General features: G+C 37.9%; 2 protein-coding genes across 2 annotated transcripts; both read right to left on the bottom strand.

Annotated features, from left to right (window-relative positions):
• Positions 1-602: 602 nt before the first annotated feature.
• brca2 (BRCA2 DNA repair associated) lies at positions 603-17831 on the bottom strand. Its single transcript, XM_046863174.1, is given in 28 exon segments — positions 603-1169; positions 1288-1410; positions 1671-1924; positions 2318-2456; positions 2556-2722; positions 3320-3512; positions 4564-4673; positions 4988-5135; positions 5266-5421; positions 5693-6053; positions 6361-6531; positions 6609-6796; positions 6880-7064; positions 7157-7509; positions 7606-7669; positions 8429-8521; positions 8598-10046; positions 10049-12040; positions 12127-12729; positions 13121-13199; positions 13949-13974; positions 14072-14189; positions 14289-14317; positions 15236-15285; positions 15535-15607; positions 16067-16306; positions 16409-16475; positions 17674-17831. Coding segments are annotated over 27 exon segments (7674 nt in total). The 5' UTR covers positions 16443-16475; positions 17674-17831; the 3' UTR covers positions 603-893.
• Positions 17832-21135: 3304 nt separating this feature from the next.
• Positions 21136-103179, bottom strand: frya (furry homolog a (Drosophila)). The gene is given in 63 exon segments (XM_046863172.1): positions 21136-22382; positions 23341-23549; positions 24636-24746; positions 24992-25009; positions 28547-28630; positions 28711-28809; positions 30041-30190; positions 30420-30663; positions 32291-32451; positions 34424-34567; positions 35808-36014; positions 37613-37783; positions 37870-37944; positions 38375-38545; positions 40513-40695; positions 42145-42285; positions 42999-43169; positions 43261-43358; positions 43931-44273; positions 44275-44542; positions 45822-45916; positions 46019-46206; positions 46334-46455; positions 47298-47499; positions 49181-49348; positions 51443-51546; positions 52328-52478; positions 52858-52940; positions 53138-53228; positions 53345-53513; positions 54933-55079; positions 55909-56168; positions 56252-56423; positions 56531-56630; positions 59154-59308; positions 60326-60436; positions 62583-62743; positions 63218-63390; positions 64636-64727; positions 66030-66087; positions 66262-66386; positions 66502-66688; positions 66819-67078; positions 68147-68230; positions 68776-68958; positions 69351-69606; positions 71045-71152; positions 71651-71783; positions 72114-72285; positions 72409-72495; positions 73151-73259; positions 75288-75391; positions 75624-75725; positions 76691-76789; positions 77389-77481; positions 79157-79325; positions 80678-80758; positions 80859-80938; positions 81545-81635; positions 82061-82200; positions 86487-86540; positions 93159-93349; positions 103027-103179. Coding segments are annotated over 63 exon segments (9087 nt in total). The 5' UTR covers positions 103097-103179; the 3' UTR covers positions 21136-22123.
• Between the last annotated feature and the right edge of the window lie 7935 nt (positions 103180-111114).

The following is a 111114-nucleotide window of genomic DNA, read 5'->3' as shown; positions in this document are numbered from 1 at the left end:
AATATCCAACATATACAAATCAGGGCTTTTCCAGATTCCAATTCCTCAACTATCTTGGTGCTGTCTGGCAAAAACGCAGACAACCACAAAGGCGTCCATACAGAAGTGAGTCTATATTCATTAAATTTTTACAGTAAACACAGAACAGCATCCTGTTTACTGAAGGATAAAAATGTTAATGTTATGTCGTGACAATGCAGCACTAATTAGATTACTTACCATGTGAGGTCCAGAGGCGAATGCATAGCTTTTGCTGCCCCCTACTGTTCGCATCATGGTAGAAGCACCATGGTCTCTTCTGATCAGGGAGAACATTATGACCACCTGCCTAATATTGTGTTGGTTCCCCGTTTTTGCGGCCGAAACATTCCTGACCTGTCGATCATTAAAAACGTTAACTTCTTCAGCAATTTGAGCTCTGTCGGATCGGACCCAGTCGTCTAGACATCACAATTTGGCCCTCGTCAAACAAAATGTTTAGTTGCTGCCTAATATTTTCAACCCACTAACAGGTGCCATGATGAAGAGATAATCAGTGTTTTGTTATGATGTCAATGTTATGCCTGATCGGTGTTTAGGAAGGCAGACATACTTTATAAAAATCAATAAATAACCATTTATTTATCTTTTTTAGAACCAGAAGAAAAAAAAAACACAGTAATAAGATTAAGAGTAAAAAAAGAGCGGCTCTTGTGCAATTTTCAGGTCAAATCACATACGGACTATAATACAAACAATCCGTTCACGACACAGCAACGGCATCTACCTCCTTTATTCCTTTTTAGTTCTTCGGACCACATGCTGAACTGGGAATCTTACCTTAAGATAATCTACACTGCGTCAAACTACCTTTTTAGTCTGTTTATCACTGCAAGCTCTTTATCATTCACCAACTACTTGTTCTCTGGTGGTGGAGTTGCAACTGTCTGGGGATTACAAGCAGCCTCACGCCTCCTGGGAGGGTTAAAGGTCTTGCTGACTCGGGGAGAACGGACCATTCCCAGTGGAAGGAGGGGCGCTGGGTTTTGGAGGTGCGACAGGTATTCCAAGCCACGCTTCCTTTTCACACTCCTGGGGTCCTTGGTTTTCGAGTCTTCAGTGGGAGCGGGAGTTCTTTTGGCAACTGGTGTAAAGGGGGAGAAAACCCGGTTCGTCTGATGGGGTGTTACCTTGGAATAATAACAAAAAAAAACATGTGTGGAAGTTATTGCGGATTTGGCCGACGTTATGAAAATACCAAGTATTTATATAATACATAATTAATAGCGACCCGATAAATAAACTCACGTTATTTCTGACGCTGGTTTTTGGCGCCGATGACGAACCTGGAGTTCTCGGGGAGTTCAGGAAGCCCGTCGGAATCAGGTTCGAGAGCTTCTCTTCGGCGACTATGAAGAAATGCTCATAATTCTGTATGGAAGGCAAAATCAATGGCACGTAAATCTGCAGGCGATATATATTTTCCAGTTGAGAATAAATCAAGCTTCTTATGATTCCAGGTTACAAAAAAAATGACACAAATCGATCTCGAATGATTCGTTTTGGTCAATCAGAAAGTTTATAGAAAAAAACAAAACAAATCCAAAGCCATTTTGACCTGGTAGTTGAACTGAATTTAAACCTAAAACTGTGTTAAAACCAGACTAAGAAGTATAAACTGCTCTGGTTACCTCGACAAATGTCTTCAGATGAGAAATGTTGTCCTGCAAGTGGGCTTCTTTAGGGTTTGTAGAGAATAGTGCATGTTCTCCAGCATAAAGACTGGGGACTGGGCCAGACTGCTGTCGGAGCTGCAGGTTGCTTACAGCCAGTAGAGCTAATGGCTTTACCAGATCCTCCAGAGTAAGAAGAGCCAGGCTGCTGCAGATCCTCACTGAGACAAAGTCAAACTTTTCATCCACAAAATACAACACGGGAGACGTGCCTGCAAATGGATTAAGAAGAAAAAATTGATTCGTCATTACGCCGCTTTAATTATTATTTATAAACGGACTACGGTTATATCTTCTGATTAGCATGTGTTATCAGATAAAACATTACAAGCCGATATGCAAACAAAACAAGACCAGTTTACCGAGTGAAGTGAAATCACAAGCTTCTACAATCATCACATTCAATGCCAAGAAAAACAGACACTGTGAATCTTCTCCTGGTGACTAGACCTCACTGCTTCGCTATGATTTATTCAACATACAGAGAAGTACCTCTTTTAACTCCAAAAATATGGCGCATCATATTATTTTAAGGGGACTATTATGTTGAATTGATGACGTTTGACAAGAGCCAGTTTCGCTGAACGCTTTGGCGAAAAGCAAACCTTGTCTGTCCAAGATGGAGATTACATATCCCACGACGTCGACCTCTCCACACGGAGAGCTGAATCCAGGGCTCTGAAGTTCTCTGAATTTTGCTGATTGTCTCACAGGAAAATGAAGATTTAACCATTGTGTGCAGACCTGGGTAGATGAAAGTAAATTGTGACACTATTAAAACATTTTTTCAAGGACTTCTATATATGGATATGAGACTAATATTAATAACCTCTCCAGATTTACCTCAATGTCCTGAAACTGGGTTTTCTTGGTGGCTGTGAACTGGATGTTAGAAGTGCCAGAGCGTTTCTTGGTCTCTGATGCGGCAAGATGGTAAGCCTTGTATCTGCAGCCCTCTCGCAGTAACGAGAGCAACTCCACAGAGGGGCGCCAGATGTTCAGTGTGTATACTAGAAAATACACACATTCATTTGTTTGAATAATAATGCTCCAAAAAACAGATAAATAACATTATTAGCACAACTAAGAACATGCCCAATGAGATATGTTGAGGTGGTAGCTTAGTGGTTAAGTCACTGGATTTCTGATCTGAAGGGCGCGAGTATAAAATATAAGCCACACCAAGCTGCCAATCCTGGGTCCCTGAGGAAGGCCCTTAACCCCATAGCTGCTCTGTGGTATAAATGAGATAAACGTAAGTCACTCTGGATATGAGCGTCTGCCAAATGCCATATGTTCAGCTATTTTTGGCAGAATTTTGCTACAACCAACTTGTTTTGAACGTCCAAACAAACTCTTCCACAAGTCACATTCCAAAACGCACGTGCCCACCATGGCTAAAAACACAACGTGATTTAACAGGCATGCTTCCCGTTCCATTGGCTGCGGCTTTACAGTGCTTCAGCTGCTACAGAGATCAGACTATCCCCTCTGAGGGGGTCCATTTTGACAGCCAAGTATTATGAAGTGTGTTCAGACTCGAAAGTCACATTTAATTTCTTCTGCAATCTGTAATCTGCAGCATCAGAGAACAGGATAATCCTCACCACGGCTGCTGTGCAAATCATTGGAGTCAGCGATTGAGAGTTTCCAGACAGGAGTAACGTCTCGGTTAGCGCAGCCTCCCTCGGCCTCCTGTACGGCCTTGTGCACCCGGTCCTGGAGCTCCGCTCTCGTCTTCTCGGTTACAGCTCGTCTGTAGCTGCTCACAGCCTTCACCTGCTGTGTGGTTAGATGGGCCTGCACAAATATATAAAACATAAAGGAAGAAAAGCTCGTAAAGTCGAATAATACACACAAAATATGTAGTCTATTATTAACTCAACAAAAGAAGGTAAATAATCAGCCCTATAATACACTATCTTGCCAAAAGTATGCGGACACCCGGTCATAAGTACGTGTTTTTTGAGCATCGCATTCCACATTTAGTCCCAATTTGCTCTAATAATTTCCTCCACTCTTCTGGGAAGATGTTACACTTGATTTTGGAGTGTGCTTGTGTACATGTGTGTTTATTGGCCACGAGGGTGTTAGTAAAGTCAGGTACTGATGTAGGTGAGGTGAGGAGGCCTGGGTGAATTTCAGCATTCCAATTCATCCCAAAGGCGTTCATTAAAGTTGAGATCAGAGCTCTATAGCAGGCCACTCAAGATCTTCATCTTCAAACCATATCTTCATGGAGCTCGCTTTGTGCACAGGGTTCAAAATTATATATCATTATTATACTATATATTATATTATATTATTAGCTTTGTGGTAACAGTTTACAGAAGAACCACATATGGCAAGAAAGGTCAGGTGTCCCAATACTTTTGTCCATATAGTGTTCTTTCAGCCATTTCAATCATCTGAGATGCAAATGATGATTTCTTACTCAGACTTTGATATTTACAGTTAAAACTGTATGCTGTAACAGCACTTTTTCTTTCATTCGGCATAAACGAAATGCAAAGAACTTCTGCAAAGTTTCCACCAGTATTTTGCTACCAAAACAACCATTTTAAAGAACGTTAAATCTGAATCTAAAAGCTGAAGCTAATTGGAAGAATCATACAAATGTCCCGCTCTGGAAAACTTCTCAATAAATCACATATATTGGTTAGTGGTGTACGAGAAGCCGGTGCCAGACTTTCAGGATCTCATAAGATCGCTTAATTAAGATTTTATATATTAATTGAATTGAAGCATAATTCAGAGAAAACTTAACAAATCCTTCATATTTCCTTCAGTCTTCCAGCAAACCAGAGCAGTAGTTCTGAAGAGGTCGGTTAAATTCAACAAAGCACTTTACCTCCATTAAAGCTGGATCAATCTCCATTGCTTCATGAAGCTCCTCCCCTTCATGCAGGTTCTTAATCGCTTGGAGGCTGAAGGTTCTGCTTTTCCTGGATTTATTCTTTTCTGTACATGCACATTTAATAAAACCAGAACAAAAGTGAGCCACATTTAGTTATGCAGCTTCTTCTAAGTAACAACTTTAGAAACAGGTACTTATTTATCCTAAAAGAATGCCATTCTATGCAGAGTCACCATAACAACTGTAATACCTGTTTATATAATTGCATTATGTGAGTGCATTTAGTTACTGCATTTGTAGCTTATGTGATCTGTGATTTTTGTAAACATCTATAAAAGTGCAGTTTGGCACCCCAGCCTGCTGCTGTGAGAAAAAAAAACACAACAGTAAGTGGTCCAAATATCTGGTAATATCATACCCTCTTCCTCTTTCTCGATCTCGCCTTGTATCTTGGAGAACAGGAGCTCCATGGCCTTTTGTTTGGTGCTGTTGTAGCGTGCCGCTTCTCTGCTTTCAGCTCGCTCGTTCCGAAACACGAACACTGAACCGGGTTTCTTCTCCATCCACTATTCATTAAAACAATGTTCACACCCACCACAGACCACAACCCCCACCCACAGAAGTACCACTCATTACACTTCAACCAAAAATTTACAAAATAAACCACAATGAAAGGCAAACAAACAAACAAAATACCTGCATTGGGTAACTCCGCACCACTATAATGTCCACACAGCTCACCACTCCACCATTAGCATACAACGATGAAAGTAAGAGTGAAAAGGGTCGAGGGTCTTTGTAGAAGCCCAGCTTGGTGTCCCAGCGAGCTCGTCTTGTACTGTTTGCTGAAACCTTAAAAAAAAAAAAATAAATACAAATTAAGTCAAATAAAACCTTTCTAAAACACGCTAGACAGAAAAGCAACCTGTGAACCTCATACCAAAAACAGACCATATTTCACTTTCATCGCCACACTGAAAGGCAATCGACGTACGATCACATCCCTACGCCGTGCACGAGGGTCGTTCATAGTAACAATGAATGATAAAATTTCCAAAAAGTGTTTCTCGCATAACTGGTTCTTCATAACACTTTTTATTCAGAAAGTAAAATGTTGGCCCACCTTGAGCATGAGTGAATCGGGAGCCTCTAGAGGAGGACAGGCATCCTGAGAGCCAATCAACTCTGCACCGTGGATCAGAAGTTTCACGCCCTCTCTGAGACGGCCCTTTCGCAGCATGGTAGACAGCGGAACGTCCAGCAGAGCTTTAATGGAATACCAGCCATCAGTAAGCCATATAATTGCAGCAGGTGACACAGGTTTTGCATCTGCTGTGTCCGTGGCCTCCTCTGTCCTGGCTGGAATGGGGTCACATTTGGCAATTCCACACATACAGAGCACCATGGTCTTGGCTGGTGCATCGTCTCTCTCAATGATCTTCTTTAGGGCTGATCTTCGACTGTGGTCCACCTCGATATCATACCTGGAAATAATGCATGAGTCCCAGTATAGTAAACAGTCACCAATAACTTTTATCATCTACACCACCTGTTGCATAAACCAAGCGTGCATTTTATTTAAAATTGTATAAAAAATGTTGATGTTGATGCTCACAAATGTTATTAATAATAAAAACAATAATTAATAAAAAAACGACAAGCAATTTTAAGCTTTGCATTTCGAACTGTACTGAAATTTAACCAAACCCGTGACTTAAAAAAAACAGAGGCACGTGAATTTTGTGTATACTGAATAATTTATACTGAATAATTGCACATCCTAATTAATACCTGAGTTTGAGCTGAAGAAGCACCTGCTCTGGAGTGAGACAGCGACCGCCCATGACTTCTGGAAAAACTCTTTCCATTGAAGCCCTTTTCCAAACGATCCACCGATAGTGGTTATACACCCATGCTTCGCTTATCAGTTTGGGGTCAACACCAGGAGTATCACACAAAGCTCTGCCAAGAAAAAACCAGCCATGTAACTCAGAAATCGAGAAGATAAATAGAAACAGAGAGTCTCGCCTTATACATACCTGTAGAACTCCTCTTTACCCAGCATGCCCTTGTTATTTGGAATGAGCCAGCCTCCATCGGCCAGCTGAATCCCTCCGGATTCCCAGAGAACCTCACGTTTAAAAAAATCATCACAGCTGAACTGAAACAACTCTGCGTTCTCGCCGGTTATCTGGGACACTTTGATGGACACGCCATGCTGATAGAGCTTCATGAAAAAGGACAAAGATTAATAGTGGCCAAGACTTAGAATGGGACACAAAAAAAAACTTAAAAAGCTATGTAGCTCACCTTTTCTTCTGTGTAGAGCTCAGGACGCTTGTATCCTGCAGCCTCTTTCAGGGAAACTCTGCTCACCCCGGACGTCTTGGCCAGGTAAAAAGTGCCAGGCAGAGGTCGAACTCTCTGCCGTTTCTTTTTTCTAATCCTCATGTTCTGCATATCTCGCGCCAACTCCAAAGACTGCTGCCAAATGACTACAAAAAAAAAAAAGATATTTCATTAATAATTCGGTCAAAATGAATGAATAAACCGTACACAAGCAGGGTTTTGAAATCAACTCTCTGACCTTTCGTTTCACACGGGACAGCGCTGCGATTCTCAAGGATTTCATCTCTCTCGGTTCCCGTCACTGCTTTCTGGTCCTCATCTGAGTGATTCCTGCTGCTTTCACATTTAGAGCTTGTGATGGCTGAGGTATCAGAATGTTGTGTTGAACCCTCAACATAAACGCTACCTGACACATTATTCTTTTTAATGGGTGGAACAAACGTGTTGCGAATTTGGGCTGCGGCCGGGGGAACGATGCGTTTTGGCTGCTCGGCCTTTTTGCAAAATGGGGGTATAAAAATTGGGGCCTTGGGGTCTGACTGTCTCTTTTTTTGGGGATCTGGGTTGGCTGAGGTTTGATCCACGACATCCCTGTAAAATCAAAAACAACTGTTCATTTTACTACTATTCACTTTTTAAATACATTAGTTTGTTCCTGAAAAATCAGGTCTACATTACATTGCATACCTGAATGGAGAAGTGATATTGGGCTTCAAGTTATATTTGAATACTCTTCTGTCTTTCAGAGTCCCTGAAAACACACCAAGTGCATATTAGATAATAAGCAGAAAAAAAAAAAAAAAAATTGTTCTACTGTTATAGAAATATAATCAAAGGTAGAGTGGCGTTACGTGGCCCAGCAGGGGCGTAACGGTACATTTATTTGCCATTCTTGTTTTGCACGTGAATTCTGATCTACCTCAAAAACATATAAAGTGGTGGACTGCAAGTCTGTTCAGTTTCCACCTCGCACTTTAACCGCAGTGTACCGTAACCAGGAAACACGATTTGTACTGTGAGTATGGGAACCGAGCAAAATCGATCGCTTTCCTTTCATTGCCAACATTTTTACGACCGTCTAGAGATATGGAGTTTTTCTTTAAGGTCTTATTTAATTTTATTTAATCAATTTAATCTGTTTATTTAACTGTATTTAATTTTTGCCTATTTAATTGATTACTTCATTTAATTATAATAATAAGCATGAATTCTAATTTAAAGCAAGCAGGCATTTTTAAACATAAACATAAAAAAAAAAAAAAAAAAAAGGCATTTCTTCCTCCAAACTGTACCAATACTGAACTGGACCCCGACATTAAAACCGAGCCGTGAATTTTGTATACCGTTACGCCCATATGGCCCAATGCAAACCACCATCATAAAGTACAGAGAGTAGAGTTTTTTTTCCAGATTCTTCCATTGATATTTATTTGTTCTAACAATTTCAGCAATGTCAGCATTTTCAATATTTCTTATTAAGTAGAACAAGTGTTAAAATGACAACGCTAACCATTGGGGCTGCTTTTCACTGGCGTGCAGACTGCTCGGGCTTCTGAGATCTGATCAAACTCTGACACGTGTCTTCTTTTCGAAGGAGGTTGACCTTAACGCAATCGAAAGCGTACATTACATCGTGTAAAACAGCAATACAAAAATCTGAAACTAAAACGTCAGCTTACCGGTCAAAATCTTGTCCTCCAAAGTCCGTTTTCCTGTTCCTGTGTTCACCTCTAAGCATGTCTCTGGACGTACAGTAGGAGTGTCTAAGATACTCAACAAACCATTCTCATTGAGCTCATCCTCTAAAAGTGCTTTAGTGCAAGCCATTGCTTCTTGCTCAAAATATCTTTGCTGGGTTACAGTGCATCCATCAAAAGTTAAAGAATGGGAAGGGTTATCTTTAGTAATCTGTGGTGGGAGAAACGGACTAGCGGCTTTGATCTTTGGTACAACAGGCGTTTTGTTCATATTTGTACCTGGAGCACCATTGCTAATATCACACTGTAAATCAGTAAGTGGTTGTGCATCACAATCTTTGAACACCTCAAGTGCTACCTCGAGGGCCGCTTTCGAAACGTGCACGTCTTTTCCGCTGGCTGTGCTGAAACCAAAATCTCTTGATCCCAAAGCAACAACTTTCAGACCACCATTGCTCATGTTGTCGTAGTTTCTCCGTTCAGATTTCCCAGCATTAAATGGCACGCTTTTATTCTTAGCACTGGAATCTTCACTAATATAGCGTTCACTTTGCTGGTCGAATGAAACTCTATCGCAATTAGCAAACGCATCTACGCGCTCGTTCGTCCCCTTTTGTTTCGCGGCGGTGTTTCTGTTAGTGGCGGCGTTGAAAGGTAATCTTATATGTCCGGGTCCTGTTGAAGAGGTCTTTGCTGCTGGCAACTGACAAAGATCAGGTCCTAATACATCCACATCACAGTCAGTAAAAAGACTCTTTGCTTTCTGGAGAGCTTCGTCAGAAACGGCAACTTTCCTTCCACTCGCAGTACTAAAACCACAGTCCTCGTTTTTGGAAATACGCTTTAGTTCTGATATTTCCAATCCCCTTTTACCAATTGAGGCGGCATTTGAGTCATCCGACATAGCTTTCGCTCTCTGAAGTGCTTCGGCTGAAACGGACACCGCAGCGCCGCTTGTACTGAAACCGCAGCCAGATGGTGGTTGAAGAGTCTCTGAGGAGGTTTTTGTGAATTTCCTTTGGACATATTTATTCAAATCTGCGGAGTCGTTCTTTAAAGTCTCTTCGTTGAGACGGTCCGTTCCAGGCGATTGCGCCATGTTTCCCGCCTCGAAGCCGCAGTCATCCATCACGCTCGTGTCGTCTCCTTTTACTCCTATTGCTTGAGATACATCCACGCAATCAGGATAGCAATTTTTAAAAAGAGCCTTGGCTTTCGTAAGAGCCTTCTCAGAAAATCTTGCTTCTTTCCCGCTTGCCGTCTTAAATCCGTCGACGAGTGCGTGCTGGTCCGCGTCTCCCGCGGGGTCTGGTTTTGCATTCTCTTGTGTCGATTTCATTCTGTCTGAGCTTTTTAGGCGGTCTTCTAGATCTTTGAAAAGGGTTTTTGATCGCTGAATTGCGCTTGCTGAGACAGACGCTTCTTTGCCGCTGCCGTTTTAAACCCGTTTCTCTCTGCGGATCGAGTGGCCTGTGTTATGTCAGTGCCATTTTCAAATTGGTGCTCGTTCCCATCTTTTGGCACGGATCCAGAGCATATCTTCGAATCATAAAGCGCATCTGCCAACATATTAAAAGAATTATGTCCTGAAATCAGGGCTTTTGTTTTTGTAGGGGATTTGGTTTCTTGGTCGTTCGCAGCTTCGTCGAGAAGTTTCTTAGCATTTCGAAGAGCTTTTTCTGAAATCTTTACATCCTTTCCACCAGCAGTAGTAAATCCTAAATTTACCATGTTGCGCTGATTTAAAACTGGTTTCTCATCTATGGTTCTTTGTAGTGTTTCCAGATTTACTTTGCTACACCTTTGTTTGCAGGTCGCGGCTTCTTCAGTTGTTGAGCTCTTTCCGTTTCCGTTACATGGATTGAACCTTGGCTTTAGTTCCGACTCAGATTCCGGAGCAGTCTGACGAGGATCATCTTGGTGGTCGCCTGACTGTTTTTCCTGTTTATCATCATCTGCTTTGCCGTCACTCTGGAGACCGAAGTTTCCGTCGGTGTCCTCTATATCTGCGAAAAGGCTTCTCGCCTTGCTTAGACATCTCTCAGAGATTTTCACAGCATTTCCCTTTGCAGTTTTGAAGCCAGGACAAAAAGACTTTTCTTGCAGATTGTCATCAGCCGTGTCGGTCGCGAGACCGGACTCCTCGGCGGCTGCGTTGCTAATGGCCACACCACCGTTCAAAACCGAAGCGTGCACGTCCGCCTTTGACCAATGCTTTTTTGACGCCTGCTCGTCAGTTAACTCGGAGTTAAAACTATCGTCGAAGTCGATATCTGCTAGTATCTCCGGATCCCACTCTTTCGCAAACTGCATGCTATCTGCACGTCTCGAGCCGATCTTTGCGTGATTAAACTGCGTGAACTCGTACTGGCTGCCCACCTCCTCTAACATACTGCACAGCTCGGTCACATCTGCTTTTTGCGAAGCTGTCAGAGATGAACTGCCCTCATCGTTACCGGAGGGGCGTTGTGTAGGTTTCCGACTATTTTTCAAGCCGAATTTAGATGGTTGAGCCTCCTTCACATCGCTGACCTGCAACACCTTATTTGACGGACGCGAATCAAATTTCTCTTCCTCCAACTCCATGAAAACGTATTTAGCTTTCTCCAGATTCTCAGAGGAGACGGTAATACTTTTGTTCGATGTGGTTTTGAAGCCGGACTTGTTTGTTTGGCACAGGAACGTGCTAGGAATGCTCTCTGCAGCTCCCTCAGACCTTAAAACGCTCTCATCACTTTCTCTTCCAGCTTCACGTCCAGGGTGAGAACTTTCGAAAAGTGGTTTCTCTCCAGCAGGGTTCGCTAGAACGCTTTCGTACGGTGTGCGCCGTTTCGTACCGCCGTTTGCCGGATCGGTGGGGCTCGAAGCGTCCTTGCGAGCCGTATGCTCAAAGAATTCGTCGAACGATGCTTTGGCTTTCTGTAAAGCTTCAGGAGGCACAACGATAATCTTATTGTTTGCTGTTTTGAAACCAGAAGGAAGAAGTTCGGCGCCACTACATGCTCGAGTTTCCAGACTGAAACCAGAGCAAACTGTAGGACAGCCACTGTCACATACTCTGCTCTCAAGAGACTGTATATGTGTAAGATTGGGGATTACTGCTGCCTGATGATCGAAATTACCTTCAAGTGGTATCATGAGTTCTTTTTTATCCTGCACTTTGCTTATTTCTATCGGTGCACATGTCGGCGTTGAGCCGCAGTCGACGCCGCTCTGTGCGCTTTTGTGTGGTGATTTGAACGAGTTTGTTTCCTGAGTGAAATCCTCAGAGAACGCTTTACAAAGCTGGGACATATCGAGGTCGTGGTCCACGTTACGGCGTCCAGGATGATCCTGCTTTACGCCGTCTTCTTCTGGCTGATCTCCGTGCGCATCCTCTTTTTGGCATGGAGAAGCTTCTTGGGAGTGTTTTCCAAGCACAGCATCTAAAAAAGATGAAAAACAAGAAACAAGCTTATTGCTCTGAACGCATAATCTATAAAAAGCGCATGTTTCAGAAGAAGACTCGTACCAGTTTCACTGTGCGTTCTTTTACTTTCTGAATTTTGCACTGGATACACAAACTTTCTGGGTTTTCTCGAGAAGGTAAGCGCTGGAGATGCGTCTAACGGAGCACATCGTCCATGAGACGGATCAGGAGAGGATCTCTGTTGCTGAAGACTTGCGAGTTTGCTCGGTGTTTCGAAAACGCCTGCGTGGTTTGTCTTGGGGTCTTGGACATCGGATAGACTCAGCGGAGTCCACTGGGTGAAATCCTTATTATTGAGCTGACTTGAAAATAAAGGGGACTTAAAACATCCAGCAGCAGTCTTTGAGGCTGAAGTACAATCTGTAGTGTGATCTACTGTCACGGGACTCGACTTCACTTCTTTAGACACTGCGTTCACCCTCTTTTTCCTTTCCCTGGTTTTAACCCTTCGCAGGGCTGAGCCACTGTTCGTGAAGAAGAAGGACAGGACGTCCTCGGCATCATTAAGAACGCTCTCTACGGTGTTCCGAACGTCACCGTCTTTTATCGCATCCGGCACCGTCTGCCTCCAGACACCTTCCAAGTTGATGGAAGATGAATCGGATTTCTGTTCTTCTGCCTGGTCGTTCGTATCTGTTAATGCATCTGTGGAACAAGGTCCAATAGAGACATTTAGATTAGATCTAAAGGCAAGGAAATACAGTTAGCATCTAACCAAAAGTGCATTGGTAGCAGTGTAAAATATAGTTAGTAAGGCTACGGATATATAATGGATATAAATAACTAATGACAAATGCATGAATAATTTGAAATAAATAATAAGAATATAAATAAAGAGTACACAGAAAAGGGGTTAAATACACTGAGTACAACGGTCACGGATAGCGCAATGTAGGAGATATTGTACAGTGTTTATGAAAATATTTTAGTAATATATTAAAACATTTATCGTTAGTAAAACTTGAGATGGTTCCTCATAATACATCCAAGTTCACATGAACGTTTCGGTCCATGTATCAATATATACGAGGCTGACCGTTGTGCTGCGGACCAGATGTACTCGCAGATGTCGATTCTGAGCATTTTGAGAGGGATGGAAACAGCTTTCGGACAATCTGGAGAGAGAGAAGAGAGAGAGAGAGCGCTTAGATATAGTATATTGCATATAGTTATGGGAGGTGGTAGGTCAGTGGTTAAGGCTTTGGGTTACTGATCAGAAGGTCAGGGGTTCAAGCCCCAGTATCACCAATCACTCTTGAGCCCTTGAGAAAGGCCCTTAACTGACTGGGCTCTTGGAGAGCTGTATAATAGCTGACCCTGTGCTCTGCCTTCACTGGGATAAGCGAAAAAAAAAAAGAATGTTACTGTGTGTAATGTACATGTGACAAGTAAATCAATGTTGACCTTCTTAGAACAACAATCAAATGAGTCAAGCCATGTGTTATTATATGCAGCTAAACTAATCTTACCCATAATTTAACACACTTCACAATGTATGTGCATTTGACATCGCTCTATTAAAAGTGTGTGTTTTCGGCACCTGGTGCAAGTTGGGGGTGAGGAATTTTACGTTGTAAAACTTCTCGAATGCATTAGTTCCTACCCTTAACTAGTTCCTGTTTAGCACTGATGTAAATAAGTAAATCGTAGTCTGTCACATCCACTTGTTTACCTTGTTCAAAAGAAAACGTATGAAAGGTAGCAGCAGCTCTGATGAATGTACGTAGTGCGGTTCGTTAGTGTGAACCCACAACCCATATCAAAGGTGAATTAGACACTATAAATAAATTTGAACATCAATCACGGACTAAAATGTATTTTATTTTCCACTTACAATGACTTCTTTGTCTCGGAGTAAACTTACTGGTGAAGACTGGCCTTCAGTTTTTGCTGTAAAAGCAGAGATATAAAGTTTATAATAGAAATACAAAAATAAATAAATAAATAAATAAATAAATAAATAAAGACCACCATTGGCTACACTTACACAAAATGACTGTGGGGGTCAGTGCTGATGGCGTGTTAAAGGAACTGCTCCAAGACAGATCAGGATTGAACTGAGCTCCGAGGCTCTCGCAGATGCGCTGTGCAGATGTGGCTTGTGTCTAAGACGATATTTGTTGTACAATTGCGATCAATACGGTTGTACTTTATTTTTGAAAAAGATTCGGATTATTGATAGATAATACAAGAGTGTCTCTTACTGTTAAACCTGTTGGTGTGTCTAGCAGACCTGTAACAATGAACACGCAAATACACAACCAACAGAAAAATAAGAAATACATCAAAATACATCAATGAGTGTTGGGACCCTAATAGTTTTCTTGTATTTAAACATGCACAGAGAAACAGTTCAGACATATAAAATTACTCAGTTTTGATTTTAATACAACAGCGCAGCCTAGTGTGTGTTATTTCCTTTACACCACCGGAATATTCCACAAATTACTATTCTGCATTGTAGTGAACAGGGCACTTATTTCAGCATACTGCAGATAGATTTAATGATGTGGAACATATGAAAGCTAAATTAGTGCCTGTTGCAACTTTATATGTGATGTTCTTCTCCTCGATTTTTTCTCTTTTTTCTCCCCCACCGTTTTAATCTTTTTCTCTTTTACCCCCTCTCTAGCTCAAAAAAACAAAAAACTAAAAAGAGACAGTTTCTCATATAACCAAAAACACTGTGCGGGAGATTTTCATGTCTTGGGAAATATGACAAAGCACCAGGGTTGCTAAAAGCTATTAAAAAGTGTTAGAGTAAAAATCTGCTACAAAAAAAAACAAACAAACAAAAGTAACAATAACAAACTAACGTTTTAGTTAAATACGCCTTAAAAAAAAAAAAAAAAAAATAAACATTTATTTACAGGGACCCAGGTGCCTGTGTATGTCTGATGTCAATGTATGTGTTGTGTGTATGTATATGTATGTATGTATGTATGTGTAATATATATATATATATATATATATATATATATATATATATATATATATATATATATATATATATATATATATATATATATATATATATATATATATATATATATATATATATATACATACACACACACACACACACACACACACACACACACACATACACACATGTACACACCATATAACTACCAACTGTATTGTTTCTTACCTTTACATTCACTTGTTTTTACTGATCCCCAGTCTTTTTCAAACTGCTGGCTAAATAAACAATAAGAGAAACACAAGATGTAAACCCAGTGCTGGCACATTATCAGACTTAAAGGGAGTAAAAAACTCGTATCGTATTTTACGATATCTGTGATTTGAGTAGTGAAAAGCGAACACAGCAATTTATGAACAAACACTTGCCAATTACATGTTTTTTTTGTTGTTTTTAAAATACCACAGAAAAGTAGTCAATTTTAGTATTATTTATTATCCAGTAATTATTATAGTCATGTCAGTCACCTGTCTTTAGCTAAGCTGAACAGGCATGGGCTCGATTCTGTGCCTGGTAGAACGGGAAACAAGTTCTGAAGCCCTGAGAGTGAAAGAAAAATAAATCTGTATTTAAGGAGGTCATAAAAAGGATCATTACATCATACAGGCTCACTGCTGCTTAGACTAATTTCATAACATTAAAGGAGCAATCATCATACACTATATGGACAAAATTATTGGGACACCTGACTTTTCTAGCCACACGTAGTTCGTCCCTGAACTGTTGCCACAATATTCGAGGCACACATTTGCACAGGATGTCTTTGGACATGGCGGCATTACATTTTCCCTCCGGATCCAAACATGCTCCAGCATGACATCATCATTCACATATTAATCTTATGGTCAGATGTCCATAAACTTTTGACCATAGTGTGTATCTCAAACATAGGAGTTTTTTTTATCAGGTACAAAAATAAACACTGGATCTGTGTGATATTTCAAACCAAACCATATGCATTCTGTAATTATTTTTAAACCAGTGTTAAAGTTTCCCAACCTGAATCGGGAGAATCTTCGAGCCCTGACGCAGGAGAATGTGGCCGTCTACACCGAAATATCCTGGGTGTTGAACACATGGACTGACTGTCCAACACTGGCATTTTAGCTGGAGCTCTGAAAATGCCTTTATCCTTCTGTGCTGAAGAGTCGCCTCCAACAAGAGTGGTGTTCTTACCTCCATCGTCAGAAGCTCTCGCGGTCAGCTCCTCAAACCAGCCTGAGTTCAGTGGACCAAGTTCTTCAATAACATAAAAACAAACATTTAATATGTTAAAAAAAAAAACACATTACACTGAATTATAAGGTGTGTACTGATGCATTGTGACAAAAGTATAGGCACCTAGTTCGATCTTATGGAAGAAGTCATCAAACATTTTGACTCATGACCAGCTGACCGTTGAGGAGAGCTGAGAAAAAAAAAACATGATTACACAAAAAAAAAAAAAAAAAAAAAGAGTGTCTAAAGACCCAGTCATAGATCTAAACATTGATGTGCATTTCAGGTTTAATTAATATTTAACACCTTTAAAAATATCTGCTTCAAAACGTCTTTTTCATTCCGTTATTAGGAAACAGAAAAGTTTTTGGATCGGATTCGTGAATTTAACAGCACTGAAGCATTTCAATCCATTATGCTGTAACACTTTATTGAGTGTTACACAGAACATTCATATTAACATTAGATTTACACACACACACACACCTTACCTTTTGTACATCCTCTGTGTGTGTGTGTGTGTGTGTGTGTGTGTGTGTATATATATATATATATATATATATATATATATATATATATATATATATATATATACACACACACACACACACACACACACACACACACATATACACACACACACATACACACACACACACACACACACACACACACCTTACATACTGTACATTCTGTATATATATATATATATATATATATATATATATATATATATATATATATATATATATACACACACACACACACACACCTTACATACTGTACATTCTGTATATATATATATATATATATATATATATATATATATATATATATATATATACATACACACACACACACACACACACACACACACACCTTACATACTGTACATACTGTACATTCTGTATATATATATATATATATATATATATATATATATATATATATATATATACACACACACATACACACACACACACAGAGAGGATGTACAGTGTGTAAGGTGTATATATATTAGTATACAGGATGTACCTGTACAACACTGTCTGCACAGTTCTCACTGTTATAACCTTTATATTTATTTACTGTACATGTTTACACATATTACTGTACATATACTACATATTTACCTGCACTGTCAGTTTGCACGATTGCTACTATTTGCACTTCTGATAGATGCTAAACTGCATTCCGTTGCTGTGTACCTGCACTATGCTGAATGACAGACAGACACATTCCTTCATCATTACCTGACAGGAAACTTTCCTCAGGTCTCCTCAGAAGCCTGTTAGCTAGCTGGCTAACTCTTCACCTCGTCCACACACATATGAACCCTGAGGTAAAAGTGACGCTTAAAGTTATAAGTATAATAAAATGTAATTTACCATCAGACAGACACCTCGGTGTGACTCTATACACCGCCGACATCGGTCCAAATCCTCCCCAATACCTTCCGCGACCATTAAGGTTTATTTATTAGCGTCATGCTACTCAGCGGAATCCTGGTTTTCCCTATTAAAAGTTGCCGCCTCGGCCAGATTTAATACCTTTATCCCAAATAACGCTGAGCGCCCTACTTAGGCACACTATACTCATTCGAGTAAAAGACATGCAGTAGGTACTACTTAGTGCGCTTATATACGTAATACAACACATCCGATACTTCGAGGCGGATATGCTACAACAAGCAATCAAATTAGGGTATTGGTGTAAAGGGGCGGGCTTACACCGAACATAGACCAATCACCTTCAAGCATTGCATCAACGCACAGAATGCACTGCTTCCTGAATATAAAAATAGACAACATTGTCTTATTGTGTAATGTAATGTTTTACAAATGATAAAATATCAAATCAAGTTTTTTATTATTTAATAATAAAAAGAAGGAATTTGCTAATAATTTGCAAATAATAATTTGAAAATTTGAAAAGCAATGCATTAGTGCATACACTAGAGATGATTATTAGATATCAATACAAGATAATTTATACCTAAAAAATTAGCAATTTCATCTATATTCCATACAAAAATACATGTTCCTCACCCTGACAGCATTAGAGAGTATAGGCTGAGCTGAGTTTCAAGCCGTACTTCCTACGACAAATCTGTAATTTACTTTTACTTAAGTATGATTTGTTTGAAGCATTGTACTTAAATCATATAGCTTACTGAGTAAAATAAATATTTTGAAGTAATTAAAGGGGGAATAATCGCGCTTATCACGTCTGATCAAGGACAAAAAGCGTGAACATGAAATTCTGCATGAAACTGGGCAAATCTGCCACATACACGTTTGACGTGACATACGTTCGACATAAGGCGATGCTGCGGGTGTTTTGAGTGGCACACGCACCTCAAGAGCGGCGGAAGAACATTGCTGGAAGACGACGAGAGATCAGGAAGGCCTTTAACGAGCTCAACCCCTGAAAATGTCGAAACCATTCGGCAACTTGTGCATGATGATTGTCGGCGAGGAATCCACGGACTTCGCCTTCTTCCCGAAGAAGTTCCAGCTCAAAGGTTGCCATTTTGACACCATTGCGGAAATCGGAGAATGTGCCTTACACGCTTTAAAAAGAAGACATCCAGGACACATTCCAGAAGTGGCAGGAACGCTGGGAGCACTGTATTGTTGTGCAAAACTGTTTTGAAGGTGATAGTGTGTAAACATAGATAAATAAAGTACTTTCTTGCTAGTCTCAAAACCTTTTAATACCGCCTCGTAGCTGTTCTTTGATATGCATGGCGAGATATTGTGAGCATCAGATCAAACACAGCCTGGAGGGAACTCCAGATACCTTCAACCACTGTGGCTTTTAAATATTGCCACCACACACTCCAACTCCCAAACCACACACACTCTTTGTGACCTTGTTCGACTTCTCACATCACAAGACTTCCGTCTGGTTTTGACTACGTTTTTTGCAATAATTTTAAATTTAACTGCTTGGATTGATAAACAATGTCTGTTTTGACTGCACTTGCATCTGATCATGTGACCTTAATAAACTATTTAGGAAGAATTATAAGAATGATGCCCTGTATTTTCCCTTAAATATTCAGCTTTCTTGACATCTCTGGTTTCGTGATGCATTAGCTAACCTTAAAATACACACAAACAAGAGCCACAGTACCCTGCAACAGTATTAGTCAGGTGTGAAAAAATGCTAAAAGTGTTAATAGTTTGTTTTTTAAATTAATTTTAATTTTTATCAATCAACAAAAAGTTAACAAACAGGAAATAATTCCGACCAAATCAATGTTTGGTGCGATAGATCTTCTGTGGATGTAGGCTGCTTCAGATCTTTCTGTCTCTTCATGTAATCCAAGAGAGACTTGATGATGTTGAGATCAGGGCTCTGTGGAAGCCAAAACCTTTACTTACAGGGCTAATTGTTTTTCTCTGTTCTGTAGATAGATTCTAAATGACATTGGCTCTATGTTTGGGATCGTTGTCCTGCTGCAGAATAAATCTGGGGTCAATTAAATGCCTTCCTGATGGTATTGAATGATGGATAAGAATCTGCCGATATTTCTCAGCATTAAGAGCATTATTAATCCTGACCAGATCTTCAGCTTGGTTTGCAGAAATGCAGCGGGAAACTTGCGAAGAACCTCCACAATGTTTCACTGTCGCCTGCAGGCACTCATTATTGTACTGCTCTTCAGCCCTTCAGCAAACAAACCACCTGGGTGTATCTTAGGCCCACTGTCTGTTTGTCTGTTTGTCTGTTTGTCTGTCTATCTATCTATCTATCTATCTATCTATCTATCTATCTATCTATCTATCTATCTATCTATCTATCTATCTATCTATCTTTCTTTCTTTTCTCATACTGACCACTAGATGTTCAACATGGCACCTCATGGTAAAGACTTTCTGAGGATTTAAGATTTAGAATTGTTGGTCCACAAAGATGGCCTCAGCTATAAAAAGAACACCCTGAAACTGAGTTACAGTACAGTGAACAGGTCATACAGAGATTTTCCAAGATGGGTTCCACTCGGAACAGACCTCACAAGTGTCCATCAGAGAAGTTCAGACCTCGTGCTGTGCATCAGGTGCAGAAGCTGCTTCAAAAAACAGATGCCTGAGTGCTGCAGCATTGCTTTAGAGGTTGCAGAGGCAGAAGGTCCGCTTTTCAGTGCTCAGACGAAGCTAAAGATAAAGGTGATGGAGTGGCCAAGTAGACCTGAAACCTGTTGAGCACCTGTGGGGCTCCTCAAGCGCAAGGTGGAGAGAAGCGCTATGTGTTTAACATCCAGAAGCTTGGTGATGTCATTATGGAGGAGGGGAAGAGGAGCCCAGCCACAACCTGTGCAGCTCTGGTTATGTGTTATCTGGCTATGTGTTTAACATCCAGAAGCTTGGTGATGTCATTATGGAGGAGGGGAAGAGGAGCCCAGCCACAACCTGTGCAGCTCTGGTGAATTCCATGTCCAGGAGTATTAAGGCAGTGCTACATAACAATGGTGCTCTTACATAATATTGACAGTTTTGACATGTTCACTGAGGGTATACTCACTTTTGTTGCCAGTTATTTAGACAATAATGGCTGTATGTTGTTATTTTTAGAGGACAGTAAATCTGTACTGCTACAAGCTGCACATTGATACTCTAAAATATATTCAAGTTTCATTTCTATATTATTGTCTCTTGAGAAAACACTAAAATGGTTGCTGAAATGTGAGGGGTGTACTTACTTTTGCGAGATACTGTACATACGAATTTCTTCACACTTCAATAAACACAGTACTGCACAATGTCTAAAGTCACTCATGGTAACGTGATTCTATTTGCTCATGTTAAAACTCGTCTTTAAATCATCAGGTCCGACTACAAGAGTTTGTGCATTGACACGTAATTAATTTACGTTTATTCTCCAGCAGAGCTTTAAAGAACACAACTGAAAGCACAAAAACAGTATTTACAATTTAAACAAATCGTAGCATGTCCGTGTCGTCGCTTTCGAATCGCACAGGTCTGCTGAGTCATTTCATACAATAAGCTGAATAAAATAGAAAGCAAGAAAAAAAAAGGAAACACTCATACATACAACTACTATTACAGTATGTACACACGCAATTGTGATTTAAAATAGTTTCTTATAGTTCATAAATATCTCTGTTCTCTTCCTATGGTGCATACATTTGCATGCCAGGTTTCCTTCTATAAAACTATACCATCCAAAGCATGTGGATGTCTTGGGAATATAAATAAACCTATTTTTTATGCATCAGTAGAAACCAAAAAAAAAAAAACCCCAAAAACAACGGATCTTCATTAAGTAGTGTCATTCAGACAGTAGCACTGCAGCAACATAGCTCTGAGTTGGTGTATGTGTGTGTATAGCGTGTGTGTTGTGAGTGTGTTATGTGTGTAGTCTTGATATCGAGGTGCTTCATGGTCATTTTCCCACATATGGGCAAAAATAATAATAATAAATCATCTTCATTAATGTTCATGAAGAGAAAAAAATACAGCATTTATCCTGCGACAGTATTTAAGTAGCCTGAATACAATAAAAATAAAAACAATCTTTCATAAGCAATACAGTAAGTCTTTTTAAAGCATTGCACATTTTCCCTTTTCCTTTACAATGGTAGACATGAGCCAAACACTGGCGTTCAGGAAGCTTTGGTTTTGCCAGCTGGCAAAAAAAAAAAAAAAAAACACAAAAACATGACCCTGTGACTTCATACAGTATGTACTAATTTTAGTGCAATACTCAAGGCCAAGGTTTAAGCCTATACCAGATTGTCACACAGTCCAACATGGACAGATGATAGTCGGTTCAGCAGCGTCTGTGGATCTCCAGTGGAAAAGCAGCACCTCAGAGGCTGATCCCAGTGACACTGGAGTCGGGCAGAAAGGCCGTGATGGTGCTGTAGCCTTGCGCCCGACGGATCATGTCCCTGATCTCGTGGTTAAGCTCGGTGAGACGTAAACAGGCCTCAGACAAGTCTTGCTTACAGCCCACCAGAGCGAATGTGCCCGTCTGGCCAAGCGTCTGGTGCCGGAAGTAGATGTTCAGAAGAGTTTGGGTCTCGTTCTCCGAATTGGTGCCGAAGATGTCGCTCGGCCACAGCCTCCTGTCGAGTCATACATTTAATTCAATTCAAATTATTTCTATTGCACGTCTCACAAAGCAGATTTACAGAATGTATAAATTATCGAACAAAATTTAATTACGCTTCATTACCGAAAGTTTGTGGACATAAGTCATAAGTATTGGATGTGATTTTTGAGCATTGCATTCCACATTTAGTTCAAATTTGCTCTTATAATTTCCTTCAAACTTCCTGGAAGATGTACCACTAGATTGTGGATATTTGTCTTCATCAGCCACAAGTGTATTCTGAAAAGCTGGTACTGATGTAGATGTACGTGAGGAGGCCTGGGGTGCAGTCAGCGTTCATATTCATCCCAAAGGTGTTGAGATCAGAGCTCTACAGCAGTCACTCAAGATCTTCCTCTCCAAAGCATGACAACCATCTAAAGGCATCCTATACAAACTTTGGGCCTCCAGCTTTGAGGTAACAGTTTGGAGAAGAACCACATACTGTATGGCAGGAAAGGTTAGGTGTCCCAATACGTTTGTCTGTATACTGTATATTTAAATGTATGTGTATTTATCCCCGATGATGAAGCCTGGGGCAACATAACAAGGAAAAACTCCCTTTTATGTAATTAGAAAGGAACCTTGAGAGGAACCAGACTCAAAAGAGGAACCGATCCTCATTTGGGTGACAGTAAGAGTGTCGTTCTAATTAATTATAAACACAAACACCATACAGTTAAAAATATCCTGAGCACCAGAGTGTGTGATTACAATTAAAGATCTTTCCAACAGTCAGTTGTGGAACCAGGAGCTCCGGGGCAACTCATAAATTAGCACAACATCTTAGATCTTAGATCTTTTTAGATTTACACTCACAGTTCAGCAAATCTAACAAGTAAAAGTTAGATAAAAAATTTTTTTTTTAATCTTTCTCTCTCTCAAGAGGTTACAAAGAAAATGTAACCAAAGCAGAAATACTTATACCATACCTGCACTCCTGAATGTAAAGAATGGCTGTGGAGAACTCGTTGTTCCTCAAGCTCTCTAAGATGGCCTGCACAGCCGCCTCAGACGAGCTGAACGAGGGATCAGTGGATGTGTTGGAAGCGTGTTGCACTGAATGCTCTCCTGCTACCGAAGCTGCTGCTGCTCGCAGTTTACTCTTAAGTTCATCCAGCTCTTTGGACATGTTTACCAGCTAGAGGGGAAAAAATATAACCCAAAACCCTCCATTAATTCATATAGACCCCTTTTGTTTAACGATCAAAGCTGTTCATTCCTTTTACATCCACACTGTCCATGGTTTAACCCTCCTGTTCCCATAAAATCTGATACAAAAGAGTAAAATTTTAATATTTTACTGAATTATATTTTATTTTATATTATATTTTATATTATACTGAATATATATAGTTATAGTGGATATCATAAAATTATAGCATGTTATAGTGACCTCAATATCACACAAAACAAGCAAATGTGTGTAAAATCTTGATATTTCTTATATCAATCATATATTTACAGATGTTGAACAGATGTTGAACTAGGGGATAATAGGAGGGTTAACCATGTCCTTTCATCAAATAAATAAATGAATAATATGTGATAATCAAAGCAAATACTGTGGTAAATATATGTAAAATTATATATTGCTTAAAAAAAAAAGAAATAAAAAATTAAGGTTTCAGCTTCAATAGGAATCATTGACTCCTGGCAATGGACCTAATTTATTTTGTTAGTGTGTAAATGTTTTGTACTGATTTGCCACAATTTCCTCGAAAATACAGGTCAGTTTTGCGAATTAATCGTCACCGGCAAAAATCCATACCAATAGTTTTTCCGGGGTGCGGTATTTCGGTACAAGCGTGGCCTCTAGAGGAGAATCACTGACATTCTTATTTTTATTCATTTTGGATGTATTTATTTAAAGGGTATCCTTTTTGTTTCAGTTTGAATGTGTCATTTATTGTCCTCGATATTTATTAGTATAATTAACATATTTAAAGTCATTTTATTTAGCACATTTTCATGATTCAGTAATGTTTTTTTTATTTTTGTTATGTTTAGTACTATTTCACAAAGAGTGTTTTTTGAATTTTTTTATTAAGTATCTATTTTAAAATCTACCGGTTGATTAATTGTATCAACAAGTACGATCCGTCCTAGCTATCGGCACCTGTAAAATCCACTATCGGTCGACCTCTACTAGAAAATACGTTCTATGTATCAAACCGTGTAAGATAGAAGCTTGAATCAGCACGTGTCCTTTTAATGAAGGTCGTACCTCTGGGACGGAGCTGATCGCGTAGACTTCGCTGATCAGTTTACAGTAAGACTGGAAAAGCAGGAGCAGTTGAAAGTGGAGTTTGTACAGCCTTTGACACAGCTCCAGTTGCTAAAATTATGATTAAAAAAAAAAAAAATCACACAATTAGTGTTTGCTTCAATGAATACACACAATATTTAAAAAAAAGCAAAAACCAATTTATTTTATCATGCTTTTAACTACAGCCATTTTATTAAAAGGTATGTGTGTATAGACACAAATGGTGACAATATGGAAAAAAATAACTGCAAAAAATCAAAAATGGCTAATCCAGAGCTGGAATAGGGTTATAGAAAAGTTTTTGTGAGACTTACTGCAAGAGTTTCCATTTGCTACAAAGCAGGTCGTTTATAAGGGGAAAAGTTGAGAGTTCAGGAGAGAGAAAGTTTAAGATCGAAAAGAAAAAAAAACAAAAAAACAAAACATGCAGCCATCCAGACAAGGCAAGATTAAGCAAGGGCTCGGTTCGATTGACACATGCATGGGCAGAAGACGACGGAGCTGACAGGACGGCCAAACAAAGATGAAATATGAGGCAACTCTACCGCTCTCGTATTTCAAGCCAAGCACAGAAGCAGCACTGCCCTCTCATAGAGACTCTACTGGGACAGCAAGACCTGTTACAGCTAGTTTGTACTTCTTGGCTAATATGTGTTTGCATGATGACACACACAATAGAGGGGTAAACTGACTGCTCACTGACAGGCTGAAACCTGCTGTGCATGAGCTAGCGTTCAAGAGAGGGCTGATTGGTTCAGGAAGTGAGGTGTGCCAAGTTGAGTACCAAGAAAGGGAAACATTGTGAGGGGTTTTTAGCGTAGTAGTGTACATGACATTATTGTGGCGTAGGGCTATAACAAGCAAAAAAGCATCAGTGAACTGCTGATGTACACGTTCAGTTTATTTCATATAGTATATGAATTTACTGAATATATAAATACACTCTATGGACAAAAGTATTGGGACACCTGATTTTTCCAGCCGTGTGTGATTCTTCCACCAAACTGTTACCACAGGGTGCACAAATGTATAGCATGTCTTTGGGTTTCGTTTGTGATGGACAAATGTGTAAAACACGTTTTAAAAACTCCGCACTCTATGGGTAAAAGCAATAAAAAAAGGTTCGTATGGCACTTCTGCAGAAAGTAGAAACAGATAGAGATCCATTTTTCCACAACATATTACATTTTCCCTTCACTTCACTTCACTTCACTTCACTAGGAGACACAAACAGTTCAAATCCAGCATTACAATGTCCCTGTGCACAATTCTATTCTATTCTATTCTATTCTATTCTATTCTATTCTATTCTATTCAAAGCCAGCTTTGTGAAGATGTGCTTTACATGGGTTGCAGTGAAAGATCTTCTGCTCTAGAGCTCTAACCTCCTTACCTCACCTACATTAATCATTTGTGGTGAAGTAGAGCCTCATTTGGTGAAAAATGACTCCAGCAAAAGTAAAAAGTGCTCGATTTAAAATGATACTTGAGCAAAGGTAGTAAACTATTTGCATTGAGTATCTGAAACACTGTAATTTATTATGGCTATGCTCCTATTTTTAGCACAAACACTCATTGCTTAATCAACTCCAGGAGTTTATGACACTAATGTGACTCTCAGCACAACAATCTTTGAATACAATGATATTAATGTGTTGACACTGATTGTGATTTATTCAAATGATCATAAGCCCAAAACCTTCTTTTGAACTATATATATAAAAAAAGGGCACAAATACGGACACAGGCGTTAAGGCGAGTTTTAGTCCGGAGATTTCTCTATCATTTATTCTTTTCAAAATGCTGTTGAACTGATGCTGATCTGATCGTTCTTGCTAAGTAGATACATGATACCACCAGGGGGCGATCGAAACACGTTCAAAACGGAGCGTAAGTTTTTACGCACTATTGAATAAAAAAGAGCGAAATGTGGTGAAGTCCATCCAAATGGAAATACTTCAGTAATGTACAGATACACAAAAAAGCTAACGTAATTTCCGGACTATAAAGCGCACCCATATATAAGCCGCACCCATTGAATTTTACAAAGATTTTTATTTTGAGCATAAATAAGCCGCACCTGTCTATGAGCCGCTACACTGAACCTAATGAACTTTACACAGGCTTTAACGAAAGACAGTGTCTGTTACACGGTGTAACGGGTGAAATATGTTGTGGCTCCTTTAAGAGCAGAGCGGCATTTTGGGAATAGCCTGCCACCGCATTTTACCGGTATTACTGCATGTGCAAGACCGAGGAATATGTCCTTATTATTTTCTGATGCTCATTTCTAAGTTTCTTTGACTAACCCGTAACGCTGTTGCCAAGAAAAATAAAAAAAGCACGAGTTTGGGAAACCTGTCTGTGCTTATATGATTTCTGTTGCAACTGGAGTTAGCGAGCTCTCCCTTCACCCAGACTCAACGCGCTACAACGGCTTGTATCTAAACAGTAGCCTACCAAGAAAGTCATTGTTCACTGTCTTCCTCCTTCCTTTCACAACTATGTCTCTCGGGAGTTTATCTTTTGCCATCGTCATGCGTTTAAAAATCAACACCGATGGAAGTTTTTCTAACAATGCCGTGCAGCTCAGAACACAGGTGAGGTGCGTTTTTTCGTTTCCGTTTGGAAATTTCATTGGTCTAATGTTATCGGGTTCAGTTTTTTGGCTTGAAGTTTGTGAAAACGGGAAAAACTCAGGAAAAATCCATAAATTAGCCGCTTTGTGTTTAAGCCGCTGGGTTCAAAACGTGGGAAAAAAAGTAGCGGCTTATAGTCCAGAAAACACGGTACTTAAGTACAATAACGAATTACAGTTACTTCGTTACTGTCCACCAGTTTCAATACCTGACTTTACTAATACCCTTATAGCTGAATGAAACACAAAAATCTAGACAAACTCCAAAATCTAGTTAAACATCTACTTAGAAGAGTGGAGGTTATTATAACACCAAATGGGAAATGTGATGTTCAGAAAGCACATGAATCTTTTGGTCAGGTGACCACAAAATTTTTGTCTATATAGTGTAAGTAGGATTGTGTTAGTTGGCAGGGAGGATTCTCCACAGTAGCTCTCCAACATGGCATCTTAAATTCTCTTAAATTTTGTATCTTTTTTACTTTACTTTTTTTTTTTAAAGTTCTAAGAATGATTGGATTCTATGGATAGTTTTTCCCCCTCGATGCCAGGTTGGTTTTACGGTACGTAGGTTGTATGCAGCGTTATGAGAACTACCCGTAGGTGATTCCAGGTATTTAATGACATCCTGAAATGCGATTGATTCCAGATGTGTAAATACGAGGAAGCAATGATTATACAGTAATGCGTTCAAGCGTAAGATCTTCCTGCATAAATCACGTCTTTTTAAGCTCTTCTGCCCCAGCAGAGTTTTCCAGAACAATGAGAGTTTTTTCTATTTTCTTTCCAAACTTCCAAGGCTGCTCTGAAAACAGGCTGAAAGGTCAAGAGTCAGAGGACAAGACAGTGAGTTCACTCACAGAACTACTGCAGAACAACCGACAGGCAGGAAACGTGAGAGATAGATTAAGACGAAAGATGAAATTAATCTGGTCATATCTATACAGACAGGTGAGAATAAATACCGTGCAACACAGTTATGCAGCTACATGACACATTTACCGTACATCGCCCACTCGTTACCATGGAAACAAAGTCTTACGTCAATACATACATAACAGTATGGCGATCAGTGACAACGTACAACATGTAATTCTGGATTAAATAACAGGAAGTGGGCAGCAGGCAAGCCTACAAAGATCCACTTTATCGATTTGGTACATTCCAGATCACATTACGAGATGATTTGAGACTGTGATGATTATTATGACACGTCGACATGGATTTGTACCTTCTCTTCAACCTCGGAATTGTGGTGCGTGACGATCCCGTCTGCTGAACCTTTCGGAAAAGTAGTCTTGCAGTTGCGCAGCCACTGAAAGGCATCAAAAGTGAGATGTTAGGAGGAGATCGGGTGGCGGGATCGAGAATGAGGGAGAAAATGGCTACACGTACTGAAATGGCTGCTTCCTTCTTGTTGTTGTAGGTGTCCAGGTATTCCTGAAGCTCTAATACACTGAACTTCATTTTTTCCAGCAGTCCGTAGGAGACAATCTGAGACGCATAGAAGGTTTTAGGTCATAAGGTGTAACTAATAGTACAGAAATATATTTCTAAGAGGAATAAACGATGTACATTGTTTGTATGGTGTTCCTTTCCTTGATCTCTTCTATTCTTCCTCCATTTCTGAATCGTTTCTCGTTCCTGCCATTTGTTCCTTTCTCTGTTCCTTCTTTCCTTTCTTCATTCCCTTCTACCTTCTCTATTCCTTTTCCTTCCTCTCTTCTCCTTCCTTTTTTTGTTCCTTCCCTTCCTTCCTTCATTTCCTTCCATTCTTGCTCTCTTCTATTCTATCTTTCTTCCTCCTCCTTCCTCCGTCCCCTGTTCCTGCCTTCCTCTGTTCCTTCTTTCCTTTATACCTTCTGTGGGTTTTTCTTCCCTTCTCTATTCCTTTCTTCCTATGTTACTTCATTGCTTTCTATGTACTGTTCCTTGTTCTTTTTCCTTTGTTCCTTTTCCTTCCTTCCTTCATTCCCCTTCCATATTCTGTTCCTTTCTTGCTCTCTTCTATTCTTCCTCCCTCCTTCCTCCATCCTTTGTTCCTGTCTTCCTCTGTTCCTTCATTCCTTTTACCTTTTTGTTCCTTTTTTCCGTCTCTATTCCTTCCTTCTTCCATTCCTTCCTTTATTCCCCTTCCATCCCTGTTCCTTTCTTGCTCTCTTCTATTCTTCCTCCCTCCCTCCTCCATCCCTCGTTCCTGCCTTCCTCTGTTCCTTCATTCCTTTTACCTTCTCTGTTCCTTTTCTTCCTTTCTCCATTCCATCCTTCCTTCTTCCGTTCCTTGCTTCATTTCCTTCCATCCTCAGTTGCTTTTTTTGCTCTCTTCTATTCCTCCTTTCCTCCTCCTACCCTCTTTCGTCCCTCGTTCCTGCCCTTCTCTGTTCTTTTGTTCCTTTCTCCATTCCTTTCTACCCTCTTCATACAGTTTTCTTCCTTTCTCTATTTCTTCCTTCTTCAGTTTCTCCCATCCTTCCTTCCTCCATTCCCCTCCCTCCCTTCCTTCCTTCGGTAATCACAGGAAATCCTCTTCAGATGTGTTTGCAGTGGATGATTCTTGCTTAATCACATCTTATAAATTAAAACCACATCGCAAACATTACTGATCTTCATCTACAGTATTATATCCTAAATAATCCACAATGATTATTCATCTGCTCTCAGCAATTCCTTCAGTGGGTTTGTGTTTGTGTGGCTGTAACACTCGTATAGTTCTAGCGTTACTCACTGTATCGGCATCTATGAACAGAGTGGGACACTTGAAGCACGACGTTAACATCTGCGACGACCTGACGAACTTCGCTCCTATGCCACGGAGTCCGTCGCTGAGGAAGCCGGCAGCGTCACACGTCAGGGCACAGAATTTGGTCTGGATACTCTAAAAGAAGTCACAGCACACACCCAGGCCTGTCAGCTGTAGGAAATGAAGCACAGCTAACTGGATACATGAATAAAGCACAGATTGTTGGTGGAAATCATCCAACTGGAATGAAACCAACAGCATCCAGATTTCCCAGAAACACTTTTTAGAACCATCCTGATTACAAACCCAGACGTGCTTCAAGATTTTCTGCAAATACACGCCTCGGAGTGAAGCGCATCATTACCTGGAAGAGCGAAGAAAAGACGTGGAAGGTGTAAATGGCGCAGGAGCCGTCGGTGTCGGCCACTAGCTGGTTAAGGTGACAGCGCCAGGCCTCCTCAGCATCGTCACACACCACCGGCTGAAAGGCAGCCAGAATGGCAGAGAAGAAGGGAGATGGAGGGGGGGAGGAGGAACGAGAGTCAAGCAGGAGATCCTCTCTGTCTTCTTCAACCATCGCTCCAGGACTGTGCTGATCCCCAAAGCGACTGAAAGGAAAAGAGGGAAAAAGAGCATTGGATGTGTTACAGGGTCTTTATATAAAGATGATTACATTTACGGCATCTATCTGAAGCCCAGAGTGACGTAGAAAAGTGCTTTCAAGTCTCTACTAAGTCTGTAACCAACTGTAGTTAAACCAGTGTTGCTGTATTCATCCAGCATCCATCATCCAGTCTGGTTACAGACTTAGTATACTACCAGCCTAAAACTCTGTTGGGAGTTTTTAAATACATAAATAGAGAAAAATAAGTGCTAGTTTAGGTGATTCCAGAAGAGGCAGATTTTAACGATTGAAGCCAGCAACTTTTATTAATAGTTATAGCTATATAGTTATAGTGACATCAATAAAGATCAAAGAACAAAGAAAAAAGTAAAAACCATAATTGAGACCAAAATAAAATAAAAAAATGTAATAAAAAAGCATAGCTTTTATTTTATTTTGGTCTCAATTATATATACTGTGTGTGTATGTATATATATATATTAGGTTTGTCGAATTCATTTTAACAACACAGATTTTTATTTTTAGTAAAAATATAAATAAATGAATGTAAAAGAGGCGAAAGTAAAACCCTTAACACAACACACTTTTTTTTCACGACATCCTTCCTTTACTTAGATATAAAAACAGATATTTATCTCAGCCCCAAATTTTTTTTTTAGCAATAAATATTTGTTTCCCTGAAGTCTCAAATCAAGCACCAAAATGCGTCATGATGCGCACATGCGTCAGTTAAAACCGTCCGTGTGGAAAAAGGTTCCGTTTTGATGATTTACGTAATTTAAAACACCATAATTACTTTAATACATATATAATATAAAATATAATCCCAGTCACAAATTGTTTAACCTCCATCCATCAAGAAGGAGATACAGGAACATACGCACCAGAACCAGCAGGTTCAGGGTCAGCTTATTTCCATCCACTGTGTATAACTTCTGTACAGTTGGACATACAATGTACATATTGCATATAGTAAATGTATATCCCTCTCATTCTCTCTATCTCTATGTATATATATATATATATATATATATATATATATATATATATATATATATATATATATATATATGTATATATATATATATATATATATATATATATATATATATATATATATATATGTATAGTGCCTTACATACATCTGCACTAATAATTTATTTATATGAATATATATATATATATATATATATATATATATATATATATATATATATATATATATATATATATATATACTGGTGTACTCAGCATTTGCATCTACTTGAACTTCTCAACGTCTGCACATTTTTTAGTGCCATAGCCTTTTAATTTATTTTCTGTACATATATTTATATATATATATATATATATATATATATATATATATATATATATATATATATATATATATATATATATATATATATTACATGATGTGCATATACTTGCATATCTATCTATCTATCTATCTATCTATCTATCTATCTATCTATCTATCTATCTATCTATCTATCTATCTATCTATCTAGCAGAAATGTATACATTAACTATCTCAAATTATCACAGTCATGAAAAAAGAAAATAATTAATAAATCATATTCAATATTAAAGCTCTTTAATGCCCAGACCTTCTTGGTGGACAGCTGGGCCTCACATCATCTTTTTCCTCCCCATGAGCATCCAGAGACACACTGTCAGAGCGGTCAAAGCCACTGGGAAGCTCGGTAATGCAGAGGGAGATCTCATCCTCATGGAGGCTCGTGTCCTCGTCCTCTGCCGATAGCTCGGTCTAATAATCAAACACGATGAAAAGCTGTGTAAGTTACTGGAAGCTGTGAAAAAGCCCCACACACTGGTCTTCCATTGGATAAGTAAACAGTGATAACTGAAAAAGTAAACAGTGTGTGCTAGCAGTGTATAACTGAATTATGCATAAGCACTCAAGCAAACACTCATGCATGTTTACAGTGCGTTTGTGGTTGTCCTTTTATGTGGTACGAACATTTATCTTAATTGAAAACAAAACAAAAATATGCACAATTATATAGAATTTTACCCTCAGTGTCACTAAGGCACGTTTGCATAAGTCTGGTATATAAGGTACTGTATGATGTACAGAATTTAATAATAAAAAAAAATCATCATAATAATATATATTTTACTATTTTAGCTGCATTATGTATTAATGACGACTGTAACATGGCCACTAAAAAAAACAAAAAAAACCACCTTAATCTTTTTAACCTTTTTTATGTTTATTGTCCGCAAATTGTTAATATAAATGCATGATTCCGAATTCAGAAAAACAAAGCTCCTGCCCCTCCCACAGGTACGATAGTAAGTACAATTACTATTCCCACTATATGCAAATCAATTATAATTTATTTATATAGCACTTAACAATTAGCATTATCTATAGGTTTGCAGAATTAAAGAAACTGCATTATAAATTAAACCCTTTACGCTTATAGGTTTTTCCAGAATGAGCAAGCCAGTGGTAACAGTATAGAAAAATCTCCCTGAGATGGTATAGGAAGAAAATTTAAGAGGAACCAGATTTTATGTAAATCAATTTTATGTAAATTAAGTTAATATAACGTTGTTGTTGTTGAAAATGACATTCACATTTTAACAGCAGTATATTAGGAAGAATATAGATCTAATTTATTGAAAAAAATATATGTATACAAATATATATATATATATATATATATATATATATATATATATATATATATATATATATATATATATAAATAATAATTAAAAATAAAAGTGAGATTGGCAAAATTAAACAATGTCATCTAAAGCAACTTTATAAAAATCCTGAAAAGCAGTATATTAGGAATAATAGATATATAAATTAGAAAAGCTGGCTCTCTGTATATATATAAAAAATTATAAATCAATAAATAAAAGTGAGATTGAGGAAACCGAACAATGTCGTCCTAAGCAACTTTATGAAGAGTCGGTCTTCCTTCCTTCCTTTACTTGTCAACGACCTGTAGACACTACTATTTTACTAGTTAAAGTTTTTCTAACCAAGCCATTACATTAAGCGAACAATATTTAAAAACAAAAGGTGTTCATTGCAAAATTTCTACAAACATAGAGGAATAAATTATGGATACACTGACCTTTTTAGACTAAGCTTCTTCTTGTTGGGTTTCTGTTTTCGTTAGGGTATTTATTATGCTCAAATCATCGAGAAATGTGTGAAAACATTGAAAGACTAAGACCCGGTGATCTTGTTTAATATATGAGGCCACAGGCAATGTGTACGCTCTCTTCCTTTACAGCACCAAGCTTTTATTAACATGCAGAGAAGCCCCCGAGCCCGTCCACCCCAGCGAAAAGACGTACACATTGCCATAGTGGCAGAGGAAAAGTCGCTTCTACTGTATTCAAACCCAAAGCAATGCCAATTAATGCAGCCAGATGAAACCTTAAAGCCATTAAGATCATATAGAATGATAAAGTTCGCTGATTTTCATGCAGCTATGTGAAAAGAAATCCCAAAACCTGCCATGATCTTTAAAAGAGTCAGGCTGTTAAAAACCAAAATGTACAGCATCAACCATAAGGCTGTAAGATGTTAAACCTCAACCATGTGCAAAGCTAAAAGTAGAATCAATTCCCGAAAGTGAAGACAGAAAGTGAGTTTAATCAGCAGGGTTAGTGAAAAACTCGAGAATGGAGGTGCGGTAGGAGTAGGAGTGACTCGGCCCCCAGAAGTCAGCCGTTCTGAAGGCCTTATTCACCCGTGGGGTCGAGTCCTCGGGCGTGGAGGTGTGAAGACCAGGCACTGATGGGGGCAGAGAGAGGGGATTGGCTGGCACAGGCTCCAGTAAGGAAGGAAGTGAGTCCATGTGGTTCACCTTCTCAGTGGGGGACATCATAACATTCTGGAAAGAGAAACAGAGATTTACTTGCAAATGCCTTAGATGACAAAGGAAATAGAAGAAGCTTTGATATGCTGATGGGGCAATTATTTATTTATTATTTAAATGTGTAAATTATTTGCTATTTCCTTTAGGGATGGAAAGATTCAATGATTCGCATTGGTGCATCGGCATAAAACCTGAATTCAGAACATGCAGTTGTATCAGGAAGCATAGTTTTTAACACATTTTATAACTTATTTTATCACAACACTACGGAGACCGGGCCGTGTCCTGAGAGACACATAGAATGTAGATTAACATGGCAGAGGTAGAGCTGCAATGGTAGACTTTTTGTTTTTGTTGTTTTGGGTTTTTTTTGCACTGCAAAGGCTTGTTTGTAAAAGGGCCATGAGTTAGAAGTCAGAAGGCACTTAAGTAAATTTGTGATTTGCTATCGGTCTGAACCAAAGCAATAAAAGTTAACCATCTGTACCATATTGCAGTTCATAGCATCCTATTTTTTCCATTGTATTGCATTCATTCATTTTTTTATATGAAATTGAAATTACAATGTACCGAATCATTAGCTATGCAACAGCCTCAGTTATGGAGATACACATCCCTAATGGCCTTGGATCAGTGGAACAGTGCTCTTCAACACTTTCATTAAAACACCAATTGGTGGAATATTGAATAGATGAATGTTTTTTTCATCACTTAAATCTATTCCAGAAACTTGAAGTATTGCTGACAAGGAGCAAGACAGCAGTTTTGGTTCCTTAACCAAGACCTTACTAACATGTTTTAATTCTACCCATCTAAAGGTTCGAGAGCAAGTTATTTTGATCCACTTTGTTTTATTCAAAGCCATGACCCCAAAACACACAAATCCAATGAGAGTACCAGAAAGTACAACATCTAAAAGTAGTGAAAGGAATAAAATCTGGAATTAACATGGATCCTGTTTTAATTAAATTTACATTTATGAAATTTTGGCAATTTTTTTCCAGAGTCACTTTGAGAGTGACAATTCTCAATTTTACAACTGAGGAGTTGAGGGTTCTGGCCTAGATCAAGGGACCAACAGTGACATCTTGGTAATAGGATTTGAACTCATGAACTTCTGATCAGAAATCCAACAAATTAACCATAAATAAAACATTGAGATTAAATAAAATGTGGTCAGCACTTAATATGTGAAAAGTTCCCCCCAAAAAAGCACCACATAGACACCAAAGCAGCGTGATTGATTTTAACTCACAAGCTGTGAGGAGGCCAGGATCTGACTGACAGTAAGAGAGTCTTCTTCTGAGGACTCATCAGAGTCATGGCGGATGATCGGTCTGAGGCCGGGTGAGCTGCCTGACTGTTGACTCTCATCTTCCTCTAGAATGCGTTGTTCCACACGGTCCAGACTGTCTATAGAACGCCTCCTTGCCCCCCAGTTAAAACTGTCCACCGTCTCCCCCTGGCACAGAGACACACAAAAGCAGATTGGGAAACAGATTCATGTTTTTATAAACATTCTCATACACATGATTCCAAACACACACTCAAAAAGCAAGCAGTGTCATGCTCGTCCATACATCTACCCTAAACCATGTGTGTAAATCAGACTGTCCAACAAAAGAATCCTGGAATGAATAGAGGACAAAAAGGTGCATTAGTGAACCCAGAATCGCATGCACTCCTGTGCTGTGGTCGCAAAACCCTCCAGAGGAATGGAAGAAAAACCTCTGTCTTTGGTATGAGCACTAAATCAACCATCGCTGTATTTTACTCATCATAACCCTCATCATTTATCAATTTGAAAACCATATTTCCAGTCACCTTTAGTGCTCAAAAACCATATCAAACCATGCACAAGAGGAATAACACCATGCACAACCCTGCAAGCACACATTCTTCAGAACTGCTTAATACTGTACACATCATTGTACTGCACACAACCAGAGCTTACCTGTAGCTCCTTCATAGTACAGACATACACAAAAAGAGAAGGAACCATTGGATAAAAAGTTAGAGACAAACGTTTTGTCATGTTGTTTTCAATGCAATAACATCATATTCAAGGTGTGACAAATGTTCAGGCTGGGAATTGTGGTAGAACATTATTGTGTGCAGCGAAGGAAAATCTGAGCACATCATTCATAATTCATAAAATTAGCATACAGTGGAAAATTGTTTAACTTCTCAGATTGATAGGGGATCATATAGTTAACATATGCATAAGCCATAGAGACCCGAGACAACACTAGAGGTCGATGATTTTTTGCTATTATTTAATGTATAGGCATTGGACATTTGGATTGTGCTGCAAAATAGGCAGATTTATACGCAGGCGCATCTGAGAGCAGATTCCACTGGCATAACAATGCGATCTTCCACTTTGCTTGCTAGCTTTTTGAAGAGAACTACGTGGGAGCTTCCTAAGAAAAACGCTAAGAAAAACGTTAAGTTTGTATCCTTCGTTCTTAAACCAGCCTCAAATATATCATTGCTTATATAAGATGCAACACTTAGACAGAGAATGAGAAAAACATTCGGAAGGAAAATGAGAGGAACTTTTTGGAAATGTATTGTTCCTTCAGGGAACTAAAACCTGCTAAGAAGCGCACCGATTGGAGAGGCTTGTGTTGTTCAGTAAATGTCTAATTTAAGCAATTTTCAGTATCACTGAATTTTATGAGATGATAAGGAAGAAAAAAAGAAAATTTGCCAAACATATCGGTCATCGGCTGCACTGATTTCTGCCCGTCATCAATAAAAGTTGTTGAACTCTAACATTTAAACAAAGATGGCTGAACTCCAACTCTTTGTATAACAAACAGGAAGAAATTTGCTGAAGGAAAACTATTTCTGACATTTAACCTTGCTGTGACCTTGACTCTTTCCGTATCAGTAGCAAAATCTATTCAGATCATCTGCTATTTGTGAAGAAAGTTCCACATAAATCCTACAAACATTCAATCATCCTTAGAGATATCACACAATAGGGAAACATGGATGGACAAAGAAGATAGACTTTCATGTTTCTGTTCAGTTAGAAGTAAAAAGGTGTCATACCTCTCCATCCTCCAACTCTACGTCCAAGAAGTCAAAGTCACGGAAGACACGGAACTGCTGTTCGGAGGTCGTGTCATCCATGTTGTCTGGATCCCGGATCCCGTCCTCTGAAGACACCAGACTTGGCTGGTGATCAATCAAATCTAGTTCTCCACAGGATGAGAAGATCACCTGGAGATTCAAATGAGGGTTCGTTATAAATCTGTTTTATTTTACAGTATTGTTATTATTATTATGTTTTTTTTAGTTTTACTGACTGAAGGGTTTTTGCTCAGCCCCACTTCCTGTCCACACAGAGTCAACACGTTCACCAGCTTCTCCCTTGTTCTTTTCTACAGAATGAGAAAAAAGGAAATCAAATTAATGTTAAAAAATAAAATGGAAATGCAAAAACACCATTGTTTAAACAAACACCAACATTTCTATGAACCATATATTTGCTAAGAAAGAATTTCACTGTGTTATAATGTACATGTGACAAGTAAAAAGCCCCCTTAAGCCCCCTCAAGCTATAATAATGTGTTATGAATAAGTCCTTAATGACTTTCAATCACTAGGTTATAAACTTTGCCAAATATATATCAAACAATGACTTTTAAAATGTCTATTTATAATTATATAAAACTATTTCCAGATATGTTATGAGTATAATATACTTCAGTATATGTACTATATATAGTATTTTTTTAAAATTATTATTATATTAATATTTTAATACTGTATAAATAGCTGTGTATCTGCTTAAATGTGTTTAAAACACACCTGAGATGACTGCGGCCGTTTCCAGCTGACGGGAACCAGCACGTGGTTCGTGTTGTTGGATCCAGAGGAGGTAGAAGAGGTGCTGCGGGTCACGACCACCACACCTCCAACCTTCTCATCCCTACCTGGAGAGCCGTGCAGTTCATCATAGCGCCGGCCAATTAACGGAGTCTGGAAAAAAACAAAACAAGCACACACACAAACTCAAATCCATCCATCCATCTATCCATCCATCTATTTATATGTACAAGTTTAATTATATAGTGCTTTTTACAATGGACATTGACTTTTTACAGAACGTGAGATATATGTCTGTCTGTCTGTCTGTCTGTCTGTCTGTCTGTCTGTCTGTTAAAGAGATTTCCCAAAAGCAGGAGTCCCCAAACTACGGCCCATGTGCCGAACATAGCCTGGTATGGCCCTTAGAACAAAAATAAAGATATTAAGCAAATTTAATTTTAAATATATGTTTTACTCATATCATATCTGTATTTGATAATAAAGGTTGGCTTTCAAACTAAAATTTCCCTTAGTTATTTTTAAAGGTTGAGGCACCAATAGTTGATTGCTGGAACTAAATAGCAAAAATCCATACCGATAGTTTTAGGTTTCGGTCCGCTATTTTTACGAGAACGGCCTCTAGAGGTGAATCACTAACACCACGTGCAGTTTGTTTTTACACATGAGAGGTCAGACAGGAGTCTCAGTGGACTGTGATGTTTGTGGATGATATTGTTATTTGTGGTGAGAGTAGGAAACAGGTTGAGAAGAGCGTAGAGGTACACGCTGGAGTGAAGGGGAATGAAAGTCAGTAAGAGTAAGACAGAGTACATGTGTGTGAATGAGAGGGAGGGCAGTGGTGTGGTGCGGTTGCAGGGAGAAGAGGTGGAGAAGGTGGAGGAGTTCAGGTACCTGGGGTTAACAGTGCAAAGTAATAGAGAGTGTATTAGAGAAGTGAAGAAACGAATGCAGGCAGGGTGGAGTGGGTGGAGAAGAGTGATAGCAGGAGTGATTTGTGATAGAAGAGTATCTGTGAGAGTGAAAGGGAAAGTTTATAGGACTGTGGTGAGATCTGAGATGTTGTATGGTTTAGATACAGTGACATTGAGTAAAAGACAGGAGGTGGTGCTGTAGGTAGCAGAGCTGAAGATGTTGGGCTGAGATGTTTATAACTTGTTAATGATATAATAATATTTATTAATCAACATACCCATTAACATACTAATAATACTTGTAGTCACTCTGGCCATTAAAGAAAGAAAAAAATGATATGGCCCCTACAGTAAAAAGTTTTGGAAACCCTTGACCTAAAGCTATATAAACTATATAATTATATTAAATATATAGCTATATACAAATACAATTAAATACAATACACAATTCAAACGAAACGATCACAATCACTTTTCTCCTCAGTACATAGAAAGACATTAAAACCAGCGCCTTTGTTAATCAGTCACACACTTGCACGTGTTGGAGCACGTTTCTCTCCAGCTCTGCTCGTGTGTGCTCAGTAGCTTGGTTTAGAAATCGTTTATCAGATTCGGCGCCAAGACGGATCAAACTCGACAGGCTCGGTTAGGATCCAACTCCTTTTGGATTTCTGAGTTAGCTTTGTTTTTGTCTTTCTTGCTTCCATGAGGCTGAATAGTCTGCACTCTGTATCTGACAGAGAGGTGAGATCTGTTTCGAGCCTCTCAATGAGCGATGTGGGACTCTCACTCTCGATGCGGGGCACCGAAAACCGGACTGACATCATTTCCTGGAATTCATGCAGCACACAAACAGTTTAGTGTTTGGTTCCCATACAGCGACAGAGCTGGGCTTTCCCACACAACACCCAGTGCCTCGAAGCCAATGCTGCACTGCCTGCTTTCTTTTGAAGTGTGAAGTAAAAAGAAAGAAAAAAACAGCTCCCTAACAGCAAGGCTACAGATATACGGCAGAGGAATACGATCAAGACCCCGCCTAGGAACATTTGGGAACTCTGGGCAAGCATGCCAGGACTGGGTGGTCTCCTTTTCGGAAGAAAAAAGAAATCCACACACGTTCTCAGAAAGCGCACAAGAAAAAAAAGAGACGAGGAAAAAGACAAGAACATGACAGACTAAGAGGAAACGAAGAGAAAGCATACTCACCTCTGAGATGTCAAAGTGGAAATCGAGCGTTTTTCCGGGAAGCGCTTTGGATGCCGCGTCCCACACGCGACTCACGTCTACATGCGAGACTCTGCTGCTGGAAGGAGACGAGGGAAGAACCAGACTGGCAGATCGAGACACAACTAACTTCAGAATGTTCAAAGCTTCCTTCCAGTGCGCCGTCTGGAATGTACACACACACACACACACACGCAAATAAACAAACATCCACAGAACACGTGCAGGTATGCAAACAAATACAAACATTGCATGGGTGCGCGCACACACACACACACACACACACACACACACAATCAATCCAGACATAATAAAATAAAATAAAACACAGAAACATTAATATAGATACAAAGCAACCAGGGAGCCTTCTTGCAAGCACCTAAGTCTCCTTCTGTGTGTGTGTGTGTGTGTGTGTGTGTGTGTGTGTGTGTGTGTGTGTGTGTGTGTGTGTAGGCCTCAGTTATGTGGAGACTAGCCAAGAGGGCAGAGTGTTTACAAAGACTTTCTGGGTGTGTCTCTGAATTTACTGCCCAAAAGCATGGAAAAGGCTGAAAGACAGGAAAAGATAAGCAGAGCATTCTGGGAAATGAATTAGCACAATTTCAAAATCAAACAAGATAATAGAAACCAGGTGAGCTAAAAAAAAACAGCTAATCCCAGTACATTAAAAGCTCACAGATCATGACAGCTGGTCACGATTTTGAAACATAAATAGACACAAAAATCTGTCTATGTCGGACCCTAGTTATGCCCTGAGCTACGTAGGTCCACTTGGACAAAACCCAAGACCCACAATCTTTGATAGATCAGGGTTCAGTATAGGTGACATTTACATGCGTCAAAAGGGGCATAATAAAAGGAAACATTTGACATCCTCCTCACCATCCTAAAGTAAAGAAAATAAATGTTTTCCATTAATTTATTATGTATAAGCCATAAAATGACAAAAATAAACAAAAGAATGTGAAACCTTGCTAAAATCTACACTATATGGACAAAAGTATTGGGAAACCTGACTATTCCACCCATATTTAGTTCTTCCATAAACTCTTACAACAAAGCACACAACTGTATACGACGTCTTTGTAGATGGTAATGTAACATTTTCCCTTCACTTAAACTTGGAGACCCAAACCTGATCCAGCATGACAATGCCCCTGTGCACAAAACCAGCTCCATGAAGATGTGGTTTATATGGGCTGGAGTAAAAGATCTTAAGTGACCTTTATAGAGCTCTGATCTGAACCCTACTGGACACCTGTGGGGTGAATTGGAACACTGACTGCACCCCAGGCCTCCTTAACCTTCATCAGTATCTACACTTCAACATCTGGTGCAACATCTTCTCAGAAGAGTAAAGGTTATTGTGACAACTAATGAGGACTAAATGTGGAATGGTAAGTTTAATAAGCTCATATCAAACTTGTGGTCAGGTGTCCATATTGTCTGTCTGTCTGTCTGTCTGTCTGTCTGTCTGTCTGTCTGTCTGTCTGTCTGTCTGTCTATCTATCTATCTATCTATCTATCTATCTATCTATCTATCTATCCATCTATAATACACTGCAGAGTGTTGAAAAATGATTAAGAGAGACTAAGTAACAGATTTCATCAAACCTGAACAAACTTCTCGATGGTGTTGAGAACATCAGTGTTGAAGCTCCTGGCCTGGATGCCACTAAGCTCCATGTGTGTAAGCAGACTGTAGATAATCTGAAGGAGGCTCTGCTGCATGCTGGGAAGACCTTTCTCCAACAACTGCAACACATTGCATCACACCAGCATTACATTACACCGTCAACTAGTACAACATTCATATAAAACATCTGTCTTGTACTCATACTGTTTGAAAGTAGTTTATCAGAAAATTGCTAAATATTATACACAAATTTTAAAGAGAATTGGGGAATAAAAATACTAAAATAAAATGAATAAATAATCAACCATACGAACAAATATAAATATATATATATATATATATATATATATATATATATATATATATATATATATATATATATATATATATATATATATATATATATATATATATATATATATATATATATATATATATATATATATATATATATATATATATATATATATATATATATATATATATATATATATATATATATATATATATATATATATATATATATATATATATATATATATATATATATATATATATATATATATATATATATATATATATATATATATATATATATATATATATATATATATATATATATATATATATATATATATATATATATATATATATATATATTATACATGAATAAATACATAAATGAATGTCCCTAATTTTGTTTTTTAATTATGTTTGTAATTATGTAAACTTTTTTTATTTAATGCCATTTGATTTTGATTGTATTTGCGTTAAACCCTTTTAATAAAAGTTTGTTACTGAAAATAACATTGAAACAAAAAGTGCTGTTTACCTCAGCCATGTAGGTCACCGTGCACAGAGTATTTTCACTGAAGGCTTCATGCAGGTAGCGACACACCACATTGACCCAGGACAGGCAGTCACGTGTGTACGAGTGTGTTTTGTATAGCATCATCACGTGGGCCAGGTTAGAGAGCTTTGAGTTCTTCTCATCGAGGCAGACCTGAATATGAAAACGAGAAATAATTAAAGAAAAATCTCAACGCTCTATTTAGTAGATCGCTGTAATGGTGTTGGTGTTCAGCAGAGCAGACCTGAGCTATCCTCTCAGCCACGTCTTTACAGAACTGAGTGGGACAGTCAAAGTGCTGGACCAGGTGAGGGAGGAGACAGAGGATGTTTAAAGGGAAACCTGGAAACAGCAACAGGACATAAGTCGAGTCATTATACAAAATAAAATAGCTTTTCAGGCTATCTGCATCGTTAAAGTATTAACGCGTTTGCGTTCACCGCCTTTCAGACTTCCTTTTGAACAGCAATTTACAATAATATAATTTATACACCTGAGCTGTTGAAGGTTAAGGGCCTTACTCAAGGGCCAAAAGGGCCGGTTTGGTGGTGCTGGCATTTGAATTCATAACCTTCTTCGATTTCCAATACCAACCACTAAGATACCACAGTATTACATAATTAACACGATATTACTCCTAATATTTTATTAAAAGGTACACGGCTATTAATATTAATAGATCGAATTAAAATTTCATTGGTTCATGTACGTGATCGCTATTACCCATTTATAGCTATTATTATTATTATCAGACTTACTCGCTAAAGCTATGCTAAATGCTACTTCATTCAAGCTAATACCTCATACTGATACTGATTTTCTAGAAAATATTAATCAAAATAAATAAATATTTCACAGAACTAAATAAGCAAGTTGTAGTCTACATTTTCCAAGTAAGCATGCAAACTGCACACCTATGGACTGGGTGGTGTCCACTACAGGCAGACGGGAGATGGGCGTGAGCTGGCAGAAAAGCTGCAGCGTGAGCTCTGTGGTTGAAGCCGACGTGAATCCCTTGAGCAGAAGCTGTTGGAGCCCGGAGAATCCAATCCACCTTAGCTGGCTCTGGATCTTCTCCAACTTTTCAAGGTACTCTTGCTTCTCCTGAGAGATGTGGGTGAGCAGCTTGCTCAGCAAGCGCAGCGCCATCTGGTACTCAAACTCAAAATCAGACTCCATGAGGGACACGGCTGCCCAGAAGATGGTGGCGAGGAGGTTACGAGGATGGTTGGCGTTGGTTGGGTTGAGAGAGAGTGTCGTCAGTGCAGGAGGTGGAGGAGTGGGAGTGAAGCTTGGTCAGGTTGCCCGGTCGCCGATGGGCGTGGGCATGTAGACGGTCTAGGGTTGCACTGCGAGGGACTTCCGAGGATCGATCCGCCTCGCCAAAACGCTTAGGCACAGAGTAGCTTCGCTGGTGGCGGATTCGCTCAGATGTTGTTCCGGAGCCAGGAACCAAATCCATTTGACTGGTGCTCTTTCTGTTCATTGTTAGCTTCCCATCAGCAGGAAGGTCTGGAGAAGGAGCCCTGGTAGAATATATTTGATATTTACATAAGGAATTAAGTTAGCTTTCAACAGCATTAAAGATAAAAATATAAAGAAATTATGGTGTGCTTTAAATAAATAGAAAAACATGCTAGTGTTGAGAGATAGCTATAATATATGAGGAATAACGTTTCACTAAATGCTGAAATTATGCTTTATCACATCTACTGTATTATTGATTTTACCATATCACCAAATGTTCTTTAATTATTATCAGTGGTGTAAAGTATTTAAGTAAATGCACTTTGTTATAAGTCTAATTTCTACTTTTACTGAATGTCAAAGATATGAGCAACTTTTACTCTCTAGTAAACTACATTTATGATTAATATATGTACTGTTCAGTCCACTATATTTTATTTGGCATTGACCGCTACTATTTTGCATACCATTCGTGGCTAATTCATTCTGCAGAAGTGGCGACATCGCTATCGCTATAACAGTTCTTCTACTTTGTAACATAAAACTGTCATTTTATTTGTTAATTTAACATACGTTTTTTTGAAAGATTGCTTTAATACTTTTTTTGAACGACTTGTTTGATCTTTGGTTCATTCTGGCACAGTGAAGAGGCTGATGTGTTGATCTCGGTGAATAAATTGCTCAGGTGTTCAATTTGATTTGTATTTTAGTAAATAAAACCTCACAAATCAACTGTTTTTGGCTTTTTATTAACAATGTGACTTGGTGTTGAGGACAATGCATCTGTGAGTAAAAGTAAAATACTTAAGTACTGTTCAAATCAGAAGTCTTTTATTATATTTTAACACTTTTATATTTATCATATTTATTTTTACCTTACTTTACTCGTTTATTTTTTATCTTATATTGTATTTATTTCATGTTTAGAAGTTGGACAGTCATAAAAAGTAATTAATTTGTCTTTGAAATTTGAATTTGTAATTTGAATTTAGAATTAGAAATTAGAAATTGTAATTTGTAATTTGAATTTAGAGTTTGAAATTTGAATTAGAAATTAGAAATTTAAATTAGAAATTTGAATTTGAATTTGAAATTTGCGATTTGAATTCATAATTTGAATTTGAAATTTGAATTAGAAATTTGAATTTATAATTTGAAATTTGAATTTGAATTAGAAATTTAAATTTAAAATTAGAAATCTAAATTTGAAATTTGAATTTGAAATTTGAATTTAAAATTTGAATTTGAAATTTGAATTGGTGGCTGATCACCTGATAATTTAACTGCACTGCTATGAACAAAACATGAAGCTTAAACTAAAAGGTCTGTGCCTCTTACCTTGTAAGAACGGTCATTAAATCATTGTTCTTCAGGCACTCCGCGAGGTTGTCTACTACGGATTCGAGCGTTAGGAGAAGCTCCATGACATAACCCTGAGAAGAACAGAAACATGAATTAGCATTACTGTTACCAGCTTTAGCAAGACAAATCATATTACAAGAATTTATAAAAATCTAGAGATTTATCCGCCTCACCTGCACCTCCTCTCCATGTTCCCCCACCACCTCAACAAGGCGAGAGAGCAGGTCAGACACGGCCAGAGCTGAAAGCGGTTGCCTCAGAGCACGAAACAGCTGGAAGGAACGGCCGGCGTAATGTCTGGATGAGCTGCACAGAGCTGTCTGCAGAGCGATTTCACTCAGCTGTTGCTCCAAACATGAACCTGAATGCAAAGACACACATACAAGCCACAAACGCTATTTTAGTAAATCAAGTATATTTATTTTATTCCAAATGTATTGTAATTTTAATACATTATAGTAATTATCATTTTTATTTGAAGCACTTGCCTGATTTGGATTCTTTAAACACAGAAATGACATGATGCAGGAAGTTGGTGAGCTGCTCTGTGCTTTTTGAGTGCTGGTTCTTAGGACTGATGTCTTCATGACACCACAACGGACCAAACGGCCTGAAGAAAATATGGAATAAATATTGAATGTAATGAACGTGAGCTCTATAATATGGCTTCAGCAAAATAAAGGGATATGACATCTATTGTTTGCGAAATCTAGCTTATGATCAGAAAAATGTAATGCTGTTGGGTCAGAAAGTGCTGGATTATTTCTGTAACTTAACAACTAACACAGGGACAAATAATGCAAATGTTTAACACTAAGAAATGAAAAAATGTCCAAACAATATGGAGGCCCGTTTCCACCACATGATCAAAAAGTTTGTGTGACTTTTTTTTCTCAATTTTCTCCCATTTCTGACTTTATTTCTCGCGATTCCAAATTTATTTCTCACAAATTTAACTGTCTGAATTGTAAAAAAAAAAAAAAAAAAAGTCAGAATGAACAGAAGTAACGTCAGAATTGGCAGAAAAAAAGAGAATCGCAAAAGTTATTATGTCCAAATTGGCAGAAAAAGTCAGAATTGTGAAAAAAATAAAAATAAAGTCAGAATTGTGTAAAAAAAAAAAATAATCGGAATCGTGAGAATTAGAAGCGTAATTGCAAGAAATACAGTCGGAATCGGAAAAAAAAAGTCGATATTGTGAGAAAAAAAAATCGGATTGCAAGGAATAATGTCGAAATCACGAAAAATTTTGACAGAATTGTGAAAAAGTGTCAGATTTGTGAGAAGAATTGTAAGAATTACACTGTGTATGTATATATATACACACACACACACACACACACACACACACACACACACATTTCTCAAGAAAAGCATAGCTTTGTTCCAAACGCTTGCACTGTTTACAGGTAACCACTTGGTGTCAGTCAAAGCCAAATGTCGAGAGTTTACCGGGTGCTGAGGAACTCCACGAGCTTGCTGCTCTTCTCATCTGTGTCAGTGCTGCTCTCCAGAGTCTCCGACTCTTCAGTGGAGTAGTGTGGCAGGTTGCTGCTGCTGCTTCCCAGACTCAGACTCGAGGAAGTTGACGAGGAGCTTAATCCAGAGTCTGGCACCGGAGACGCCTGGGCATCCCTCAGGAAATCCACGCCACCTGATAACATGATATGTGTGGTTGGGGGATGGGGGTGATTTATTAAAGCAGGCTTGGGCTTAATGCATATATGGTCCACCATTAAAAACTTTTATAAAGGGCAATCATGTAAATGATATTGATCATACTTTGATCAGGCAGTTATTTCTGCCTTAATGCTGTTCATGACAAGTTCAATGAACAGAAAAACTGGGACTGGGGTTGATCCCAGTTTGGGGATTATCTACCCTCTAATAGCTTCCATAATCCATAATCGCAGAAGGTTTGAGTTAAAAGACTGCATATAAATTAGACTCACAAAGTATAATTGTTTAAAAATTGTCCCACACATGAAGTCAAACTAAATCATCTCTCATTCAACTACATCATGAAGCATAATGGCGATACAAGCGATGAGCACAAAAAAAAAGAACTGTTTAGAGTTCAGCGGAAACACACTCATACTTTTCTCACTCATTCTCACGCAATAATCAGTAAATATAACAAATGTAATAAATGAAAATAAACAAATGTAATACATTATTATGAAGCAAAATAGATAATAAATTATATCAAAATGTATCAATGTAATATAGGTGGTAGGTGAGGTGGTAGATTAGTTGTTAAGGTATTGGACTTTGTATTCGAAGGTTGTGAGTTCAAATCCTAGCCACACCACACTGCCACTCCTGGGCCCCTCAGCAAGGCCCCCTAACCACATAGGCAGCACTATGCACACTGAGCAGCAGTTGTATGAATGAGATTAGATTTAAGTCAGTCTAAAGAAGGGCATCTGCCAAATGCCATAAATGTAAACGATATCTGACGTATAATCTTATCTTTCATTTAATTATGCGTACAAAAGTTTTGATTAAAACTAGACTTTTTAAAACCCTGTCCCAAATTCATAGTTCATACAAGGACAGAGTGTGTGTGGTGTGTATTTCTAACTATGTATGTTTACGTAAAAAGGTTGAAACTCAGCAGATGAAGTGACTCTGATTCAGCTGGTTATTTTGACATAACAAGACATAACCGGAGGCAAAGTGATTTGGCAGCCATGACGCGAGTATTAATCTCAGTCACAGTGTTATGACAGCGTACAGTGAATAATATATGATCGGTGTCAGTTTGGCTGAGACCAGACATGCTCAACTGAGCGACAAATTCAAGACCTGGTCTTTCTTTCTCACACACACACACACACACACACACACACACACACACACACACACACACACCAGCCTTTTAGGGCAGGAAGATAAAAACAGCGCGTTGGAATGCTCTAATCAGGGCTCTAATCAAGACTCCCCATACACGTGATTGTTTTTGGCTTGGCATTCATTTTCGTCGGATAAGCATGTCCTCATTTCTCCATCGAGACAGATTAGAATAGCAGTGCTGTATTCTGCTTTGAGAAGTATGTTAAGTCTGTAAAAAGGCTTCCTTTTAAAAATAATGTATGAGGGTGCTGTTATTAGGAGGTCAACCGAAGGTCAACGGTCAGCCTACAAACCATTATAGGGGCAACATTTACAATGATTTTGTTTTTGAGAATCCTGAAATAATCTTAGAGCTTAAAAAAATAACTGTCAAATTCTTAGCCTGAACGTCCTAACTTTCATTTCCACCCTTCCTATCTGTCAAACTAATGTTTGAAAATAACCCAGAGGGCACGATATATTATGTAACACTGACGCACCTGTGTAGAAGAACTCAGTTTGGTAGTTGGGTCGGGTGCCAAGACTTTTGCTGTGCATCAGCATGGAGGAGACCAGAGGAAAACTCCTGCTGCAGGAAAGCGTGAAGAGCAAGTGCAGGAGGAGATGCTTGCAGTGCTCGAACACCTCGGGCCGACAGTGGTCCATTCCTGAGTCCAGCATCAATAAGTTAATATTTTGAAATATTCAGTGGGTTTAATATATATAACATTTTTTACATACTTATTTCCGAATTCTAAAAATAAGAGGCAAATCACTTAATAATAGCCCTTTTAGGCTTCATCTTCAACTGAGATTATTGGCTCATTTACCATAATAAAATATCTGCAAGACAATCAGTGAGAAATCGCAAAGCATACACAACTACGTGATGGAAAACCATAACCTGTAGTAAAAAGCTGCCTATAATGCCTTATTAAAGTTTTAGAACTATCGTTGAATGCGCTCATACGTCATTGCGCTCACAGGACGTAAAACAACTTTTTTCTTAAATACAGGATATTTGTACAAATGGCAATGTTCGCATTTACTCCAAATACCTATTAGAACACTAACAGTATACACAGCGACTAGGCATAATATTATGACATTATTACATTAAGACCAGTGAAGTGAATAACACTGATTATCTCTTCATCATGGCACCTGTTAGTCAATAGGACACACAGTATTAGACGGCTAGTAAACATTTTGTGCTTAAAGTTGATGTGTTAGAAGCTTGAAAAATTCGCAATCGTAAGGATTCAAGTGAGTTTGATAATTTGTCTAGGCGACTGGGTCAGAGCATCTCCAAAACTGCAGCTCTTAATTCTAATTTAGTTCTAAATTAATACTTTCCAAATTTTTTAACACTTTAATCGAAATAGGCATTGACAAATATGGATGCTTTATGCAAATGTATGTTTAATATATATATATATATATATATATATATATATATATATATATATATATATATATATATATATATATATATATATATATATTTATGTGTTGATGGAGAAGTATAGAGAAGGTCAGAAGAAGTTGCATTGTGTGTTCGGGGATTTAGAGAAAGCATACGACAGATTGCCGAGAGAGGAATTGTGGTATTGTATGAGGAAGTCAGGTGTGTCAAAGAAGTATGTGCAGGTGGTGCAGGACATGTATTAGGACAGTGTGACGTGTGCAGTAGGAACGACAGACTGGTTCCAGGTGGAGGTGGGACTGCATCAAGGAGCGGCTCTGAGCCCTTTCCTGTTTGCAGTGGTGATGGACAGGTTGACAGACGAGGTCGGACAGAGTCTCCGCAGACTTTAATGTTTGCGGATGATATTGTTATATGTAGTGAGAGAAGGGAGCAGGTTGAGAAGAGCCTGGAGAGGTGGAGGTACATGCTGGAGAGAAGGGGAATGAAAGTCAGTAGGAGTAAGACAGAGTACATGTGTGTAAATGAGAGGGAGGGCAGTGGAGTGATGCGGTTGCAGGGAGGAGAGGTGGAGAAGGTGGAGGAGTTCAGGTACCTGGGGTCAACAGTGCAAAGTAATGAAGAGTGTGTTAGAGAAGTGAAGAAAAGAGTGCAGGCAGGGTGGAGTGGGTGGAGAAGAGTGACAGGAGTGATTTGTGATAGTAGGTATATATATATATATATATAGTCTTGAAAAACCTCTGTATGACCCTGGCCACTGTACTGTAACTCAGTTTAAGGGTGTTACCGATCTTTGCACATTGACTTCTCTAAAATATATCCAAGTTTCATTTCTATAGTATTGTTTCTTGAGTTGCTGAAATGGGAGGGGTAAACTTACTGTATATCTCTAGGAATTTGGAATAGAATGGTTTGCCTTTTATGTACATTAAGTGTTCCATTAAGTATGAGAGCAGACACTTAATGAGCCTTCAGTTTCTAAAATAAGGACATTTGGTGAAAATTTTGTTGGTATTTTTGTTAGATCTGACGGAGGAAAAACTAGCATGGTAATCATAACAGTATCTGAATTAAAAAAAAAGAGATACAAGCATTATATCATGGATATATCTTGAAAGATATATCACCAAGAATGAATCAGGCACAAAAGAACACTTTCACCGAATAGAAAGTGATTTTAAAGCTCCATCTGATGTGTATGACGTTTGCAATGAATCATAACAGTTTTAAGAAATACATACATATTTTTTACAACATCCAGTATGAAATAAATTCTTTTCCCAGAAACATAAAAATTTGAAGAAAAGAAAAAGCCAGACAGGATATTATGTCTTACCCAGAAACAGAGCATGCAACAGCAGAGGCAGGTGAACACTCCAGTCCTCTTTCACACTGTGATCCACCACCAGCTCCGTCATGAAGATCACAGCTATATTACTCCTGAAGAACCGATGCAGAAACTGGTTTAAAAATCTACACAAATCTGTGTACACACATTTGTGCTGATTCTAATCATGAGTATTTGTTAAAATGAAACTGTAAAATTGCATAAAAACAATAAACTCTCATGCAAACAACTGTATTTTTTTATGAAACTGAACATATGAAATTTGTGTATTTTCTAAACAATTAAACAAAAATTTTAAAACTTTTTCAAGATATTTAGACTTTCAAAAAGGCAGTCCCCAACATATTGTTGGACCAGTTTAAGATTAGAGACAAACCTTATTGGCTTCCTGTTGCAATTGTGGAAATGATGTTTTCTCAACTCATGCCATATGTACATTAGATAGTGGCTTATCAACACCTAATAAATAATACAGTGTGAAATCTATATTCCTTTTCCTCTGAATGCTCTTTTGTCTCGACCCGGTGGTTGTTGACCTACAATATACGCTATGTTGTGTGTGTGAAATGTAAAATGTTCGATAAAATATGGTTTATTTATTCATCAATCGATTTCTCGATCGTCTCAATCTGATAATTCAAATAATGATTTTAGCCATTCTACATGTCAGTGTTTGATGAGGTGCATCAAGACTTGTAATATGAGACGTCTTTATACAACATGCCAAATCTGACACATTTGCTCATCATTCCATACAATATATATATCCGCTGTCGTAAACAAGTGTGACTCAGCAGCAGCTTTTGCTTAAAATTTAATTACAATTTAAATAAACATTTCACGATTACGCCACGTGAAAACGTTTAATCTTACCTGTGCAACGGACCGCGCAGGGTCACCGTTTCAGGCAGGAAGTCGACCAGAGGGGCCCAGCAACCTCCGTTAGCCGGCATGGGTAAAGGCAGCGGCTGATTGGTTTCCAGGACATTCATCAGCCAACCAGCATACGGTGGGAGGGGCTCATCTACATTTCAGGAAACATTTTATTTTACTATATACTGTATATCTAACAGAAATGTATTTGAGGTATAATTTTCAACCTCATCTTTATTTGCCAGGTGGTCCATATGAAGGGGTGTTGAAAGTAAATTCATGGTTTAAATTTCATGGTTGTAAATAACGTTACATGATCACACCAGATTTTTATTTCTACACGTTGCGTAGTGCAAGAGTTACATGAGAACGTTTATTGGACTCATTTCAGAGTGTTTATCATCCTCTTTCTTTTGTCCATAATCCCTCTATCCTTCACAATGCAAATATGCATTAACACAAAACTAGAAGCCACTCTCCGAGCCTGAGGATATAGCACAGAGCAGCACGGTTCACTAAAGTTCACTCACTCTTTTCCTCGTCGTACGAGCCTCCGGAGCTGTTGCTGTATCGAGACTCAAGACGGATATGAGCCCTCATCATATTTTTCAGCCTATGACAAAAAAACACACAACATACACACAAAACACAGACCTGCCTGTCAGGAACTTGCCACACATTATGGCAATTAAAATGTCTGAAATAATTCTAGAGGGTGGGATTGTCCTCAAGTTCTTCCACTCCAGTAGCAGTGGGAGATATTTTAAGTGTAGGTGCGTGCTTGTGATAAGGTAGCCGTTGTTACTGTACCTGTCCTCACTTTCTTTTGCCATTTTTGGGTCTTCGCTGTCAGACATGTTGTCCTGGATGGCGATAACCGTATTGCTGCTGGATGTCGTACCTGTCCAGACGTTGTAAGAATCTGGGAGTAAGAATTTTATGGTTGTGTCTAGCAATTTCTAATGGGTATGACATTTTTATTTAAAGACAGCAGCAATTGATGGTGTGTGTTTTTACCAGAAGTGGCAATGGATATTTTGCTGGTGGCTGAGAAGCGATAGAACGGGGGATTGTCACAGTGTACAACCATGGGATTGACCGGGTCTGTCTGCTGGAGATCAAACAGCAGCTCTTCCATTGTCTGCGTGGTGTTGTTCCGACAAAGATAGATAACCACTTTCTTAATCTGAAAACAGACGGAAGGACAGAATAATAAAAGAGATATGCACTGCATGGCCCTATTTATTGTGATGATCAGGATGATTTGTGAAATTCAAGGTTTGGTAGGCAATGAAGATTTGAACAAAATATGATCTTTACCAATCAGGCAGAACATTATGACCACCTGCCTAATATTTTGTTGGTCCCCCTTAAGCTGCCAAAACAGTTCTGACCTGTCAAACATTAACAGCATTAATTTCTTCAGCAGTTTGAGCTACAGGAGCTCGTCTGTTAATCTGAGCAGATGAGGATTAATGGACATGCTCAAGGGAACATGTTTGGTCCTCTGCGTTCCAGTGAAGGTAAATTGTAATGCTAGAGCCATCTGAGACGTTCTCTAGAACCGAATATCTAGAACACAAACTGTACATATTTGCACCTTTGTCTGCTTCCTTGCTTTGGTATTTGGTCTCTTCTAGCCTGCTTGCATTGTCCTTTCCTGTGCTCTGATTACTGCCTAATTACCAACTTGTCCAAAATGCCCTGGGAGAAACGAGATCTAGATAACTGTCCAATCAGAGTACAAATGACAAAAATAGACTAAATGCTTCACCAGCGACGTGGCATTTACACTCTATAGCTAAATGTTTGTGAGGATCCGATAATCACACCCATTAAAGTACCATCCACAAAACTTTCGCAACAGCTCTAGAAGCATATAACAATTTTACTTAATTAATTAGTATTGCTAGATTGTTATTGTTGTTTTTGGTGTTAGATGCAAATGTAATCTTTTAGCTGTTTGATAAAATATCAACGCTAGAGGTTGGGAAGTAAAAGTGCTGATGTATCCTTATTATGTTAGAACTAGGAATAACTGGTTATAACTGGTTTGTTAGAAACAGGACAAGGCTTTTAGTCGAGGTTTAAAGTCAATATAATACAGCATTAGCATTGGCTCTTGATTAAAATTTAAACATGAGAAGGGAAAATTGATCAGAATGGGTTTCAGAGTGCCACTACAGCTGCTGCATGTTGCTCCATTTCACATCATCAAATCAGGCGCTGTAATTTCTGCTTATTAAAATAGCAACTGGTGAGAACAGGAAACAATTCGGTTTAACCACCAGCTATACACAGCAAATGATAATAGACCCATGTTGTTGCTTGACATGTTTCGGATTGTTGCGTTTGCCGCTTGAGCGCCTCAGGGCTGCCTGTTCTAATAACAGGTGTTGTCGAACAAGAGCTTTCACAGCCTATTTATCATTTTCAAATGACAATCATCCTCACCTCCACCCTTCAACTGTGACAATAGCTTCCTTAACAAACTGCCCAAGTCCAAATACAAACCGATGCATGATTCCAGTAGGTAGAAGTAAAAGTATGCATGCAGTTAAAGCAGGACTGATATTTCCTGATGGTGTTGTTCCACAAGACTCACATGTGGGAGGAGAAGGGTATCACTGCTGACACCACACAAGCTGATCAGGAACTGCAAGGTCGTACGGAGGTTACTGCTCCATTTCTCATTAGAGACCACGGCGTTCCAGGCTTGCTCCATCTCCGGGCCTGGCACATCATCGCCGTACTGAAACACATCAGGATGAAATAAATGCACTGTTTTTTTTATTTTTTTTTATTTTTACATAATTGACATAACTGATGCGACCGTGGTTATTTAAATCCAATAACAACAAAAAGGAAATAAAGCATTGTAAAATAAAGACTTCTATCTAAAATAGATATGAAGAGAAGGATACAATTCTAAGATAACTATCAATAACTTAAATATAAAGTAGATATACATTTTTATAGATGAAGGCACGATTTAAACGCAATCCTTACCTTTAGATTTGACCTTATTTACTAAAACTTGATTAAAAACTAATGTTTCTTTAAGGAGTTCTTCATATAATCAGTATATAAGCCTCCTAAAGAGGCTCTGGTTCAAGTTATGTTGCTTTAATGTCGTTTCAGTTGTATTGTACATAATTGTACAGTTGTTACTGTAGTTTGGAACAAAAACAAATTATAGGATTTTACATTAAAAAAAAAACCTTTAAGATTTAGTTAAGATACATTCAGATGAGTTTTAAGAGCGTTGAACCGGAAATGTTATGTTTTTTAAATATGCTGTGTCTAAATTTGTCTTTTATTCACCATTCAATTTTAGAAACAGGGTCTTCAAAGGGTCCTTTGTATCATTACAGATTAGTCACATTAGTAAGCAGTTTGGTTTTATGGTTAAAACTAAAGAAATATTAGGAATGTAAGGTTGGGGGTTCAGATTTCAACAACACCAAGCAGCCACTTATTATTATTATTATTGCCTCTATTGCTTGCAGACAATCTTGCTTGGAAAGATTGGTCAAATGATGGTTACTCCTGTAAAATTATAAAACAATGCCATGGATTACCTTGGCGGTCATGAACATAAGGTTGTTGAGGACGAGTGAAGTTGCTTGTGCCGAGCCCCAACCGGTACCATGGAGGTGTGATAAAGGTGGGGCTACACAGAGACCCCGCCTTCTCTTCTCCTCTATTGGGTGGGCAGGGCTGGAGGTAATTGGCAGTACACCACCATCCACTAGCTCAATATTTCTGAGCCATGGCAGCAAGTAGGTCAACATCACCTGCCTCCCGTTGGCATGCGTAGAGGGAAACCTTTGGCTGACCTCTGATGACAGTTCAAGACAAAAAAAAGGGAAGTTTGCATGTGATATTTGCATCTTGTTTATTAACACCACAGTAATCACTCACCTGAAAACAGGGGCAGGGTGAGTTCTGGGTACATCCTGGCAAGCTGGGCAGAAAGCTGGCCTACAGAGAGGCTGTAGAGTGGGGGAAGGGGTCTGTGCGTTCCATACAGAATCCCGCTACTCCTTTCTTCCACTATCCTCTTGGAGTAAACACACAGCTTAGACTCCAAAATCTGCTGATGCAACACAATACAGAAACATGCACAAATACACAATATATTATTTCAAGACAGTTAAAAAAAAAGTTTTAGGTTGATAAAAATTTTGCATTCATAATCACCTGCATTAACTGCATCGAAATCTCATAGATCTCTCTGCTGTTGTTTGATGCTTTGAAGAGGATTAGGTTCAGCAAGGTTACGATGTCACATGGGTAATTTCTGCACCGAAAAAACCCAAAAGAATGCGTTAAAATGAGACCAACAATTCTATGCATGTGGACAACATGATACACATTAGAAAAGGAAGTGTCATAGGGTGCATTCCATTTCACCTATCTAGCCATCCTAATTAGATCCCTAAGGTTATAATTAGTGGGTTCCGGATTATAGTATAATGAAAAGTGCTTCCAAAAGGGTACATGGATAATCTACTATTTTTGTGAGAATTTTGAATTTTTTTTAGCTAATATTGCCCAGAATTATTTCAAACGAGAGGAGGAGTTTGCTTTACAGGGTTCAACATGCAATCTTGGTGTATGGGTGTAACAATGGGTGTGCTTGTTTACAATGACAATATGCATAACTAGGCAACATTACACAATATATTTATTCAACATTACACAATGTAGTTAATGCTCCAGCACTTGCATGTATATCTGCTGACAAAGCACAAATTTGATGAAATATCATGATAAAACAGTCCTGACCCGTCGTGCATTAACAGCATTTACTTCTTCAGCAGTTTGTGCTATAGGAGCTCGTCTGTTGGATCGGACCACATGGCCCAGCCTTCGCTCCTAACATACTTCAATGAGCCTCGGTCGCCCATGACCCTGTCACCGGCTCACCACTGTTTTTCCCTTAGACCACTTTTGATAGATACTGAGCACTGCAGACCGGGAACATCCCACAAGAGCTGCAGTTTTGGAGATGCTTTGACCCAGTCGTCTAGACATCACAATTCGGCCCTTGTCAAACTCACTCAAATCTTTACACTTGCCTATTTTACAAGCTTCTAACACGTCAAATTTGAGGGCAAAATGTTCATTTGCTGGCTAATATTTCACACCCACTAACAGGTGCCATGATAAAAAGATAAATACACACACACACACACACACACACACACACACTTATATATATATGGGATGTAACAGTAACGGTACATGTATTCGTTTCCAAATTTTCCCATACAGGGCTTTCGGGTTCGGTACACATGTCGAAGTAGTGAATGAATAAAGGATGGAAACAAATAAGGCATTTGTTAAAGTATACTGAAATAGGAAGAACAGTTCAGTTGATCATATCTTTAGAAAATTCTATTTACAAGTAAAACCCACACACTTATATCGACATAACAACGGTGTAACAAATGTAAACTATTTAATTTAATATTTTTATTCATACAGTTTTGTTTCATCAATTCAATTTGTGCTGATTTAATTGATTACCCAATTGATTCATTGATTGCATTCATTTGATTTATTCTATTTAATTTTTAAAAATATCATAAAATATTATTTTGTATAGTATTTACCAAAGCAGGCTTTTTTATTTAAAATTGTTTAGAAAATGTAAACTGTTCCAATGTTGATGACCACAAATTTTAAACTTCTTTAATAAAAACGACAATTGTAACTCAGCAAAAGTCTCAGCCCAAAGCATTTTAATTACAGACACACCCCCTATTGATGCTAAGGGTACACACAGTGACTAAATGCACGTCCTTTATGTGAAAGTATGCAAAATGCCACAACAACCAGAAATACATGGTTCAAGCAAACTGTGAAGAAAGATGTTCCTTAATAATGTGTGAATACTTGCGAAGCCCTGTCTTGAATAGCCCTTTCAAGCTGTATGTACAAAAAATATAGAGGTAAAATTACCCATTTATCTTTTATAAATCATTTAAATATATGCGAAAAAAGTTAATAATGGAAAGTTGTATAACTAAGGATTTTTGTTTCATTTCTGATTTCCATCATAAGTTGGATTAGAAGACAAAGAACATTTCATAACTTTTGGATATCATGTCTATATTAAAATTCCAAAATCCTTAGTGAGCCACAGCCCAGCAAAGCAACCACAAATGCTAAATCTAGAAAAATTGTGTCTAAACAAGTCACATGACTCTAAACAAGTCACATTTCCCTTCAAAGTCTCATGATTACTTATTACAAAATAGATTGCTTAATTGTCCTGTTTACAAGTCTGGAAAACTGTGGTTTTTCACGTTATCACGTTTTTGAGTTGTACTGAAGCATTTACAGAAACACGAAGCTCTGTATACTGTAGGATTCTGCTGTAGAACATAGAGATGTTTTCCAATCTAACATATCTTGTGTAAACGCTTTTAAAACAATAACTCTGTTGATTTCCCAAAGCGCATGGTGTACCGTCATTATCACGATCATGCTTTGAATGCTGTTACACCATGCAAAATTTTGTTTTGCATAACAAACACATTAGACCTGGTTTCCATTAAAGAGCTGAAGGTGTTAAATGCCACTGTTATACTTCAAAGTGCTTTCAATTCAGGCACATGAATGCATCTTAAAAACACCCTGAGCACATGGCTTGATGAGAAAATTGTAACCATAAAAACACAAAATATGCCTGTCAAGTGTGTATAATGCATTCAGAATGTTACCATACTGTATACTACATACATCTCATAAGCTGCAAATCTATTTTATCTTACTATAAATAAATGCACTGTATTTACCAAATAAATATTCTTACCTGCTTCCACAGACAGTGGCGATGGCTTTGAAGCAGCCCGAGGCGAGTTGGTACGAGCTGGTGTAGCAGCGATCCATGGCCCAGTTGAACAGATTGACCTGATCCGGGTTCAGCTCCAGCAGGAGAACCACCACCTCACAACCCAGCTGATGAACCTGCAGGAAACATCACATTTCTAAATCATTTGGATTGATGCTCATTATCTTTTAAATCATTAACTAGAATTGATTTTAAATGATTGTGGAAGGAACCTATTTTCAGTGTGAAACATGGCTTTGTTTAAAACACACACAAAAATGGCTAAATAAATATTTTAAATGTCTAAAAAAATTATTTTTATAGACTAGATGTAGAGGAACATTCCTTTTGACTATTTCATTCAATTGTTTCGTTTTTTAATGGCCTAGTTTAAAAGGAAACTCATTGATGAGTAAAAAAAAATCTGAACAATTTTTACAACATAAGATTGATTTAATATGAAGCTCATTTAATGCTGTAGAACGTTTTTTTTACTCATACTTTCATTTCAAGTTACATAACTGCATCACTATTATACAATAAAGACTTTCCAGAAAAATGCATGTTTCTGCTTAATAGAGTGTGTCCATTCGCAGTTACGAAGATTCGACAAAATTGTAAATATGTTTAAAATTTTACGTGGCAGGCAAATGTAGTAGCGCATGCTCCGGCCTTCACTCGCAAAATCGGAGCTCATCCACGTACCTGCTGCCACATACATATATACTGTATAGTTTATCATTTATGGTATTGTAAATTGCTCTGTTTTTGTTAAAGAATGTATTAAATAATTAACAAATTGGTCCACTACACCATACTGATCACCATTGTTTAAGACTCCTGGGTAGGCTAGACCATGTCTTGACTTGTTTTCAAGCTATAATGGGGTCATCAGAAACATCTCCATCCTAAATCGGAGACTTCCTGTATACGTTTTAACCAAACAAAGGAGTTAGTGAAGATGTGCAGGCAAGAACTTAAATACATAGCAAAGGCATTTCTTGATGTATTCCCTATATGCACTGATATGCGCCTATTTGAGACTCCATAGCAGCACAATAATATATCCACAGACTTCCCACTGACAGATTAAATGAGCATTGTAATTGTAAATGTTTAAAAACAGTATTGTCGATGAATGCTAGGCAGTGTACCCGCAGATCCTGGCAGGCTAAGATGTTATCCAGCCACTTGTAGAGGTAGCCGTCTGGAGAGAGACCCACGTTGTCAAACACAGGGCCGCAACATAGCACAGACGACATGGCCTGAGGGAAAAAAGACGTGCAGCATTTAATCATATTACTCCGTCTACACTGTTCGACTGGAAACCAAAGTGCAAAATAAATGTTCATCATTTTTATATAGGATAGTATTAACTTTAGGGCTGCTTGTGTGCATGTAGGACCAGTGTCAGTTATACTTTTGGGTACAAGAAAGGTAATAAGTAGTATTACCTGAAGTAGTATTAGTAAAAGTAGGAATATTAGTACTAATATAGTTAATAGTATTTGTATTAGTATTAGTAATGTGGTCAGTAGTGTGAGGGGGCAGAGCATTAGTTATAGCAGTATTAGTAATGGTCACAATACAGTCTTACTTCTGGATGTAAATAAAGAAAAGAGCAAAAAGAAGAGTATTGTTAGGATTAGTATTAGTGATACCATCAGAAGAAGTGTTATTTGTAAAAAAAGTATTATGAGTCAAAGTAATGTGTTAGTAGTGGTGGGCGTATTAGTAGTACAGTGGAACCTCGGGTTACGAACGCCCCGGCATACGTATAATTCAGGTTACGAATCGCAGTTCATCAAAATTTTTGCCCCTGGTTACGAACAATATATCGGGATACGAACGTCGCTCACCAAAAAATCGCAGGCAAGTTGGTTGTTTTTGCTCTATCCACGCAGCTCGTCACATCAGTTAGCGTCCTGTGTCCCTAGCGAGAGCATCGTGTTACTTATCCGCTTGAACTTTTCCGGGCAGCAGCGTAACAACTCGTTAGTTGATGCTCGTGGAATGATGAGATGGACAACATTAGCCGATGCATAACCACTTTACTTGTTTTTATGAAGATAGATTAGCAGGGTTACAGTCTTTTCCGAAGTACAATACCCATAATGAATTTCACTCTGGACTTCAATACCAACTGATAGTAGCCTTAAAGAAACAGCTCTCATTTTCCTCTAATGCAACAATTGTCTCAGCGTCGTGTTAATAACACTGTCTTTAATATTCTATAATATAATATATAATAATATATAAATAATATAATATAATAAGATTCTCCTTCCAAACAATAACTCTCCCTCCTCCCCCTTCTACGAACGTCGTCTCCTGCAGCGAGTCTTCTCAAAGGGAAAGTACCCGGTAAAGATCTTTTCCTCTTTTGTATGTTTTTATGTGGTATAATTTTAATATAACATGTTAAAAGTAAATAATATTAGTGAATATTGGCTTTATTTTTATTTAAGTAATATTTTTGGTTGTCCAGAACGAATTACCGAAGTTTCTGTTCATTATTATGGGGAAATTTGTATCGGGATACGAACTTTTCAGGTTACGAATAAAGTACCGGAACGAATTAAATTCGTAACCCGAGGTTCCACTGTATATCAGTATTGTAAAAGCAGAAGTAGTAAAAGGAGGAGAATTAATATCAGTTGTATTAACAGTAAAACACATACACATCCTGAATACATCACACTTTGAAATGCACAATGGCATCTATCCTGAAGGGGGATCGCCTTTATAGCTGTGTGTGGCAGAAACGAAGTACCTCACAACCTAAAAGGCAGAACCTTTAGGACTTTATGCACTCATATAATGTTCCAGTTTACATATTCAGACGGGCAAACGTTCTCCGATTACATGCTTCTGGCAACAGCGACCGATCGGCACAAGATCGTTTTACATCCCTCGCACTGTTATTGAATAGAGGTTAAAGCAGCTCCATAAAACTTAAAACGCAGACACACACACACACACACACACACACACACACACACACACACATTCACAAATATGTATCCTAAATTGTGTAGCTGTGGTTGTGCATCTTGTCCAGCTGCAGTTACCCAAAGCTATTGTCCAAACACAAGCCTCGACTTATATTATATGTATTATGAATAAACCCAGGTTGAGTGTATTTATTAAAGAAAACACACTTGGAAAGTGAGCAAATACTGAGTATTTACTCAGTATTTATATTTAGAGTCAATATAAAAGGTTACTAAAGTAAAAATGTGCATGTTACAGATTACTGGTTTCTATATTACTTCCTTCCATTTTCTCTATAACTTATTTACAGTTTGAAAAGACATTCAGAGCTTTTATGTGCATTAAATTGGACTTGTGGGTTCAACTCAATTGAGCAAAACTGAACAGAAAAATCGAGCTGGCTCAATGTTACGTTACCTTCAGGGCACAATACTGATATCGAGTGATCTGATGGTTCCGGTCGCTGTATCGGTCCAGGGGAGTGAACATGATGCTGAAAGGACCGGCCCATTGGCTAAAGAGGATAAAGAGGTGATGTCGTAGGCTCTGCTGAGGAAACAGGAAGCGCCGATGGTGCACTGAAGACGGAAAAAGACTTCATTATAAATCGGCCTTTCGAATAAAGCTTTTATCATGGACTAGCCTTTTTTCAGTATTTACCTAAGAGCCTGAAAGTGAACTCTAAATGTCAGATTCAGACAAGGCCTGATATTGTGACTCAAACATAACATTTGGTATTGATTATGAAATCCGGTCTCTGAATGGTCTCCTCTGTCTCTTTATGAGGAGGTCTGAAATAGCTGAGAATGCCTCGTCATTTCGCCTCTGACATCATTCTAATCACTGCTATTTTGGGAATTACAAAGAGACTTTTAACCACTATCAGTGCAATGATTATGTTTGGCATATTAATAGGAAAAAACTTGGAGAAAAGCATGTGCCACGCTCATGCTTCATCTTGGAATGTTTTGGTTCATTAACAGAAGAACATTGTTCTCAGTCAGAAACATCTGGGTTCTAGACTGGAGGAACTGTTTTATTTTGGTCTTTACCAGGGACACATTGTATGAGGTTGGCCACCATGGAGCTAAAGTGGGAGCGGATGTCTCGGAGGATCTCCACGTCTTTATCGTTCTCAGCCTCCAGAAGCATCCTGGTCAGATCCACATACTCGAGAAAGAGAGCGCCGAGAGCCAGAGTGTCACGTTCCAGCGCTCCATTAGTACTGAGAAGAAAAAAGAATGAAAGAATAGAGAAAGAGGGATAGAGAAAAACGGAAAAATCCAATGAAATTTTAGTTATAATTATATAATACAGGGTGTCAGAAGATAGATAGGTCACTATATTCACCCCAGATTGAAATTTTCAAAAAGGCCCATCTTAAAAGGTGTAGTATAAAGTCAGTCCTGGAATGGAGCAGCTTTTGTTTGCAAAATAAACTGTTTCAATAAATTCTCTTTAATTACGGACAGATTACCAATGACAAAAACACATTACCATATAGTGCATTATGTCGGTAATATCAAGCTTTTATGCCATGCCCTATTTCCCTGTAATATGAGAACAGGCGGGTACAGAGCTTTTGATATCTACAACAAATCCAAATCGAAAGTGTGTGCAACAAAAAAAACCAGGCGAAGTTCATGCAATGTAGAAACGTATTATAGTTGGACACATTGTATTAAACAAGATTAATATGGCATGGAAAAGTCAAGGGAAGACACGGTCACAATGAGCGTGTACTATGTAGTATTTTCATGAATGAAGGTCCATGAGTGTGTGAATGTGTGTGTGCATAATTATACACACTTGAGCTTAACCAGTAGCAGAGAAAGATTAAGTGGGAAAGTATGGCATAACCAGAACAATGAAAAAATAAGTTCTATTTAAACATAAGAATAGGTTCAGGTCCAAACAAGGAAGGAATTATATATATATATATATATATATATATATATATATATATATATATATATATATATATAAATATAAGGTTCACTTATATTTAAATGTATGTGTATTTATTTTGATGAGCAGCCTAAGGTGACTGCGGCAAGGAAAAACTCCCTTTAGATGGTATGAGGAAGAAATCTTGAAAGGAACCAGATTGAAAAGGGAAACCCATCCTCATTTGGGTGACAACTCAAAATTTCTTTGAGGAATTTTTTAAAGAGGGAACTAGAACACCAGATCAGGTATAACCAAACTGAACAAGGTGAGGCACGGAACAGGTGACCACATTAGGTTAATCAGGCAATATAATGAGGCATGACCAAATCTAAACAAATCCATATATCAACTAAAACCATGAGTAAAGATTGGAACCACTTGTACACAGAGAGCAGGAACATATATATATATATATATATATATATATATATATATATATATATATATATATATATATATATATATATATAAAACAAACAAACATGCATACAGTCAAATACAGATGACCAAATTCTTTTACCTGTCACTGATAACCCCAGAATCGGCCAGCAGCTCGAAAATCCTTAACAGTTGGAGTCGCAGCAGATCCCTTCTTTCTCTCCGCTTCTTATTCTGAGGCATATCAAGTTCAAGTTTTCAATTTTATATCAAAGCCTGGTCATTGTGAATTCCATCCATAAGCTTTATTTAGTAAGAACACCTTCAAACTTACAATGACATGAGCTGTCAACAGAAGGTCATGAACACCGCAGTTGTACTTTATAAACATTTATTCATAATTTTACTTGTGCTTTTAGAACCATTTGTATAAACTTGCTGTATGCCAGGTATTCTAAGGCAGTATCTTTGCTTAGGTATGTCCTGATACATTTATATGATAAAGAGATTTAACATAGAACAGGCGAACACATTCGAATAATCAACCAATGGCATGAGAGTGAAAGGTGACAGGACTAAAACCGAAACTAAAGCACGTATCGTAACTGGAAAAAAAAAAAAACTGAGTTAGAACTTAAAACTGCACAACAGAAACTTGTACTTATATTTCAGTTGTGTAAAGTATTTGAGTAAATGTACTTCATTGCTGTAGTTAAGTAATTTTGGCTACTTTCTAGTTTTACTGAGTATCGAAGGTACTTTTACTCTCTACTCCACTACATTTATGATTCAGTATATGAACTCCACTATATTTTAATTGACAATGACCGTTACCAATTACATGTTGCACCTCTGCTGAAGATGTCATTAAGGCTCAACACTTTCCTACTCACATTTGCTACATTTGCTGCATTTGCTAGCACCGCTAGCCTCATTTTCAGTCCAAAAAGTGTTTGAATAAATTCCAAAAACTTCGATAACTAGCCTTTCTTGAAGTCGAATAAAAACATTAACACTCTCCGAGACTCAGACGTGAATCAACTCTGAATGTTTGCTTTTACTTTATCTGAAATTATTTTCTTGAATTGTATTTGTCCATTAAATACTAATGGTTCCTATACTTTGTGACTTGATACTGTCATTTTTATTTGATAACTGAAGATCCCTTTTTACAAGATTGCTTTAATACTTTATTTATTAATATTTTTTGACTGACTTGTTTGATCTTTGGTTCATTCTGGCATGTTGAAGAGACTGGTTGTGTTGATATTAGTTAATGCTGTGTTCTGGTGTACAATTTGATTAGTATTTTAGGAAATGAACCTCCAATGATGGAATTGTTTACGTTTTGAAGTAAAGTATCTATACTTTTACTCAAGTATGATTTTCAGGAAATCTTTACACCTCTGCTGTATATGTTCTGTAAAACCTAAACTCATTCTAAACCTTGAATTCATAGGGGATGTTACCCAACTTGCTTCAAATGTGCCAGGGTTAGGGTTGGGCTTATGCAATATTCAAAATTATATATTATACCTCCGGCCTCTTTTCCAGAGCTTCTTTCATCAAAGGGTGAAGTTCTTCGATCAGTTCTCTAAATGAAACACACCAACATATGGTGTTATTTCATATTTTAATAACATATTACAAACATGTCCGGTCAAACAGACTAGGCCAGGATTTTACTCTTTGTATGTTATAAACAGCACTTTTAACGCATTTAATTAACAAATAAGGAAGAAAATAGCATTTAAATTTCTTTCCAAACCTGAAAATAAGTGAGTTTGTGCGGCCGAAGCCCAGCACCAGTGCCTCTGTGATCTCAATGCTCTCGGAACGCATCAGTGGAACAAGCTGCTTTAATAGCCACGCTACTGACGGCGTCCCCACCACCTGATACACAAAACACACACAGAAACAATCATTATACTCTAATGGGTACAAAAATGTACAACCAAATGAATCAGCTAGCTATTGTTCATTAATGACTTTAAGACTGAGTTCTCACCTTGTAATCATGGCTACTGTTCTCACTAGTGGGGGTCATGATCTCTGGAGTAGAGGCTCGGAGATGGCCAGGGCTCATGATGCTCGGCTTGGCCACACCAAAGCACAGGATCAGATAGTTCCTCCACAGAGCCACATAGTTGTCACCTGAACCCACTGCACTCATCCTTTTAGTATTTGCTGGGTTGCTAATAAAGGATTTAAACAAAATTTTATTTGAAAAACTTATTTATCAAGAATTGATCCTATTATTCAGCAGGTTTAATAATAGAGTCAGAACAAAGCCTGCTATGAAACGGTCAGTCAGATGTGTCTCACCTGGGATCAATCACTGGCATGAGCAGCTGCAGGCGAGTGAAGGCATAGGGCCATGCGTAGCTCAGTGCTGTAGGACACTGCTTGGGCAGATGCTCCTGCTTTAGCAGGCTGAACAGGCAAAGAGCCCAGGGGTCTCGTGCCCACTGTGCCACCACCCAAACCGACGACGGACTGCACACGTCATACTGGCTGCTGAGGAGACTCCCACTCCAGTCCACCAACCACTGCAGGTCCACCTGGTGTCCTGAGGGAACTGATGTCTGAAACACACACACACACACACACACACACACACACACACTTTTTAAAGTAAACTTTTAAATGTAAATTACAAGCAAATCATTAAATCGAATATAAATCGTTATCTTGATTGATATTGGCAAAATTTTGTAAAAAAAATATATTTTTCTACATTTTAATCCTTAACATTAGTGATTTTAGACTTTATTGATAACCATTTCACCGAAAAGAACAATCGGGGTATTCCTATATAAAGGCAGCTGATTTATTATTTAATATGAATTATATTCAGAAAAAGTCAGTCACGTGGCATATGCCATAGAGAAGAGGGTAACTCAGTGATTGAGATGTTGGAATTCCGATTTGAAGGTTTTGAGTTCAAATCCCAACAACACTATGATCTACTGTTGGGCACTTTCGCAAAAGTGCTCAGTTGAATAAATAAGATAATTGTAAATTGCGCTCTGCCAAATTCCATAAATGTAAATACAATTTAACTATATAAGCCATGAAAACGTTAAATGCGAGGTACACCTTTATAACATACTTATAAAAGTCTTTTTTTTCATTTGCATGTATGCATACCTGTATGTGCATTAATCTAATTATTTCTGATTGATACAAAGCACTGACTCTGGAGACTCCTTCTAAAAATGACAAACATCCATCTCCTGACAGATTAATTTTAAATTTCAATAATTTAATTATTAGATTAGATTGTATGGACTGATATATTAATATAAACCTCTGATGCAGCCGTAATCAACACGTGACCGATCAGAGAATTTGAGAATTTGATCCTAAAGGAGTAAAAGTACTTTTAAAGAAGCATTTTTTAGACACAAAGTAGGCCTTTGGGACCGTGTGGTAAGCGTCAGCAAGGTGAACACAAAGGTTCTGTCCAGTCCACATTAATCCCCAGTATTAATCAATAAGCAGAGGGCAGACAGACAGACAGACCAAACTCATTTGAATGAGTGTGAGAACAGAGGTGACTTTGTGGCTGTACAGAGGCTGCTTCTGTGCAGGAGGCTGAGTTTAACCACACACACACACACACACACACACACACACACACACACACTTACAGAGTCGCTCAGCACATGTGTAAAGCTCTCCAGCACCACCGCACTCGCCTGGTCCAGTACATCCAGCATGGGCCGCTCATCATCCTGTCCAACACACATATACACCCCACACTTGGGCTCATAAATGCTTCCAAATTTCATTTTATTATTATTATTTTTTTTGTGTGTGTGCATTAGGTTTATAGCATTTTCCTTGGCTGGTGCATTTCATATTAAACCATAAATCAGGAAAATGTATAGAGTTTTGTTTTATTTTTATTTTTATGCCAAATTGTTAGCATTTTTATGACCGTCATAAAAACTCCACCTTCACATTTTCCCTCATATGGTCTGATGCTCAATGTGGTAAATGACCAATACTTTAACCGAAGATTAGATTCCCTATTCAGATTGAATTCATTTTTCAAAGAGGGGTTTTAGGGGGTGATTGTTAATTTGTAATCTCTGAATCCATTATATCATTATGTACATGTGTATTCTTACTATTATATAAAGTTATTATATATTATTTACATATATTGTGTGTACATTTTCTCTTTAAAAAATAACCTCAGGTAATTATAGCATATGATCCATCTTTGCAATTTGACCTAAAAATGTGTATTATAATGCCATGTGTAAGCTCTGACCTCGGTGTGCGAGACCGTGAGGAGAAGGAGGCGGAGCTCTCGGAGTACAGACACGGCTAGTTTGCGTGTAGCAGCGTGACAGGAGCAGAGCAAGACGAGAGCGAGACCCTCGAGAGCTCGCAACACGGCCGAGAAAGGAGCAGCTTCAGCACGGGGTCTGGATCCTGACACACCCTGTAGTAACTACACACAAAACACACACGAACAGATATGATATACACATAGATACAGTACATACACATGTACATGCATTGGCATACACAAGCACAATATGTGTTTATTATTCCGAGAGTACTTCACATAAATACATGCACAAATACATAAATTCGGATTAATGTGCACACACACACACACTCACGCTGACACGTCATGAAAACACATTATACCATTTGTTTTAGATTATGGAAAGATAGAGTATGAGAAAAATGTGAATCATCTTCACAACACCCTGACACCACCTACCATCTGCAACTCCACCTTACCCTCAAGTCACTCGTCACAATCATATAATTTCCAACTCGAATCAAGCATCAGTATGGATAAATCTGGCTAAGTGCTGGGGGTTGATGTGTTACCTCAGCGGAGCAGATGTTGGCGCTCTCTGTGCTCCTGTTGGATGTCAGGAGAGCGAGCCTCCACTGTGTAAGGAGCTGGAGGAGCAGTTTGATTGAGGAGTGGAGAAGGCTCTGCTGGGTGTCCTGAACCTCCCGAAGAAGGAAACCGCTGTATCCAAGGAGCACTTCCTCCCGCCAGTCTGAGAAGTCCAGCAGGAGACTCTGCAGTGAATTCTGTGCTATCAGGCGCAGCTCGTCGTCCATGTGGATGGTCAACCTACTCACAAAGCACACTGAGTCAAGCGCATAACTATACAAAGGAAGGCTGTTATAAAAAGTCACATCGCCATGCTTACAACATAAGACCATAAAATACACTTCATGGTGTATTTGGATATGGTAGCATTCAATTTGCCCAAACCTGTTCCAGCATGACAATGCCAGCTCTGTGAACATATGGTTTAAGTGGGTTGAAATGGAAGATCTTCAATGGCCTGCTATAGAACCTGATGCGTTAAACATGAGCAATTACACCCAATTACAGCAGTTCACCTCTTAGCTTGCAATGAGATGTTTAATTCAGCCAGCAATCAGGAACAGATCAATTTACACAGGAGTCTCTGAGAAACCAGATCAACAGTACATTTACTGAGCTTTGGTACTTGATTGTCTTGTTCTTAATGTGGCTAAATCCCTACAGAGGATTCTCTAGATGTAAACTTAAAATAATTTTGGTTGACTGATCAGCCATAACATCAAAACAACCTGCATGACACTGTCAAAGTTGTGCGGTCTAAACCGCTCTGAGGCAACAAAAAAATAGACCTCTGATGTTGAACTGTGGTATCTGGCAACAAGACATAAGCAGTAGATCCTTAAAAACTGACAATCCTGCAAGTACTGGCGTTTTGGACATGCTCTGACCCAGTCGTCTAGCCAGTACTAAATATAGAATAGAATATAGATTAACATGAGAGAGGTAGAGCTGCATCTTTCTGAAGAATGACTAGATCCACATCCACTATCCACTAGATCCAATTCTAGAGCCATGCGATAGAAATCAGGTGACATTTGAGTTTATTATAATATATAATCATCATTTATGATTCACTGTTTGTCTGAACCAAAAAATTGATTTTATATATATTTTACATACATTTTACATATATCACACATATATTACCTACAGTCTATACAGCCATATTTGATATAATGACTCACCAATCATCATCATCATCATCATCATCATAGCAGTATAGTAGCAAATAATATTTATTCACTCTTGATCATTTACAAAAACTTTTCAAGCTGCATTTTTTTTAACCAGCGCTGTAATTGTCAGTACGAACAGAGAAGGTTCTTTTTTCAGTTTTTTTTGGAACATGACGAATTGCGTTCTCTTTTTATTATTACCTCATGAGAAACAAGAAAAGACAAGCGGGTGATGCAATGACTATAAATTGTTTTCAAGAAGTAACTGTTCTCAGCATTAAACGGAACCAAAACCAGTATAAAACCACGATGATTTGTTCATTAAGAAATGAGGAAATTGTAATTATTGATATCATTTTTAATAATATTCCAGGTTATTCTGTTAAAGGTTAAAGAGTCAACTTTGAGGTGGTAATAGAAGATCCACTTTTTATTAAGAGCTCATTGCATCGCTTTTATTATCTGCCTCGAACACACACATGCACCAAAACACCAACACTCACCGAGCCAGCAGGTCGACGAGCTCAGGCTTGGTCATGCCATCAGGCAGGATGCGAGGGATGGCGGCTACACAAGTCCTAAACAAATCAATCTTGGGCTTCCTCTCCCCTCTGCCTCACAAACACAGGCAGAAATAAAAGAGAGTTATATATCAACATTAATCTGCCAGCACAGCAAAACTACATCATGTATAATTTTACACTATATAGACAAAACTTGTTGGGAAATTGAACATTTCCAGTCATTTGTGGTTCCTCCTCAAACTGCTACCACAATGTTGGAGGCTTACAATTGTACAGGATGCAGCGGCATTTAATCTTCTTCACTTGAACTACGAGACTCAAACCTGTTCCAGCATGTCAATTAATATTATCATTCATTTAATTGTATTTATTATTCAGTCAAGAAAGTGCTGTGTAATGTTAAAATCATGTGAATGGAAAATTTCCATTAAATTAGAAATAGAAATGATTGAGAAATCCGCTAATGTGCGAGATCTTAAAATTCTTGGGAGGACCATACAGTGGTTTGCTATGTTTATACTCAACTTACAGTTATTTATAAGGTTGGTCATTTTGTGTAAGTCTGGCGTGATGTGTCATACTCACGTGATCATGTCTTCTGGTTCCTTATTAAGCATCTGCGCATTAGTGAGCATCATACAGCGGCCCACTTCTTTATCCAAATGTCTTAGGATGTTGTCCATGGCTTTCCGGATTTGGGAATAATAAAGGAACATTCCTACATGACAAAACACATAGAATTAAAAATAATTTTAACTGATCCATCCATCCATCCATCCATCCATCCATCCATCCATCCATCCATTCATTCATTCATCCATCCATCCATCCATCCATCCATCCATCCATCCATCCATCCATCCATCCCCACCCATCTATCCATCTATCCATCCATCTATCTATCTATCTATCTATCTATCTATCTATCTATCTATCTATCTATCTATCTATCTATCTATCTATCTATCTATCTATCTATCTATCTATCTATCTATCTACACGCTTGTTTTTTTTACTTTTGTCCTCTGTACTTTATGGTTTCAATCACCTATGAGTTTTGCCTCCTCCTCAGTCAATGCTTTGCTCAGGTACGTCTTTTTGACCCGCAGCGTGTTCCCAGACGGAAGAGTGACCCCCGTGTTGGGCATCGGCGGCTCTCCATCTTTCTGCTGCAGCTTATCGGCGATGACCAGGAATGCACGCAGTCCAATATTCATCCTCTAAAAGTATACACAGAGGAATTAGAAAATCCAGGAGGATATGCAATGGCTGCATTCTGTACTGGAACCGTCATGGCATGAACAAACCAGTGCAGGATTAGAATTACTTCATTATTTATGTACCTCTGGATTAAGACTAAAGGCTTTTGCTGCTTTCCCGACACATAGCAGGTCAAAGATGACTTCTTTCATGGCGAAATCAAGCCTTTCCTGAAAAAAAAGAAAGAAACTAACATTTTTTTGCTTCTAAATATATAATTTTTACTCTTAATATTTTTTGCTTCTGCTTTTAAAGCCATATTACTTTACACATTTGTTGCTCATCTTTCAACTTTTTGTACTATTACTGACATGACATATTCAAACACTGTGAGAGGAGGGGACTAATGTGTAAATCAGTGATGTTGTGATGTCAAGTGCTCGTTAACCAATTAGCTTAAGATGTTAAAACACTCAGCACAGCTGGGAGAGTCTGTGTCTAGGTACCATACTGACATCATGTGAGAGTTAACCAAAGAAAAATCTGAAATTTAAAACTCCAACAAAAACGGAGATGCCATCAGAAAGTGGGGAAAGCTGATTGGTGGATAGTGTGGAGATCTTACATTACATGATGTCATTGACTCCACCTCTCAGAAAATAATGACAAACCCTGACGTGTGACACACCAAAACGATTAACTATTTAATTGTCATTTAATTCATTGTATATATGTCAAACTTTTGCATACAGTTATGTTATGTTTTTGCAAAATTCACTTATAAAAATGTAAAATTATGGAAGGATTCCAATGCGGTATATTATTACTCAATGTTTGCTTGTGTGTGTGTGTGTATGTGCGTATGTGTGTAAGGTGTTTCTTTACCTGTGCAATAAACTGAATGATCTTAACAAAGATATTGAGAGGCATGTCTTTTGGGACCACACTCCGAGACCCTTTCGGGAACAGCGTAGTGATGATATTGTTAAGACGTCTGTTTGAAAAAGAAAAAGAAAATCAGTAAACAATATATCAATTTAATATAACCAGTCAATCAATCTTACCATCTGACATACACTAGGTTTACTGAGGGCATCGACTGTCACAGGATCACCTGCTATTTTAATTAGTGTAATTAGTGCATGGCATGTACCCAATACACTAGCTTTATTTGAGGTCATGGCTTGAACGGGGTGTGTGTGGAAGACGGACAGCTTTCAAGTGGCCGAGGTGACGTGTGACCTGCAACGTGCTAATTCCAGTTCATATATTTACAAGCTGCCAAAGCAACTTCTTAATGCGAGAGGTTACTGAGGTAAACATAGACTCCTGTATCCTGAAACTACAGACTCAAAGACCAGTTAAACAACCATCAACCATAATGGAAGCCACAACCAAGTAAGCCCATACTTACAAACTGTAAAATAATAATAATATACATAAAATAATAGTGTACATAAAATAATAATGCAACATAATGCACATTAATAGGATTTATTAACTGCACAAAAAGACTGCACTAGACTGGTAGCCATAAAAAGTAAGAAATATATATTTATTATATTATATTTTTATACAAACCACCTGAAAGCATCAAGTAAACCAGAGGTCATAAATGAATTACAATGATAAAAAAAATTAGTTTAAAAATCTACACTATATTGCCAAAAGTACTGGGTCACCTGGTCATAAGTACGGTATGTGATTTTTGAGCATCGAATTCCACATATAGTCCCAATTTGCTCTTATAATTTCCTCATGAAGATGTTCCACTAGATTTTGGAGTGTGCTTATGGATATTTGTGTACATCAGCCACAAGGGGAGTATGAAAGTCAGGTACTGATGTAGGTGAGGAGACCTGGGGTACATTCAGAGTTCCAATTAATCCCAAAGGTTTTCAGAAGGGATTCTTTCTTTAATACCACAGCGATATACAGACAAATAATTTTTTTTTTTTTACTTATTAAACAACAACACCAACACTTTTTAACCATTTATAGTTATAGAGTTGAGAACATCATGAAGACATGTTAGTTCAGTTTTTGGTTTTTTTTCAAAGATAAAAACAGAGCACAAGCAAGGCAGTAACTGTGCCATGAGAACTTTTTAATGGTTAAAACTCTACCAACTGTTACAAAGCACTGAGAGTGGAGACTCCTTCCATAAAGGTTGCATTAATATCTTCTTAAAGAACCATCATCATCAGTTACTCCCTGTCTTAGATCAAATACGCACACATTCTGATTACTTAGTAAAAAGAAATTGTATGGCATTCCTTGTGGTGCATTAATAGAAACCTATGATTTAAAATACAGCTAAAAGAGCTGCCACTATGTAACTTGATAATCAGATTAACTTTTTAATTCAATTAGATTGGACATTTTAAACAGTGCTGTGCTGTAAAATCGCAAAAGCAAAATATGAAATTTGCTTTTTCATAACTAATGGAAAAATATTAGTCTTTAATAGGCTAGCGTCTCAGTCCAACTTAATAAAAATATCTACTGCAGTTATAGGGGTTTGGCTTTTGGACCAATGTAACACCCAAAAGCTCAAACTGCATTCACTGAGTTATTTTTGTAAACTGTATAAATCACCAGCTAAAAAAGGTCCAAACACATGTCTAGGTTCCAAAATGGTGCTATTCATTGTTTGCATTCAAGCCCACAGCCAAATAAGGCTGTCATCCAAGTTCCCAGAGTTTTCCTCTTTCTGTCCTCCACCCGCTCCTGGCCCTCCTTCACTAATTACGCCAAGGCTGTGTGTGCTTTTATTCTCCTCACACACACACACACACACACACACACACACACACACACACACACAGTGACGCCACTGGGTGGGGTACAGAACGTGTGTTATTTATTTCCCTGCTCCTGCCTGCCCATAATCCACCAAGAAAGATGGCATTGATGGAGCAGGCATGATGACGTAAACACCACTTCCTGTGGCTCTGCCCAGGTCTGGCTCTCAGTGGGTCTTTAACTACACGAGTCCTACACAACATGGGTACACACTCACCCCTGTGTCGCAGTGTTGCTTTCACACTTGATGCGAATCATGTACACCCAGAGAAGACGGTACAGGGACTCCAGTGCTACACGAGCCATCTTCGGGTCTTTGTTCTGTTTAATAGATATGGTGATTTTAATACATCGATCAATAATTATTTATAGAGATTACCAATTTAGCATAAGCATAGAGATCATATATATAGCAAACAACATGCTTTTTTGCAGAACATTTTAAATGTAGACTAGAAGATCCTAAAAATAATAATTCATTAATTATCAATAGTTATATGAAAATAGAAATGTCGAAATGTCAGTTTAATGCAGTGTAGGAAATTTCCACTACCTTCAGGTTTGAAAGGCAGTTGCTGAGGAAGACACTCCATCTGTTGAGGAAGAACTGTTTCTGACTGACGCACAGCAAACATGTGACGAGTGGGTAAAGAGCCTGAGTACAAAGACAGACAAATAATCAGGGTTTTTTTTTATTTATGTACTTTTTCAAAAGAATTTGTATGATTAAAATGTACAAAGCTCAGTTTACCACCGAAACAATGATTGTCTCTCACACACATGCATACAAACTAGGCATGGTAAGATTCACATAATCGCATCAGTGACTCAGCATAAAAGTTAGCGATGTGATGCATCGTTTAAAAAAAGTCATTATTAGTAGATGCGCTATACTTTTATTATTTAGAAAGTAACCAATAATTTGTGAGCGAGGTTTACTGTAAATGTAGATTGATTTCTCCTCGTTTCTAAAGGACGTTTTCTCAGCACCACTGCTGCTACGTAAACATGACGCATCACAACACTACGGAGACCGAGGCGTGCCTTGAGAGTCACATAGAATACAGATTAACATGGCAGAGGTAGAGCAGTGTCTTCCTGGAGACAGAATGGGAAACGAACATCTGGTTTTATTTAATCGTTTTTTGGGGGTTTGCACTGCGAAGGCCTGTTTGTGAGAGTCATGTGTTAGAATTCAGAAGGCACTTAAATATTGATTGATTGACTCTGTAATAATTAAAGAAATAAGTGAACTTTCTGTACCCTATCAAATTTCCTAGCATTATATTTTTTTCCACTGCATTGCATTGCATTGAACTGCTGAATGTATGAATGTTGAATGCGAATCTCATCGGCCTCAGTTATGGAGATGCTAATCGCTAATTCACACACATCCATACACACATATTTCTTTATTCTAAACAATTACTAAACATAATTAGAAATTTGGCATGTCTATTTTTATTAATATTGCTCACATTGATAACATTTTATTACAGTATATTAGGTGCTATTAAACTTAGTTGACCTACACTATGTCAAGGCAACAAACATTTCTAATTAATGAATACAAGATGAGGTTTTTAACAGCAGAAAGAGAGTCTTAAGGTAGCATCTGACCAGAGAGTGTTTCTTTCTAGTAGACAGATCCAGCGTTGAATCATATAAACTTTCCACAAAGTTCCTTAGACAAGGAACATTGACTTCATTCTTCACAGCCTGCCATTAAAACAAGTGAACAATAGACAATTGAACAAAGATCAGCCAGGAAAATAAATATAATATAGTCGATGTTTTAGCTTTTGTACATATCATGACTTTTTTTTTCTTAAATGTACAGCAAATAATAAATGAAATAATAAATGACTAAATAATAAACTATAAATGATTTAAACAAGAACATGCATATACATGCTTAACCCCCTGTTTACTACAAGTATTTTGTTTGTTTCCTCCTGTAAAACATCTGATCGAGCTAGAACTGAAAGGATGGCATTATTTGGATTAAGAATTAAAAGCCAATTATCAATGAAATAAAAACAATTTATAAAAAGAAAAATGGGATTTTTGTGCATTTAAAGGTTTTGTACTGTTTAAAATACCGAAATAATTTAATTGTTAACTTTCAGGGAAAAGCCGAAACCCATAATTGTTCCAAATTTGACTTATTTGCTAAGAGTATACTTGATTTACATTTGTTTAGCCTTTTAGAAGACACCCTTATCCTGGTTGACTTATAGAAGTACAAATTAGACCGTATACATGCATGTTTGTCAGGGTTTTTTTTTCAGATCCTGAGCCAATACTTTTTCACTCACTGATGCAACAGGCACCAAAATCTCCACAAAGAGACCAGCCAGAGCCTGCTTGATATCCTTGTCTTTCACTTCCAGGAAATACTGTGCACACTCCTGTAACAGAGAACATGGTGAGCTTTCAGATGCCGGCTCTGAGCCATATTAATGACTCCACCCACACCATTAGCTCGACAAGAACGTAAAGAGACTCCTTTGTGCATGATTTATATGGATTTTACTTTCTGGAATACAAATATATTATTCCATTATTAGATGCATAGACTGTTTATGCTTTTGGAAGGAAGTACAAAAAAGAACATTGATGAAGAGGACACAAATCTATTAAAATCATTTTACTAGTCTTGTTTGAATAATCCTTTATGAATGTTTGTATGTAGGTAGCTTTCGGATATTTTTGTACAAACGCATAATAAGTATTGAGATACTTTTATTATCTATTTACAGAGTCAGAAATAGGAATCACATCAGAATATCAATAGCATAAGCAGTTAAGTTTGCACTTCACTCACTCACTCACACACACACACACACACACACACACACAAACTATCCTCAATTTTGCTGTACTTTTTGTCTTTGGCTAACTATATCCCACTCTTAAAAATATTATTTTAATATAATTAAAAAATGAAATAACCAATAACTCCATACAGGACACTGTACTTCAACTATAAATATACTGAATGAACAAAATATTCGGGGCTTCTGACTTTTCCAGCCGTATATTTTTCCCCCCAAACTGTTCCCACATAGTCGGAGGCACACAATTGTATAGGATGTGGTAATATTACATTTCCCCATCACTTGAATTACAAAACTCAAACCTTTTCCAGCATTTAAATGCTCCTGTGCACCAGCTTCATGAACATACATTACATTGGTTGCAGTGGAAAATCTCCATCTATAGAGCTCTGAGCAAATTTGGGATTAACTGGAACTCTGACTACACTGCAGGCCTCCTCACCTCACCTACATCAGTACTTTACTAACAACCCTGTGGCTGAATGAATCTCACAAATCTCCACAAGCACATTTCAAAATCTAGTGAAACATATTTCCGGAAAAGTGGAGGTTATTATAACAGCAAATGGAGACTAAATGTGGAAAATAGGATGTTGAAAAAAGATCTTAGTTAGGTGTCCACAAACTTTTGAGATTATATTGTACTGTATGTGTGAGATTAGTTTTAATACTCTGTAATTATTTGAATAAGAGATCACGTGAAGTTTGTTTCAGGTATGTTAAGTAGGTTTCATGTTATTATTACATTATAATATTTATTTGATCAGTTAGACACTCGATATACTTATTTTTTGCGCAAACCAATTCAATGCACTGATCTCACATCTTGTTTTTTTTCCATGAGGCTCATGAACACAAAAATAGAGCTCACACTTCCCCAATAATGAAACGTTTGAGGAAGTGTGTCAATCATTTAGACACCCATGATGCAATAAACCAGTGCTGATTTTTCTTTCTACAGGTATTTTTCAACTGAACGAACTGGTTAATAACTTGCCAAATTGAGCTGAACATTGACCTGAACAATGCAAAAGAAGAAATCTTAAAAATGTAATTTTCTAAACAGAATCATCTGAAGCAAACTTACATATCCTTACAGTTTAACTCTTATATAACAAAGTCACTGTGCTATAATTAGCCTGGTACTGATTTCATAACTGCAGTTAAACTACATACGAACTGTGCTGTGAAAATACATTGCGTAACTTACAGGAAACTCTGCGACTTTCTTATCACTTCACAATACCTGCATGAATTGAAAAGAGGCCTCAAAGTCCTCTACAGGATACATCTTCACTCTGAAGAACTTCAGACCCATGATGAGACTGATGGTGCTCTGGATCACACAGGGGTTCTGCTCCTTTTGACGGAGCTCCTTCAGATCACTCAGGAACTTCTTCTTCACAGCAGGAAACCTGAGACAGGGCAAAGCAAAAGAATTAAAAACAACACAGTTTTAGTAGTTTTTCAGCTTGAATTATAGTTCACTTGTGACAAATTATTTAGTGACAAATAAACCAACAAGCATTATGAACTTTACAAGTCAAATAGGATAAAATATTTTTCGCAGGATTCTGAAAATGACTAATGAATACATTGTACATAATTATTTTATTTTGGGTGAAAAATAAACATTGACACTGCAAAGACTCAAAAAGAAAGACTAGAAAACAAACAACTAGAAATATGGTGTATGAACAAGAAAAGAAAACAACGCATTGCATAACAGTGCAAACCTGTAGCTAATTAAATATATTGTGCAGAGCAGAGGTGGATTGAAATACATTTAGTAAATAATCAATTACATTTAATTACAGTTACTTAGTTTCTTGTGTATTAAACTTTTCAAAGTAGTTGTTAAAACACCGTCTGTTTAACGTATTGTACTTTTTGTGCCTTTGCTTGTTTTATATTCATGGTAATTGTTATATTCTTGCTTCACAGTTTTGGTTCTTAGTTGGTTACTCAATCAAATGTGCACTAGCATCAGCCATCTTCAGAATTATGTGATACTGAGACTACAGATTGTAGTGATTACAATCAAATTTTAAGTCCAAATGTCAATTTTAACATACAATTCTAATGTTTTCTTTAGAGTGCAGTCAGGAGCTTTGTGAATTTTACCTCGGAAATTTAAAAATTGGAACTTTTTATAAAGACTTTCTGTTTCAAGCTCCTTATCAAAAGGTTTGAGAAGAAAAGCAAACACTTCAACTGGATTGATAATTTTAAATATAAACAATGTGAAGTATATAAGTATATTTTATTTTACATTTCTTTTTAATTTTGACTTATTAAATATATATATACAGCTTTCCATTTGAAACCGGAATAACTCGCGAAGAGTTTGTAAGAGTAACTCGTGAAATATCTGAATATCTCGAAAGTTCGGAGTAACATTTAAAAACAGAGTTTGTACTAATAAATTACATAAAAATGTAAAAAAAAAACTATCATAAAAACTTGTCATAAAAACTGTCAACATTTATGACAAGTAATTTGCAATTTTTATTGAGTTTACACTACAGTACATGTACAATTCCCCTTGAAAAAAGAACCATGAAAAGGAGAGTCAAAACCTGTGTATACAATGTATGCATACAATGTATGCATGTGCATGTGTGTGTATATATATATATATATATATATATATATATATATATATATATATATATATATATATACATACATACATACATACACATGCACACATGCATACATTGTGTATATCACTTTTATTGTGTGTGTATATGTGTGATCTACTCACTTTGCCTGAGCCAAGACCCCGATTACTTCTGCATATAAATCTGCTACAATGTGCATATTGGCCATGTTAGGACCATTGTACCTATTAAAAAATAAATAACAACAACATTTTTTATGTTATAGCTGAGTAAAACAGGAAGTGTATGAAGTGCTTGTAGTGGATGGAGGATGAACTGAATTACCCTTCCTTGTATTTAAAGTGCTTAAAAGCCAGGTCAATGACTTCCTGGACCGAAGTGTCGAGGACAGGGTGGAGAGGCATCTAATCATTGAGGGAGACAGAAATGATGATTAGAAATCTTATTTTTAACTCATTACATGTTTTGTCGTTGATTTATGTTATAGAACCTGAACAGTGCAGCAGTTGTGGGTGAATTTTAAACTCTAAATGTTTTCTAAATCTGCTCATCAAGAACAAGAGACTTTCTAGGAACAAAAATTTAGTGTCTTAATTCTATCAGTCATCTTAAGGCTGAAATATTTAGATTGGGTTATTATGAATTTTGAAATGTAAGGTTGTAGCAGTATGTGTAGGTTTAGGGTGTAGGGTAGAAGTTGAGGTGTATGTTTAGGGTGTAGGTTAGTAGTCATTGCTGTAGGAAAAGAATATCCAGATCCATAGGTTATCCATCCGTCGATCTCAAACTCAATTATATTTAGACTTTAAATCAGCTATTGTTTTATTATCTTTAAACAATTTTCTAAACTAAGACCACTTTTATTCAGATATCATTCCATGTGCTTAACTCTGTGGTAATGTCTGATGTAAATGTAAAGCTTGTGGTTTTCTCTGAAAAATATCTATATGCTAGATTATGACGTGACATAACACGTGTTGGTTTGATTGAGATAAGACTGTATCAAGTACCTGTTTGAGAACTTCTATTAGAACAAGAGAGAAGATGAAGTCAATGGCCAGATCTCTCCTCTCCAGGAGATAATCTCTCTGCTGCTCATCACTGAAAGAGAGAGAGAGAGAGAGAGAAAGAAAGAAAGAAAGAAAGAAAGAAAGAAAGAAAGAAAGAGATGAAAAATCCTCAGTCAGAGATTTCAATATTATTCTGCAGTGATGAAACTCAGCTCTTCAAGACTCTTGAGTGCTGGGCTGGACATATGATGTCACTGGGCTATTTTGGCACCATTGAATCAATCTATCCAGTCGGGCCTGAATGCGAACATTTTAATGGTCCATTATAGTCTATTTCTGCTAGGTCAGGGATATTTATTAGTAGACATGTCATATACCCTATGGCAGAGAAAATACACCCACCCACATACACCCAAATACAAAATTGTATACTGAATTGAATTAAATTCAACAACAACAATCAGCATTCATTTATCACTTATTACCATTATTAATCTCAAGAAAGAGGCTACTTACTTTTTGGACTTTGTGCTGGAACGCGGCCGGTACTCGTGGGATTCATCGTCCACACCATTCTGCCTCCTGTACCAATCGAACAGCGTGCGAAGGATAGAGGGCAGGCAGTACTCTGCCAGAGAACTCATAGTACTGATCAGCTGGAAGGCATTGAATTTATACAGTGAAATATGCAGTGTAACATTTATGTTATTTTAATGCAATGTTTATGTTATGCACAATTGCCCTGAAGAAAAAAAAAGAAACAGATATGGGATTAAGGGCCTTCCTTAGGGGGCCCAGTATTGTCAGTTAGGTATGAACTCATGTCTGAACCAATGTCCAATGCCTTAACCACTAAGCTACCACCTTCCCAACTAGCTAGCTAGAGAGCACAAAGACAGACAGATAAACAGATCGATAGTAAAGCAACTAATAATCATACATTCTCAATAAAGAAAAAGAAATAACACATACAATAATAGTAGTAGCTGTAAAAGATCTCACAGTACTTACTGAATAAAATAAAATAAACACATTTTTACATGTATCATATATGTAGTCCCATTTGCACTTTATGTGCACTTTTATCCCAGTCAGTCATAATATTTCAGTTAAAATATATAATAAAACTGGAGAAAAAAAAGAAAGAGACATGAAACCACAGTAAGGCAAGTGTATATGAGTCACTGGGTGAAAGGAGAAGCAAGGTGTGGAACAGCAAGGTTTTGGGGATGGGGAGGCAACTTAGAGATGTGGACAAAAGAGTTCTACGCTTTACTGTACTGTATATTGCGTAATAAATTGCCTGAGGTTGAACTGGTGTACTGTACCGCCACTCTAGGTATTTTCAGTCCCAATCAAAAAATCAGTTTTAATTATAATCCCTTCAGACAAAACAATACGTGCAGTTTTCACTATGACTGGGACGAGATGGAACGTCTCTAGGTTACGTATGTAACCCTAGTTCCCTGAGGGGACGACACGCTGCCTCGAAACGCTTTGGGAATGCGCCCGAGTGTTCACGCTCTGAAATAATGTGTGTAATCAGTCAAAAATTGGACGCTGCCCGTCAACGGCGGTGTGACGTCACGACCAGGAAGTATAAACCGCATATCAATCGAAGGCAGCGGCAGCTTCTGTAAGGGAGAGGGAAGTGCTGCAGGGATGCCAGAGGGAACTAGGGTCACATACGTAACCTAGAGACGTTCACTTTCAGGAACTCAAGCTGCGTCGAAACGCTTTGGAAACGAGTGTCCAATCACGCCAGTCTGACCAGTCCCTGCCAAGTGTGTGTCTGTCAAACACAGCTAAAGGAGGACTGAGGGGCCAGGAGTGGCACTACGGTCTAGGTTATAGAACCGCACGAAGGTCAGCAGGGTGGACCAACCCGAAGCGTTACATATGTCTTGGAGGGGAACTCCAGAGAACCAAGATTTTGAGGCAGCCACACTCCGGGTGAAGTGAGCTCTGACCCCGGAGGAGAAAATGAGGCAGAGCTAATGCTCTCATCGCAGGGGGAAGAAACGGCCGAACGGTGTGCTTCCGAGCCTGTGAGCAAGTGCTGGACCAAGCAGGTGAGGTTTGAGAAAGGGACAAGCCCATCTCAAAAACCTTTGCAAGGTCTATTTGCGAGCCCCAGGAACTGCCGCGCCACTCCAGACATCAGTCATCTTGGTTTGAAGTTTTACTGGTAGGAAAGCTCGTTGTTTAGTAGAGATTTAGCCATTGCAGGCTAGTTTGTTGTTTGAATGAAGAAGTAAATTACCTCATTTGTTAAACACTAATAATAGTGAATTTTATTTGTCTACATTCCATACCAGTGTAGCAAACTAGTTTTGTACTATTTGATCTGTCCCAGGTGTGACCAAAAGCAAAATCCTTGGTGGACAAGGTGAACGTTTTTTTTTCCATGCTAACTGCTTAATGCTAGTTATCCCGAGTGGTGGTGGTGGATGAAGTATTCAAAACCATGTAGTTGAGTAAATGTAGAGAGACAGTAGGTAAAATATTACTCCAGTAAAAGTGTCCCTTTATACTTTTACTTGAGTACATAAAGTACAAAAGTACCGTGGTACCTAGACCTACGAGTGCATTAATGTACGAGTTTTCCGAGGTACGAGCGGTCACTCGGTCGATTTTTTGCTTTGTTTTTTGCTATCCAGACGCCGCTGCTAGATGGCGGAGCGAAGCCAGAATGCGAAGACTGTGAGGAAAATTAAGATAAGCAAAAAAAAAAGGAAAAATTTGAAGATTTAGGCTTACGTAATGTACAGGAGTGATAGTAAAAAACGAGTTTTCCCTTCCCTTGCTGTTGAACTGACGCTGAACTGTATGTTCGTGATAAGTAGATACCATCAAGCGGCAATCAGAACAAGTTCAAAACAAAGAACACGTTCGAACCTGATTGCTGGCTTGTTGCGTACTTGACCTGTTATGTTTTTATCCAATAAAAAATCAAAAGGAACGACTGATTTTGCAAAATAGAGTTGAGTAAAAAGTAAGCTCTTTGACTTTGAAATGTAGTGAAGTTAAAATCTCCCCAAGTGGAAATTCTTCAGTTAAGTACAGATATGCAAAAAAGTTACTTAAGTACAGTAACGAAATACATTTACTTTATTACTGTTCATATTGAGACTATTGTTTTAAAGTAATATTCAATTGCCTCAAGACAGCTACTCTATTTGCAGCCACATCATACTGTGATCATAAACTGAAAAAGAGTAGCAATGGCCCATATTTTCATACTGAAATACCTGATTGGCTCTCAAAATAAACAATGTAAAAAAGCTTGTCACATGTTCGATCCTAACTCTTCTAACTTCTAATGTCATTTTCAGCAGCCACTGGTGCAAAAATGTTGCAGTGACAAATTTTACATTTTAAGCAACATATTATTTAACAGAATATTTTCTTCCTTAATTATTGGAATTAATAAAGTCCATTTATTCTTCTCCAAAGATTTTGTACTACAAAATATGGGTTTTAAAGTGTCTAATTATCATTACAAAAATAGAAGGGGCTGAAGACAATCTGAGGAAATGGACAGACCCAGTGAATGAGAACATCCAAGAAACGCATCAGGTAAAGGAAGAGAACATACAGAAAGAAAAAAAAAGAGTGTAAAGGGTAAGAAAAGAGAAGAAAAGAGAAGAAAAGAAAAGAAAAGAAAAGAAAAGAAAAGAAAAGAAAAGAAAAGAAAAGAAAGTGAAATAAAAGAAAATCAAATGGGGGGAAATGGGCAGGTACGTACAGTATATAGTTAGGACAGGAGGACATGGAAGAAGTAGAGAGAGAGAAAAGAAAAAGAAGAAAGGATAAGAAAGGAAAGTAAGATTCGGGGCTCAAGGAGAACACAGAACCGTTCATCGTGAAAAAGAATAATCTCACTGTGTGTCAGCTGAAAGACCAGGAACCACACACACACACACACACACACACACACACACACACACACACAAGCATTCATTCGCACATACGCGCACGTACACGACCCTCTAAACCCTGAAAGAGCCTGCTATCTACCTGGGGGACACACACACACACACACACACACACACACACACACACTTACATGCACACCCACAGGCACATGCACACACGCACACACCCACATACAGGCACACACACACACACACACACACACACACACACACACACACACACATACCTGAACTTAAAAATACAACGAATTGCATTTGAATGTTTTTTTTTTTTTTTTATGCGCCAACAAAGCAGGTTCTATTCAACATGAATACATCTAATAATAAAGAAAAATTATTAAATCCATTATCCAGTCATTTCTTATAGATCAGAATTATGAATGTATACATTTTTTTCTTTTTCTTTTTATTTATTTGAATTTATTCATCAAAACGTATACTTAGAAGAACTCGGTAGCTCAGTGGTTCTGGGTTACTGATGAGAAGGCTGGGGGTTTAAGCCCCACTATTGACAAGCTGCCACTCTTGGGCAATTAAACAAGGCCCTTAACCCTCAGTGCTCCAGGGGGTGCTTTATCATGTCTGACCCAAGCTTCCTAACATTTCACTGTGCTATAATGTACATGTGACAAGTATTGAATAACTTTCTTTGCCTTTTCTGTTTTCTTTAAACATTGATTAAACAAAGTGAAAGACAGAAACTAAACAAGTATGCAGAACTATACCTTAATCCCATGCTTGGCATTTTGTTAATTATTTATAAATAATCTCCACATCTCCACTGTCGAGGGTCAGAGCGATCCATTAGCCTTTCAATAAAATACAGTATAAAGCCTGCTTTGGCTGAGCAGCTCAGGTTAAAAGGTTCCCGTCTGCAGGAGCTGACATTTGGGTCTTTCTCGGATATCACACTTGGGTGTATTTGTTTGTCTGTGTATGTAGAATCTCATCTTTAAATCTATATAATGATAAGTCTAGGGATCAGTTCAGCTTAGTACACTTACTTGGTCAAACTGTGGATCCTCACCCCTCTGCAATGATTTAGTTAAAGGCTTTTCCTGGAAAAAAAAAAAACATAAAAGACATTTATTACACATGAAGAACAGTCATAAACGTGTGTATTCTATTGCACACATTATTATGCATGTTTTTGTGTTCGGCCTGCTCATGTAACTCTTAAAACAATCCATCTTAAACATTATTATCAAAAAAAACAAAACATTTTCAAACATTCAAGCTATGAAAATGTGTAATTTATACTTTAATATAGACTCAATATTATTATTTCATTCTAACATATTTATATTTAATAAATATTCATATATTCAATAAGTTTCCCTGGTCGACAATGGCTGCTCTTAACTTGCAATAACACAAACTTTGACTAGCATTCTTGCCAACATTATTGGAATATTCTGATCATTTATTATGTTTTTTCTTTTTATTCATCATTTACTTTCAATCTATAATATGGATAACAGGGTTGTACTTTCAAAGTGAAACTGTTAGGTCATCACAATGTCAATAAGAAAAAAAAAAAGTTTTTGCCTTCCTTCAAAATGTTTATGTTGTAAGTTCATGTTGAATATGTGACTTTATATTTGGAATACTCCAAATATTTTACAGGAGTGGACATGTTCATGCAGCAGAGTTGAGCAAATGTTATGGATAAGGAAAAGCTTAAAGCATGAGATTTGCAATGTACAGTATTAACACATTTATGCAAAATGTGACATTTTTTCTGTATATACATTATGCAGATATATTAAAAAAAAGCTTTTTTAAAGTGATAGCATAGTTTCATTAATATTTTAAGATACTTATCTGAAGCAACTTTGCCTTATATGGCCATATATGACTCCTCAAAGATTGTAGCTACAAGATTTACATAAAATGCAAGAAAATGTATTGAAGGCACACTGTCTGGGTTTTGATATTACCATTCAGACAAACCATGCTTTTTACATGAGTTATTCAATGACATAAATAACACATCCCAAGGTATGCTGTTGGCCTTCCAACAGGCGAATCGAACATTTCATCGGCTTTAACAGTAAACAGTGCGGAGGAGAGCAAAGGAGAAAAAAACTGTGCTAAATACAGTAAGTCCATAGGGCCAGACAGACGGGGCACTGAGGGCAATTCAGTTTATGCTGATTCAGCTCAATAGCCAAGCCTTTTAGTTTTGGGGTGGATAAATATTTTAGCTGTTCTGGAGCAAAAATTGATTAAGCATATGTTTATTGAAAGTGCAATGCTCTTTTTCAAAACCGAATGCCTTTTTAAATAAGCTTAATGCAGTCATTGATCAGTTTTTATGCCACTCATAACAAAATAACAACATCCGGTTACTAGATTACTCATGAGACATGCTTGTATTCAGTTTATTTAAAATGCAAACAACCGTCTCGGTATTAGTAAAAACGACTGGGAGGAAGCAGCTTGTCTCATCTTGAAATAAATCAACAGTTTTTATAAGACGCAGTAACCTGTACAGACATTCACTGCATTTTCAGTCTCCACACACAACTTACACAACCTCTATTTACTCAGCATGTTGCAGGTCTTGTAATGGTATGAATAAATAAAATATATACTACATCATACTATCTTCTTAAAAATGCCTCTGCACCTCAAGGATATAAAAACTCAAAAATGTGCTAGCATGAAAACTAGCACCTCTGTGTTAGCATACAATTAGAAAAAATCTATAGGACATGGCTACTATGGCACTTACATGCCAAACAGTTCTAAATCCTTAAGACAAAACTTACAGACATTAAATACTAACCAGATATACCATCATACAGATGTTTACTAGCCTATGAGATCAATGCTAACAGCCAAGATTGATGAGAATTTTGCCTTAAATGATTTGCACTGGACTTTTTTCTTGACCGATGAACATCAGATGGTACCAAACTGTAAGATACTGTATATGGGGGAGGTGGAATCTCAGTGGTTAAGGCATTGGACTCTGGTTTGGAAGGTCACATGTTCAAATCCCAACACCATCATAAAAGATGAACTACCTATTTTTAACTGCCATATTAATTGCCAAAGGTTCTCAGAAATATTGACACGGTTATTATGTTCCATGAAATCATACTCAATCACAAAAAAACTACATAATAAGAACACAAAAACCTTGGTGAGCATGCTCTACACACTTTATCTCTCAATGTTTTCCTGAGCACAGGGTAGCAGGTGCTAGTGCCTGTGGTTGACGTATCTGGAACCATTCTCTAATATCCGTTCACCTTAACTTGACCCTGTCATACATCTGTTTTTATTCCTTGGCCTTATTCCTGGCTTGTCTTTACGCCATACCTCTTTAACGCCAGTGACCACGTAAGTAAAGACATGTGATCTGATCTACTGGAATGATGGAATGAGATAAATGTTGTTTTGGGTTTCCTACTGTTGCCCCATTCCAGACACACTTTTTCTTTTTTTTTAATCTTCATCCCAAAGGTATTCTTAATAAAAATAAATGTTTTTCGGAAATATCACCACCTTAAAAGCTAATATAAGCAAATATTTACTAGAGGAAAATGTCCTACAAACTCCTGGTATCTTATGGATTAGGATTTGACTTCTTGGACTTCAATCTTAATGTACATATTTCTTTAAAAAGCAGCACAACACACGTTACTCAGAAATTAGGAATGTGCTCATAAAACAGGCTCATTTAAAGCCACAGAAAATGGAATTGCATAAGGGTATAGAATGTTTTGATATACTGTAACATTAGAATTTTCCTTCACTTCCTGCACAGAGCTCTGACCTCAACCCCACTGAACATCTCTAGGATAAACTGGAACCCTGGCTATCCACCAAGCCTCCTCACCCAACATTAATGCCTGACCTCACTAACACTCCTGTGACTGAATGTACAAATCTCCACAATGACGTATTAAAAGATCTAGTAAAATGCCTTACCAGATGAATGAAGGCTAATGTACAACAAATGCTGTGCATGGTTTTGGAATTGGAGGTTTAACAAGCACATATGGGTGTATTGATCAACATATCTTTGGCCATTTGATAGTCATGTTGAACAAAATGTGCATCACCTATAACTGTCAGCACTTATTCTTGTATCAGATGGTCCCTGAGTTACGATGATTCGACTCATGATCTTTGATCTTAAGATGATGATAGCAATGTGACAAGTTTGTACAAATATTTTAAGTTTCGCATGGCAGGCAAACGTATGCTCAAGTTTTTTATGTGTTCTAAAGGGACAATACAATAGACATTAAACTTAAATATATTTTAGAGTAGAAATTTTCTCCACTCTTCTGTGAAGATGTTCCAATAGATTTTGGAGTGTGCTTGTGAACATTTATGTTCATCAATCACAAGGCTGTTAGTAAAGTCAGGTACTGATGTGGGTGAGGAGGCACTAACTGCTAGTGTTAATGTTTATCGCAAAGGTGTTCAGTAGGGATGAAATCAGAGCTTTATAGCAGGCCACTCAAGATCTTCCTCTCCAAACCATGCAAACCAGATCTTCATGGAGCTCGCTTTGTGCACAGGGGCATTGCCATGCTGGAATAAGTTTGGGTTGCCAAGTTCAAGTGAATGCTAAATGCTACAATTGAGTGCCTCCAGCTGTGTGGTAACAGTTTGGAGAAGAACCACATATGGCAGGAAAGGTCAGGTGTCCCGATACTTTTGTCCATATAGTGTGTGTGTGTGTGTGTGTGTGTGTATAATATATAAACATTCTGAATTTGCTTGTGGAGATTTGTGTTCATTCAGCCACAAGGGTATTAGTAAAGTCAGAAGGTAATGTAAGTGAGGTGAGGAGACCTGGGGTTCACTCACTGTTACAATTCATACCAAAGGTGTTCATTAAGGTGGAGGTCAGAGTTCTATAGCGGTTACTGAAGATTTTCTACTCCAAAACTTGTAAACTATATCGCCATGAAGCACACTGGGGCAATGTCATGCTTGAACAGGTTCGGGTCTCCTAGTTAAATTGAAGGGAGAACTTAATGCTACTGCATTCAAATACGTCCAATACACTTGTGTTTCTTCAACTTTGACATAATATAACATAATAGGTTTCCCTTTCCCAAAACAGAAACCTTCAAACAAAACCCCTTTAAAATGTATTTGATAAACCATCTACTCTTTTGGAATCCATTTTCTAAGTATATACTTAGAGAACAATTAGGACTCCCAATAGATATCCATTAAAAATCCCTTCAACAATGCTTCCATATTAAAAAGGGCTCCTAGTAGTTTTTTAAAAGTCTTAATTATTTATACAGGGATTCAATTTTGCACCTCAAAGATCTTCTTTCACTCCAATTCATGATGATTATTTTAAACTTACAAACAATGCACTCTATATTTGTAGCTGTATCTACTCTCTGAGAAACCTGCACATTCAGTACAGAGATCAATTAAAAAATCTGTTGCTTAAATTCATGCAAAACCTTTACTCATCACTAAAGACTGCTGGGATCCCCTCTGATAGTCAGTATGAGTATTAATTTTTTATAACTGAGGAACGGTGTACTCGAAAGCATTTCAAAAAGGCTTTTAGAAAAAGAGGGTCAATTTGAGCTAAATAGTGCACTAGATTAAGTTTCATGAACCAATATCCTGTCTTCATTTCACAGGAAACAAAATCGATGTAAGGGCGAGTATAGATTCCTTTCCCTCTTTTTTAGTAGGGAAAATTAAATTTCATTCCATTTTTTAAACACAACTGTAAGCTAATGCCTGAAAATTTCACCCCACTCCAGCGTGTCCTCGAGACGTGGGTCAGATCAAATTTCTGACCCCAAGTTATGCAATTATATGTCGGTTTACCATACTTCCTGTCCTGCTGTTCAGTGCCAGATAACAGTTTAGATAGGGGCTGATATACAGTGAGATCATGTAACAAATAAACTAGAGGTTCATTATAGGAAAATGACACAAAGGTGTCATTTGTTAAGATATTTTACCTTAATTTCCAATAAAAATACATCCTGAGGTGTTTTATTCTTTTATACAACACAATTTTTCAAAGCTGAACACATTTGATATATTTATCATTACATTTAATTGGTGTGCAACGTCGACTGAACAAATCAGTATCTGCCATTTCACCATCTGACTTTTATTATAACACAATGTTAAAAATAAATAGTCGTTCCCTCATCAGCTTCTCTTTTCTCTCTGTTTAGACGAACAAGACAAAAACAGCATGCTCAAGACTTTCGAATGTCTTAAAACGTACAGCTTCATCACTGACGATACAATGCTCTGACACTAGAGACTCATAATAATGACTCATAAATAAATGAATAAATACACACATTTTCAATCGATATCCACTATATGGACAAAGGTTTGTGGACACCTGACCATAAGATTCGTATGTGCTTTTTGAACAGCCCGTTCCACATTTAGTCCCCATTCGCTGTTATAATAACCTCCATTCTTATGGGAAGATGTTCCACTAGATTTAGGTCCGTGAGATTCATTCAGACACATTGGTGTTAGTAAAGTCAGGTACTGATGTAGGTGAGGTGAGGAGACCTTCAGTGCAGTCGGTGTTTGATAGCTCTATAGTAGGCCACTTAAGATCTTCCACTCCAACCCATGTGAAGCCTATCATCATGGAGCTGGCTTTGTGTAAACGGGTTGTGTTATACTGGAACAGGTTTAGGGTTTCTAGCTTCTAGGGATATTTTAATGCTAGTAAAAGGTGGAAGGTCTTAGCAGTTTGCTGAATCACTAAATTGTCTTGTAGCATTGAAAGAAAATAAAAAAGTCTCCTGGGAGTTATCACTGACATTACCACTGATTTGACTACTAGATTGCTTGCAAAAGTGACCAAGCCATGTTTTTGAATATTAAATGAGAAGGCTAATAGGGCAGTGTGTGCATGGACTTGGAAACTCAGGGAACTAGAAACTTGAGAGCAAATATACCAAACTACCAAAACAAACAAACTGCTGAAAGAAAAAAAAGCACCGAACATACGGATATTTTTGGCATGTTCATCAGTCAGTTTTTTATTTTAAAATTTTTACAAAACATACTTTTGTCAATCTAAACAAGCAGAAACACCAAAGACTCAAACTCACTTGATTGCCATTATCTAGTTCATAAAAAAGAAGTAATACATGAACAGGAAGTTATTGTGTAACCAGGAGCGGCAATTAGAGTTTAGGGGATAGGTCCTACTGCTGGAATGGAACCGTCATGAAACCTGCTGATGCAGTTTGACAGTGTACAATTATTGTGATTTTGCATGATGGAAATATATTTTTAAAAAAGAGTTCCTCTGTTTGCAAGCTGGGATCGTTGCACGCCTAAGGTGGAAATGTCATTTTTGTGAAAATTTAGTGAGAAAGAAAAAAAAAGGTTTAACAACCGTGTGTGCATTTGGACTATACAAAGACAGATAGAAGTCTGGTAGTGTCAATTAGAAATCAAATTCTATGCTCAAACCTCTGGAGTTTGCTACAAATCCTTGGTGAACTGCTGTACAAGAGCCTGAGTCACACCAGTTGTAGGCAAAGCTTTCAATTTCTTTAATCACATTTCATCTAATCAGACATGGATGGAAAAATGCACCTCATGACCATCTGTAAGCAAATTCAGATGGTCACCAGGACAATCTCCTACTAGCTATAATTCCACACTCTACAGCAAGGTTTACTCACCAGCGGCTCAGCCATAACAAGCCGGATCTTGCGTTCAGAAAGCGTGGCGAAGTTGGCAAAAAGGCTCTTGAGAACATACTCGCCAGGGCGGCTCTCTGGGTCCACATTGATAGACATCATGGTCCTGGGGCTCCTCTCGCTATGAGAGTGGTACACAGGAGAAACGGGGGGCTTGCTGTATCCAGGAGAGGCTGCAGAAGATAACACACAAATACACTTGTTAACAAACATCTGGCTGGAAATCCAAATCAAGTTCAGACCGAGTACTGTACATACTGTAAAAGCTACACAGTGGGGGGAAACAAGAAAATACCATAAACACAAACTTGTCCTCAAGCCAGTGGGTCAGACGTGAAGTCATTTCCCATGTTCTCTGTCTCTATAGCAAACATATCTGAGTGCATGGGCCGCTCTTATCTCAGTGCAGACAAACGGAAGTAAAACGCCCAGACTCACAGCTGCTGTTCACATTCCTCCAGTAAAATGTGACATCATTACCGTGTAAGGCAAAAAAAAAAAAAAGAGAAAAAAAAGCCCAAGATTAAGACAAAGAGAGAATTCACTAGTAATTGCAACCACATTTTCTTGAAATTAAAATGTTCATTCTTGTTGCAATGATGAACACCAAGGCTAGTTAAACGTACACGTATACATGTCTGTGAAAAATTGCACTAATTAAGTCTGGCATTTTTAATACATTTAGATCAAGTTAATCCAGTATATAATGCTTAATCCCAAGCCACACCTAAGTAAAGAAAAAAAAATTACATGAATAAACAAAATCTTTAAAGAATGACATCTCATGCATTCTATCCATCTGCAATTACACTCAATGTAGTAGTACAAATAAAAACAAGCTACTTCCTCTTATCACTTATGTTTGCAGCTTTAAACAGTCATTCCTTCATCGGCCTTCCTTTTTTCTTTTTTAGAGACAAAAGAACACTTAGTCATGTCACTAATCAACCACAAAACGCTCTGTCCTGAAGACGTGTCAGGAAACATGAGGGTACAGAGATGTTTCAAACAGCACTGACCAAAAAACTTCTCCAAAAAAACTCGAAATGAACTTTCCCTCAAAGATCAATTTGTGGAAGAAAGATATAAAAAACTAACACATTTCAACTAATCTATTAATCACAGTGGTATAAATGCAGTTCTTTTAAAATACTACAGTTAATTCAAAGAAAACTATAGTGAGGTTTTCTAGTCATTAAACTATGAAAAATTCTGTATATTTTTCTAGTGTATTTTTTATTATCATGACATATGACATGGACAAAAAATGCAATTCACTTCAGTGGACCCTGAAAATCTAATTTTTCCCCCTACTTACACACACAGGTGCTACTGTACAGCAGAAGTGTTACAGGAGGGAAATATGCCAAAACACTCACCCAGTTAGAGCACACGGAGAGCGCTGAGCCGGACACCAAACTTACACACCTTTAAAGCAGACTCCCTTTCTCTGTGTCCCAGGTTGTCTCTCAGAATCTCACCCACAAATCATATATACAGTAATATAAAGTATACTGTAAATATACATAAGAACTACCACAGTAAAGAGTACATCTCGCTCTTTCTCTTTCTGACTTTCTCTGCACATACCCAGGCCTTGATGAAGCTGACCATGCTGGCTTTGCTCCAACACATGGCTGTACCATCCATAGTGGGACACCGCTGCACTGTATCCATTCTTGCAAGTTTTCACGCACATCACACGTCGTTATCAGCCGTTCCTACTGCGTCTCCAGTTTGCTGCGTTCCCACTCACAGCCTTCATCTCTCTTGCTGTGCCCACTGAAGATCTCCAGGCAATCCAGTAGTGTGTGTTTTTGGAGCGCACTTGTTGCCGGAGGTCTCTGCACAGTAGTGGGGTTGGTTTGTGGCTTGTGAGACTGAAGGTCAGGTTGGAATTTTAAGCTGGGGGCCCGGGCATGTGTGGAGTACTGACACGCTGCAGTGGCATAGCTGTTCGGCTATATTTATCCCTGAGTACACACTATACTATGAGAGATCAACCCACCCACACCACCAGTGTAAACACCTCCCAATAACACACACACACACACACACACACACACGCGCGCTTTAGCTCTAGACAGGCCACAGTCAACATTTTTAAGTTTTTTTTCTTTTAGAAAACGCTAATAACTACAGCTAAATGTAAAAATCTACCTATTTACAATGCCACATGTATATCAATAGTAAAATACACACATTTTCAGTACTCATAATTGATGTTATTTCCCATCTTTAAGCCATAAAATTCAGCATTAATGTGCCATCGGTATTTTCAACACTAAATGATAAGTATGAAATACAATATTACAGAGCGACTTTGCATATAGGACTGAAGTTTGAGGTTGATTCAGATTCACTGCTCAGTGGAGGCTCTGAAAACGGTGCTGCTTTCACTGTTACAGACAACAAACACCCATTAAAATCTATGTGTCAATTAACATCTGTTAGATGTTTGTTTACTGGCTGTTTTAATGAGACGAAAGATGAACAAGCTTTTGAGTCCCATCCATGGACACACTGCTTCTTTAAAACTAGTAGATCTCCCAAAGTGGCAAAACTAATCAGTAAACCAGGAATGAACATTGCAACATAAACTGATCAGGCATAACTTTATGACTACCTGCCTAATATTGTATTGGTCCCCTTTCCGCTGCCAAGACAGTCCTGATCCATCAAACAATAACATAATGTACTTCTTTAGAAATTTGAGCTACAGAAGCTCGTCTGTTGGATCAGACCACAGGGACCAGCCTTCGCTTCCCACGTGCATCAATGAGCCTTGCCTTCTTTGGACCACTTTTGATAGCTACTGAGCACTGCAGACCAGGAACCAGGAACAAGTGCTGCAGTTTTGGAGATGCTTCTCTGACCCAGTCGTCTAGTCATCACAATTTGGCCCTTGTCAAACTCACAAAAAAATCCTTACAATTGCCCGTTTTTTCAAGCCACTAACACATTAACTTCAGGACAAAATGTTCACTTAATATATCCACCTAATATATCCCAAATATATATGTAGTATAATAGGGCCCCATATATATAGTCCAGAGTACCAAAACTTGACAATATAGTGTATATTTTTAGGACAGAAATGGCTAAAACTGCTACAGGTCAACTGATTTTATAAAAGTCTTTATCTGCTCATATTTATGAGAATAGACTAATTATTTTTTGAAAGTCAGTGTGCAGTGTAACTATTAACCTTGGTAAGATTCCACAGACAACACAGACAAAGACTTACTATTAAATGCTAATTAATGCTAATTAACCTGAACCTAGCCCAACCCTAACCTTAAAAAAAATTAACAAACAAAAAAAACTTTTGGCTCATAAAAGCAAAACGTTCCTCCTAGGTTAAAACCAGATGTTCAAATCCTTGTAGAAGCATTTGATTCCCACCAAAATGTAAAAACATATATAAACACACATCCATACGTTTTATATGCATCCACAAAACTTTAATTCAGCTTTAACATGTAAAACAGCTTCCTACAAACCAAGTCCTCTACTGTAAATAGTGTAGGATGTTATTTTACAGCTAACTCTATTAACTGTCCTTTGGGGAAACTCTGGGTAATTATGAGTAAATGGGAACTCAAATTCCCCCTCCATTTTCAGATGCTTATCGGCTCAACACATTTACAGTAAAGCAACCTCACAGCCCACACTGTTGAGAGTTCAGACTCAAGACTACAGAGGTTCCTTTTTAGGCTGCATCGAAAACGTTTTGGGAACGCCTTACGTTGTTCACGCTCTGAATTACGTTTAAAATCTGGCCAATAGGCAGTCGTAGCCTCATTGGCAGGCGACGTCGCGCAAACCAGAAAGCTACAAAATGGGAGCGCAATGGGAGCGACATCAGCTTCTGAAAAAGGAGAAGGTAAGCGCTGCAGGGATGCAGGAAGTATGGCTCGTTGACGCAGCTCTCGTTCCCTCAGGGAACTAGGGTTACAGATGCAACCTAGTGACGTTCCCTTTCAGGAACTCGAGCTGCGTCAATAACGCTTTGGGAACGAGTGTCCAGTCACGCCATACTGACCAGTTCCTGCCTAGTGTTGTCTGAGCACAACCTGCATGCAGGACAGAGAAGCCAGGAGTGGCTCGAGGTTGTAGAACCTGACAAAGGTCAGCAGGGTGCCCGTCGCCTGCCAATGATGTCACAACTGCCTCTTAGCCAGATATAATGTGATTCAAATCGTGAACAACTCTGAAAGTGGCGTGAATGAGAATGGTCAAGTCTATTTATGTGGCTTTGAGGTGCGTACCAAGCTATGGAGCAAAACAACGGAGGCCATTATTTTCATTCAAAGACTTGTGAACTACATATGTCTGTAAAAGTCAGACATCTCAATACTTCTGTCCATGTATTGCATATACTATACACTCAAGAAGAAGATATTTGTGGAAAATCTTGAAGGTCTAATAAATGTAAGGAAAAGAAATTATGTAAAAGTACAAGTACTCTATTTCAGAAATAAAGAGCAAAATGACAAGTAAAAAAACAAATGCATTAATATTCGAGTATTTTCCATGAACGGTTATAGGTAAGTTGTTAGTGTAAATGGTCGTAAACAACCAACCAGACAAATCCGACAGATAAAAAGAAACCAAAAATCCAAATTGTGCAATAAAATTGTACATGAAATGTCAAAAAATGTAGTTTGGTAATGCGTAGGACGAAATTCTCAGACAACATGGTTGTATTCTTACTTTTCTTACACTAAAAAATGCTCTTACATCTAAAAATGTTTAAAGGTACCTTTTATTCTAAATCAAATTATGATCCAAATTATATATCTTTTTAATTAAAGTCATGCTTCTGTACATTCAGCTTCTGTGTCAAGGATTCATCTAAAAGGTACCAAAGACCAGGTATACTGGTACATAATTACTGCAACATTACACTAGCACGTTTGTGTGTGGGGTTTTGTGTGTGTGTGTGTGTGTGTGTGTGTGTGTGTGTGTGTGTGTGTGTGTGGGTGTATGTGTGATGTGATATGATGAATGACTGACAACACCTCTATGGAATAAAACCCGAACAATCACCATATGCCAGTGAAAGCCATATGTCCTTCACAGAACAAGACTGACAAACAGCTCATGAATACAAGAGTTTCTTTTTTCACAATGTCCCTGACAATCCAGGAACTTGGTAACAAAATCAGGTGGTGTTAAAGAGCTGTTGTTGAGAGAAACCAAATGACTTGCAGACAGAAGAAATATGACATGTCAATGCCTCAGCATAGAACTAAAGCTTCAATATGGAGGAATTAAGGTGACATAAATATTACTTCTTTCAATGAATGGAAAGGAATTAATATAAAACTCAAAATAATATTACAAGTATGAATAATGGTTGTGTAATATTTGTTATATTATTATATTAATGAAACCAGGAAGTGCTATAAATTTGTCTTATTGTTCATGAAGTTAGTCTGGAAACTCTTACATTTGTGCCATTTGGGAGACGCCCTTATCCAGAGCAACTTACAATCATCTCATTTATACAGTTGGCTGTGCCAGGAACTCCTGAATTTTAGATTTAGACTTTTAGAACCAATGTCTTAACCTCTGAACATCCAGTATTTGAGTCCATTGGAATTTTTTCCTATAGACATAATACCCCTATAAAGGAGGGCAAAAACAATGGAGAGATCTACTGATGAGGATAATGTTCGCAAAACCTTTAGAATGATCTGCTCCAAAATTATGACCTGATCTGAAATCATTTAAACAGATACATCTACAGAACACAACTCATTCATAACCATTCCAAGGTCATCGCAAACTTTTTCTAATGTTACACAAGGAAACGGACAAGGATGAAAACTGGAAAAAATAAATATTAATTCTCCTTCTGTTTATCACAGGTGGAAAAATACAGCCACATCTTAAAGTCTGATCTTTTCGATTTTCCACTGAGTCGAGGAAAAAAACAAATAACACCCGGACATTAACAAATCTGATCGTTTTATAGGTCATTTTCAGATAGCATCAGTAAAAAAAAGAAAGCTCAGCAAGTTTTGCATGAACATGACTCTTGCTTCATTAACCAAACATCTAGAGGGCAGGACCTGTACCAGCCTTCTCTGTAATATCTCTTACATAAAATACACAAAATATATAACAATTATTTAAGTTTACTCATATACAGTTTTCCATGCATCCACTTACGCAATCACAGATTTTTACCGCCTACACTTCTATACACTTTCCCCTTACTCTAAGTCTCTGGGGTGTTTACATACTCATAACTCCTCCTACTCCTGACACCTCCCTCCCCACTCTCACCTCCTACGTGGCCCTTAACGATGCTCTAAAGGGAGGCTAACGAGGCTATCCTTAACCCTGAGGCATACAAATGTGTGGAAACCTGCCAACTTCCTCAGACTAAACAAGCTGCTCCGATGAGTAGTGAAAAAATCTCGTGCCAACTAGATAGAAGTTAGCAAGAAGAACTTCCAGATAACTGCACCTGGATAAATGACAAACGGTGTTTCAAAAAGAAATATGGGATTATGTATGAAACCACAGGTTAGTGTGTTAATTTCCAGACTGAAGATACTTCAGTGAGCACCTTATTTGTGTTAGACGTGCACTAAAATGTGTAATATAATGTAAAAAAACATAGTGGTACCGTAATCCCCCGTTTATGACAGTGGTTACGTTCCAAAAACGCTTGCGATAAACGAAAAACCGCGATAATGGGACGCCACCCCAAAAAAGCTATTTTATGTATACAGTACTATATTAACATTTTACTTCATTTTATAATTAATAATTTGACAATTAATTCATTATTATTAACCAATGTTATTATTTCAACATAAAACCCCATAAAAACAATTCCCAATTGGTCTATCATGCAATATCAATATGCATCCCATGAACTTACTTTGATTTTGCATATACAGGGAGTGCAGAATTATTAGGCAAGTTGTATTTTTGAGGATTAATCTTATTTGAGGATTTAATTTGAACAACAACCATGTTCTCAATGAACACAAAAAACTCATTAATATCAAAGCTGAATATTTTTGGAAGTAGTTTTTAGTTTTAGCTATTTTAGGGGATATCTGTGTGTGCAGGTGACTATTACTGTGCATAATTATTAGGCAACAACAAAAACAAATTCATACCCATTTCAATTATTTATTTTACCAGTGAAACCAATATAACATCTCAACATTCACAAATATACATTTCTGACATTCAAAACCAAACAAAAACAAATCAGTGACCAATATAGCCACCTTTCTTTGCAAGGACACTCAAAAGCCTGCCATCCATGGATTCTGTCAGTGTTTTGATCTGTTCACCATCAACATTGCGTGCAGCAGCAACCACAGCCTCCCAGACACTGTTCAGAGAGGTGTACTGTTTTCCCTCCTTGTAAATCGCACATTTGATGATGGACCACAGGTTCTCAATGGGGTTCAGATCAGGTGAACAAGGAGGCCATATCATTAGATTTTCTTCTTTTATACCCTTTCTTGCCAGCCACGCTGTGGAGTACTTGGGCGTGTGTGATGGAGCATTGTCCTGCATGAAAATCATGTTTTTCTTGAAGGATGCAGACTTCTTCCTGTACCACTGCTTGAAGAAGGTGTCTTCCAGAAACTGGCAGTAGGACTGGGAGTTCAGCTTGACTCCATCCTCAACCCGAAAAGGCCCCACAAGCTCATCTTTGATGATACCAGCCCAAACCAGTACTCCACCTCCACCTTGCTGGCGTCTGAGTCGGACTGGAGCTCTCTGCCCTTTACCAATCCAGCCACGGGCCCATCCATCTGGCCCATCAAGACTCACTCTCATTTCATCAGTCCATAAAACCTTAGAAAAATCAGTCTTGAGATATTTCTTGGCCCAGTCTTGACGTTTCAGCTTGTGTGTCTTGTTCAGTGGTGGTCGACTTTCTGCCTTTCTTACCTTGGCCATGTCTCTGAGTATTGCACACCTTGTGCTTTTGGGCACTCAGTGATGTTGCAGCTCTGAAATATGGCCAAACTGGTGGCAAGTGGCATCTTGGCAGCTGCACGCTTGACTTTTCTCAGTTCACGGGCAGTTATTTTGCGCCTTGGTTTTCCACACGCTTCTTGCGACCCTGTTGACTATTTTGAATGAAACGCTTGATTGTTCGATGATCACGCTTCAGAAGCTTGGCTATTTTAAGACTGCTGCATCCCTCTGCAATATATCTCACTATTTTTGAATTTTCTGAGCCTGTCAAGTCCTTCTTTTGACCCATTCTGCCAAAGGAAAGGAAGTTGCCTAATAATTATGCACACCTGATATAGGGTGTTGATGTCATTAGACCACACCCCTTCTCATTACAGAGATGCACATCACCTAATATGCTTAATTGGTAGTAGGCTTTCCAGCCTATACAGCTTGGAGTAAGACAACATGCATAACGAGGATGATGTGGTCAAAATACTCATTTGCCTAATAATTCTGCACTCCCTGTATTTGACTCTGACTTGCATATATTAACATTTTTTAAATAAATACTATAATAAATATCTATTCAAAATTAAAAAAAATATTATTTGACTGAACAATCTATGAAGTTTCTGATCAACTCATGAACTATAAGGACGGATTTGTACTGTAATTATATACCCAATCTGCTATAATGGCTTAGGAATGCAATTTGCATGAACAATTTTGCATTTAAGTGCCACCAGTGAACAGCACACCTCAACAATGATAGAACTATGATGAATGGACATTAGGTGCCACCCAGATGAAGATGGGTTTCCTCAAGGTTTCTTCCTCATAAAACATGAGGGAGTTTTTCCTTGTCATTGTCGCTACTGGCTCGCTTCTCTTCTTCTTCTTTTGGCTTCTCCCATTAGGGGTCGCCACAGCAGATCATCCGTCTCCATACCCCCCTGTCCTCTACATCTGCCTCTTTCAAACCAACTACCTGCATGTCTTCCCCTTTACCACATCCATAAACCTCCTCCTTGGTCTTCCTCTTTTCCTCCTTCCTGGTGGCTCCATCCTCAGCATTCTCCTACCGATATACCCCAAGTCCCTCCTCTGCACATGTCCAAACCATCTCAATCCCACCTCCCTCACCTTGTCTCTAAAACGTCCTACATGCGCTGTCCCTCTAAAAAACTCATTTCTAATCCTGTCCATCCTCATCACTCCACAACGCTAATTAGGGTTAAACTTGTAAGCGCGAAACTAAAAGGCACTAACATACATTTACTTTTTATAACCAGTCTATCTCTGTAAAGCTGCTTTAGGACAATGTCCATTGTTGCAATATAAATGCAATACAAATAAAAAAACTCCATGTCTGAATGCTAGAAATATGAAGGCCTACCAATACTTGGCAAGTCCAGAAATCACAACAAATGTGTCCAATAAACATTAAGATTAAAGGCTATGAATAAATGCAGGTTATTTGACTAAAAATATGAACAAGAAACAACTTGCACGACTGTATGCAAAAGTCAGATTATGTTTTGCACATCAATGCAAATAGAAAAACATGATGCACTGCAGGATCGATTAGTTGTTTCATATTTATTACCTGAACAAGCTAGATGATTTGGGTTTTTTTTTTCTAGCAGATAACAAGACAGTTCTTCAGCAAAGCATCTGTCACAAATGCAAATAGATTTCAAAAGTGCTTATAAAAAGGAGCAAGCATCTCCATCCCATGCTTAAGAGAGCAAGCTCAGAGGACATAGCAATAAATCAAACCGTCCCTTATCATATCAGCTGCTAAAGGGAACAAGAGATAATATTTCAAAACCTCTCAGATCTGAATCGAAGAACAATGACATGAACAACACATCCCTTTGCACCGAGTGGTGAAGTTACTCACAGCTGTTCCAGGACTTTAGCAGAGACTTGATGCTAATTTCAAAGAACCCCGAGTCCTGCTGGCTGGCCATGCTGTGTCTGGCTGTCCTGTGAAAAGTGGGGACTGTTTTTACGCTCCGCTTTGTGTGTAGATGTACGTAATTGCCGCCCTGCCTGCTGCAGCCAGGCCGTGAGCAGGCAGGTGGTGTGTCTGTACCGCTCTCGCCGCCTGAAAGTGATGCGATAAAACAATGCTGCTGCAGGACTTGCTCTCTGCTCTAGCGCTCCCCTTCTTCCTTTCCCTCCCTCTTTCTCTCTCTCTCTCTCTCTCTCTCTCTCAGAGGCAGGTTGGTTTTAAATGCCCTTGGTGGATCAGACACTGCTTGGAGACCGAGAATACAGGGAGGAGAAATCCTCTTAGCCAGCGTGGCTAATTATAACCTCTGTTCACATCTCAGAGAGGGGCTCTTACTATCAGAACTGCCCACGACATCAAGCATTCTGCCTGTTTAGGTCTAACTCTTTTCATCCAAAGCCCAGAGGGAAAAGAACTAATTAATGGTGCTCAGATTTTCAGCTCAATCGATAAGTTTTCTTCAAAATAATGAGTCTGTTGTAACAGCATCATCAGAAATGATGGCAATTCAAAGCAAACAAAGTGATGACACACCACCAGGTAAAGATGAGACTGACCATTTAAACGGAAAATCTGATGACTTGATTTGGCTGTCGGGGGGATTTATTTTTATCTGCATGATTTAGCACGTATTAGATGGTGGAGTCACTGCAAATCAATAAAAAGTTCTTCTAATCACCTTTATTGTAGGAGGAAACATTTCTATCCTGATGGGGTGGTCTGTTCCCGGGATGCCTATAGTCACCAGATCTCAGGCAAAAAATGAGATTTTTGGGTGACATGAGTCTCCCAACACTTTACTAACACACATTACGTTGTTTTTTTTCCCCTTTGATTTGTAAAACACGCTGTATATTAATTCTATCCTTCTCAGTGGTGAACAGTAAGGAAGTAATGTAAATCGTTAATGAACTTAAGTCGTTTATCCGTGTATCTGTAATTTACTAAAGTATTTCCATTTGGGGGAGACTTTCACTTCACTAAATTTCAAAGTCAAATATCGTAGTTTTTACTCAACTTTACAAAATCAGTCGTTCCTTTTTTATTTATGAGTGGATAAAAAACGGTCAAACGTGCAGCAGGCCACTAATCAGGGCAGAACTCACGCTCAGCTTTGAACATGTTTTGATTGGCGCTTGGTGTATCTACTTATCACCAACATACAGTTCAGCATCAGTTCAACAGCAAGCAGAACAAGGTTTTGGGCTCATGATCATTTCAAAAGATATCAATCAGTGTTTCACTCATTATCACTGTATTAATATATTGTTGGGCTGAGAGTCTTTTTTACATAAACTGAGTTGAGTCTTGTGACAAAAATGCTAATAGGAACATTATAGCGATATTAAATCACAGTACTTTATATATTTAAGTACATTTAAAGGCACATTTTTGGACTTTTACTCAAGTGAAAGTTTAAAGAGAGCTATTTTAATTTAACTGGAGTCATATTTTACTTACTGTATCATGGTGGTACTTCTTCCACCGCTGATCCTTTTCAATCAAACGCAAGTGACAAAAGTGTCTTCTTTCCAGTCATGGGATTTAAACTAATAAACTTCAGGGATTTAAACTCACTGATGTGTCACTATTGCGGAACTGTAACATCACAGCTATCAGTATATGAGAATCAAACATTCATTCGTCTTCAAGAACCGTTTTATACTAATCAGGAATTTGGTGAACCTGAAGCACTGAAACACTAGGCACAAGATGGGAATACACACCCAAAAACGTACACTTACAAGAACACATATATATTCACAACTAGGGGCAATTGATTATAACCAAATCACCTACTGGTATGTTTCGGTGATACAAGGAACCTAAGGGAAGCTCATTTAGACATGGAGAGAATATTTTCCAAAAAGATCTTGATTGAATTCAGGACCCGGGAGTTATGAGGAGGAAAAAATCCCCACTGCACCACAGCACATTTATATGCAGCAAAGTTAGCAATGATGGGCTTTGGTTGCTTGTCTCTGTGGGCTTTGCTCACTGCAAAACTGTTGAGACATAACCAGTGTGGACTAAAAACACACTTTCAAAGCACTTTAACCAAGAGCTGATTTTTTTTCATGTTAGCATGTTAATAAAGGGACTTTCACAAATGTAAAAGATTAATGTTAAAATTGTATCTTAAGTACAGTAAAACTTCTGGACACCCGAATCTTACATTTGATGTTACATGGTTATATGGAGGATTGGGAGAACATGGAATTACAGTATATCTAAACCCCAGACTATCAGTGTAATGGTAAACATAACACTAATGCTTTTAATATGACTTGCTGACGCATTTAGCAAAGTCAGCAATCTGAACCTTTCCTGGTGCCTCAGTGAGAGATCAGCTGTCTGTCTGTCCTCAAGAATCCCAAACAGTAACCACACAGGGTTGGCAAAGACGTAGCATACCTGCACTGTCACTGAGGCAAAATTCAATATTGCAGAAATTAGCATTATGTGGAGAGTGTTCTCACTTAGTCACTAATGTCAGGTGGACAATCTGCTCAATCAAATAAAGCTAAACCCAGTTATGAGGGCAAAGAACAGAAATGTGATATATGGGGTGAATGGGCTGTGATTATTGTGACAAATGTGATATATAGGATGAATAGGCTGAGGTGAATGTGACAAATGAGATAAGATTTATTAGATGAATGAACTGTGATGGGCATGATAAATGTGATATATGGGATGAATGGGCTGTGATGAGTGTGATAAATGTGATATATGTGATAAATGGGCTGTGATTGGTGTGGTAAATGTAAGATATAGAATGAATTGGCTGTGATGAGTGTGACAAATGTGATGAGATATATGTGAAGCATGGGCTGTGATGAATGTGATATATGTGAAGAATGGGCTGTGATGAATGTGATATATGTGAAGCATGGGCTGTGATGAATGTGATTTATGTGAAGCATGGGCTGTGATGAATGTGATATATGTGAAGCATGGGCGGTGATGAATGTGATATATGTGAAGAATGGGCTGTGATGAATGTGATTTATGTGAAGCATGGGCTGTGATGAATGTGATTTATGTGAAGCATGGGCTGTGATGAATGTGATATATGTGAAGAATGGGCTGTGATGAATGTGATGTATGTGATGAGTGTGATAAATGTGATATACACATATCATGCTGGTCCAGGACACTGCTTTAGTAATCATTTTATCTATCGCTTAAGTCGATGCATTATGTAATGAAGGTCAACTGACTGATGTTTATTAGTACAACTGACATTTCATGTTACTTATTAGAGTACGGTACCAATGGAATCACTTTTATACTCGAATCTCTTTTGACTTTTACTGTTGATATTCCAGTAGGATTTCCCTTACACTACAATAAAAAAAATTGTGGTGACAAATATTCATTAGAAATTAGAAATATGAATATGTTTGCATTACAAATGGTGGCACTACCCAAGCATTCTAAATGTGATACCACAAATGTCTCAATGCTGATATTAAGGCAATTTCTCACACCGTGATATGTACAAATAAAATAAAATTCACTTTGCAAAATAAGTAATTATAGGTGTTAAACATTTTACACCTTACATTGCTTAGTGGTATAACTTCATACATTTCCTGTTCGTTTCACTGTAGTAATTAGATCATCTGAAGCTGTTACTCTACACTGTAATTTGAATAACTGAATAATAAGTTGATTGAAGGTTAGGGTGGAAAATTAAGTCAGCAATGGAAACTTGTTGGATGGTAAACTTTTATATGACGCTTATTTAAATTGCGAGCACAGGTTTTTTTTATAGACCTACAGATTCAACAGATTTCTACAGAGTCTTACCATAATATCAGCTGATTGTATCACAAGATATATCAGTCGTTTCCTTAAACCGTCGCAAGAGAATTGAAACATCTTGAAATAAAAACTACTTTTTATTTGAAATCTGAGAGACATGTTGCAGATTGAAGAGAGACCCAAAGTAATACTAATTTATCTTGAAGATTAAAGTTCTTTTAAATCTCTGCCATCTCCATTTAGGAATGCTGAAACTTATAGCACTTTTATGAGTCCAGAGGTTCCCAAGCATTTTAATAAATCTTTGGCATTTTGATTTGTTTTACTAGCATGCCTTTAAATACACATTTTGTTAATGTTTCTGAATATTTTATATTCATTTTTCTCTTGCTTTATGTTGTTCCAATAAATCAGAGTCCTCCTTTGTCTTAATAGTTGGGGCGATTTTTTTTTCAACACTAAATAAAAGAGATTGAGTTTTTTCACATGATATTGTAAATCAAATGAGCTACATGGAAACCTTTATCTGTTTGTTTTCAAATACAAGGCATGTTTGCTTTACTTTCTAATTCAAGTCTAAATCTCTTTCACTGAAAATAACCTGCTCTAGAACTTTCTTGGAATTAGATTCAGAGAACTAAACTCACATTCGGAAGTGAACACAGGGAAAAACCACACCGGGGTTCGATTCAAACGGACTAAACACTTTAGGCTTACAACACCCTGAAGAACTATTTTCACATTGTAAGCATACAATAGAAGCAAACTTCTGTTTAATTACTGAAGCCCGCATGGTGTCAACAAGTAGTTCGAGAGCGTGAGCGTAGGAGGTTCGGCGCCGTAACATGAACAGTTTATTATAAGTGTTTTAGACTCCGGTTGAAGGACAAGAATGTGAAGCATGTTGGATAGACACATACATCCCTGCAGTTTATCACAATTAACTCAACTCCCTTCAAGCAGCTCCGGTCTCCTCCCTATTTTCACCACGTTCTGTCTCAACCTCTTCCTCCCTTCCTCTCTCTGACCCTCTAGCGTTCTGTCTTTTCTTTTACTTTCACTTCAGCCTCTCGATTCTTTCCAAACTGCATGCTTTTGTTTTGATTTCTACACACTTTCACTAACTGTCACTAGGTCAAGCATTTCCTGCTTCTGTAAAATGTCTCATTTTAAGAATAATGCAGATTATTCGGGTAGGAATACAAAGAAAAATCATCACAAGAACATATACACCGCTTCTTTTAAAGACACTTTAAAATAAAAACTAATTGCAGTGTTTATAAGAGTAAAAAAAGCACTATTATAGCTGAACCAATGCTGTAAATTTTATTCAACAGCACAAGCTATTAAAAAAAGTCATTTTTAAGTTATTTGATGTGTCATTTTGGAGAAATCCTGAATAATTCTATGTTGAAACCTACAGCAAAGAGTTTCCCATTAAAGAAAGTCTTTTCTAGTAGAACTTCATTTCAACACGTTCCTTGGAAGATTATGTCAATTCTATGGTTCTGTGGATCTACTCCATAAGTGATGTCTTGGCCTTTTTTTTAACCAATCCCAAATCTATTATATAACAGCTACATGAAAACAATGCAGTGTAAGTAAGGATCTATGTGTGGCTTTTTGGGAAATCAATGGAAAAAAAATACAGAGATTAAATAGGTTTCATAAGTAAAGTTCTAGCAATCAAAAGTCTGAAAAGAGAAATGAAGAAAGTTGCAGAGAGATTATATTCTAAGGCGCAGCAGCATCATACACGTTTTATATTTTTGTTATGTAATACAGTAATGCCAACAGCGATTTTGCTTTGAAAAAGAGCCTAGTGACGACCATACCAAGTTTTTCAACATTTGATCATCCAGACTGCGTTGTGTTGGTGCCTCATCACTATTGTTTTTCAATGACCAATCACTGATCATTATTGCTTCTTAAAGACAAATCACTAATTGCGGTCATTCCCAAACATTCAATTACCACCATTCTCCTCAACAGCCAATCACAGATCACCATTGTTTGTTCATTCATCAACTATTTCTGCTATGTCCGTTTTCTTGATCTGCTTCATCTGCTTTGTTAAATGTGTTGTTAAACATAAGAATTCTTTCAAAATCTATTTATTTGAATAGTATTGTATTCTATATTGTTTGTATATCTTCAGAAAATCTTTCTCCGTCACAGAAAATGCTTTAATATGCAAATGACCATTACGATTCAAATACTATACAAATAAGCCCATGATATCTTTGGCTGATTTTCAGCATCTGTTTGAGCATGGATCTGCTACTTGAACCTGAAAAGAGTCGCCAACAGAGGTCTGCTTCTAAACTGCATTGGTTTGATTGTGTACCATTGTGTACCCTTTTACCATAGCACATAGCTGCCCCCAAAAAAATGACCTAAACAAAGTGTGATATTCACTGTGTGATGAAATCTAGAGGCAATAATCTAGAAAAGGTTAAGCCATCTTTAGACAAACTGTTTTTACCACCATGATTTTTAAACTGACAAGCAAGATAGCCAAGTTAAAGTAAAAAAAAAAGAAAAGAAATCAAAACTGCTAAAGTAAGCAATAAGCCAAATTTTGGTCCAAATCCACTTTTGTAAGCAAGAATTCAGACAGTTTAGCAGGGCACATTAACAGCAATAATATAAACACTTACCCACACCTTTGTGTATCAGCCATGTCAAAACACGCCACTCAATTAAAACTAGTTGCTCATGAGAAACCTGATCCAGCTCAACAGTATGGCAGAAATCTCGCACCTCGTACCTCGACTGTACGCTCTGCTTTAGCGACGAGACACGAGATTTTTAAGCCAACCAATATAAACATGACGGTGAGATAAGGAATTTGATGCCTGCATGAGACTAGTAGCTGTAATTTATCGGTCTGGACTCTGTGTTTAGGTCTCTCGTATAAGCTCCAAATCTGAACATCACCTACATGACAGAATGCTGGGCCTCTTTTTGTAGCGCATCTTCAGCTTGCCCCGGAAGTCCTCAGGTAAATTAGCCATTCGCTCCAGCATCATCCTGTCGTGGCATGTGCACGAGTCTGTCTGCTCCGGGTCTGGCATCTCCAACTGGCATGCGCCCGCTGCTGTTCAGCTTTTTCTCCACAGGAACATTGACATCTGCTTTACTTTCCTTCTGCCATCTCAGTCCAGCTCCCTCTCTCCCTTTCTTTCACTCTGGTACTACAACTTTCTCTCTGAGAGCCGAGTCTTTGTTTTTGTGTTGTCGTTTGTAAGAGCATGTGTGTGTGTGTGTGTATGTATGGGTGTGTGAGGAGATCCAGCCTGGCACATTTTGACACTCCCTGCACTTGTCAGAGCAGTTCAGCCAGTTACAGAACAGCAGCTCATGGAAATAAGCAGGTGGAGAGACAGAGAGAAAGAAAGAAAGAAAGAGAGCAAAAGAAAGAAAGAAGGGGTGTGTGTATGTGTGCGCGCACGTGCTTTTCACAGAGAGGAAGTGTGGTGGTCAGCCAGGGTGTGCAATGTGCAAAAACTCCCCTCCATAAGGCAGCTATCGCAAACAAGCCATTTCCTTAGAACAGTCATTCCCTGAACAAACCGACTTCTATGTGTTCATGCATTAGTAGTCTGGAGATGAATTCGAGACACACTTTCAGCTGCCCAACCCGTACACAGCGAACAAGATTACACTGTAAAATAATAATGAAAATAATAATCGTTTTGAGTTTATTCTGAAATCTTTATTTTAATGTTAAAAAGCATTTGAACGAAAAAACTACTTTCAATTTATCCATCATTCGGTTTATACTTGAGTTGAGTGAAATTGGCTCGTTTTTTTTTTTATATTCAACGCAACAGTTAAACCAAGTCTCTTTAATCGAATTTAATATGTTTCACCGAAAATCATTCAGAATAATCAAATTATTTGCGACCATTTGCCTGTGAATCAATTTCAACAACATGCTTTTAATAATATGTATTTTAATATTTAAGCTATTAGTTGATAGATCATATTGTACTTTTTGAATCTTTAAGTCAATCACAATTGTTCATAGTTTAATGTTCATGTTTCATGTTTTATTTCAGGTTTTATTCAAGATGTTGCATGTCAACTGTATTTCGGTTTGTTACAATTCTGATGATTCACTTGCAAGACATTTGACTGACAATAAACACAAGACAAAATAGAATTTAAAACAAATCATTTGTTTGTTAACTGAAGCTT

Source organism: Silurus meridionalis, chromosome 12 (genome assembly GCF_014805685.1).
Source record: "Silurus meridionalis isolate SWU-2019-XX chromosome 12, ASM1480568v1, whole genome shotgun sequence".
In the NCBI taxonomy this organism is placed as follows: Eukaryota; Metazoa; Chordata; class Actinopteri; order Siluriformes; family Siluridae; genus Silurus; species Silurus meridionalis.
This window is presented reverse-complemented; position numbering and strand designations above follow the sequence as displayed.